Source organism: Salvelinus sp. IW2-2015, linkage group LG20, assembly GCF_002910315.2.
Source record: "Salvelinus sp. IW2-2015 linkage group LG20, ASM291031v2, whole genome shotgun sequence".
Classification (NCBI taxonomy): domain Eukaryota; kingdom Metazoa; phylum Chordata; class Actinopteri; order Salmoniformes; family Salmonidae; genus Salvelinus; species Salvelinus sp. IW2-2015.
Window position 1 is genome coordinate 23033399 of NC_036860.1, and position 144179 is coordinate 23177577.

The window sequence follows — 144179 nt, forward strand, 5'->3', positions numbered from 1 at the left end:
TTGACAGTGCATGTCAGAGCAAATTCCAAGCCATGGGGTTGAAGCAATTCAAATCAAATTTTATTTGGCACATACGCCGAATACAACAAGTGTAGACCTTAACGTGAAATGCTTACTTACAAGCCCTTAACCAACAGTGCAGTTCAAGAAGAGTTAAGGAAATATTTACCAAATAACTAGAAGCTGTTATGGAGCTTTTCGGTCCTAGACTTGTCCGTAGAGCTCCGAGACAGGATTGTGTCGAGGCACAGATCCGGGGAAGGGTGCCAAAGCAATTCTGCAGAATTAATGGTCCCAATGAAAACAGTACCTGAATTATTCTTAAATGGAAACATTTTGGAACCACCAAGACTGCTTAGAGTTGGCCGCCTGGCCAAACTGAGCAATTGGGGGACAAGGTCCTTGGTCAGGGAGGTGACCAAGAACCCGATGGTCACTCTGACAGAGATCCGCTGTGGCGATGGGAGAACCTTCCAGAAGGACAACCATCTCTGCAACACCACCAATCAGGCCTTTTTGGTAGAATGGCCAGACGGAAGCCACTCCACAGTAAAAAGCACATGACTGCCCGCTTGGAGTTTTCCAAAAGGCACCTAAAGGACTCAGACCATGCGAAACAAGATTGAACTCTTTGGCCTGAATGCAAAGCATCACGTCTGGAGGAAACCTGGCACCATCCTTATGGTGAAGCACGGTGGTGGCAGCATCATGCTGTGAGAATATTTTTCAGCGGCAGGGACTGGGAGACTAGTCAGGATCAAGGGAAAGATGAATGGAGCAATGTACAGAGAAATCCTTGATGAAAACCTGCTCAGGACCTCAGACTGGGGTGAAGGTTGACCTTACAACAGGACAACGACCCTAAGCACACAGCCAAGACAACTTAGGAGTGGCTTTGGGGAAAGTCCCTGAATGTCCTTGAGTGGCCCAGCCAGAGCTTGGACTTGAACCAGATAGAACATCTCTGGAGAGATGCTCCCCATCCAACCTGACAGAGCTTGAGAGGATCTGTAGAAAACAGGGAGAAACTCCCAAATACAGGTGTGCCAAGCTTGTAGCATCGTACTCAAGAAGACTCGAGGCTGTAATCGCTGTCAAAGGGAATTCAACAAAGTACTGAGTAAAGGGTCTGAATACCTAGATAAATGTTTTATATATATTTCTAAAAACCTGTTTATTTTATTTTTTTAAATTTTATTTGTCATAATGGGGTATTGTGTGTAGATTGATAATAAGGCTGTAACATAACAATGTGGAGAAAGTCAAGGGGTCTGAATACTTTCCGACTGCACTGTATATTGCAGCCTTAGCACAATACCTTGCAACCTTTTTCAAGGGTGTCGGACCTCAATAAAATGGCTACAGTGCTATAAGGTGTCGGTCGCAGGGACCTGGGCAAAACTACTTAATCTGTGTCCTGTGTTTGAGTCCTGATCGTGCCATCCCGGGCCCAGTTTTCCAAAGGTTATCTATCTGGATTTTGCCTATTGGAGAGGATTAAATGAATAGGAATAGAACCAGAGTCCCAAGTCAATTTATCAGCAGTGGGGGCCAAAAGGTCAGAAAAACAGGCTTCAACATAATGACGTTTATGACCTGGGTGAAATTATGAAATTCCTTGAATGCATTCAGAATAACTTCCTTTTAACATTTGTATTGCAAAATGTCTAATTACTGTATTTAAATACACAACAAAATATTACTTTCCAAGATACTGTTGGATTCATGATCGGAAACCTTAAGAATACGCCGTGATCACGTGATCAAGTTTAGGGAACCGAAGTCATCACAGCTGCTTTCTTGCGTGCATCTACTCATCTCTGCCTAGCTAGCCACCTTGCTAGCTTTGTTGTAAAAATGGATAGAGAAAATAATGACGAATAATTTTCTGCTGTCACAGGTATACTTGATAGAGAGGATGTAGTCTTTTCATGTTTGAAGTATTTTAACTATTATTGTAACATTTTTGTCGGGTCCATTTTTTTTTTTAAACTGGAAAGTGGAAAAGACAAAGAGAAAGGGCTTTCCAATAGCTAGAATGGTTTGGGCCTAAAAAGAAGAGAAGAGGTAAGTGGATTAAACAAAATGTTAACTAACATCTTTATTGTTATGTAGCTACTAGTTAGCGGTTATGGTAACAATTCCTGTGCATTGTAATTTAGCTATTTATCGTGTGTATATTAAAGATAGATGGTCAGTAATATCGAGCAAGTGGTAGTTAGACTAGTTGGCAACGGAATAACTAGTTAACATTGTACGTTAGGCAATGCTAGCTAACTAGCTAGCTATCCATGGTGACACCACATTGAAAGTTTCCGTACCGTCGACAATTTGTCATTAAATTAACGTTAGTTGACAAAATTAAGTCGTTTGCCGACCTTGGCTTAGTGGAAAAGTTAGCTGATAGGTCAGTTAGCATGGAAGCTTGGGTGGCTAACTAGCTGGCTACCTGTATCATGAGTAGTCTCAGACATCAGCCAAAATCTCTGGTCATACTGAGCACTATCACAGGTGCTTATTTGGAAGTCGTAGAACATGTGATTTTTTACAAAAAAACAAGTTTGACAGCAATGTATCCGAAATACATGGGTACTGTAGCAAGCTAGCTAGCGTCTTACATTTCTTGGGGGGACTGTTTACAACAGGGGGTTTCAAACTGGGTCCGCGGCCCCCTAAGGGTCCATGGAGGTCCCTGAATTATATATATTTTTGTGGGGGGGGGGGGGGGGGTGAAAAATGTATTTTAATAATTATTCTATACCTTCGTGGATACCATTTTTGTGTTGCAGTGTCCAGTTTGACGGAAGTTGTTGGTAGTTTCACGAGCGAATGCTAACTAGCGTTAGCACAATGACTGGAAGTCTTCGGGAACAGTTAGCATGCTAGCTGTTCCTGTTCATCCGACTGGGGAATTAGATAAAGGGTTTCATTGTCACACTAACTATCCCTTTTAATATGGAGGAAATTAGTCATTGGAGATAAAAAAAAAAAAAAAAATCTGTAATAAATTCTTAGGCGGGCCATCTGTCTTATTTTATTTTAATTAACCCTTATTTAACTAGGCAAGTCAGTTAAGAACAAATTCTTATTTACAATGACGGCCTACCAAAAGGCCTCCTGCGGGGCTGGGATTAAAAATATAGGACAAAACACACATCACAACGAGAGACCTAAGACAACAATAGCATGGCAGCATGGAAGAACAATTTGTCAACTTAAACGACCAAAACCAGATGAAAAGCAAGCAGAAAAGATATTGAACTATATATATTTTTTAATAATACCATTTTTGAAAACTAACAATCAAATAAAAGCTAGTCATTCCGGGAGAATAGAAAATTCCGAAAACTGGGCGTTCAGGACACATGCCCATTTTTATGTTTGAGCAGAGGAATACAGTATTAGCCATGGAAAGGTACATAGAATTGCAGGACATTTTGAAACCCTCAATTCTCTCAGCTCCATGCTAAACTGTGACATTTCTGGAAATTAGCTTAAATTATACCACCAAGATGCCTTTCTAGCTACTAGACTGTTAGAATCTACACTTCCTCTTCCAATGAACTGTGGGGTGGTCAAACTAATGAAACTGTCTACCAAATATATTCGTTTTAAAATGTTGATTACTTATTTGCCATTACCATTCACCTTTGTTGCTAAAATATGATGTGGGTCCCGGAGTCACCGGTTTGCCTGGGCAGGGTTCTCTGGGCAAGAAAAGTTTGAAACTCCTGGTTTGCAACATCTAGTGACGCCAATGCTTTGACTCGGTCGTTGTAACCTAGGCACAGAAAACCTAGCACTCATCATTAGCCTACTTATTTTGGCCTGTAAAATAACCGCAGCCAGAAGGAAAACTAAAATCTGAAATTGCCCAGGTTCAGAACCCTCTGCCTTAATTAACCTCTGGGTGTTGATACACACTAATTGTCTTTGAGGGTATTTTTCTCATTTTATATCAAACCAGACCAATGTATGACGGCATGCATCCCATAGTAGTCAAGTGTTTATTTATTTATACTGAACAAAAATTTACTGCAAAAATGTCAGATTTTACTGAGTTACATTTCATAGAAGGAAATCAGTCAATTTGAAATAAATAAATGAGGCCCTAATCTATGGGTTTCACATGACTGGGCAGGGGCCCATCCACTTGGGAACCAGGCCCAGACAATCAGAATGAGGTTTTTACCCACAAAAGGGCTTTATTACAGATATAAATACTCAGCAGAACATTTAATTCTCTGGCTTCAGCTCTGTTGGACAGTCCCGAAGTCAGCATGCCAGTTGCATTCTCTGTCAACTTGAGGCATCTATGGCACTGTGTTGTGTGACACAACTGCACATTTTAGAGTGGTATTTTATTGTCCCCAGCACAAGGTGCACCTGTGTAATGACCATCCTGTTTATTCAGCTTCTTGATATACCACACCTGTCAGGTGGGTAGATTATCTTGGCAAAGAAGAAATGCTCACTAACAGGGATGTAAACACATTTATGAGCAAAATAATATTTTTGTGCATATGGAAAAATTCTGGCATATTTTATTTCAGCTCATGGAACATTGGAACAACACTTTACATGTTTTTATTTTTATTCGGTATAGGTAGCCCTAGTAGTATTTTTTGATAGCGTTAAGTTGGTGCCCTTTACATGAGCACTACTGTAACAATAAGCATGTTAGAATTTCTTCAGCGTGAACACCATTGTCTTCCCTTATGTCCCATTTATAAAAAATATATATATATACAAATCAGAGCTAAATAGCTGTATTTTTCTCCATCCACAGTTGACTTGCTGGGTCTAGGACTCCATTTTAGGTTCTACAGTGAGGAAGGGGCAGCTCAAGTCTTGGTAGTTGCTACATAATTACCAATTTCTCTGAGGCATGGCCTCTGCTGGCAAGCATAATAAGTGCTACAGTACAGACATATGCTTCTGTGTGAAGTCTTCCCAACTTCCTGTTTAGGTTGCTCTATGGCTTCAGCTAGCCTAACTGTTTCCTCCAAGGCCAACTGCTCAAGGCCAACTGCTCAAGAATGTGGTTTTACAGCCGAGTTATGACAGGAATATTTAGGCTATTGTTTCATCTGGTGGTGATGCAAGGATTATGCAATCTTAGTACAGTTTTTGTTTTTACAAATGTTCAAGCAATGAATGTAGCTTAAATGTGGTTATTTGCGTCTTGCAAGACAATGCGGTGGACAATTTATTCATCCAAGATGGCAAAAACTAGTCTACCAAAAATTTACCATAAAAACTAGGCTACCAAAAAAAAAAAAAAATTGCTGTAAATGGTGGGTTTCAGATTGGAAATAAGCTATTGCAAACAAGGATTAATGAAACCCCCGTCTCTAAAGCAGTCCGACTAGACTAGTAGTTAAACACTTGTTTTTGAAAACTAGTTGTTCCTGCCAAAACCAGCCCCTGGACGCACTGCTGTGCACACGGTTTATTTTTAGTCAGACTAGATCTCTGTAAGATTTCGCTAACACAATCTAGCCTGGTCAATAGGTTTTATACTGTATCAAATGTATTTATATAGCCCTTCTTACATCAGCTGATATCTCAAAGTGCTGTACAGAAACCCAGCCTAAAACCCCAAACAGCAAGCAATGCAGGTGTAGAAGCACGGTGGCTAGGAAAAACTCCCTAGAAAGGCCAGAACCTAGGAAGAAACCTAGAGAGGAACCAGGCTCTGAGGGGTGGCCAGTCCTCTTCTGGCCGTGCCGGGTGGAGATTATAACAGAACATGGCCAAGATGTTCAAATGTTCATAGATGACCAGCAGGGTCAAATAATAATAATCACAGTAGTTGTCGAGGGTGCAGCAAGTCAGCACCTCAGGAGTAAATGTCAGTTGGCTTTTCATAGCCGATCATTAAGAGTATCTCTACCGCTCCTGCTGTCTCTAGAGAGTTGAAAACAGCAGGTCTGGGACAGGTAGCACGTCCGGTGGACATGTCAGGGTTCCATAGCCGCAGGCAGAACAGTTGAAACTGGAGCAGCAGCACGGCCAGGTGGACTGGGGACAGCAAGGAGTCATCATGCCAGGTAGTCCTGAGGCATGGTCCTAGGGCTCAGGTCCTCCGAGAGAAACAAAGCGAGAATTAGAGAGAGAATACTTAAATTCACACAGGACACCGGATAAAACAGGAGAAGTACTCCAGATATAACAAACTGACCCTAGCCCCCCGACACAAACTACTGCAGCATAAATACTGGAGGCTGAGACAGGAGGGGTCAGGAGACACTGTGGCCCCATCCGATGATACCCCCGGACAGGGCCAAACAGGAAGGATATAACCCCACCCACTTTGCCAACGCACAGCCCCCACACCACTAGAGGGATATCTTCAACCACCAACTTACTGTAGTCATAGGAGGGTAGTTTAAGGCCCTTACATCGCCTATGGTAAGCCCTTGGTGAAACTAATAAGCCATCAGCTGCTTCCTCGGCTCTTGGGTCAAAGCAAAAATATATGCTGCGCACCAGCCCATGTTGCAGCATTTGTTCCTTTTTTGACTCTGGATACAATTATCTTGTATGACAGCATATCATGCAGGCTATTTTATTGAACGCATAGCCTTCTACAACATGGGTCTCCAACCCTCTTCCTGGAGAGCTATCCTCTAGGTTTTCGCTTCAAACCCAGTTGTAACTAACCTGGTTCAGTTTTATCAACCAGTTAGTTATTAGAATCAGGTGTGCCAGATTAGGGTTGGAGTGAACCTACAGGACAGTAGCTCGCCAGGAACAAGTTTAGTAGGCCTACAACTTTGTTCTAATGTGACACTGTCCAATTGTTTTTATTTGGCAAAACAATAAATTTGATGATTATAGGCTGACAGAGGAGTGAAAGTGTCTGTTTTAATGTTGTCTAAATACCATAGACGTACAGTACTAGGCTTGGTGAGCCTTATTTAGGTTTCTATTTGTAGTTCAAGTCCAATAGATATGCAAGTGTTCCAAATATAGCCTCTTCAACTGGTTGGTGAGTAAGTAGTCTGTCTGATGGGACAGGGAAACCGCCTACTGAATAATACAGGAATTTCCATGTTGTCTCTGGCTCGATAAGGCTTGTTTGAGATGTTGGTTCTTGTCATTTCACTAAACAATAAAACACAGGTTATGTAAAGACTCCTGCCTAGTTTGTTCATCCAATAACATGTTTGGTGTTAAGCCTGTAATTTTTTCAAAACCTATTTTAAAAGAGAAAATGGGTACATTAGCCCAACTTATCCTTGCCTTAGGCCTAATACTAAAACAAATTACTATTATGATTTAATGCTAGGAAGTTACAGCTAAATTGAGACTGCATTATACATATTTGACTGAACTAGGCTAGCCTTTATCATTATGTTAGTGAGAAGGAGCTTGACCATGTGACACATAGGCAAGGGGTTATTTGAAGGGTTAAAAAGTTAGCTAGCTTTTGTTCCCCTAACTGTTATTTGATATAGACTAGGCCTAATTTTAATCATTGAATGTAAAGGCCAATTGACTCCCCAAACTCCTGATGGTCCACCTTCATTTTCATATATTTAAAGCATCTGAAATAATATTTCCCAAGCTGTCTTAATGGATTTGCTCATGTCATAAATGTCCATTTAGGGCTAGTGTTTCCATATGGAGAGTGGCACACATCCTGCTGTTCACAGCTGTTGTCATAACTAACGTCACTAACAAAATGCAGTTCCAGGAATTTTATTTTTATGGGGCCTTGACTTGACGATGAGCAATGAAGTTGGCAAGAGCACAAACAGATCTGGGATCAGTCTAAAGTGGACTAGTTGTAGGCTATAGGCCTAAACTCATTGCATTCAATTAGCTTACTGCTCTATTGACAATTCTTTGAATCTTGTATGGTAGACTACTCATTCAGTGGTGTTCAATTCAGCTATTTAGTTAGGTTATGGTTTCTGACGCTACCATTCAAGTAGTTGGGCTATACCACTTCTGGGCAATAGGCTATGTCATCATATTGCTGATGAAAAATATCTGTCTGGGAAATGCCTTTAGTGACTTGAGTAGGGCTTCCCCTGTTTCCATCTCAAGTAGAAAACAGGCGCTGTCCCTTTAAAGAAATTGCTGCTAGTTTACCCAGTGCTCTGGGGCATAGTGGGGGAGGGAGGTTGTTGATGGGGAGACAGGCTCTGGTTGGCTCTGGCGTCCTCAGAGTGGCTCATGACATCACAAGGAGGAGAGGCTCAGTGGCATAAAATAACATCTCCTTTTATGGAACTAGGTGGACTATTCCATTTTCCGGAAGAGGTTGCTATTTTCTTTATTGTAGACACTTTCCTTATTTTTCTTCTCTAAAGTGTGAGACATCAAGTTTATTGTTCCACTATTTTAGGCCCAGGCCTGTTTTTCTCCTGCCTATTCATATTCCTTCTATTCATATTCCTTTTATCTTTTCACTGTACTGATCTTGTTTAGATTCATTTGTTTAGAGAAGGCTTTGTGATGTAAAGGGAACTTGCCCTAGCACAGTGATAGAATATAATGTATCTTGTTCACTTTGAAAATGATGTCCTAATTACCACTGTTCCAAAGATCCTTAAGCTCCTGTCAGTACTATTTTGCCTTGCGGCAGTACAACGGGTTTGTTCCAATTATAATATCTCAAACACCTCCAAGAGTGTATGACACATTGTGCACTCATGTGTGCAACCCCCCATCACACACACAAAGAGCCTCCTCTCAACTTCACCTATTGTCCCCTGCCTTTAGCACACCCGCTGTTCGGCAGAGTGGTATCTCCCGTGAACGAACAGTAACCTCCCCTCCCTGAGTCAAATGTATCTCTACTCCAAGGAAATACTGTAATGTCGATGCTGTAGATCAGGAAACCCAGTTTTGACAACGCCTGTCATCATTAAAGGAGTACTACCAGAGAGCAGGCCGGCTGAGTATGACAACACTTCTGAATCCCATGGAGTTTCACTGAATCCCCTTTCCAATGTTTAAGTGCTTTGGGCCATGGCCTCTCTGTCAGGGTAAGCAACACAACTACTTGGTTTCTCTTGTTGGTGTTCTGGCTACGTTTCCTGTGAATAGCGTTAGCCTAACTGTTGTACTAGTCAGACCAAACAGTCACCAAACTTCATTGACAAATCGTGATAGGGTTATGATGGAAGTGTGGAAATGTATTTTTCTCAAAGAAGCAAGGTCCTACTTTCATGGTGTTCAGACACTTATATCTACCTCTTGAGTTTTTTTCTTAGTCTTTTCTTAGTCTATCTGTTTGTCATATAGAAGTGAGGTCAGGGAGCCTTAATTACCAGTTCAGTATGCCCCCCCCCCAGTTAACATTTCAACTCCCTAGACTCAGACTTTGCACTCTTTAATAATAGAGAGCAATAGTAATGGTGGATTTTTGTAAGCACTAACTCCGCCATGGCTCGTCGGCCAAAGCCTTTGGGGAAATTCATGTTTTTTGGGATAAACACCGAAAAGAATCTCCGTGGTAAAGACAGGCTTAGGAGATCTTATATGTTTTGTTCTGAGATGATCTTCATCAGCTCAAGTAATTTTTAAAACTTTGAAGCATTTATGTAATCAAAACAAGCACATAACCTTTATGAACTATGAAGCCTTTATGTTAACTGACTGTTATCTTATAGCAGAAAACGTATAAGATCTCCTAAGCCTGTGTTAACCTCAGACTTTATTTTTGGTGCTTATCCCAAAACCCCATTTCCTCCATAGGAATGGCTGAATGAACTTGAGGTAACTAATTTCCGTTTTTTAGGACTACAAGCTGGCGATCTCTATTTGCACAGTTAGGTACTAAGGTTGGTATGAAAACGCATTGCTTGACTGGTAGCCTTGCCCACAACCATTCTTTTCTCCAAATCTGTTTGGGAGTACAGTTTATCTTTGTACCAGTGCTAAAATGTGAGTAAAAGTGACCCTTTCAAGATATAACACAATTGGACAGGTATGGTGTTTTATATTTCATAGTTGGGTGATTCTCACGAAACTGGCGCTAGACCAAAAAATGTATCTTGGATCACTTGCCATAATTCCTCATGGATCACTAAGATTAGGAACTGTTAAAAAACTGTACTAAGCTCTATTAGAGATTCAGTAACCAAATGCATCAAACTGTCGTTTGTTAATCCCAAAATACCCCTTATTTTAGTATAAGTACTGTAATTATGTGAATGCATTTAAGTCAAAAGTGGATTTATTGGAAAATTCCTCCCAAAAACTATCTTTTGGTATTTGTTTCACCAAATACCAAAATAGTTTTTAGGTGCAGTCTTACATCCGATTTGGACCAAACTTTTTTCTAAAAATGAGTAAGGCATGAGGAATCCAAAGAAGTGGTCAAAAGCCACCCTAACCCCACGCCAATCCCACACCAATATCGAGTATATAGTATCAGTTCTCTACGTTTGACAAGTAGTATGGAACTGCGGCTTTGAGTATTGTTTCTTTATCTTATGTAAGGTATTCTCTGTGAATTTTGTGACTTTTTTTTCTCTCCCCAGTTCAGAGAAATGAGTAATTGTAGTTGTTGGGTTTTTGTCCCATCCTGATATTTACAAGTTCTGACCACTAGATGGCGCTATTCCTGCTATTATGATACTTTAAGAACCCCCCAATTGTTAACCAATATTTAATTTGGGTGAACTATCCCTTTAGCAATGTGGGGAGGATTCTTTATAAAATAATCCCCTAATAGCAGGAAGAGCACCATCTAGTGGTCAGAACCTGGTAATATCAGAATGTAGGATGGGACATTAATCCAACAACTTCAATGACCAATTTCTCTGAAATGGTGGGGGGGGAAATTATATGAGAATACATTACATAGGATGAAGAAACAGTACTCTGAGTCGCAGCTCCATGCTAATTGTCAAACATAGAACACTAATACTATATAGGGTAAGCAAACCCTTTAAGCCCACTTCCATCTTTTGATTCAAATGAAAAACTACACTGAACAAAAATATAAATGAAACATGCAACAATTTCAAAGATACAGTTCATATAAGAAAATAAGTAAATTGTGATCTGGTGTGATCACCATTTGCCTCATGCAGTGCGTCACATCTCCTTTGATTGTGGCCTGTGGAATTGTCCCACTCCTCTTCAATAGCGGTGCGAAGTTGCTGGATATTGGTGGGAACTGGAATACGATGTCGTACACGTCGATCCAGAGCTTCCCAAACATGCTCAATGGGTGACATGTCTGGTGAGTATGCAGGCCATGGAAGAACTGGGACTTTTTCAGCTTCCAAGAATTTTGTACAGATCCTTGCGACATGGAGCCGTGCATTATCATGCTGAAACATGAGGTAATGGCGGCAGTTGAATGGCACAATGGGACTCGTCACGGTATCTCTGTGCCTTCAAATTGCCATCGGAAAATGCAATTGTTCGTTGTCCATAGCTTATGCCTGCCCATACCATAACCCCACCGCCACCATGGGGCACTCTGTTCACAAAGTTCACATCAGCAAACCGCTCGCCCACACAACACCACAGACGCTGTCTGCTATCTGCTTGGGTTTCATCTGTGAAGAGCACACTTCTCCAGCGTGCCAGTCCATCAAAGGTGAGTTTTTGCCGACTGAAGTTGGTTACGATGACAAACTGTATCAAGACCCCGGTGAGGATGACGAGCATGCAGATGAGCTTCCCTGAGATGGTTTCTAACAGTTTGTGCAGAAATGTTGGTTGTGCAAACCCAAAGTTTCGTCAGTTGTCCGGGTCGCTGGTGTGATGATCCCGCAGGTGAAGAAGCCGGATATTGGAGGTCCTGGGTTAAACGTGGTCTGCGGTTGTGAGGCCGGTTGGACGTACTGCCAAATTCTCTAAAATGACGTTGGAGGCGGCTTATGGTAGAGATGAACATTCAATTATCGGGCAACAGCTCTGGTGGACATTCCTGCAGTCAGCATGCCCATTGCATGCTCCCTCAACTTGAGACATCTGTGGCATTGTGTTGTGTGACAAAACTGCACATTTTTGTGTCCATTTATTGTTCCCAGCACAAGGTGCAACTGTGTAACAATCATGCTGTTTAATCAGCTTCTTGATATGCCACACCTGTCAGGTGGATGGATTACCTTGGCAGAGGAGGAATGCTCATTAACAGGGATGTGAACAAATGTGTGCACAAAATGTAAGAGAAATAATGTTTTTGTGCGCAAGGAAAATTGTTGATCTTTTTATTTCAGCTCATGAAACATGGGGCGTTGCATTTTATTTTTGTTCAGTATAGATATAGACTAAACTTTTTCTGTTAATCAGATTTTGTATTACGTTCTTGACAATTTTGTGTAAGTGCCCACTAATGGCCAATTTTCAAAGCTGCAAAAGAAATTGGTGTTGAGGCTACCCTACACATTTTCCAGATATTTTTTTTTTACCTTTTCAGGTAAGTGATCAAACTTAATCTAAAATGAAGAGATGAATGTGCTGATATGTGCACATGATAGCATATTTCATGAGCTTTCATTACTATTTCTTGCCAATTGAAAATATGGAGTTTTCATGCCAGCAGTTATGCCTGCATGTCAGTCTCACAGTAACAACAACTTGGTGAACTATAACCAGATAATAGATTTCAGACATTCACAGATTACATTTTTGAATAGATTCTTATTTTACTGTTAAATTAACTTTGCATTGCTATACATGCCATTTTTGTAAATGTGAATGTCTCAGGTAGGCTTAAAGGGTACAGTGTCACAAAAGCACTCCCTCTACAGAATGTAAATGACAAAAAGCAATGTTGTTCAATATGATCCGTACTATCTTGTAGTCTATAGTGTATATTCATACCCTAAACCATTGGTTTCCAAATATTTTACAAGTAGACTTTTCTATTCTCTTTTTCACTTTAAATCCCTGTTCCAATTAAGCCCAGTATGCTCCTATTAAGCCCGGTTTGTGTTGAAACACATGGGGATAGTATGTTGAGATCCCTAATATTCAATGAACATGAGCATGAATGCTATTGTTCTTCAGATTTTAAGTTGATTAAAACACACAAACTACAGTTATGCATATTGTGCATCTAGCCATGGTGGCTTTACCAACATTAGGAACAGTTAGAAACCTCTGTATTCCAAGACGTTTGGAGTGGACAGGTAGTCGTTGATGCAGAGAGAGAAAAATAAGGTCCGGGATGGAAGACCTACAAGTGGTGGATAAAAATGGAAACCAATGAGGGACAAGAAGATGACAATTGGGTGACTACTCATGCACTTTTGTGTGGGGGCATTGTCATGTTGTCTTTCAATCATCCAGGTGATTCTGTTTGTTGGTCCACCACCTGTACATTTTTAATACACAGTGCAGGGGGAGATTTGAAACTGTCTTCAGATAGGCTTAAAGGAAGACTAGTTGAATTAACAAAAATAGCAGTGCAGCAAATGTGAATAATCTTTCAGATAATTCATTGAATCTCTGTGTTATGGTCTTTGTTGCATGGCTTCTTATCCCCAGAGGGCCGTTGTGTTCTAACCAAGCAATAACACACCTGATTCAACTAATCATGTCTTGATTGAAGTCTATGATTTAGTTGAATCAGGTGTGTACTGGTCGGCAAGAACAAAAGCCTAAATCCACATTGATCTCTGGGCATATAATTGGACACCCCTTTGTTGTAATATAATTTTAAGAAATGTCAATTTTGAACATATTGGAAATTAAATTATAATTGATTATTTAAGAGGTGGGCTTATTTGGAACACCATGGGCTTAAAGGGTACCCATTATGTCCAGTCCGGACTTTTATTTTATCAAATATTTTTTTCTTATTAAAACACAGGTAAAGTCATTACTTCACATGAGATTAATCTATAATTTTATATACACTTTTCTTACAAAAATTAGGACAGTATGTGTTCGAAATGTTTAAACTTTGGTGGGCTTAATAGGTACACCCTACTCATTGTTAGGGTGGGATTGGCGTGGGAGGTTCAGTGGGTGGCTTTTAACCATTTCTTTGGATTCCTTGTGTCTAACTCATTGTTAGAAAAAAAGTCTGGTCCAAATCAGATGTTAGTTACTATACTTATTCAATATTATATGAATCCTCTAAATAAAAATGGCCAATTTGGGTGCACGCAATTATCTCAAATTATATTTAAACAAAATGAATGCTGCAGGAATGCGAATCTTAAGTGTTTTTAACAATTTCATAACAATCTGAGATGGTGGGTGTTGAATCCTCTTTCTTGTGTTTTTGAGGTGGAACGACCCAAAAGGGACGTTCTTATAAAAATATATTTTTCCCAAGGTCTTTACAGGTAGTATTGGGATGTGGATATGTGTGGTTCTAAAGTATTTAAGATATATTTATAAATTGAATGGGATCCAAATGGCATAACATGATATGCCTATAAAGTATCTAAATGTGTAGGATATGGACCAAAAACTGTCTTGGGATATCAAACAGTATAGGTAAGTGCTAAAACATGTCAAAATGGGGATTATCCTTATTTTTAAGTGGTGGAAAACACAAACTCCAGATTGTGGATTTAAGTAAATGAAATGGGGTTTGTACACCCTGTATTTCTTGACAAACCCTACTTAATCAAATTAACAGATCTTTTTTTTTTTTACATCTATGCAGTGGGTGTAAGCAGTGGTCCTAGTGAATAATTTGAGTCACCAGAGCAGCACACCCATTGACTATACGTTAGAATTATCTTATCATTACTGAAACGGACCTAACAATATTGTAATGAGACGTGTGAATAGGTAATAAGGCCCTTAGCTCAATCTGTAGACTGCCATTATGAGTTAGCAAACAATTGACCACATCTACAAAGCCCATTCATGCCTCCGTGTTGGTAAATTAATGGTTCTCTGGGTTTTTCCTAATTTGAGCTTTTTAGTCATTATAGTAATGAGAAGGTCAAGTGTGGTAAAGGGGGTATTTTGAGAGAAAAATATCCTGATTCAGGCGGCATGTAAGTGATGAAATTAAATGAACTTGTGGTCATCTAAGGATTACTCCTTTAGATGATGCATCATGCATGGCTGAATAACTCTGTTTAAAAAAATTATTGGAGATGTTACAGGAACTTGAAAGTGTTACGTGATGAGAAACATGTCCACATGGTTTTTACGTAATAAATAATATAGTTTAATGTGAACTTCAACTAGTATTAGGATTAAGCGATGTCAATCTTTGTCTTATCGTGATTATGTACCCATAAAACATTGATTGACGATGCTATCGGGCGACGCTATTGGCCAATCATTTTTTTGTAAAAAAAAATTGTGGAAAAAGTAACAAACTCTGATAAAACGGCACTTAGGCTATAGTGCGAAATCGAAATGCTAAGAGGCAACTTCCGGCGCCGATAGAGATGGCAGCCTCGCTTCGCGTTCCTTGGAAAATATGCAGTATTTTGTTTTTTTACGTGTTATTTCTTACATCGGTACCCCGGGTAATCTTAGGTTTCATTACATACAGTCGGGAGGAACTACTGAATATACGATTAACGTCAACTCACCATCGTTCCTACCAGGAATATGACTTTCCCGAAACGGATCCAGTGTATTGCCTTCCACACAATACAATGGATCAGATCCCAGCCGGCGACCCTGGGCGACGCCGAAAAAGGGGAAAACGTGGCGGTCTCGTGGTCAGGCTTCGGAGACGGGCAATGCGCTCCACTCCTAGCATACTACTGCCAATGTCCAGTCTCTTGACAATAAGGTTGATGAAATCCGAGCACGGGTAGCATTCCAGAGAGACATCAGGGATTGCAACGTGCTCTGCTTCACGGAAACATGGCTAACTCAAGGGACGCTAACGGAGTCGGTGCAGCCAGCTGGTTTCTCCATGCATCGCGCCGACGAAACAAACATCTTTCCGGTAAGAAGAGGGGCGGGGGGTATGCCTTATGATTAACGAGAAGTGGTGTGACCATCATAATAACACACAAGAACTCAAGTCGTTCTGTCACCTGATCTAGAACTCCTCACAATCAAATGTCGACCGCATTATCTACCAAGGGAATTCTCGTCAATCATAATCACAGCCGTATACTTCCCCCCAAGCAGACACATCGATGGCCCTGAACGAACTTTATCTGACTCTTTGTAAACTGGAAACCACACACCCTGAGGCTGCATTCATCGTAGCTGGGGATTTTAACAAGGCTAATCTAAAAACAAAACTCCCTAAATTCTATCAGCATATCGATTGTGCTACCAGGCTGGAAAAACACTGGACCATTGCTACACTAATTTCCGCGACGCTTACAAGGCCCTCCCCCGCCCCCTTTCGGAAAAGCTGACCACGACTCCATTTTGTTGATTCCTGCCTACAAACAGAAACTCAAACAACAAGCTCCCGCGCTCAGGTCTGTTCAACGCTGGTCCGACCAATCTGAATCACGCTTCAAGACTGCTTCGATCACGCGGATTGGAATATGTTCCGCATCGCGTCCAAAAACAATATTGACGAATATGCTGATTCGGTGAGCGAGTTCATTAGGAAGTGCATTGACGATGTCTACCCACAGCAACGATAAAAACATTCCCAAACCAGAAACCGTGGATTGACGGCAGCATTCGCGTGAAACTGAAAGCGCGAACCACTGCTTTTAACCAGGGCAAGTGACCGGAGAATGACCGAATACAAACAGTGTAGCTATTCTCTCCGCAAGGCAATCAAACAGGCTAAGTCTCGTACAGAGACAAAATCGAGTCGAAATTCAACAGCTCAGACACAAGAGGTATGTGGCAGGGTCTACAGTCAATCACGGATTACAAAAAGAAAACCAGCCCCGTCGAGGACCAGGATGTCTTGCTCCCAGACAGGCTAAACAACTTTTTTGCCCGCTTTGAGGACAACACAGTGCCACTGACACGGCCCCCTACCAAAACCTGCGGGCTCTCCTTCACTGCAGCCGAGGTGAGTAAAACATTTAAACGTGTTAACCCTCGCAAGGCTGCAGGCCCAGACGGCATTCAGCCGCGTCCTCAGAGCATGCGCAGACCAGCTGGCTGGTGTGTTTACGGACATATTCAATCAATCCTTATCCCAGTCTGCTGTTCCACATGCTTCAAGAGGGCCACCATTGTTCCTGTTCCCAAGAAAGCTAAGGTAACTGAGCTAAACGACTATCGCCCCGTAGCACTCACTTCCGTCATCATGAAGTGCTTTGAGAGACTAGTCAAGGACCATATCACCTCCACCCTACCGGACACCCTAGACCCACTCCAATTTGCTTACCGACCCAATAGGTCCACAGACGACGCAATCGCAACCACACTGCACACTGCCCTAACCCATCTGGACAAGAGGAATACCCATGTGAGAATGCTGTTCATCGATTACAGCTCAGCATTTAACACCATAGTACCCTCCAAACTCGTCATCAAGCTCGAGACCCTGGGTCTCGACCGCCCTGTGCACTGGGTCCTGGACTTCCTGACGGGCGCCCCAGGTGGTGAGGGTAGGTAACAACATCTCCACCCCGCTGATCCTCAACACTGGGGCCCACAAGGGTGCGTTCTGAGCCCTCTCCTGTACTCCCTGTTCACCGCACGACTGCGTGGCCATGCACGCCTCCAACTCGATCATCAAGTTTGCGGATGACACTACAGTGGTAGGCTTGATCACCAACAACGACGAGACGGCCTACAGGGAGGAGGTGAGGGCCTCGGAGTGTGGTGTCAGGAAAATAACCTCATACTCAACGTCAACAAAACAAAGGAGATGATTGTGGACTTCAGGAAACAGCAAGAGGAGCACCCCCTATCCACATCGACGGGTCAGTAGTGGAGAAGGTGGAAAGTTTTAAGTTCCTCGGTGTACACATCACGGACAAACTGAATTGGTCCACCCACACAGACAGCGTTGTGAAGAAGGCGCAGCAGCGCCTCTTCAACCTCAGGAGGCTGAAGAAATTCGGCTTGTCACCAAAAGCACTCACAAACTTCTACAGATGCACAATCGAGAGCATCCTGTCGGGCTGTATCACCGCCTGGTACGGCAACTGCTCCGGCCACAACCGTAAGGCTCTCCAGAGGGTAGTGAGGTCTGCAGAACGCATCACCAGGGGCAAACTACCTGCCCTCCAGGACACCTACACACCCGATGTCACAGGAAGGCCATAAAGATCATCAAGGACAACAACCACCCAAGCCACTGCCTGTTCACCCGCTATCATCCAGAAGGCGAGGTCAGTACAGGTGCATCAAAGCAGGGACCGAGAGACTGAAAAACAGCTTCTATCTCAAGCCATCAGACTGTTAAACAGCCACCACTAACATTTAGGGCGCCGTGCCAACATACTGACTCAACTCCAGCCATTTAAAAATGGGAATTGATGGAAATTATGTAAAAATGTACCACTAGCCACTTTAGCAATGCCACTTAATACAATGTTTACATACCTACATTACCCATCTCAATTGTATATACTGTACTCTATATCATCTACTGCATCTTGCCATCTTTATGCAATACATGTACCACTAGCCACTTAAACTATGCCACTTTATGTTTACATACCCTACAGTACTCATCTCATATGTTATACCGTACTCTATACCATCTACTGCATCTGCCATGCCGTTCTGTACCACCACTCATCCATATATCTTTATGTACATATTCTTTATCCCTTCACACTTGTGTAAGGTAGTAGCGTGGAATTGTTAGGTTAGATTACTGTTGGTTATTACTGCATTGTCGGAACTAGAAGCACAAGCATTTCGCTACACTCGCATTAACATCTGCTAACCATGTGTATGTGATATAAAATTTGATTTGATTTGATTTGATTTGATTTGAATGTAACTGGACGAATCATAACGAATGATAGTGTTAGTGTTGCAGGCAAATCTTTTCCAATATTCCTTTCTGGCCGAGGAGCTTCAGCATGGAGCAGGTTGGTGTCTATGTGGCTCGCTGTGATGGAGCAGTGACAGTTTTATGAGGAACGGGCTGTCTTACCGTAGTGACATGATGGGCTAGATAGAAGCAGTCTATCGCCTTCAGAACGGGATACTTTTTTTTTTTTTTTTTGCCTTATGTAATATAAAAATAAATAATATTGTTTGTTTTGTCTATCATTAAGCTGTGATTGAAAATAGCCTATACCTAGGCTTATGCTATAGACTTTAATTCTTGTTATTTTTGAAAGCCCCAACTTTAGCACAACACTTTCATAGGCTAGAATATTTGGGAAATAAGCTACTTTTCATTACTTTAACTAATCTTAAAGGTCCAATGCATCTGTTTCTCAATATCAAATCCTTTCTCGGTAACAATTAGGTACCATACTGTGATTTGTTTTCAATTAAAATGGTCGAAAAGATATTGACGCAAAGGGCAATATCTCAAGCAAGAATATTACTAGGCCTGTCGGAGTGGTCTAAGTGGGGAGGGGAAAACTAGCTGTTATTGGCAGAGAGGTTTGGAATGCTCTTTCTTATTGGTTTATTAACTAATTTACCTCACAGTGATGTCACCATGGAAGGCCAATACTCCATCCCATGAAAATGGGCCTACATTTCAGGCGGTATTTTCAAACCGCTCTTACACTTAAAGGGCGTTATCATTTTCACAATACTATTCCAACATCATAGTTTTATAGAGAAAATAATTGAAAACAAAAATGACCCTAAAAAGCTTTGGAAATCATTTAACGAACTAGGCTGTAGTAGTACTACCAAAAACAAACTAAACAGTATTGGACCGAACATCAAAGGGGAGATGGTATATGAAAAAGCAGAGGTTGCCAATGAATTAAACTATTTTTTTTACTTCTGTTGCCAGCAAGCTGGTTAGCAAGCTTCCCACCAGTTCTGGTTTGTATGGAAGCAACCAAGTCAAGAAGTATTATGTAGAGTTGGGGGTTCAGCCAAACTCTTTTTCTTTTGCAAAGGTAGCAACAGCCAAAATAGTTAGTATGCTGGCAGAGCTTAAATGCTCCAAAGCCACAGGCCTGGATAATATTCCTGCTAGTTTCTAATAGATTCTGCTGAGCAAATTGGCCCTTGTATTACGCATATTGTTAATCTCTCTCTTGAACAAGGCACCTTTCCCAGGGACATGAAACAAGCTAAAGTTATACCTCCGTATAAGAAGGGGATAAAGTCTGACCCTGAGAATTATAGGCTTGTATCTATCCTCTGTGTAACATCAAAGATCCTGGAGAGAATTGTACATGAACAAATGTATGAATATGTTAACAAACAGGGTCCAATGTATGATTTTCAGTCGGGTTTTAGAAAAACATACTCCACTGATTCATGTCTACTTTACTTGACTGACTTCATCGGGAAAGGGATTGATGAGGGAAATCTCTGTGGAATGGTTCTGCTTGACCTACAGAAGGATTTTGATACAGTTAACCACTGTCTCATAATCTCCAAACTGGAGGCACTGGGGTTAAGCAGTATCCCTCTAGGCTGGGTAAAGTCCTATTTATCAGGAAGGGAGCAAGTAGTAGAGGTTAATGGTTCACTGTCTCAGGCAAAGCCAATGAGTTGTGGCGTTCCGCAGGGGAGCGTGCTTAGGCCTCTGCTGTGTTTATTGTATATTAATGATATGAAAGATGCTTGTTCTTGCTGTCTTTTTCTTTATGCGGATGACTCTACACTTCTGGTGTCTCACAAAAGTAAAACTATGTTGGAGAGCATACTTAGCACAGAGCTTACTAACATTAGCAAATGGCTTGGAGATAATAAGCTATCTCTGCACTTAGGAAAAACTGAAGCAATTATTTTGGGATCCAGACGTAAATTGTGTTGGTTGTCTGAAATCAGAGTGGAGTTAGGGGGTGAGGTGCTGACTACTAAAACCTCTGTTAGCTACTTGGGATGTATCCTTGATGGAAGCTTGGGAGGTGTGAGCATGGCCAATAAGGTGCTAGGGAAGGTTAATGCCAGGACTAAGTTTTTGGCTAGAAAGTCCAAGCTGTTTGATAAGCACTCTATGAAAGTGCTAGCTACTGCCCTCATTCAATGCCATTTTGACTATGCTAGTACTTCCTGGTTTGGGGGCTTATCTAAATTTATGAAGGGGAAGCTCCAGATAGCCCAGAATAAGTTGATCAGGGTAGTATTGAAGGTGAGTCCATGTACTCACATAGGCAGGAGCTGCTTTCAGGAACTAAACTGGCTGCCTGTTGAGGCTAGGGTGTCCCATATTAGACTAGGTTTGGTTTACAGGAGTATTTATGGTCCTGCGCCCAGATATTTAAGTGATTACTTTCCTCGTGTTAGGGATGCACACTATCATAGCACCAGATCAGGTGTTGCTGATGTGTGCTTATACAGGTTCAGGAGTAATGCTGGGAAAGGTACTTTCTTGTATACTGGAGCCTCAGAATGGAATGAGTTGCCTCTGCCTATAAAAACAACATCCTCTCTGGACAGCTTTAAAAAATAAAGTAAAAATATGTTTGATGTCCTCTGTGCCCATATGAATAACCCCTATGATGTAACTGGAATGATGAGATAATTTTCTTCTTTTATGTTTTTGTTTTATTATTTCACTGCCATACTGTGTTCGATCTTGTATAGCCATCTTGTCTCAAGAAGACCACAATGGAAATAAGTCCCAGACTTTATTGTGTGTTATCCTCGATGATTTTATTCATGTGCATGTATGGCTTTTAAGTTCTATGTGTGCTTGTTTTTTTTAAATGGGCGAATTAATAAACTAAACTAAATAGTGTGGAAATATATGTAAAACGGGAAAATCACGTTGTTGACCGCACTGACAGCTTTTATGGTAGGTGTGAGGGGTGTTCTCCAATGGTGGAATGGGGGCCGAGTGAAAAAGTTTGTCCCCCACTGGGCTAAACCATCATCTGCCCTAGATTTGTATGCTTTATGGACAAACTACAGCAACGTATTTTGTCTTATTCAAATAAGTGAGTTTTTATTTGAAGTATAATTGTATAAAATAACCCGAGAATATAATCTGGACGCATTTCGGTAATGAGAATATGGGGATGGAAATGTTAAATTATTTAAAATAAGACACTTTGGCATAATGTAGCAACAAAATGATACTGGATTGTTGCAGATGCACCATGGCTTTCTAACTAAATTTCTACTGCCGTGGTTAACTTGTTTCATGAGAATCACCCAGTTGTTTGGTATCATTGTCTTCAGCTTTAGTAATGTAGATCAGAGCCAGCTGGTAGGGCATATGGCTACAGTGCCTTGTTCACAGCATAGTCTCAGTTTCAATTTATGCATGGTTGAGTCAAAGTAATTGCTAGGCCTCATTCTAGTTTCACATATTTTGTTAAATTGGCTCGGTAGTGGTGCGTAGTGTACTGTTCACATTTGACTACCGGTATGTATGCACAGGTGCCATTGACACTCATAATAGAGTTGTTGATGCTCTTCCGATTTTCTCTAAAGGCGTCCGCATGCTTCCTATCTGAAACAGTTCGGAATAGTTTGCACATCTTATAACGATATATTGTGACCAGTTTTTTTTTACATTTTTGTATTCAAGTTTTTGGGGGGCTGTTCGTGCGCACACATCTTTTTCTTGAGGCAAGCCAAAGTTGGGAGCAGAATAATACGGCCCTTCGTCAGTGATTGGTCAATAGTAAGGATTATTCAATAAAGTCTTTGTTGTCATTAAACGAGACAACTTGTTTTCAAGCAATATTTTTCATTGAGAAATACTGCAACAAACATCTTAGATGGAAAATTGTGCGACTAAGATCTCCTCAGCAAAAATGTCAATTAATGACAGATTTCTTGAGTGGTCTTAAATTAATTCTGACTATTTTGAGGAAGTATATACTTGTTACGGCATCTCAAAATGCTTTTTCCCCCCTCATTTTTCAAGCGTAGCTCTTTTAAGGGAGTATGCGAGCACACCCATTCGGTTCGCCTAGCCGCCAGTCGAACTGAAGTATGCTGACGCCTTAAGCCCCCACTTGCCTCATAATGCACAGCGATGATTAGAATTGATTAATGATTAATGGTGAGGGGAGCGTTTAGAGGGCCAAGACATAAACAAAGCCGAGTGATCAAAGGTATTGACTAAACAGCCCATTCACACATTTACTCAAGGCCCATCCCAAATGGAGTCATTTGCATCTACAAATTCAAATGACAGCCCTCCCTCACCATCAGTTTCTGAACTATTTTAGTTAGGTTTGCCTACTCCTTATGTGAAGGTCTTTGGTAGGATTTCTTGTTTTCCTACAATTTGCCAATCTCCTGTTTCTCACTATTCAGACCGTATGCTGAAAGGCCACGTGATGGGGTAGAATGTGTTAATAAGAGTGAGCGGTGTAAATGGAGTTGTAATGGTGGCTATATTAAAAATAAATAAAAAAACAGTTAAATGACCGTATCATACCAGTTGTGACTTTGGCATTTCCTGTTCCTGGTTAATGGAAGGTAGAAAACCATCTGCTTTCAGTGATGACTCAACTATGTAGCTTATAGTGTATTGAGCAGTCAGGGAATTGCCATATGCCCTATATAGCCTAGTCTAATCAGGAAACAGTTAAACAGCACACATGTGCTGTGCCCTGTGTTTTGAGGGAAGGTGGGGGGACAGGCCAGGTTAATCTTACTCTTTCAACACTCCTTAACTTGTTGTTATACCCTTAAAAGCGACAGAGGGGTAGGCCTGTATGTCAAAGTGCTGGCTTATTTTTGAGGAACTACCAACTAACCTTTCGCTTCATGGAGATCTCCATTAATAGAACCCACTTTTCAGGTGATGCCTGACCTCTTATGACATTGAGCACATTTCCCTCTTAGTACATATGCCTAGTTTTGTTTAAAAAATCATCTTGTTGACAGTTCACTGAACAGTAGTTAGACTTATTCTGAATCCCTGTTCACTCTACAACATGGATGCCAATCACTAGAGATGGAATACAAGGGCAATGGCTTTGTTTCTGAAGCCACAATAGTAGAACTCATGATTAGAAGGACACACGGTACCAGTCAAAAGTGTGGACACACCTAATCAATCCAGGGTTTTTCTTTTCTTTTTACTACATTGTAGAATAATAGTTAAGACATCAACTATGAAATAACACATATGGAATCATGTAGTAACCAAATAAGTTAAACATCTATATTTTATATTTAAGATTCTTCAAAGTAGCCACCCTTTGCCTTGATGACCGCTTTGCACACTCTTGGCATTCTCTCAACCAGCTTCATGAGGTAGTCACCTGGAATACATTTCAATGAACAGATGTGCCTTGTTAAGTTAATTTGTGGAATTTCTTTCCTTCTTAATGCTTTTGAGCCAATCAGTTGTGTTGTGACAAGGTAGGGGTGGTATACAGAAGACAGCCCTATTTGGTAAAATACCATGTCCATATTATGGCAAGAACAACTCAAATAAGGAAAGACAATGACAGTCCATTATTTAAGACCTGAAGGTCAGTCAATCCGGAAAATTTCAATAACCTTTAAAGTTTCTTCAAGTGCAGTTGCTAAAACCATCAAGCGCTATGATGAAAGTGGCTTTCATGAGGACCACCACAGGAAAGGAAGACCCAGAGTTATCTCTGCTGCAGAGGATAAGTTAATTAGTTAAATGCACCTCAGATTGCAGCCCAAATAAATGCTTCACAAAGTTCAAGTAACAGACACATCTCAACATCAACTGTTCAGAGGAGACTGCGTGAATCAGGCCTTCATGGTCGAATTTCTGCAAAGAAACACCTACTAAAGGACACCCCTAAAGAAGAAGAGACTTGCTTAGGCCAAGAAACACGAGCAATAGACATTAGACCGGTGGAAATCTGTCCTTTGGTCTGATGAGTCCAAATTTGAGATTTTTGGTTTCAACCTCCCCGTGTCTTTGTGAGACGCAGAGTAGGTGAATGGATGATCTCAGCATGTGTGGTTCCCAACGTGAAGCATGAAGGTGACGGTGTGGTGGTGCTTTGCTGGTGACACTGATTTATTTAGAATTGAAGGCACACTTAACCAGCATGGCTGCCACAGCATTCTGCAGCGATACGCCATCCCATCTGGTTTGTGCTTTGTGGGCCTATCATTTGTTTTTCAAACAGGAAAATGATCCAAAACACACCTCCAGGCTGGCTAATGACTATTTAACCAAGGAGACTGATGGAGTGCTGCATCAGATGACCTGGCCTCCACAATCACCTGACCTCAACCCAATTGAGATGGTTTAGGATGAGTTGGACCTTTTAGAATGAAGGAAAAGCAGCCAGCAAGTGCTCAGCATATGTGGGAACTACTTCAAGACTGTTGGAAAAGCATTCCTCATGAAGCTGGCTGAGAGGATGCCAAGAGTGTGTAAAGCTGTCAAGGCAAAGGGTGGCTACTACTAAAAATGATTTATCAAAATAGTTGAACCTGTTTTTCTGTAATCACTGTTCTGGCTTTCCATGTTTTTCTATAAAAATAGATTTTTTGTTATAAATTTAACCAGAACCATGCTTAATGCACCTTCACTTAGCAGGCATTATAGAAAATGAACACTGGTCTCAAACAATCTCTCAAGCACAATCCCATATGCTAGTGAGTAGCCATTTAATCTTTATAGGAATCTTTACATTTCAAGTTTAGCCAACTTGGATCTATTTGCTAGCTAACAAGGCAGAACAGTTGAATTGTTTTGAACAAACCCTTGTGTCTGTCTCCAACTGTTTAAACAAGGTGCTAGCCTGTCCACTTTGTTCAGATGTTGAAATCAAGCGGCCTACCTTATTTCTCAGAATGAGAACAAGAAGCCAAATCCTTATATAATTGTGTCTTATGCTTAGTGCACATTTTTAAAACAGACTAGACAGCTAGTATAAGTCTTTGGCTAAAATGCTGCTAGCGGTACCTGGTACCACAATGCCGCGCGCGACAAACTGAGCATACAGTTAACAGAATCAATGTTAGTTGATAATCCTGTTTTAGGAGTGTCTGCTTTGTAGGCAATTTGAGCAGTTGAGACATTAAAAGGCTATTGTTATAAAGATTAACTTATCTTTTACAATAAAATGTCTCATTGTGTTTCGGTGTCCATATGACCGATTCTGTTGGACCAAAACTCAAATGCTAATAGTGAGTTGGAACCGCTTGTCAGGGAAGAAGTGATCTCTCATCTTTGTGTGAGTGGCACGGGGAGGTGCGCGGGGGTGTGTAAACTGAGAGGAAGATGCGATGTGAGAGGTTTTGATTTGTTTCAATGGGCTTATTTTTGACCTAAGCTTGTCGCCTGCCTTCCCTCCTTTGGGACAATAACTCCCATCTGTTAGAGCTGAGACATGAGCATCTCATCATTATATACAGATCTCTGTTGTAAATGGGAAGGCGCACACAGCATAGGAGCATCAAAGGAGACAAGACCAAAAAGACAACACGAGAACAAGCAGACATGAACACTCATAAAAACGAAAAGAAGAAAAAAAAACATTTTGTTACGTGATTCTTGGTATACAAGCATTTGGTATCTCGTGGAAAAACGTACATTTGAATTAATATAAATCATTCTATATATCGCCCAGCCCTACTTGCAGTGATTATTTAGAAGCAGTTAGTAGAAAATATGTTGATGGTCCTGTTGGCAGATTGCCTCCGGGCCACATAGCGCCTAAAAGCTTGTCACATGCCATCAGAAATATTAGCGACTATATTACAATAAATGACACACTGTATTCATGAGATGGAGAAAAAACAAACATGAAATTACGATTTGTGGTCCTGTTATTGGCTTGATAATTTTGAGGGTGGGATATGTACTGTAGAAAAGGGGGTAGTTAGAAGGCAGTGAATAGGACTACCTATTACTAGATAGCCTAGCTGTTCATATGCTAATTTCATTTATTCCATTGATTTAACTGTGACTTCTCTGTCCCACAGTTTTTCCAACACATAGGCCTACAATCAGTAGCTTTTGATCACCCATTCATTATAACGCTTTAGACTTGCGGGGGGGGGGGGGTCTAGATGTTCTTGTCCCTCCCCTTTTAAGCCATTGAAAAATGCCCTCCCCCTAAGTTGTTTTTATATATTTTTTTGTGTACTCTGCAGTATCACTTGGTGTTTTTTAATGTAGACCGAAGTATTTGGAAGCTGCTATTTTCTCTTCTCCACGCTTAGTGACTGTGTCTCTGTTGTTAGCAACATGAACCGTGAAGACCGGAATGTGCTCCGTATGAAAGAAAGAGAAAGGCGAAATCAAGAAATCCAGCAGGGAGGAGAGGCCTTTCCAGCTCACTCCCCTCTCTTTCCTGAACCTTATAAAGTTGTAAGTTTATTTTGTTATTCATTTTGTTTTGCTTCTGTCATTTAGTTACCTCTTAGAGTTTATACTTGCTTCTCCTATAAGTATTCCCATTATGCTATGATTGATTTGCAGGATTCATTGATAACTATTTTTAAACCCAGAGAACTGCTTACGTGTTTTTATATCTGAACAGTGGCAGGGAGAGTTGGAGGTAAGTGCACTGTTTAGATGAATTGCATTAGCTGCAGTTAATGTGGGCTCAGGTCTGTTGCTGGCTGCTCAGGAGGATTTTAGGGCCCGGGCCTCGCTAGCTGAGGTTTCATGTCCACCCTGTCCTTGCTGCAGATTCAGTCTCCTCTGTCCCTTTATCTTATCTGGTCCTTCCTTAGTCCTTCTCACAATGAGCCTGAGGTAAGTGCATAACTGCTAGTACTTTTGTCCCATCGAATTGCTATATCATTGTGGGCAGTAAACAGCCCACAGCTAAAGGGGACCTGCATTCATATGCAGTCTTGACAACTTTAGGATGCTTGTATGGCACTGTCCCCTATCATAGATAGCGGTTGAGTAATAGACCTAACCCTTATTGATGTTGATGCTTACCAGGCCTCTGTAGTCAACTAAACAACAGAAAGTAGTTGGTTTAGGGGTGCACATTTTCTATGAGCACTGATGTGGGCCAGAGCCAGATCTCCCATCCCACCAACTCGATTATAAGGATTTCAGCCCTTGGCTCAGTCTAATCTTTGCCACTAACCAGATATAAGCAGATGATTTTGAACGTGTCCAGACATGTAGCGAATGGTGAGGGGTGAGTTCTATATGGAAAGCCAAGTTGTCTCTTGCCCCCACAGTGAAAGGTAATCAGGGGGCTTTGATGAAGAATAGGACCCAGGGAAGTTGCCCTCCCACCACCAGCCATGGCAGCCATGTTGTGTTCCGCAGCTCTGAGAGCCCTGAGTCCACTGTGTGTTTTTAGAGAAGCCACCGCTTGTTTACTCATGCAGTTACAAAATGGGTCATGTAATGTAGAAATGTGAAACATCAACTGGATAACTAAAACTCAATCTTCTCATGTAGGCAGTAGAATGCCTCTTTGTGATTAGTTTCCAGAGAGTTATGTAACATCAGTCCTGACCAATAGTATTCATAGTCCAGTAACATTTGTTTACTATGTCTTCCTGTAAATTCCACGGCTGTTTATTTAAAATAGCCACTAAACAAAGCTGCCACTGAACTTTTACAATTATAGCAGCGTGGTAACATTTGTACACGGGTTGCACAGATGCAGTTCATCTTTCCCCAGACAGAAAAATGCTAATCTTAAATGGCTTTTGTAGTGATATGACTCCAATATTCACTTCAGATGTATTTTTGTCAGGGCCTATGGCTTTTCCATTTTTTTAGTATTGCTCTCCACTTTACTGTGTATTATATCATTTTGAGGTTTTCCCCTGATAACATTGTAAATGTAGTTTTTAAAACTGGTGCATGAATTGTGAAAGATGGGGTTAGGTATTATCTTATTTGCTCTGTTTGCTACTGAGAGCCCTTCTATCAAAGTGTAGGCCTTGCATGGCGGCACACTTATGCATTGTCCACACACACACACACAACACAACATATTGCAAGGCAAACCCAATTAATAGAGTGAATGGGCTCTGATGGATTTTCTCTGCTTTCCATCCAGACCAGCAAAGCTTTGTGTAGCACATATTCTACATTTCCTGCTACAGATAACAGATGGTTCCCCACCCCACACGGGTATCTGTCAGAAAGAATCGGTTTGGGGGCCCCCATGTGAAATTGGATAGGCTACACACACTGTGGTTTACCTCTTGTCATCTGTAGCAGGAGCCCCTCCGAGTGATTGATTTAACTTCTTTAGTGGAGCCACGGAAGGCCCTTATCACCCCATGCAGATGGCCTCCTTGGTCAGGAGGGGAGTTTTAAATAAGCCAATCGTCTCTCTTGTGTGATTAGTTGAGGGCCGCCCTCTCCTCAATATTGTTTCAACTTTAAGCTTCATATCAGAAGGCTAATAGTATAATTTTCCTAACAAAAATACATTGTCAATGTTTCTTTAATGTTATAAGAAACATTCAAGTCTCTTCTTTTTTTATATTTCAGAAGTTTTCACCAGAATAAATGCAAAGTTTGGGTAGCATATTTAATTAATATATTAGACTAAAAGCAATTAATTCAAGTGCTTAACTGCTGTCCTGAAGGTGACCCTCTGTTTCTTTCTTTCTCACTCTCTCTTTGTCTGTGCAGTCCAGCAAAGAAGATAAACTGTCCAGTCGTATCCAGAGTATGCTTGGAAACTACGACGAGATGAAGGAACCTATCGGAGACACAATTCCAAAACTCGGTGGCAAACCCTCAGGCTCGTCGTCCTCCGAGGAGAAGTCTGGCCCGTCTCTGTTTGGGGACCAGCGTGGCGGTGGCAGTGGCCAGAACAGTAAATGGACTCCAGTAGGCCCAGCGGCCAGCACCTCGTCCTCCCAGTCCTCTAAGAGATCCAGCCTCCAGGGCAGCCACAGCGGTAGCAGGAGTAGCGGTAGCAGCGGCAGTAGCCAAAGACACGAGCGGGAACACAAGAAGTCCAGCAAGCATGGCTCAGAACACTCCAAGTCCCACACGTCTAGCCCAGCCAAGGGTTCCCTGAGCTCCAGTCACTCCCGGTCACTGGGTGCTGAGCACCACGGCAAGGAGCGCTACCGTTCCAAGTCCCCACGTGAGCGAGAGGCCAACTGGGACTCCCCGTCGCGTGTGCACACATCTTTCACCAGCGGCCCGCATTCCAGCCAGGCCTTCCCCCCTTCGCTCATGTCCAAGCCCAGCTCCATGCTACAGAAGCCTACAGCCTACGTGCGCCCCATGGATGGCCAGGAGACGGTGGAGCCCAAGACCTCGTCAGCGATGTACAGTGGCCAGTCCCACAGCAGCACCATGGGGGAGATGAAGTCCAACGGCAAGGCGTCGCTCTCCAAGCTCAAGATGCCCTCGCAGCCTGTTGAGGTAAAACCACAGAACTAGAATGAGTTCAACGGAATCTCAATTCTAGAGATTCTATAGAATAAAACTTTGTGACTTAGTCACTAACAAGATGAAATATGACACACTAACGTTTGTTGTTTATGAGCCTTTTTTAAATTCTTCTAACAATGGTACAATCGTTGATGTTTGTAGGGTCCCATGACTGGGGATGCGAATTGTGTTGATGAGATTTTAAAGGTAAGATTTGCTTTTTTTTCAGATGATATCATGTAATGTAAGCTGAGTAAGAAATGTATTTTTTCTTCCAGTCATTGAGGTCTTACTCAACTTCACTTTTTCCATTTTTCCCTCCAGGAAATGACTCAGTCCTGGCCCCCTCCGTTGACAGCCATTCACACCCCCTGCAAAACAGAGCCTTCAAAGTTTCCATTCCCCTCCAAGGTCAGACAGCAGAGCATGCCTTAGTGACGTACAGAGGCTGAGCATAGAAATGGTCATATTTTACTATCTCTTGCAAAGTAATCTATTCAGCCGGCACAATTTTTAGACGAGTCATTGGTACAATAAGATACCATTTTTTTCTTGAATGGATGTCTGAATAGCATTTGTTAGGCCTACATAAACAGTACCAGTCAAAAGTTTGGACACACCTACTCATTCCAGGGTTTTTCTTTATTCTTATTATTTTCTACGTTGTAGAATAATAGTGAAGACATAACTATGAAATAACACATATGGAATCATGTAGTAACCAAAAAAGTGTTAAACAAATCAAAACATATTTATTCTTTAGTCACCCTTTGCCTTGATGAGCCAATCAGTTGTGTTGTGACAAGGTAGGGGTGGTATACAGAAGATAGCCCTATTTGGTAAAAGACCAAGTCCATATTATGGCAAGAACACCTCAAATAAGCAAAGAGAAACAACAGTCCATCATTATTTAAGACAGGATGGTCAGTCAATCTGGCATCTCAACATCAACTGTTCAGAGGAGACTGTGTGAATCAGGCCTTCATGGTCGAATTGCTGCAAAGAAACTACTACTAAAGGACACCAATAAGAAGAAGAGACTTGCTTGGGCCAAGACACATGAGCAATGGACATTAGACCGGTGGAAATATGTCCTTTGGATTTGAGATGTTTTGGTTCCAACCACTGTGTCTTTGTGAGATGCAGAGTAGGTTGATGATCTCTGCATGTGTGGTTCCCACTGTGAAGTATGGAGGAGGAGGTGTGGGGGTACTTTGCTGGTGACCCTGTCTATGACTTATTTAGAATTTAAGGCACACTTAACCAGCATGTCTGCCACAGCATTCTGCAGTGATATGCCATCCCATCTGGTTTGTGCATAGTGGGACTATCATTTGTTTTTCAAACAGGAAAATGACCCAAAACACAACTCCAGGCTGGCTAAGGGCTATTTAACCAAGGAGAGTGATGGAGTGCTGCATCAGATGACCTGGCCTCCACAATCACCTGAATTCAACCCATTTGAGATGGTTTAGGACGATTTAGACCATAGAGTGAAGGAAAAACAGCCAACAAGTGCTCAGCATATGTGGGAACTCCTTCAAGACTGTTGACAAAGCATTCCTCATGAAGGTTGGTTGAGAGAATGCGAAGCGTGTTCAAAGCTGTCATCAAGGCAAACGGTGGCTACTTTGAAGAATTACTACTTTCTTGGTTACTACATGATTCCATATGTGTTAATTCATAGTTTTGATGTCTTCACTATTATTCTACAATGTAGAAAATAGTAAGAATAAGGAAAATCCCTGGAATGAGTAGGTGTGTCCAAACGTTTGACTGGTACTGTTTTGTAGGCCTAACAAATGCTATTCAGACATCCATTACCAAAAAAAAGTATCTTATTGTACCAATGACTAGTCAAAACATTTTGCCGGCTGAATAGATGACTTTGCAAGAGAGAGTGTGAAAAGTACAACAAAGCAATATGTATTTTCAGTGAAATATAAAGAAAATGCCATATAGTTAAACACTACCATAATCAAAGATTTGCTGTTTTGTAATAATGAGCAGTGTGGTTGAACTTATAAGGGCATGTAATGTCTCTGTTTAAACAAAAAATATTTTGACCATGTTTTTAGGACACTCAGCACGCAAGTTTTCCTGGTGCACACAGTAAGTATTTCCCAGCACTTTACATTCAAGTCTCACACATTTTGAACCTCTGGATGCAGGTTGATTTCACCATTGTCATAATGGTAATGAGTTCTCTTCTCACCCTTCCTCACCTCCAGAGAGACCAACCAAGACGTCGAGCAGTCACCAGTCCAAGGCAGCGCCATGCGATGGAGATCAGGCCAAGTGAGTGTCCCTTCACCCTGTAAATCTCTTAAGAACATTATGGCTAGCTGCTTAATGATCGTGACACAGTTGACAGAGTATCCACAAACATTGAGGGACACAGGATAGGAGCCATATTGCTTAGTTCTCACTGTAGTTGTTTGTGTGGTAATGAAGCCATATGTGTTGTTAATGTGTAACTTCCACGGCCTTGTAATGTTCCAGTAATGTTTTGCTGGAAGATGACCTGAAGCTCAGCAGTGATGAGGACAGTGATGGAGAACAGGACTCGGCCAAAAACGCCTCCAGAAACGCATCAGCAAGGTAGTGGCCTTACTGGTCTCTCAGACTGCGACTCATTGGAGCTCAAGTTCTTGATACGATTTACCCCCCTCAGAACTGAAAATAAATACTATAAGAATAGCTAGCTATTTCCGTGTGTAACTACTAACTGAGGATGCCTTCACATGAACGGCCCTGGCCTACTGTCCACTAACTTACTGCGTATCCCTGTCTCTTTCCCACAGTAACAACAGTAATAACAGCGAGGGAGCGGTGCACTCGCGGGACGACTCCAGCAGTCACAGTGGCTCAGAGAGCAGTTCGGGGTCGGACAGCGAGAGCGAGAGCAGCTCCACGGATAGCGAGGCCAATGAGCCCCCTCGCCCGGCATCACCAGAGGTAGGCCTAGTTTTCCTTTTCACCTACTATCTTCTGGACCAGTTATTACATTATTGTATTATAACCAAGGGTTGTCACTTGTCAGTACTGTTTACCTTCTGGCACCTGACCTGATAAGGCATGCAGAATATGATGTAGTAGATCCCAGTGCCAATTTCTACACTTCTCCCCACAGCCTGAACCAGCCACAGCCAATAAATGGCAGTTGGACAACTGGTTTAAGAAAGCCAAGCAGTTTTCCCCGGCCTCCCCAGTGGACAGTAATGTATCCACCAAGTACAAGAAGGAGGGGCGGGACCAGAGCTCAGGTCGTGGCTACAGTGGGCAGGGCGGGTCTAAAGACTCAGGGGCGCCCACACCTAGCAGGGACCTGAGGGCAGCACAGAAGGGCTCAGAGAGCGGCCGTGGCCGGCAGAAATCTCCCGCTCAGAGTGAGGGTGGCCCGGGCCAGCGCAGAACAGTGGGTAAAAAACAGCCGAAAAAGTCTGAGAAGCCACCGGTGGTGGAGGAGCCAAAGGGGGGGCTGAGGGTTGAGAGTGAACCCGCTCCTGAGATCCCTCCCCATCGGCCCAAGGCCGCCACCAAGGGCTCCCGCAAACCAAACATCAAGAAGGAGCCCAAGTCCTCACCCAGACCGGCTGTGGACAAGCGAAAGAGCAAGGCGCCCACCAAGACTTCCCAGAAGTCCCGGGAGTTTGTGGACACGGACTCTTCCTCCTCAGAATCGGAGGAGAACGACAGCATTCCCTCGTCGTCTCAGACCCCCAAGTACACAGAGAGCATCAGGACTCCAGTGTGTGTGTTCTCTCCTATGGAAGAGAAGGAACTGCTCTCTCCTCTCAGCGATCCGGATGACCGCTTTCCCATCAGGCAGCAGCAGGTGCTCATGGTGAAGATCGACCTGAGCTTGCTCTCCCGCATTCCTGGACGTCCCTACAAAGACCTGCTAGAGCCCAAAGTAGAGAGGGACTGCTCCCTGGACAGAGACAAGGACTTCCAGAAGCAACCCTCTGAGAAGAGCTCCGGTAAGGGCAAGAGGAAACACAAGGTATGGCCTGCCACAGCACACTGCTATTCATGCCATGTTAGGACTTTACAATTCACATTGGTGAAAAAGATTGTTATGACAGGGTCTGTTACATTTTCAATCCAGCTGTTTTTATCTCAATATCAAATAATTTCTGGGTAACCATTAGGGTGTTTTCACATAGTCCTTTTTAACGAGGACCGATATCTGTACTTTTAAAGTGAACTCTGGGGTAAAAAAAATAGCAAAAGAACTCAGTTCTTTGTATTCACACTGCCCTTGCATTTGAATGAGGACTCAATGCTTTTGCCAGTTCACTATTTCACCTATTTTGTGGTCCGAGTATGGTTTACATTCACATTGCTATGTTTAGAAAGGAACCAAGATCTTTTTCCAACATTCACGCAATGCACTCCTGGGTTTTTACAAAGTGCAGGACAAGCCCTTCCATCAGAATGTGTTATCAGACAGCTAGATATACCTACTTGCATGTTGGGCACGGTGGTGGCATTGTCATGCTGAAACAGGAAAGGGCCTTCCCCAAACTGTTGTAACAAAGTTGGAAGCACAGAATTGTCTAGAATGTCATTATATGCATAGGGGCAGGTAGCGTTCTCCTGGCATCCGCCAAACCCAGATTCGTCCATCGGACTGGCAGTTGGTGAAGCGTGATTCATCACTCCAGAGAACGCGTTTCTTCTGCTCCAAAGTCCAATTGCGGTGAGCTTTACGCCACTCCAGCCAACGCTTGGCATTGCACATGTGTTCGGCTGCTCGGCCATGGAAACCCATTTCATGAAGCTCCAGACGAACAGTTTTTGTGCTGACGTTGCCACCAGAGGCAGTTAGGAGCTCTGTACTGAGTGTTGCAACCAAGGACAGACAATTTTTACGCGCTTCAGCAGTCGGCGGTCCCGTTCTGTGAGCTTGTGTGGCCTACCACTTTGCGGCTGAGCTGCTGTTGCTCCTAGACGTTTTCACTTCGCAATAACGCACTTACAGTTGACCTGGGCAGCCCTAGCAGGGCAGAAATTTGACCAACTAACTTGTTGGAAAGGGGGCATCCTATGACGATGCCACGTTGAAAGTCACTGAGCTCTTCAGTAAGGCCAATCTACTGCCAATTTTTGTCTATGGAGATTGCACGGCTGTGTGCTTGATTTTATACACCTGTTAGCCATGGGTGTATAGCCGGATCAACTAGCTTGAAGGGGTGTCCACATCATTTTGTGTGTGCATATATAGTGTAGATTGCATTTAGTAAAAGGGACATTTCACAATTTTTCTACTTCATAGTCATCTCCAGCACCACCCTAACTAACATCAACATATGTGAAAATGGAGCGTTTCTATGTTTTGTAGTAAAAAAAGAGAGGAAGATTCCAATCAGTGTGCATCATGTGATTTTAACCAATTATGAGTAGAAATTGCCTACTAATTGTCTATTAATTGGTTGATGATGTCATTGGAAACACTTATCTTCCTGTATATTTTTTACTACAAAACATACAAATGATGCTGGAGATGATGAATATGAGGTTGAATTATTTAATTGTTATCCTTTAAAGTGACCCTACCAAATTCACATACAAATGTGAGTTATAGATTAGCCATTCTCGTTTGAAAGCAAGTCTAAATCGCAGTAGATCTTTTTCTATGTGCGGTATTTCTATGCTTCCCGTTATGTTTAGTTTTTGAGTCTTTTACTTTTGGTTTTCTACACCAACTTCGAACAGCTGAAAATCATTGGTAACAGAATAAATAGCAGACGAATAATGCAGATTTAAATAATGCTTTAATTGAATGTAGGTTTGTGGTTAGTGCTATCCGGGCTCCTTCGTACGTCCATACCTGAAATCCTAACATGAACCCTTACCTAACCTTAACTCTTACCATAACATTTACAAGGGTTAACTTCAATAGGATAAAGTCAGAGTTGGGATGTCCCAAGGATTCCGGATTGCAAGGACCTTGATTTTGTACCCTATGTTGTGATTCTCACCAAATGTTGTCGTCTCAAAGTATTCAAATCAGATAAACCGTTTATGAAGCTCTCTTAGCCTATAGATCACATATTGCAACAATAATCTGAACATTGTACCAGTACAAAACATATTTTTGCATTTCTGTGCATCCTTGAAAATCGCTAATCTTTATCCAAAAAGGCCACGTTCTTTTTCTCCATGAACCTGCACATCATCTTCTCTCTTTTGTGGCACAATGCCAGGGCTTATGGCAGGGGAAAAGGTGTTGCAGTAGTCAAGTGTGTGGTGCAGGAATAATGACAAGGGAACCTGGGGAGCTTTGTGTTCACATTTCCCTTAAAAAGGGAACCGGACTGCAGTCAAGCGAACCAAACACAGACCACCTCTCAAGATGGTCTCAGTTCGCTTCGGGGGCTCTTTTGGGGGGTCTGAGTTACTTTGGAGTGTTCACACTGCACAAAAAAATTACGCAAACTGCACAGAGTTCACAAATTAGCTGAAAGGGACCAAGTATAAATACACCCTTAGGTACCTTACTGTGATTGTTTAATTTGACTATTTTAATTGAAAACAAAAACTGTTTCTTAGCAAAGACCAATTTCTCAAGCAATAATTTTACCAGGACTGTTTGGGAGTGGTCTGAGTGGGAAGAGGAAAACTGAAAATTAGCCTTATTGGCTGAGGTTTGGAACTCGATCTTATTCATCTAACTAACTTACCGCATGGTGATGTCACCATGTAAGGCAAAAACCAGTCAAAAAATGTATGGAAGTAATATATGGAAACTGTTTAGTGACACAAATAAGTGATTTAAAACATGTAATAAAAATGAGATCAGGATTTATTATCTCTGATATTGGATAGACACTTTGGAACAAACTTGTCGTGAATCTGTTATTCAATGTGTTTGTATGGGCTAATAGCAGTAATGCCAAATATAATTTTTATACTTATATATTTTTATACGTTATACAAGGGATCTTACAATTCCAAATCAAATGGCTAAATTATCCTTGGTATGACCTTCTCAAAACAACCCCCCCCTCCCCGGCTTAGACAGGGCTTAGAGTCTTTTGGGTTAAGCTTGAATGTCAATACATTTTGGCCATCTTCCTAATGTTTATGAGCTATAGAATGTGATATTTCATGTTCAGTTGATACCCAGTCACATACCAAGGACCCCATTCCTTACCTGCCTTTCAAATGCACCCACAATAAATCATCCTTTTCCCTCCCCTGTTATTCACTTTAGAATGATGACGAGAGCGCCAAGCCTGATAGCAAGAAGTCCAGACTTGAAGACAAATCCTCATCTCATCACAAGAACAGCAGCAAAGAGTGAGTGACTTTTTATTCAAACCATACCATCACATACTTAACTTCTGCAACCCAACATGAACATTGAATGCTAACATTGAAAACCACCCACACCAGGTCTAAGAGGGCAATGGAGGCCAAGGTGAAGGAAGAGCCGGTGCCCTCTCCCTCCATATCAGGGTCAGGAGGGCTGCAGAGAACACCCAAGGCAGAGCACCAGAGCCGCAAGCGGACGGTCAGCCAGTCTTCCACCTCCCTGTCCAGCGGAGCCAGCAGCGGCAAGGAGGGAGGCCACAGCACCAAGAGCAGCTCCACCTCCAAACACAGGAAGGGCGAGGACAAGCAGGGCAGGAGCAGCCGGGAGGGCAAGGTATGTGGGTGTGTCAGTCTAGTCTGCCTGTCCGTCTATGTGGGCTGCACACTGTCATGCTCTACTTATGACACCATTTTTATCCAAACTCGTGTGTACACACACACACACACACACACACACACACACACACACACACACACACACACTACTAGGGTGCCCTTTACCAGCTGCACTGAGCATTATTCTGGCTCAAGTGTCACACAATGTCCACCGACTGCAAATACATTTGGGAAGGACACAAATATAACATTTGTAGCTCACCACTTTCACCACTGCATGATTTGTTATTCCCAACACATCGTCACATAAAATAGCCCACTAAAATAGCCCACTAAAATAGCCCACTATTCCTATAGGAATAGGATTATAAACTTTGCTGTCTCTCCGCAGGAGAAATCCTCAAAGGGCTCTGATAACAAGCTTGCTGTGCCACGGCTCTCCTCGGACGGCTCAAAGTCCCTGAGATCAAAACTGCTGTTTGAGGACAGGTAAGAAGAGCCTCCTCTCCACTGTGGATAACCCACTGCCAGTCAGCATGTAGAGCTGCAGGGATAGGGTTGCCTGGGATATGGGGAATGGATGTGCCAGTGTAAAACAGAGATGACATACATTACCAGTTTAAAAGCTCAGTGGGAAGGGTCCGTCCACTTGCTATGGCGAAGAAACCTTGCGCATAGTTGTTTGGAGAGTATTGGGAACATTTGTATGTTATTTTTCTAAGATTGGGCATACAAGAAATGAATGCAATAACTGACTGGTGAACCTGTTCTTTTTCAGGGTTCACTCTGCGGATCACTACTTACAACAGGCCAAGAAACTTAAACACAATGCAGATGCACTGGTAAGAAACGGTTGTGTTAGCTCTAATGTGAAACAAGAGCATGTAGGGGTGAAAATGCTCTTTGGTTGATGAAATGTAATTTCCTTATTTTACCAAGACAAATATGACTATTCACGTTCTGAATTGTTCAGTGGGTTCTTTCTCTAACTTAGCATTATATCCAAAAAAGTCAGATTTTGTAACCTAATACATCCGATAATAAGCACCGAGCTCTAACATAGCGGTGTGGGTTTCTTGTAACAACTTTTGAAGGTTTTACAATTTGTGGTCGTCATCTTCAACGTTGTTTCTGTTGGTCGCAAAAAGCAAAATTAGCATGACACGAGCTGAATTAAATGTGAAAGGCTTTGAAAATGTAAACATAACATAATTGACCCATTGGTCAAAAGATGCGTTTTTGTTTGGACACCCTAGAGCAGGGGCATTCAACTCTTACCCTACAAGGTCCGGAGCCTGCTGGTTTTTGTTCTACCTGATTAATTGCACCCACCTGATGTCCCAGGTCCAAGTCAGTCCCTGATTTAGAGGGAAATAATGGAGGGGGAAAAAGCAGTGGAACTGGCTTTGAGATCCAGAGTTGAATATGAGGGCCTAGAGTATGACAACTGTTTTGTACGAAAAGCTATGGACTTTAGTCATTATTTTGGACACACTCTCTGGAATTGAACAGTTTAATGGTTTTACTGTTCAGTGCTTCTGCATCATCTTTTTGGGTCCTCTGGCTACTGAAAGTGGAGCAGCTAGATGAGCTATAATTGTCCACACTTGGTATCAATAATTCACCTGGGGATTATCATCAGATACACTTAGGTATCTCACTGTTCTTATTGGGAGACTGGATCCTGTCTAACCCTATTCTAAAGTATCCAGGGAAACCATCAAATATTTGTATTAAAAATCTACATAATACTCATGACATTTTAAGTCTGCCATGTTTATTACAACATTGCTTTCACAACAAGCATTGGTCATGAAGCGTTCCCCTTGCTACTAACTGTCTACTGTCTACAGTTTGCATAAGAGACGGTTTTCCTAATGTGTGTTGCTGCTGTGTGCAGATGGACCGGTTTGAGAAGGCTGTGTACTACCTGGATGCTGTGGTGTCCTTTATTGAGTGCGGAAACGCACTGGAGAAGAGTGCTCAGGAGGCTAAGTCCCCCTTCCCCATGTATGCCGAGACCGTGGAGCTCATCAAGTAAGAACAAATGGCTGTATTTCTCGACAACTTCTTTACGACATGTTTTAACATATTTTCAACATGATATCAGCTCTGCTTCTAGCTCCAAAGCAACTTTCCATTATTTTGTTTTACAAGCATTCCGCTACATCTGCAATAACATCTGCTAAATATGTGTATGTGACCAATAAAATGTGATATCAAATAGAAATTATCTTCATAGTAGCAATTACCTTTCATAAAGACACCACAGACCCAAAATTGCACAAATGGACAAATAATTAACTGAATTGACAGTATACCATAATATTATGAAACCTCTTAAGAGTGCTTGTGTGGCATTGCCAGACAGACCTACTGAGAACCAGTCATTAGTCTCTCACTCTCTTTCTCTCTCGGTCTCCGTCTGTGTGTATGTCTTAGGTACACTATGAAGTTAAAGAGCTACATGGCCCCAGACGCTACGTCAGCAGACAAACGGTTAGCCGTGTTGTGGTAGGTGTTCTGACTCATCACTCAATAGATTCCATTTAGAGCGTGTATGGACTTTAGTGTCATTGTGCCACTGCTCATTGAGTCACTCTGCTAAAGTTCATTCATCCCTCCCACTCCAGCCTGCGATGCCAGTCCCTCCTCTACCTGCGACTGTTCAAGCTGAGGAAGGAGAGTGCACTGAAATACTCTAAAACACTCACGGAGCACCTGAAGGTAATTTATTTTCCTTGGTACAAGTTCAGAGTTGTACCAGAAGAATCAGAACAATGACAGACATTCTTGTTACATTGCTTATGTTTATTTGTTTATAGCAAATTGCTCGTGTTTATTCTGCATTTCAATTTGCGTTTTTCAGAATTCTTTGAGTAACACCCAAGCGCCCTCTCCTGGAATGGGAAAGTAAGACATTTTCGTTGTTGTATGTCTTGAGACCAACAGTCTTCTTAAATGTATGTCACTTGTGAGGAAGTCAGAGTCATCAATTAATGGTCCAGACGTAATGCTGAATCATGGTGGAAAAATCTTGTTTTGAGCGGTTGTGATTCTCCTCTTACCATCCATCTGCATCTACCTTTGTCTTTCAGTAAAGCAGCTGGCATGCCCTCTCCAGTCTCTCCCAAGCTGTCCCCAGGTAGTACCGGTAGCTACTCGTCAGGCACATCCAGCGGCAGCTCCTCGGTCACCATTCCCCAACGCATCCACCAGATGGCTGCCAGCTACGTCCAGGTCACCTCCAACTTCCTCTATGCCACCGAGGTGTGGGACCAAGCAGAGCAGCTGGCCAAAGAGCAGAAAGGTACCTGACTCACTCCCTCTTATCAGCTTCATCAGCACAAGAAGAAACTAGACGGGGGGGGTCTCCTATATAGAATGCATATGTCAGTATTAGCCCAACTTCCAAGGTATCAATATCCTATCTAGTGCTTGTTTTAAGACGTTAGATTCAAAAAATGGAATACTACTATTAGATTGAAACTAACTCTGTAAGTGTAGAGCTGGCAAGCCATTCCTAGGCAAGAGGTCTCTGACTTAAGTGTTTACCTTGCTTACCCTGGCTGTGACCTGTCTATTTTGCAGAGTTCTTCACGGAGCTGGACAAGGTGATGGGCCCTCTGATCTTCAACACCAGCAGCATGACTGAACTGGTGCGCTTCACACGGCAGGGCCTACACTGGTTGCGGCTGGACGCTAAGCTCATTCCCTGAAGGATGCTATAACCCCCCCCATCCCCGCTGCCCCTCCATGCACACATGAACTATAACACTGTGTCCATTTTCTACACCAGCTTGCCAAAAACACTGAGCGATATTGAGCATCTTAGACCTACGACTATCCCACGGGGGAGGAGGATTAAGCTATCTGTACATACCACTATTAGTGGTCTTTGTCATATCTTTGGGTTGTGCAAAAGAAAGTCATTGTTCTATTTGGCACAACGCTTTTGCAGAATTATTTTAGATGAAATACACTTCTATAGGCTATAAGCACATTATTCACATTTGGCTTTTATTTATATATAGATTTTTTTTTTTACCAAAGTACTTCCTTCAAACCAAAGGTGCTTTAAAACTAAGGTTTGTCTCTTATCTTTTTTTGTGCCTTGTATCTGATCTACAGGAAACTAGAATATACCATGTGTTGAAATGCAGATCCAGCAAAGTTGTTGGGGATTTAAATGGTTTGATCAAATCAAATGTTTCAAATCAAATTTGGAGACATTTTAAGAGTTATTTCAGGCTTCCAAACGTGGCTTTTTGGAATAGTACTGGACTCTAGCTGTGATCAGTGGGTTGAAGACAGTCTTGATGGTGTGTGAAGTGACCGAGAGCTTGGTTTGCCTGACAGATATCACTGACGCATGCACACATTACTCTTAACAGTTGCCATTTGAAGGGGAGGTAGCGCACAGATGACCACATTTGGCGTTCGCCTGTGATACACCATTCAATTGATTTTGTTTAAGTTACTTTCATCGTTCTGAAGAACCATTTCCTATTTGTCAATGAGTTCTTCCTATGAAATCTAATTTGACTGTAGTTGCAAGGTTTTTTTGTTGGATGAATTGCCCAGAGAGATCATTCATTTCTAAACAAGGTGTTATTATTCTATTTGATTCCTTATAGGTTTGTACCGGAAAGGGTTGCTGTATTTTTCTAAGGCGCAGCAGGGTGTGGTTGGTATTGCAAATGTTATCCTTGAAACACAATGTAATTATTTGTATAGTTTCTTCAAAAATTGCCTGGCGAAAGCAGATACTTACTGCAAGGAAGGACATGAATGCACTTGCATTTTAAGACTACAATTCTTTTTATAGGTTATATAGCATACACATTGGTGGTGCTTATTAGCCATACATAGATCGAATTGTACGTACACGAGTGTTATATTCCAGTCACAAAGTACATGGCCAATATATATTTTATTTATGTACCAAGAAGTTGCTCTGTTCAAAGTTGTTCACTTTCAGATTGTTAGGCTTGAAATGCAAAGTATTTGTATTGAATATGAAACAGTCATACTTAATTTAATGTTTAAAAGTGGTTCCTGGGTTCTCTACATAGCGTAATAGTAATTTGTGTATTACAAAATATAGAAATGTAATCTATGGTCTATATTTATGGTACAGGTTAGATTGAGCTACTATAGTGGTAAACTGCCCTAATATTTATGTTATTTTGTATTGTCATTAGTTTTGCAACAAGGCAACAGAACAGTGAACTTGATGCATAAGTGGTATTGTATGATGAAGAGTTTTTTCCTATTAGCCCATGTATAATATACACATGCTGGAAACACTAGTACCTTTTTCTCATTGGCACCCTGGTCTTTAATTTTGGGAAACTGTTATTTCTTCTTGCACTCAGAGTAATGGAAGATGTTTTATCTATGCAGGATTTTTTAAGTAAAATCTTTGTAAATCATTTTTTTGGGGCTTTTAGTTTGAAATCAGGAATTTCCACTTTTTAATTGTTGGCCAAAACCTATTTTGTTTGACACAAATGTCCAATGCTTTTAGCTTATGCTTCATGCTTGTCCACTGATTTACTGGTATACATCTGTTTTTGTAACCAAACATGGATGGCTTAAGCCATTTTATACCTAAAGCTGGAGGCCACTTTTCGCAGATAGTTTTCTGGGTGTGTGTGTTCATGTAGCCATGTCTTCATACACTGGTAAACTTTTAAGTACAGCTGCAAGGCTTGTGTTCCATCCTATTCAGATGTACAAAAGATGACGATAATTTTAACATTTTTCACAAGGCTTTCACTCATATGTATTTGTTTTTCTGCCACTTTAGCTTGTCAACCATTTATTTTATTTTTTTTGGCTTTTACTGAATATTATTTTAAGTGTTTGGAAGATATTGTGTGGGTTGTTTGATACCATATTTCAATGTAAGTATAGTTAGTTATAACTTGAATAAATCCAGGGTAAAATGAAATGTTCTGACCTTCAATAGAAAGACTTAACACTTGCATGTCTCTATTTAAATACAAATATGTACAAATTGTATATAAAATATTTCTTTTAGGGTAAATTTCTACTACAGTTTAACATTTGTATTGAAATTAAGTTGTAAATACAATTTGAGATTATATGCACATTTTCTGAGCTTTTTTCTTCAAAAAATGTTAGATGACACTTGAGTCTCTGAACACTGTATATCAATATGTTTATTAATCATTTTTGTTACTGTATTGTATGCCTTGTCTCCTGCTTCACCAATGTCTGTCATTGTCATAAGCATTATCATCATTGATGTCTTTAGATCAAGTGCTAATATTTTCTTTTCTGTATTTGATATGGAGACATTTCAATCCATGCAATGTATATTGTTGATCAGATTGAATGGATGGATGTTGGTGTGAGATGTACAGTTGATCATAAGAAAACCGTCTCAGTTTCTACTTCACGTGAGAAAGCTCTAGCCCTTTTGAAATTGATCCGAGATGTCTTTTGAGATATGTCTGTATGTTAAGCAGTTGTAGAAGTTTATACAGTATGTTGTACTTATTTTTAACTGCCTCATCAGCATACAAAGTACAGTAGTTTTAATTGGGTTAGTTTTAAACTATTGATAACAGATGTATTATGGATGCAATATTAAGTAAAGGTACTCTTATGAGTTTGTTATTCAAACTTGGAATAACATGTAATTTAAAATCTCTTGTGAAGTATTACTTGTTACTAATGGGATTTATGAGTCTGTCCTGAATATAATTTGTATTTTGCTGTATTGAGAATAAAATATATATGGTTATGTTTAATTTACCTGTGGTTTCCAATACATTGTACCATTATGTCAATACACTTGGATGTAGATGTATTTAAGAATGTGATTTTGGTTGATTGTAGAAACCTCATTCATTGAACACAACACACAACACATTTTAAGACCGAGCCCTTAAATGGCTGCTGGCTTCTCTTAAGAAACCCCACATATCTGGAAATTCCCCCCATTTTTAAGGCTAGTCATACTGGCCCTTGTACCTGTTGTTCCAAGGCCTGAATTGCCACCCTGTGGACATGAATTGTAATGTCACTACATTGACTGTGTTTACCTTGGAACCAGTCTTGGAAACATTTTAAAATGCCAAGTGGGGTTTTCTGATCTGCTTGACAAAGTCCCCTGGTCATCTGAGGGGAAGTATCCCAAAACCGATCAACAGTAAAAAGAGCTGTATTCTGGAGTGACCATGCATCTGCATGGTTACTTTCTCTGTAAGTGGTTTAACAACATTGTTGGGTCCTCTGCAATAGAGCGTGTGCTTAACGATGCTAGGCCGTGCATTACTGAAACAAAGTAGTTTGTATAGCTCTAGTATGCAAAGGCTCTTAAAAATGATTAGCTACTTTCAACCCACATTGCACTGCTTGGGGAACATTAACCCTTTTGTGCCAAGGGAATAGACATTGATGTTCAGATTATATGCACACTTATTTCTTAAGGGCTTCCCTATTAAATAAAGATATCTTACAATTAAAGACAAGAAGACTGTAGTTGGCCTTTTGTTATGGTGTGTAAGAAACTTAGTTGCTTATTGTACAAACATTCCACAGGCATTTCTTAACCTGTCCGGTGACCTTCAGCTTGTATAACCTAGTTCTATGGGTTGGAGATTAATAACATTTAAACTCCCCTTTATGTTTGAATAAATAATTTGAAATAGGAGTTCAAATACAAGTCATCCTTAATGACTTGCAATCAATTTCTAAGGGGAATATTTCATACAAGGGCTAGAATTCGGAAAGCCCCGCCCACTCATCTGCCCATTGGTTGGGCTGGAATGCTATGCAATTCTATTACCTTTCAGACTTTTCTTCCTGTGTGGCCAAGGTAGCCATACGGGAAGCGTATTAGCTGTGTTCTTTCTCAAAGACCATTTGTTTCATATTTTCAATCAGGTGAAAGTTTTTCATTTTGAGTAAAAAATAACATTCATCTCACCTGAGCAACGCAAGGATTCGCAGATACCTTCAACGTCGAGCACCCAGGTATGTTTATTATTATGAAGTTTAGCTGGTGTATCGGTGTCGTACTCTCCACCAACCTGTTACAGTTTCGGTCCTCCTGGCCAGGAATAGTTTTGCCATTTAGGCTACTGACTATAAAACTGTAGGAGGGAGTGGGGTAAATTGAGCCAAAGGGTTAAATTCAGCCACCATTGTTTCTAGGAAACCATACGCAACATTAATCATTTGACCAAATATTTAAGAACAGGTCATCATTTCAAGGAGTCTGAAGGAAGAAACCACATGGAGAAAGTGGTAAACAAGTTAGGTTCAAAAAACAAATTTTCACCAAGTCAAGTTAATGTATTGTGTTAGAGGTTTCGTGATGCTTACATCTAAACCTAAGTAGATCATTTTAAATGTGCAATATGCAGAAATCACTCTGCCGTTTCCTGGTTGCAAAAATTTGAATAGTTCGCCTAATTTCAGTTTGTGAGAAAACAAGCATAGTGTAGAGGATCATTGTACCATCTAAACCGCTGTGAAATATATTTTCAATAACCAATGATATTGTATTTTCAGCTGTTTGAAGCTGGTGTAGAAAACCGAAAGTATAAGGACCAAAAATTTAACTTAATTATGGAAAGCATAGAAATAGTGCACATAGAACATATCTACCACTTCTTAGACTTGCTTTCATTGAAAATTACAGATCTGTAACTAACATTACTATGTGAATTTGGTATGGTTGCCCAAAAAAGTACACATTGCAGCTATTAGATTGTTCTATAAATCAGTTGGGGTCTCTAAGCTTCATTATGAGGTCCTAAACCTAGCATAAGTGTATCCTTAGCGTCAAAATGTTTGCCTTGGGTAAGTTGAGCCAATGGCCATGGGGTAAGCCCATAGCAAGTTTAGCAAATTTAAGTGTTTTCTTCCCAGGAATAATTCAAGGCATTATCATTGGAATATGAGGTAACAACAGGTCTTGGCCTATGTTTCAATTATTTATTTTTAAGTACAAAGTGTTTGTTAGGTGTTAAGCCTGTGTTGAATTGTGCTTAAAAGACAAAAAAGAAATTGTGTTGAATTGTGTTGAATTGTGTTTGGGAAGTAAAGATAGACATGGTTTTAAAAAGCTAGTGGTAATATTTTATTCAGTACAGAAATGTGTAGGTCAACTTATCCTGTCCCATTGGCTCAACTTAACCCATAAGTTGTGCCAAGAGAATACTTTTTTGGGCCAAGCTATGTTTTCAAAAGTATAATATTTACATGAATTCTGACTATTTCCAGGGATACACAACATCCTGAAATATATGTAGATACATCATCTTTGTTAGAAACAATACAATATTTCCCTTGACGGAGTGATGCTTAATGTAAAGAGACCCTATCGTTTGATAATAATTATCAAAATTGCACTTTTATTGTATCATTGTTTTCAAAATGCTTTATTTACTGAAAATATTTCCCAAACTGTATCTACATAAGTATAATGAAGCATTTTTGCTATTGTGATGTTTATTAAATAGTAAAATTACATAACTTCATAGTAATTGTAACCATCCAAGTACAACGTTTTGCTTTACACCTAGGCAGATGACTTAAAGTATTTCCAGATCTGCTAATGTGTCTGCTAATGGGACTGAGATTATAGCCTAATTGATCATGCTAAGGAAGTTGAGATCGATAATTGATTTCGCAAAGGAAGTTCTCAAGAGGCGTGTTTGTAAACCATCCGTAAGCAATATATTGATCTCCTTCACTATACCATTTAATAATTCTATGTATTATTAGTGTATAATACATGTATTGTATTTTCATGAGGCTATAACTAATATCATTTAACTATAGTGTAGACTAGTTCTGTAATGATGGGCCAGTCTATCAACATATCATGTCTCAAATTGAAGGAATGCTGTCACCTTAGATCTGGTTGAATAATGCAAGGAGAGCCTTTTAGACTAATGACTTTTGTATGTTTAATTTAAAGTGGGAACAAAAATGACACCCATTGTTCTGTGTTGTTTTGGGGGAAACCAGACACTGGGGTTTTGTCCTGTCGCTGAAACTAAATCACTCATGCGTGGTGAACACTGCCTCTCTGTGTCCTGTCCAGTCTGGCACGCTCAGCAGTGGTCAGGACACAACTCTGCACCCACAGGTCTGCCAGGGAATGCGTTTGCATACACACTTGCATGCAACACACACACTCATAGGCGAAACACATGCAGCATACTTCTCGTCCCCCACGCTATCTCTGGCACTTATTTTCTGTCGCATTCTCCCTCACCCTGACATTGTCCGTCTCACCACTACATACCTACATTATGCAGCAGCTCATCTTTCAAGTACAGTATTCTGTACTGTTGAGTAGGCCTATCATCTGAAAAGGCTGATCACCCTGAGTCAGTCAGTATTATGTCACAGTAGACTACATCTCCTGGAAGTACCTGAGAATTTCCAACTTGTTGTACTTCCCAGACTCAGTATGATGTGTTTTTGTATTAGGATTCATTAGGGATGTGCATCTTTCCTTTTCAAATTAAATAACATTTTCTTTGTTACATGTGCCAAATACAACAGATTTGTGAAGTGCTTACAAGCCCTTAACCAACAATGCAGAGTTAAAACTCTAGTAAATAAGAAAAATGTGCTAAATAAACTAACGAAAAAATAGTAACACAATAAAATAACGACGCTACACTATATACAAGGGGTACCGGTACTGAGTCAATGTGCAGGGGTACGGGTTAGTTGAGGTAATATGTACATGTGGGTAGGGGTAAAGTGGCTATGCATAGATAATTAACAGAGTAGCAGCAGCCTGTGAGGGAATGTGTGTGTGTGTGTGTCAGTGTGTGTGTCAGCTACCACTTGCAGCTGTACGCACTATCCTCTGTAGCGCCTTGTGGTCGAATGTCGAGCAATTGCCATACCAAGCGATGATGCAACCAGTCAGGGTGCTCTTGATGGAGCAGTAGAAGTTTTTGAGGACCTGATGTCCCATGCCAAATCTTTTCAGCCTCCTGAGGGGGAATAGGTGTTGTCGTGCCCTCTTCACAATTGTGTTGGTGTGTTTGGACCATAATATGCCCTTAGTGATGTGGACACCAAGGAACTTGGAAGCTCTCAACCCGCTCTCAAGACGATTCGATACGTACCTAGATTCATGGGCTCCCTCTAATGTTTGTTGCATAAACACATTCATTTTCCATTCTAAATTCATATCTGCTCCTGATGGAGCTCATGAGCTGGGCCTCTCTGAGCTGGGTCTGTCTGAGCTGACTTCTCTCTCTGTGTGATTGTGTGTGTGAGTGATGTACATGTCAGTGATGTATGTAGGCACCTGAGCTGAGCCATAAGGGAAACTGGGCATCTACCACCACACTCTCAGCTAAGCGGCCAATGTTTGCTTTTTGTCTCCCCACCTTTGATCTGAATTCACCATCATAATGTTTGAGCTATTCTTGTATCAATATATATACATTTTAAATTAGCTATGACATGGCCAATGAATATATAGCACAACTTTGGATTTCACCCCATCTCAAAATCAAATGGTTTAGACCGTTTGTCAATTTTTTTACAGATAACTTTTCTATCCTTGTTATGAAATTGTAAACTTTACCCTGTATATCTAAAAATTACCATCTACACTGATTGTTTAAAGCAAAACTACCAATACTATTGCTTATGGTGAACCTGAATATTCAAAATAAAATCGAATGTAGCCTAAGCCCCGATCAGCAGATAGGCTATAGCCAGATGTTTCGTTTCTCAGGCGGTAGCTTAAGCTACTTTATTCCGGTAAAACACCATTTTCAACAGCACATTTGATAACTATAACCTAGCGAATTACATTGGTTGTCACTCAACTAATAAAGCCTAATATTACGCAAGCCATTTTACAAACATTTGACTGATGAAGGTGACATGCGGCCTAACTCTCATTGGTCAGCACGCAAAGCAGGGCACAGTGCGCAGTTTGAGTAGGCTACTGATATTGCCTGGGTTGTTCGGCATGCAAAATGACTTGTTGATCAAAGACTCAACATAGTTACATGCTTAGTTCAACACTGAAGGAGAAGACACATCGGTTGTCACACAAGATGACGTATTTTCTGAAAGTAGAAAGAAAGTAGGCTATTATAAAACGTTTTAATCAATTTTATGGCTGATGCCTGCTACTTTTGGATCGGTTTGGGGTCCCACGGACCGATGCACTCACATCTTACAGGCTGACTACACCACTTGCGTCACGTGTGTGAGTGTTGCAAAATAAATTTAGAAATCTATGTTATTCAATTGTTGAACCCACACTGCTCACACGCGTCAACGAGCGTCTGCGTTGCCAAGGGCTAAAATAGATATCAGTTCTATTTCTGACGCAGATCTCGCTGCAAGTCCTGCTTCTCCCATCTCCTCATTGGTTATATCCACGTGGGTGACTGAAAGACGACTGAGGTCAGTGGCGGTAATGGACCTAATTTATGAAAGTTGCCAATCGCAATATAAAGTCAAGAGAAGAAAAAGCCTGGAAGGAAGAGTGATGACTAGAAACGATTCGGTTGACCGTTTTATGTGTGGATTAATTGGCGGAGTAGAGGACCTTGTGCATTTCAGGTAAAATAACAACTCAATGTTTATGTCCCAGGACAAATTAGCTAGCAACAGCAAGCTACCTAATAGGACAAATTAGCTAGCAAGTGCAAGCTAACTAGCTAAATTGCCATAAATGTTTAATGCTTTTCGACCTGTCCCCAAATTAATATAATTGGTTCAGAGTTTGTTTTGATATTTTAAACTGCGTGTCATGATCGCGTTTGCTGTGGAGGGACAAAATAAATGTTGGCGCACGATGGTGCATGCGCGCAGCCGGTTTGGGTTCCGTTTTAGAGCGTTTTCACATCTTAGAGCGTTTTTTTAGCTCTAATTCAATTCAGAGTTAGACTATTTGTTACATAGAGTTTTTTTCATATTGCCAAATGCCAAATGAACTAAAATTCATAACGAAAACCAAGTGTCCATGCAAGTCATTTGTTTATTGTCCAAAAATGCTCACATTAAATCAATTTATGATTTTCATGAAGCACCACTTGTGCAATTTTAGCATGTAAATCTTGGAGAGGCTAAAAAAATTAAGTGGGAAGCATGCCAGCAAAGACACTACACAACACTAACAATACATTAATTGCACTATAACGGTGACGAATGGTGCCCACAAACTGTTAGGGCCTACATAAAGCTGTCCCAACAGCAGCCCAAACATCTAACCACTGCTATATCTGGCTATCAGCGTAGCCTTGTCTGGCAGCGAAACAGTTCATTCAACCTCATTTACTGCCTTTAAAAAAAACATGGCTGACTTGCTTAAACAAATGGCGTTTCTAATGACAATTGAGATGTACAAACTATGGCATAAGGGGACGAGAAGCGGATAAGATTTCGATTAAGACATTAATGAGCGAGCTAGGACGGATGTAGTTAATATAACTATTTGTTTAGCACTTTTGAAATGTACAGCGACAGAATTCAGAACATTACAGTTTTCTACCTCTACACCAACTCAGAACCGTAGGATAAATAAAGGGGGCATATATCAGACAATGAAAGATCTTGCACTATTCAATGATTACATTTATCTAAAACAGGTTATAGGCGACATGTGCACCACCAAGTCAGAACAGTAGGTGAAATTAAGAGGGGTAAATAGACCAAATTATTAACGTGAGGCATATGGGCTACTAACATCTTACTACACAACATACACATATGTATATTGTAGCTAAGAAAGTAATACTATCTCCCTGGCATATTACATCATTTATGCGGCAGCATACATTACATTTTTGGACTCACCTTGTTGTGCAGGCGGTCCTTCGTGGGCAAATTTTGTCATCAAAGTCTGGCATCTGGATTGATGGTGCTTTCAAAACAACTTTCAAAACAAGCGTATTTTCCCAGTCAGAGATTGTTTATTCCTGAATTCCCAGTTAACTTGACTTCAGTGAGTTCAACACTTCTCAGTTCCGAGTTAAGTTGTTTTGAGCGTTGCACAAATCATGCTTAGTTGACAGCATGGCCAATGTTGAATTTTTATAATTTTAAACTTGGAAAATAGCCCATTAATCTGAGATTTGGGACCACACAGGCACTCCACTGAATAGCAGGCTAGTGATTGCTTTGCAATGCTTCCAGTTAGCCACTGTCACTGATTCCTTCCAAACCATTCCTTGTGGAATTTGCAATTTCCAATGATTGTGTAATGTTTATGTCCAATGGCCGATGAGCACCAATATCTTTTATCTATAATTTATCTTAATTATTTCTCTTCATATGACAAGGATTAAAAAGGATTGGCCAATAGATTTTCAACTTTTCATGATGATGACTGCTAGCTAAGATTTTGCAAAATATGTTGACATGATCAGTTCAATCAAAGCTACTGCACATATAACGTGATTAATTTTATCTGTGGCCAATGACCTTAAGCCTTCATGGATGGGCACTTCTAATGTAACTCTATGGCAGCACCGAAGGCGCTTGAATTTTCTAGCTCTACCCTTAGACTTGTCGGTGACGTAGTGTCCCCATGACTGACAGAACATTGAGCCAATCACGGCGCAACGCTCCATATTGTCTGCTGGCTTGCCCCACCACCACAGAAAGCACTGAGCTAGGCTGAAACACCTGCATTTTGGTGCTGCCTTACTCAAGAAAACAAAAAAGAGACGATGTTTGTATGCAGCTTTATTAACTCATGTATATATATATTTTTAATTGTTTGCAAACTGATATGTGACATGTATTAATGCATAAATAACATGCAAAACAGGCAAGCCCACAAATGTTTTGATTTATTATTTTGTGTGTCCCAATCTTCATATTACTTTCGCTTTGGTCTTCCAACAACATGCTGGAGGAAATAGCTGCTCTAACTGCTTCGTGAATAGGCTATGTCCCCAATCCCCTAATCTGCATTGGATGCGCTCATAAATACGCTGCTACTCACAGAATGTTTCAGACATATCAAGTTATGATGTTGTGTGCATTTCATCAAATGCGTGACTCTTGGTTCTCTCCTGTGTTTGGTCCGGACTGCCTTCTTACCTGCAGCGAACCGCACCACTGTACAAATTGAATCGGGCCGAGACCACCCTTTTTAAGCAAACCACAGTGTGTTGTTTAGTGCGGATAGTGTTCACACCAGTCCAAGCGAACCGAACTAAGGGGGTAAACGCACCAGAGTTTGGAAAAACCGCACCAAACCAATTTGGTGTGAAAACCACCCTAAACCATTCTTCTGCTGCCAAATTCACTACACGATTTACAGCCAAACCAGTAAGTCATGGCAAATGCCACAACAAAAGTCACTAAACCAACATAATTAGATGCACAAACACTGAGCGTCGCCTGGAGTACTTTTCCACTGTTGAACAGGGACCAGCCTCCATGTCAAATAGATCAGCTATTGTTCTGGAGGCCATAACAGCAGAGGCACGATTCATTTCAGTGCAGCAAGAGTTCGTATTTCATCATCCGGCATCAGTTTACCTAAAACACCCATGGCTCTACTCAAATTGTATAACCTACTCTAACCCTTCCCATTGTCCCTCTGTGAAAGAGTTAATGAAGTCACCGACACACATCTGTCACCGCTATCCTCTCCTACTAACTCATGACAGGGTGCAGTGTGCAATCAGAATGACAGGAAAACAGAAAACAAACAGATACATTAACAGTGGGTATGTATGGACACTGTAATTTGGTTATCCAGGCTGTGGTGGGTGTGAGTTACAGTTCGAGAGAGCAAAGATCACCTTTTGGCAATAGAGAGGAATGTAGATGTCTGCTTGTCTGTTAATCCTGTCCCATGTATAATGGACCGGGGTCCAGGGCTTTGATGACACGGTTGACACAATATTGATGTACTCATGGTATCACCTGACTGACATAAGGAGGAAAACAAAAGATAAGACAGTTTCAATAGTCCATTGGCAGAATTGTTTATGACAGTTGTTAAGAGTCCTCCACTAGCACTATAGAATTGGAAGTGGGATTTCTACTCATTTACATTTGAGTCATTTAGCAGACGCTGTTATCAATACCTCATGTCTCATTCGCAGTCAGTCGATTTGTGATGAACTCCTTAAATGGTTTGGTGAATAAATGTATTTGTAACTGATATCCAGAGTGGTCTTGTGTGTGGAGGCTTGATATCCAGAATCCTCTCACTTTCATGACCCATCACTGCAGGAATATGACAGACCCTAACAGTAGCTCCTGCTGATTGGCTTTGACACGGTGCAGTATGGGGGATCCCTCCAGCGTGCCGTGTTGAGTGTATCTCCCTGAGAGAGATTGGGACTGACAGAGGCCCGCTGGGGGAGACCAGAATGTCTGACATTCCATACACACTTGGCTGTGTGCACTAAGGCTTACTCCTGGGAGACGGGAGAAAGTCTACCACCACCTACAGTTCTCAGGCAGCACCGTGCTGCTCAAAAGTGTCAGTGTCTCATTGAAGAACCCCCCCCCCCTCCCATTTCTCTTCTCTCCTTTCCCCACCTTTAAGTTCCTCTTTGCAGTTGCAGTAGGGCCCAGGCCCTCATCCGGAGGAAAGCCATTGTATCTAGACCTGGCAATCAGTCAGTGGCTGTGAGTTATTTTCTGATCCCTTTTGTGAGAGAAATAAAAAGGGTTCTTAGGTATTTGTGGAATAGATCTAGATGGAGAAAACAAAGTCATCAGTGGTCAATACGAGACCTGGGGTGATGGACATGGGTCTATTTAGCATATGGTGTACCCAAAGGACCCTCCATGTGATCTGCATGGTCAAGCTTCTTGTGTCACGTGTGTCCACAGTGAAGGTCCGCATCTCATTTCACTGCAATGCAGCCCTCCTAGGACCTTGCTAATGGAGCCTGTAAAGCCTTCAACTGCCTCACTAACAGGTTCTACTCTTTGCCCACAACTAAACCAACTGAAATGGTCCGGACTTTGTTGATTACATTTTTTTAAACTTCAAAGCCCATGTCTCAGCCATTGTAATGTATTGAGAGGGCCGTGAGGTGGGAGCCAGTGTACTTCCCTACATGCTGGCAGTGGGGCCGCCAGGGGGAAGGTAAGTTTTCATAGGCTGTGATGAAAAGGCGTCCCTGAAGGCCTGTCACCAGGACTTTTGATAACTGAGGCTGAAATAATATGGTTGTCATATTAGCTCATAAAAGAGGCCTAATTCTCTCTTGCCCTATTTTTTTCTAAACTCATCACATTCTTCTCATCTGTTTTTCTCGCCTCTCTCTTGCGCTTTCTTTCCTTCATTCCAGGTTACAAAGTTCAGGCGGTGTTGCACTGTGGCAATGCTACAGGGCGAAGTTTAATCTCTGTGTGTTTTGTTTCCTAGCCTTCTCCCTCTAATTGGCTCCGCTCTGAATGAAGGAAATTGCTCTAATAGGTGGCCTTTGTGATCAGCCAAAATTAGCCACGCAAGGAGACTGCACACAACGGAGATTACAAATCACTTGACTCCTCAGAATGGTTATTACGGTTATGTATTTTTTAAAGCAGCCATTGTGTGGCTTGCAAGAGTTTAATTTAATCATGTGATGGTTTTACAATGGGAATCAATTGAGAATTTAGGACTACGGTTGGAGGTGGAAGTATAATTAAAGGAACAACGTTTACATTCTTTCAGGCCTCTGATTGCTTTATCGCTATGGAATAAGTCCTGTTGAAACAGCAGCCAACTGAGAGCATCAGAATCCCTGCTTATAGGCCTGGTCACAGCCCCGTGACGAGTCGCTGACATTAGCAGGAATTCTGCTTCTCATCAGGAAGCAGACTGACAATGTAAAAACAGCCTACCAATATGTTTAGCAGTAGGGTTCATTGAAGTCGACCCCATTTTTGTCATCCGTTAGTGATCTGTTATCAGAGGAGTTTCAGCCATAATTGGGTCGAGGGAAGTACTTTTGAACGACCCTCTTTTTTTTCTGGTTGCTGCCATGTTTTGCAATTCAAATCTGATGCAACGCTATGCAAATTATGCTGACCTGCCACTGTGAACAGGCCAGTGTGACATGTTTCCTTATTGTGCATTCATGTTCAAAAGCATTATTCATTCATACATTTAAAGGAGAGAGTCCGTATCCTCTGGCCCAGTTAAGCAACATATCGGTAATGTCCCGTTTTATCGTGACTCTTTTTTCTGTTTTGACTGGACATTACTTCAGCAGCATGTATCCATGCATGTCCCTCTGTATTCTCTTCATTGACTTTGAACATGCTACCTAAGCATTGTCCCACACCACACACAGAGTACATGAGGTAACGTGTTTAGTTGCTCAGATAAGTAGGGAACGCAGTCAGCAAATGTCGATGATAATTCCAAAATTATTCATAGCCCTCTGTCGGGAACTATGGACTGTAAGAAAACGCACTGTGTTGTACAGTATCATATTCGGAGATTTCTCTCGAATTCTGTAAGAAAAGCCATGCATTTTGGTCAGGTGTGTTTTGATCGTTTGAGCCAATTTTGCCCCATTTTGTGACAACTAAATCAGAATGGAACTGAGAGTAATTCACTTGTTTTATTTGGTGGTGCTCATAAAATTTATCAGGACTTCAGAATTAGGAGAGCCCACTCGAAATGTGATGTACTGTACTTGTATAGTATATTGTTCCAAACAATATGTCTTAAAAATGTACAAAATAAAAAAGGGTACTTTTAAGATGTTAATATGTTTTATGTTGAATAAATTAGGATTGTTTACATATTTGACATTTATATCTAAAAGCATAATTGAGAAATACTTAATCAAAGCTGGCATATTTATTACATTTTGGCCTTACCCAGGCCTCCTTTAAGACTCCATAATGTTTCATCTGTAGGTGCTCCAAAGCAACAAAAAAAATGTCATATGAAGCTTTATCAAAATTATATCAAAGTTCCAGAGTGGGGTCAATGCTATTTTTAAAGATATTGCCCAGAGAAATTGGCATATTAGGCAATGTAACCAATCACAGCTCTCCTTTTACATATGACAACACTTTTTGCTTTGTAGCACCTACAGATAACACAATATCAGGCCTGGGTAAGGCCAAAATGTCATAAATATGCCAAATGTAATTATTATAAATTATTTCTCAATTATGCTTTTAGATACAAATATATGTCAACAATCCTTCCTTCAAAGGACTATTCCATTTTGTGATAATCCCCCAAATCATGTTTTTTTTGTTGCCTGGGTTTCGTGAGGTAACACTCCATAGGGGCTATTGGGAATGGCACTATTTTGGATCCAATCTCAGATATTTTTTAAGCCTCTCGGTAATCTGATGACGTCAGTGGCAGTCATTAATTTGTCACTTCTTCCCTTGCATAGTTTTATTTGAGTGAATCTGACCTTAGCCCTCAGGTCTGTCCGAACCTGTTCTCCTGTCTAAAAAGGCAGAGAGGGGAATGTTTGGAACCCAAGCCAGTATTTGTATTCCCATCTACCAGTGGAGATAAGATGCTAGATAGAGACGTTACGTAATACAACCTGTACCAGTAGAGCCTATTTGCTTTACCTGAGTCAACCTTATCAAGCACATTCCTTTCCTTCTGTACAGTAATTGCCACTGTGCCAGTGCTCCTGAGTAAAGTGTCCGTGATAAGGCTTGGGCGAGAGTGCCATGTTGGCATAAATGCAGTAATGCACATTACATTGCCAATCTAACAAAAAACACCATGCCTGACAACCACCATACTGGAGGTTTGAGTTTCCATTGTCCACTGGGATTCAGTGACTAAGGAGGACACAGTTGAGTGGAAATCCTCTAATCTCCCTTGAGGACCCCCATACACAATGTTGTACACAATGTAACCGTTGTTATTCCATCCTTCAAAAGTACATTCGTTTTTTTTCATGTTTTACATAACTTTCCGTTACCTCCTCCTGTGAGAGAGAAGGAGAGATTGTTATCCTGAGCCTAAGAATAGACAAACGGAGATAAGTGTGTGGTAAAATGGCTGTCTGAATACAGGTTATTGGAGGGAGCTAGGCATCTGACCGTGATCCTCCAGGCGCTACACCAAGGTGTGAACAGCCTGGTAATAAGAGCACTTAGTCTCCCACCTCTGATGACAAAAGAAAATGTCAAAGCCCAAACGTGGTGTAGGCCTGCTATTGTGAAACTAATTACGGCGAAAGTGCCAGTTTTGATAAGGCTACAGAGAGTGCTCCTACTTTACTTTTTGTATTTTATTTCTACATAACAAAGGGAGGACGGTTATAACAAAAAAGAAATTGGTCTTAAATCTTGGCTCACTTATCATTGCTTGCTGTCTGTCTAGAACTGGTGTGAAACGTAATACATGTAAAGAACAGAAAGGCCCTCACACTGTATGCTCCCAATTACCACCTTCATTGACAACGTTTCGATCCACGTTTCGATCTTCGTCAGATCAAACTGTTATTTTCCAGTATACTTAATTAGCCCATGCAGGACGTACATTTTGTGCGTGCGTATGACCACAAACTTAACTTCAAGTAATCATGAGAATTAGGCCTACCGATAAGGGCTTTTGTCAATCCCATGACTGTATGTGGTGTTAATATATACTGAAAAAAATATAAACGCAACATGTAAAGTGTTGCTCCCATGTTTCATGAGCTGGATTAAAAGATCCCCGAAATGTTCCATATGCACAAAAACCTTATTTCTCTCAAATGTTGTGCACAAATTTGTTTACATCCCTGTTCGTGAGCATTTCTCCTTTGCCAATGTAAGCCATCCACCTGACAGGTGTGGCATATCAAGAAGCTGATTAAACAGCATGATCATTACACAGGTGCACCTTGTGCTGGGGATAATAAAAGGCTACTCTAAAATGTGTTTTGTCACAGAACACAATGCCACAGATGTCTCAAGTTTTGAGGGAGCGTGCTGCAATTGGCATGCTGACCCATGACTGCGCCCCTGCCCAGTCATGTGAAATCCATAGATTAGGGCGTAATGAATTTATTTCTATTGACTGATGTCCTTAATGAACTGTAACTCCGTAAAATATTTGAAATTGTTGCATGTTGCGTTTAGAATTTTGTTCGGTATACATGCTTTCCCAGTCCTGCATTGGCGTTATTCATTTGCCCTCCTACTTTTGCTTCAACTCAAGACATTGCATATTACAACTGAAAAAACATTGTTCCTAATGGGCAATAAGAATACCGTTTCATGGGGAAAATATTGTACATTGTGAGCTAGTTACAGATAGCTCACCTAATGTGTGATAATATTATGAGTGCTGACGGGGGCCTCTGTCTTGTTTTTGTGTGTTGGCGTAACATATGTTCTGTCTAGGAGTAGCCTATTCACTGACTACCCAGAAAGACCCTGTAATAAATTATCTGGGAAGTCAGGCACACTGCGGCAGGCACAATGGCAGGGTCTGAGGCCATTAAGGGGACATTTGTGTCTCCATGGCCAGGCCAGACAGACTACACTGACTTATGTAACTGCTCAGAGACCACTATAGAGAGAGGACTCTCCTAGTTTCTGAATTGGACTGATTCTGCTGCCTGGTCTCAGATCTGTAGATGCTTTAGCCAATTCATATAGGATATGGCACAACACAAATGTTTATAGGAGGGGTTTGGGGAAGGACGGGACTGCTGTGAGGTGTTTCGAAAAAGACAAGCCAGAAGAGCAACTTTCCTAGACCTACATCAGCCTCCTTTCAGGAAGTGGGTCAATTGATTGCTGTTTGTCTTCCACATCCTGCCATACTTTCTCTCCTTTCACACATTCCATTGCCCGCTTCTTTCACTGCTGTATCACCATAGTTCTTGAATAAGGCGATGCTCAATGTTGATGCTGCCATTGTTTTATCCTTAGTGGAACTGTGAATGATCTGACCTTGTAGCCCAGGGTTTTCCGCGAGACACCATTCCCCCAAGATGGCCTAATTCTGTGTTGCTGTCTGACACGAGGTCTATGGGGCTAGCTGAAAATGGCTAGATTTCCACACACTAAATGTGGCCTTCCCCGCAGCTTCACATTGTTTGCCCTGAGTACAAGCAATACCTAGGTTTACCCCCTTGGTAGTGTCTTATTGCTATTTTTCTGCCTCAGGAGGCTCTTAATACAAAAGTAATTGTATTTTTCTGTGCCCGCTTGAAGGTTATAAGATGTCATAAGTAATAACCCTGCTCGTTTTTTCATCCATACGCTCTGGGAGAGGATGCTTTGCTGGTTAATGTTTGACCAGCTTCAGCTTTGGGAAGATTCAGAATGCTTAACTGTGGTATTTTTATGGAGCAGAATGTTTGAACTTGATCTCCGCGTGCTAAAAAGGTTAAATATCAACTGGTACTGGTTACTCATACCAGTGTGTGCAGAAACCGTCCAACAATGTCAAGCTGATGTCCCCTTCATGCTCGGTGGACACATTGCAATATTAATCTGTGAATATGTGGTGCTTATTCGTCTGTTAGCCTGTCACTGTCACCCAGGGTCTGAGATGTTAAGTGGACTGCATCGTGCATTTCACACTGTATATTTAGTTTTGGAGAAAATATTTGCCTTCTGTACGTTTAAGGAACATTGCCTTGTGCCTTGTGATTCCATTACCAAAAACCACTTATCTTAAACATTTTCTCCTTCATGAGGGAGTTTAATGAAAGTTCACAGAAGTAACAAGTAAAGGTAGACCTTCCAATTAGTTAGTGTTTTTACTGATATAAATGTTTGTTTATAAATCATTAAGTGCTTAAAACTCTTAGTTCTGTTACCAAATCAATAACAGAATTACCAAAAAATCTGTAACAGAAATTACTGCAATTGAATTTGCTACAGTGGTACAAATAGGGCTGGCACAATTACCATGTAACCAAGGGTTTTGGATGAAGACCATCATGAAAGTAAAATGGAATGTAAAAAAACTACGTTTTTTTGGTGTGTGGAACGAACAGCTGACTGAAGACGGGACAGGGATTTTGTGAGTTTGAGTCCGTTTTGGCAGTAACATGGACTCTCAATGACGTGATGAAACTTTGTTACTCCCACAGAATTTGTTCTATTTCTATGGGTGCTCCTTGCTGAAAGGTCATGGCTAGAAGGGATAAGCAGATTTAGTTGTTGTTGCATTTTAGCTAACCCTAACCCTTGTCTTAATCTTCATCTAATTCTCCTAACCTGCTACATTAATTCTCCTAACCTTCTGCGTAAATTCTCCTAACATGCTTCGAAAAGTCAGATCTGACAAAAACTGCTTGCCATATAGTCAAAACCTTGCTGAAACAAGCAAATTAGTCTTGGGTTGCCTAGGCAATGGCCCCCACAATGAATCAGCAGAACACAGGTTGCGCTCCAAACGCAAAGTAGTCAGCCCTCAACTCTTAAATTACGTTTTACATCTTAAATGTCACTTGTCCAAGAGAGGGAGAGTGAGGCGACGTCCTTGGTGGAAATCTTGGAAGTTGAGCCTAAAAACAACCAACCTAAAGCTAGTGATGTTCCTAGAAAGCTAATGTAGCTAGCCCTCCTGTCAAGTAACGTTAGCTAGCTACGGTTACCATTAGCTGGTTAACTAGTTTAGTAGTTTTGTAATTTATCCAATACATTTCAGAATAACCCCAATTAATATGTTTAGCTAGCTACGTTTTATAGGGTCATCACTATGAGTCTGAGCCACTTTGAGCATTATATTCCTATTAGCCACCGCTAAAATCAATGTCATCAATATACAGTACCAGTCAAAAGTTTGGACACACCTACTCATTCAAGAGTTTTTTTTACTATTTTCTACATTGTATAATAATGGCGAAGACATCAAACAATGAAATAACACACATGGAATCATGTAGTAACCAAAAAAGTGTTCAACAAATCAAAATATATTTTATATTTAAGATTCTTCAAAGTAGCTATCGTTTGCCTTGATGACAGCTTTGCACACTCTTGGCATTCTCTTAACCAGCTTCATGAGGTAGTCACCTGGAATGCATTTCAATTAACGGGTGTGACTTGTTAATTTGTGGAATTTCTTTCCTTTTTAATGTGTTTCAACCAATCAGTTGTTTTGTGACAAGGTAGGGGTGGTATACAGAAGATAGCCTTATTTGGTAAAAGACCAAGTCCATATTATGGCAAGAACAACTCAAATAAGCAAAGCGAAACGACAGTCCATGACTTTAAGACATGAAGGTCAGTCAATCCGGAAAATTTCAAGAACTTTGAACTAGAGGTCGACCGATTAATCGGCATGGCCGATTAATTAGGGCTGATTTCAAGTTTTCATAACAATCGGTAATCTGTATTTTTGGATGCCGACCTCAGAAAAAAGATTGTAGACCTCCACAAGTCTGGTTCATCCTTGGGAGCAATTTCCAAACACATGAAGGTACCACGTTTATCTGTACAAACAATAGTACACAAGTATAAACACCATGGGACCACGCAGCCGTCATACCGCTCAGGAAGGAGACGTGTTCTGTCTCCTAGAGATGAACGTACTTTGGTGCGAAAAGTGCAAATCAATCCCAGAACAACAGCAATGGACATTGTGAAGATGCTGGAGGAAACAGGTACAAAAGTATCTATATCCACAGTAACATTTATCCTATATCGACATAACCTGAAAGTCCACTCAGCAAGGAAGAAGCCAATGCTCCAAAACCGCCATAAAAAAGCCAGACTACGGTTTGCAACTGTACATGGGGACAAAGATTGTACTTTTTGGAGAAATGTCCTCTGGTCTGATGAAACAAAAATAGAACTGTTTGGCCATAATGACCATCGTTATGTTTGGAGGAAAAAGGGGGAGGCTTGCAAGCCGAAGAACACCATCCCAACCGTGAAGCACGGGGGTYYCAGCATCATGTTGWGGGGGTGCTTTGCTYCAGGAGGGACTGGTGCACTTCACAAAATAGATGGCATCATGAGGGAGAAAAATAATGTGGATATATTGAAGCAACATCTCAAGACATCAGTCAGGAAGTTAAAGCTTGGTCGCAAATGGGTCTTCCAAATGAACAATGACCCCAAGCATACTTCCAAAGTTGTGGCAAAATGGCTTTAAGGACAACAAAGTCAAGGTATTGGAGTGGCCATCACAAAGCCACTCCAAAAATGTGTGGGCAGAACTGAAAAAGTGTGTGCGAGCACGCCGCCTTAGCCAGCACAGTATGTTCAGATTTAATGATAGCTGCCATTACCATGTCTAGGTCGGGGGGGGATCAGAGTCCGTGTCAGATGACCCCGAGGCTTCAGCAGAAGCCTGCTCCTTTGTGGCCCGCGGCCGTTGTTGTCTTGACATTTTACGATTTAAAAGGCCAACATTTTCCGAAATAAAAGCCAGATTAGTAAATTGGGTTCGACTCCAAATTAAATGTTACAAAATGAACACGGTGGGGTAGGTGTTGGTCAAGTATTAATAGTAAATTGCTCGCCCTGGATCGGAGCACAGAGAAAACGCGTCTTCACATGTTGCTGCTCACCCGTAAGTCCCCTTTTACCGTAATTCTGTCACCAAAATTTGCATCTGCACAGTTCTTCCAGTAAATGTGTTTTTGTTCAATTTTATGTGTAAATTGTTCAACATAGTGCTTGTGCATAGTGTTGTATGATTTTGTTTGCTATACATTTTAAAACATAAAATCTGAGTCTCCGCGTAATTCCGTTACCATGGAATTGCCTCTATGCAATAACTCAACCTCTCCACCTTTTCAAAAAGGTCTTCCTCTTAATGTTTGTTTGATCAGTATCAACAGTGAAATTCTCTCTTACCCTGGGACCTTGAGAAAAGTCCTAGAACTGGGTTTTAACAGGATGGAAAAGTCTGCGTTCCACTATCTATTTTTCTATCTTTCTGTGTGTCTTGCCGTGTCATTAATTTTCTGTTTCCACCCAATTCTGAGGCCACAGTTGTTGGGCCCATCCTCGACCTAGACCTATAAGCTTTCAAAACAAGTTACAGTAGCTTCAACTGACAGACACCTCAGGCTGTAGTCAGATGTTTTGTTTGTGTCAGTGGTTCAAAACTCTCTTTACTTGCTTACATGACTTGTGTAATCTGGTGCTCCAAGTGCCCCTCGGCAGGAGAGGGTATGTGCAAATTTAGAGCCCAGAAGCCTTCCAACCTCTGTTCTTTGGCTTGCAGCAGTAACCTGAGCTGAGTTGAAGCAGCCTACATGTCATATAGATGCTTGGATCCTCAATTCACACGATCTGGTCCCGTTAGGACGTCTTATCGGTCAGCAGCAGTTCATCCAGTCATCCTCAGGCTCCGGCGTCACTGGAGTCAATACTAGTGCACTTAGCCCTCTTCGATGACATCTGCCTGGTAGAGAGTGCATGCCGAGCCCCTGGTGGTCTGGTCTCGTGGCATTAAAATTGAGGTCACGCTGTAAAAATAAGTACCTATGAAAGCCTGAAATGCACTGGTGGAATTCCGCCCTGCTCGGCCTAGCAATCAAATCTTCTTACTGAGATCTTGAACCCTGACACCTCCCAACTAAGTATTTTAAAACAATGACTTTAAACTCTTGCTTTCTCTTTCTCGCTTTTCCATAATTTAATGCCTGTATATGATTGGGGGAAACAGGGATTAGTTGCCGGGTAGAAAATTGTTTGTTCCCATGTTAAGTAGGCTAAATCTGTTCTGAATGATGCGACATATGGTATAGCTGACATATCAGGCACATCAAGTCAATGTAGGGTCTTAAACGACTGCATCACTTAAACGTGCCCTTCACTTGTCCATTTTGTGTGGGTGTCAATAGTCAATACAATTAGTCATGTGCACAAATATACAAAAACAACATGTAGATGTTGGATTCAGCACTGTGGCTCAGTGGGGAGTGTCCAAGTGGTGTTAAGAATAGCCCTTCTCTCCTGTGTTGCTTGCCCATCTCTAAGCCTTTGTGACTCATTCAGTGGGCTGGCAGGTGGGAATGGCAGCAGGTCAAAGATTTGACAATAACAACAGAGCACATAACACCTCAGACCAGACGCTTCCAGCATGAACCAGACCATAACATAAAGCACAATGGCCAAGTGATCATCAGGGAAATACAGGTCTATACTGTATCTTACAGGAAAACACCACTACAGGTGAAACAGGCCTAGTAGTCAGGGGCAATTCCAGTCAGGGGCAATTCCATGGTAACAGAATTATTCTTTGACAAAAACAAAAAAAAATGTTTACTTTCAAATGTATGCCAAACAAAAAGATTTTACACAAACTAATTTAGTGAAAGAACCGTGCAGATGCAAACTTTGGTAACGGAATTCCGGTAAAATCTCGCTCGGGTTTTTATGACGTTTTCCAAAAACTCTGTTAAATATCTGCGCCGAATTAAGATTCAAAGATTTCTAATGAAAGAATGGGGTGTCAACAATGACATGACTCCTTGAGTTTGAAAAATCTATTTGGTTATTGAACCACAGTAAGTGGATCTGAATGTCATTCTCATGTTTCACAAGTTTGGACCTCACAGCGCACCACATCAGAGCACAGTAGAGTTCAATGCAGTAGAGTAAAGTACAGTCAAGTACAATACAGTACAATACAGTACAATATACTGTACTGTGTTATACTTTACCTTTCTTTATTGTACTGTATTGTAATGTATGAACTGTACTCACTGTACTGTATTTTACTGTACTCTACTGTGCCACTTGCTGTTCTGTACTATACAAACTTGTGGAACATATGTCTATGATATGTTCAGATTTGGTCCGGTCCGTCTGTGGACGTTAACATCAACATCAAGGCCAGCTGAACATAACAGTATGCCAGTGGAAGGAAGGACAGTAACAGATGACCCAACTGTGGTTTGTGACTACTATGATTTCCCATTGTAGCCAACAGTCATTCTGTTACGGATGCTTTGGTAATTCCATTACCAAATTGGTAATTCCATTACCAAATTGGTAATGGATTTACACATTTTAATCACTTAATAATTCATAAAATGTGATATCAGTAAAATCACTATAACTAACTTTCATTATCCTCCCTCACGAGGGAGAGAAATTAGAAAATATCTTAAAGATATGTGTGTTTTTGGTAACAGAATTTGATGGCACAAGGCAATATTTCTTAAACTTACAGAAGGTAAACATTTTCTCCCTCCCAAAATATGTGTTGATATTAGTTGGCAGGGGTCTTTACGTCCAACATTATTGTGTTTTGATGTATTTCTGATATATTTCAAAACTTTTTCTGGTAGAGGTTTTCCAAGACCCCTTTACCATCCATTTATTCAGAAATCAAAGCCTTACATTTTTTTTTAGATGGAAAATGGTTGAAAAATGTATCAATGCTTTCATTTCCCAAACATCTAGACTCTTAGCTTTCATTTGACACCCAATTTGACATGCTCCTATGAACTTCACTTTGGTGCTCATGGGTTCTTTTACATGGAAATGCCCTCAGGCACTATGCCTTAAGCCAATCAAACATAATGCCTTTGTTGTGAAATGTCATAACATCTCCATGACCTTAGTCTGTTTTTTTAAAGAAGTCAACATAATGAGATTGGAGTAAAATGGAATGTCCTGCACTGAAACAAGTGAGACACAACTACCTTCTTGGCCCAAGGTTTTGGAAATGAAGACCAATGTTTGGGTAGTTGGGGCCTGCAGTAGAGGGGCGAGGAGGGAAAAGGTGGGGTCCCTGGCTTGTCCGTCTTTGTGAGTGTTTAGGGTTGAGAGCGGCACCCACCCCTGCTGCTTGGCTGCTCTCCATGTGCCGAGGACCCTGGGAATGAATGGTGCCCGGGCACTGTCTTTCTTTGAAGCCAGCCAGGAATGCGAGGCCCTTTTTTTTCCTTCTCTTTTTTTTTTACGGCACTAACTATCTGCGGTGCTCATTGTTCATCAGCTAGGCGGACGGACGTCACAGGCATGCAATAGCCGCCTCTCGTCTTGGTCTTGGGGGAGAAGGACTCACTGGAACTTTACATTTCCTCCTGGTAACTTGTTTTGGTCCTTCTTTCACCAATAGATTCACCAGTAGATTACTACTAAAGCTATCTGAATTGTATCTAAAAGTCAAGTGCTAACTTAGAAATAGTTAGTTGTTTTTTTCTTCTTCATTATTTCATGTGGAATCAAAACTGTGAGCTCTCATACCAACAACTTTGTCAAAGGATTTGGTAAGTTGCTGCTTACAAGTTTCCTTGTGGTACTCTTAAAAATGTATTCTACTTAGGCCTGTTGGTATGAGTTGATTTGACTTTAATAGTAGCCTATGTGATGGTTTATCCAGCCAACTAGTTCAGTTTTCTGGTGTAGTTTGCTGTAGTAATGGTGTGAGTGTATTTGTCTGGGATTTTCTCTCTCTGTTCTCTCTGTACATGTTGCCACTAACTGGCCTCCCCATCACTTCCAAATGAGCGCTCCCCTGTAGTTCCCCTGTTAGTGTGCTCTAGCTAGCAGTTCAATGATAGAAGCCTGGCAGCCGCTGCACATGGAGAATCAGGTGTACCTCTACAACACATGAAAACAAATCACTAACTAGACACTAACTTAACATCACTAACTAGACCTGGGACGTCAGTGTGCATGGTAGCTGGGGGTTTTCATATTTTCATCAGCTGCAAACCAGGGGACAAGGGGGAGATCTATAACAGTTGGTTGTTGAATGGTCACTGTAGTTTCTGGTACAATGTGGCTTGGAACAGAGCTACCTCAGCCATCTTAAATGGTTGGTGTTTGACCAATATGTTTGTGTATGTCTGTGTTGGCCCGTGAGAGAGTGAAACCTGTTCGGCATCGAGGACTGTGGAGCTCATTGGCTTGTCTTTGTGTTGGCTACACTGATCTGTGTGTATGCGTGACAGGTATGCACCTCCTGGAGGAAAATTAATCACCAGAGGCCTGCGTTCAGCTTTCTTCTTAAAATCTACTATCACCCACCATTACAGCTTCCTGTTGGTGGACTTTGTATCAGTATTTTGATGTTGGGTAAAACTGTATTGTAAACACCAATTTTGTCAGAAAGACAAGTTTCACTGTACTCTAAACCTAGATAAATCAGACTCCCTCTTCCGTTACAAACAAGGTCAGCAGGAAATTATTAATTCAAGTCGTTATTGAAGATGACGATTCAAAGTTCTTTGGAACTCATTACTTCCGGCTACTACAAAATGGGGGGGGGGAAAGCCCTTGGTTTTATCACTGAGATATTGAACCATGACATATAAACCACAATATTTACCTTTTAAAGCTTTTCTTTAACAAACACCCAACATATGATATAACGTTGGATTAAGATGGCGCCGGAAGAAATGGCAGCCGTTTTACGGGCGCCTAACCAATTGTGGTGTTTGGTGTTTAAAACCTTAGATTAGACCTAAATGAAACATACTATTTGCCAAGTCATTCAAACACGTTCAGAGTGTGTGCTTGGTTGGTTTCCTGATGAGTTAAGCCAACACACAGTGCTACATGCAGTGTTCCAGTGGTGGATAATCCCTAAAAAAAAGTTATCACATGACTAATCCTCAAATATGTCTACAAAATGTATATGGAATTCCGGGCATTTTTGGAGAGGTGCAACGTGCACCTCAAGGTTCTAATTAAGGGGTCTGGTTCCACAGGCACCTCTAACAGGTGTTCCATGCTGTATGTAGGCTTTCCATTAAACTTCATACATGTTGTTCCAAATGTTGTATTGGATACTTTTTACACATTTTACACAATTATATTTGAAATACATTTTGTTTTCCTGTGAAGAACATTTGCTTTAGGAAAAAATATGCAGTCAATATCTTTGCATTGCAAAAAAGCAGTAGAACTGTTCTTTTGTTAGCCTCTTGTGCTTAATTGCTGATATTTAAATTCCCAGCCCTCCATTTCCGTGATTAGCCAAGAAAAGGCCTATTCTCCTCTGAGGCTGAGCCCTCCTAACTCAGGCCTTAGTGCCATTAGAGACCTTAATAGTTGAAGTCATGGACAATTCTACAGTAACAGAATTGCGTTAAGACTCCGATTTTTCACTTAAATTGTATGCCGAATTAAGAGTCAAAGACGTCTGCAGAAAGAATGGGGTGTCAGCTATAACATGACACCTTGCGTTTGAATGTATACCGAACCAAAAAATAAACGCAACATGTAAAGTGGTCCCATGTTTCATAAGCTGAAATTAAAGATCCCAGAAATGTTCCATACGCACAAAAAGCTTATTTCTCTCAAGTTTTGTGCACTATGCCAGTGGAAGGGAGAAATGTAGCATGTGACCCAACTGTGGTTTGTAACTACTATGATTTCCCATTGTAGCCAATTAAGTTGCAGAAATTCTCTGACAGATTTTTCTGAAATTCTGTCACCGATTTGGTAACATCATTTAGAGTTTGAATCACTTAATAATTCCTAAACAAAATTGATATTAGTAAAAACACTAACTAATTGGTAGGTCTACCTTTACTTGTTACTTCTGTGAACTTTCATTATCCTCCCTCCTCATGAGGGAGATATCTTTAAGACATTTTCTAATTTATGTGGGTTTTTGGTAACAGTATTTCAAGTCAATGTTTCTTAAACTTACAGAATGCAGAAAAAAAATATCCTAAACTAAATATAAGTTGATATTAGTTGTCAGGGGTCTTTCTAAATTATTATTGTGTTTTCATGTATATCTTCTGTAATACCTTTTTTAAAGACTTTTTCTGATAAATGTTTTATAAGACAGATTTTATATCTGTCTGACAATAAATCAAAGCCTTTGCTTATTACATTTTTAGGATGGAAAACGATTCAAAAATGTATATATGCCTTAATTTATCAAACACATGGACTCATAACTTTTATTTGACACCCAATTTGATAACCAATGCTCCTATGAACTTCACATTTTGGTGCTCATGGGTCCTTTTACATGGAAATGCCCTCCTCCTGACAGTGGACCAGTGGGCACGTCTTTCTCGTGAGAAATTCCAGATCAATGGAGTGAACGGTGAAATCACATTTATATTATTACAGATAACCCCCCCCCACCCCCAGTGCTACGGTGTACATTAGCACTTGGAATGGACACATTTTTGTCAGGCGTGGAACTTAGATTTCCACCTCTCACTAACAAGAGAGGTCATGCAGCATTGCAGATGTCAGAAATTCCAAAAATCGATTTAGCTGAGAAATAGTTGTTAGAATTCTCTGAGAATTTCTTAATTGTATTTAGCTGAAAGGTTCCGTGGCTGTACCTTTGATCTAGTAGGTCGGTGTTGAGTGTTGTTGTCCAAGTAGACATGCCATGATGACAATCTAACACAAACATAGTATTAATAGTCAACGCAGTCAGCTATACTCGCTGAGAAAGCAGCATGTGGTGCATGCTCTATTTCCTATAAGTTTTCATTGGCAGGAAAAAGCTACAGCTTATTTAGGTTGGATTTTTGACTCCCAGCTCTAGGAGGAGGAAATGGAGCATGATAAATGACATTTTATCTCTATTAAGATAACCAATGTGTTTATTTTTTCTTTTCTGTTTTTTTTTAGGGGTTATTGAAAAAGCAGACTACTGAAGAAGTGTAGAAAAGAAGGCAGAAAATGACCTGAATTCTCAGAAGTGAAAGATTAAGCTAAATGTGTCCGTATCACTCCCATTTCACCTGGGTCCACGCTTCAGTTTCCAATGCCAAATGGATTCCTATAATTTCCACTTTGAGAGAATGAGCAACCTGGACCTGCACCCTCTGAGCCTACCATTGAGTCGGCTCTCCCCAGCCAAGTCCACCAGCAGCATCGACCAGATCACCCACCATCACGGCAAGGGCGACTCGGCCTACAGCTCCTTCTCTGGGGGCTCCAGTGCCCCAGAATATCCGTCCCCCCTCCTTTCAGACGACCTCCAGCACCACAGCCTGCACTACACAGACCTGAAGTATGTGAAGGCCATCTACCACCCCAACGTCCTCGACTCTGACGCCAAGAGCATGGATCAGCTCTACCGCTCGGTGGAGGCCATCTCAAACCAGTACCGCCACAACGATGGCTGCCCGAGTGCTTCACAGTATTGTAATCAGAATCAGGAAACGCTACCGCCCCCACCTCTCCTGCCGCCTCCACCCCCCGCCCGCCTGGACAGCTTCATAGCCACCAGGAACTTGGAGAACTGCAGGGCACAGCACGGCCCCGAAGGCCAGCTGGCAGACAGGCCACCTCCACGGCCCCAGACAAATAATTCTGATGCTGCCTGTCTCAAGCCTGACCTAGTCTATGGCCGCCGGGCCTCACAGCCCTATCACAGGGACCCAGTCGACCCTGACCACACAGTTAATAACACTGAGCAACAAAAGTCAGCAAACATCTTAAGCGGATCACCCCCTCGCACGAGTGAGCCTGAGCACCCCAAACAGCAGTCCGGTAGCGGCGATGGCGGGCACTTGGAGGGTCAGCGCAAGAGGGCACACTTGGCCCACGGCTCCCTCATGCCGGAGCAGCAGCAGTCCATCAGTCCCTGGCATGTGGCACAGAACATGGTCAACAGCAGCATCCAGCACAAGGGCCAGTTCTACTTCGTTACAGGTGTTTGTAAGTCCAGTCTGAAGCATGGCTCTCTGTGTGTGCCAGAGGTGGGCAGTGAGAGCCCTGTGCCAGCGCCAGTGGAGACCCACAGGCTGGTGGAGATGGAGAGTTCACACAACACCATGGACAACATGTTCAGGAACACCCAACAGATGCACCACAGCACCCATGACACCGCAACAACCAACGACAGGGAGTTTTACACCATGAGTCAAGATGAGGAGAAACTGATTCAGAGTAGAATTTCATACAGCCCCTCTCACATTTCAAACCAGGGCTCGCGCAGTTTTGATGCCTTAGAGAAAAGTCACAAGGTACAGAGCAGAGTGATCGGCAGGCATCACAGCCCCAACCACCACATCTTCTACTGTGGCCCAGAGGAGAACTGTCCTCCATTATCAAACTTCCACAACCTGGTAGTCCCTCCTCCAATCAGCATGGAGCAGGCCAATCACCACAAGAGAGACAAACAGGTCAAGAGAGGGAGGAGGCAGCCATTAGGAGACGTTGCCAGCGAAAAGATCAACAAGGAAACCACCCCGCTTCTGTACCACCTCACTGGAGCCAACAGGGCGGCGCTGAGTTTGCACAAGCCCAAAAAGGACATTGAGGTCAGTGTGAAAGGTAAAGATGCAGGCCTGAACACAACCCCCATTAGCTGTAGTGATATGACACCACAGGGTGAAACATCCGAGGAAGAGAGAGTGGAGGCTACCTCCCACCCCTGCAACACCGGAACACTGGATGACTCCTTCAAGAAGTACTACAAGGAGAAACTGAAGGACGCCCAGTCTAAGGTGCTCAGGGAGACCTCCTTTAAGAGGAGGGACCTGCAGCTGTCCTGGCCCCACAGAGTGAGGCAGAGGCCTGAGCTCAGGCCCACAGTACTTCACACTGTCTCCTATTCACAGGACTCTGAGACCTCAACAGACACACTCACCCCCTCCCCAACACATTCTGAGGGGACAGATGAGGAGAACATAAAGGAAACGGTGAAGGAGGTTGAGAAAGTGAAAGAGAGCGTGGTGGTGAAGGACAGTGAAAAGGAAAACGGGAGACCAGCGAATGTTGCCCAGCCGCAGGTGGCTCGAATCAGGGGAAGGAAGCGCCTGACTCCAGAGCAGAAGAAGCTGTGCTACTCTGAGCCGGAGAATCTGAACCAGCTGGGTGACACACCCTCCCACCACGCAGCCTGCCGTTCCCTGGGCAACGAAAGTGAAGGAGGCCTGCTAGTGCTCTCAAGCGAGGAGGGGGAGCAGGGAGAACAGGGCCTGGTGGCAGCTAGGAGAAAGATGTTTGAAACCAGAGGCAGGGCCATGTCTGCCTCCAGCCTCTCCAAGACATCCCTGAAGCACCTCCAGCACAATGCCCTGGTCGCCTACATGGAGCGCAAAACGGGACACAAGGTGGCTGAGTCCCAGCAGCCCACCCCTCAAGCCTCTCAAGTCCCCAGCCAGAGGCACTCCACGGCTGGGAAGCCTTCTGACTGGGATCCCAGGCCTCAGTCTGGGAATAAGGAAGGCCCCAAGAAGAAGCTGCACAGGCCCCACTCAGCTGGCCGCATCCTGGACTCAACCTCGATAACCAGCTCGATAAGGTACTCACAGTTCAGCTCCAGCTCCACCCAGGCCCGAGGTTATTCCCAACAGGCCAGCTGGAGAGAGTCACCCAGCCCCTCTCAGGGGAAGTCTGCCTCTGTGGAAAGTCTTCTGGACCAGCCTGAACCACCTGAGTTCTTCAGAAATCGTTCCACCTCAACGCCCCACGCATTTCAGGTAAGCCTCATCATCATCATCATCAGAACACTAGCCTCACTCACCAGGCTTTAATGGTATTTGTAGAATTTCATAGAATTTCATGGAGGCCCATGTCACTTTTCTGAATGTACCACAATACATGTTCAAAGGGTGTTATTAATGTTGATTATTGGTATGTGTTTGGCTACAGGGTCACAACTACATGAATGATACCTCACCAGTTAATATTATGGACACTTCCAGGTATGTTGCCCTCACTCGTTTATTGGGAAAGTGGGAGTATCTGTGCTTGTAATATTTACTGTAAACCATGTGTGTTGTGCACGGATGCTTGCTCAAACTTGATTTACTGCGGCACTGGAAGGGAAAACACACACAGAGCCTTCAGAAAGTATTCACACCCCTTGACTTTTTCCACATTTTGTTGTTACAGCCTGAATTGAAAATTGATTCAATTGAGATATTGTGTTTCACTGGCCTACGCACAATACCCCATAATGTCGAAGTGGAATTGTTTTTAGAAATGTTTACAAATGAATTAAAAATGAAAAGCTGAAATGTCTTGAGTCAATAAGTATTCAACCCCTTTGTTATGGCAAGCCTAAATACAATGTGGACACCCCTTTAAAATGAGTGGATTCAGCTTTTTCAGCCACACCCGCAATCTCCATAGACAAACATTGGCAGTAGAATGGCCCATACTGAAGAGCTCAGTGACTTTCAACGTGGCACTGTCATAGGATACCACCTTTCCAACAAGTCAGTTTGTCAAATTTCTGCCCTGCTAGAGCTGCCCCGGTCAACTGTAAGTGCTGTTATTGTGAAGTGGAAACGTCTAGGAGCAAGAACGGCTCAGCCGCGAAGTGTTAGGCCACAGAAGTTCACAGAACGGGAGCGCCAAGTGCTGTAGCGCATAAAAATCGTCTGTCCTCGGTTGCAACACTCACTACAGAGTTCCAAACTGCATCTGGAAGCAACGTCAGCAGAAAAACTGTTTGTCTGGAGCTCCATGAAATTGGTTTCCATGGCCGAGCAGCCGCACACAAGCCTAAGATCACCATGTGCAATGCCAAGCGCCAGTTGGAGTGGAGTAAAGCTCGCCGCCATTGGACTTTGGAGCAGTGGAAACACGCTCTCTAGATTGATGAATCATGCTTCACCAATCTGGGTTTGGCGGATTCCAGGAGAACGCTACCTGCCCGAATGCATAGTGCCAACTGTAAAGATTGGTGATGAGGAATATTGGTCTGGGGCTGTTTTTCGTGGTTCGGGCTGGGCCCCTTAGTTCCAGTGAAGGGAAATCTTAACGCTGCGGTATACAATGACATTCTAGACGATCTGTGCTTCCAACTTTGTGGCAACAGTTTGGTGGAAGGCCATTTCCTGTTTCAGCATGACAATGCCCCCGTGCTCAAAGTGAGGTCCATACAGAAATGGTTTGTCGAGCTCAGTGTGGAATAACTTTACTGGCCTGCACAGAGCCTTGACCTCATCCCCATCGAACACCTTTGGAATGAATTGGAACGCCGACTGCGAGCCAGGCCTAAATACCCAACATCAGTGCCCGACCTGACTAATGCTCTTGTGGCTGAATGGAAAGCTTTCCCAGAAGAGTGGAGGATGTTATAGCCGCAAAGGGAGGACCAACTCCATATTAATGCCCATGATTTTGGAATGTCCACAAACTTTTGGCCATGTAGTGTAAGTTCAAGTCATATAATAAGTTGCATGGATGACTACCTCATATCTGTACCCCACACATACAATTATCTGTAAGGTCCATCAGTTGAGCAGTGCATTTCATACACAAATTCAACCACAAAGACCAGGGAGGTTTTCCAATGCCTCGCAAAGAAGGGCACTTATTGGTAGATGGGTAAAAAACAGACATTGAATATCCATTTGAGCATGGTGAAGTTATTAATTACACTTTGGATGGTGTACCCAGCCACTACAAAGATGCAGGCGTTCTTCCTAACTCAGTTGCCGAGGATGCATCAACAACATTGTAGTTACTCCACAATACTAACCTAAGTGATAGAGTGAAAAGAAAGCCTGTACAGATTAAAACATATTCCAAAACATGCATCCTGTTTGCAATAAGGCACTAAAGTAGAACTGCAAAGAAATTAACTTTGTCCTAAATAGAAAGTGTTATGTTTTGGGCAAATCCAACACGTCACTAAGTACCACTCATATTTACCATTCATATTTTCAAGCGTGGTGGTGGCTGCATCATGTTATGGGTATGTTTGTCATTGGCAAGGACTAGGGTGTTTTTTAGCATAAAAAGAAACTGAATAGAGCTAACCACCTGGTTCAGTCTGCCTTCCAACAGACACTGGGAGACAAATTCACCTTTCAGCAGAACAATAACCTAAAACACAAGACCAAATATACACTGGATTTGCTTACAAAGACGGCATTGAATGTTCCTGAGTGGCCTAGTTAGTTTTGAAAATCTATGGCAAGATTTGAAAATGGCTGTCTAACAATGATCAACAATCAACTTAACAGAACTTGAAGAATTAAAAAAATAATATTGTGCAAATATTGTACAATCCAGGTGTGCAAAGGTCATAGATACTTACCCTGAAAGTTACACAGCTGTAAACTGCTGCCAAAGGTGATTCTAACATGTATTAACTCAGGGGTATAAATACTTACAGTGCCTTCGGGGAAAGTATTCAGACCCCTTGACTTTTTCCACATATTATTAAGTAACAGCCTTATTCTAAAATCTATTAAATAATTTTTTCCCCCTCATCAATATACACACAATACCCCATAATGACAAAGCAAAAACAGTTTTTTTGAAATCTTTGCAAATGTATTAAAAATAAAATAATACAAATAAATATCACATTTTACATACAGTACCAATCAAAAGTTTGGACACACCTACTCATTTCAGGGTTTTTCTTTATTTTTACTATTTTCTACATTGTAGAATAATAGTGAAGACATCACAACTATGAAATAACACATATGGAATCATGTAGTAACCAAAAAAGTGTTCAACAAATCAAAATATATTTTATATTCTTCAAAGTAGCCACCCTTTGCCTTGATGAAAGCTTTGCACAATTTTCTGTTGTTGTGCCATGACACAATCCTGTCTCGGAGCTCTACGGACAATTCCTTCGACCTTATGGCTTGGTTTTTGCTCTGACATGCGCTGTCAACTGTGGGACCTTATATAGACAGATGTGTGCCTTTCCAAATCATGTCCAATCAATTGAATTTACCACAGGTGGACTCCAATCAAGTTGTAGAAACATCTCAAGGATGATCAATGGAAACAGGATGCATCTGACCTTAATTTTGTGTCTTATAGCAAAGGGTCTGAATATTTATGTAAATAAGGTATTTCTGTTTTTTATTTTTAATACATTTGCAGAAGATTCTAATAACCTGTTTTTGCTTTTTCATTATGGGGTACTGTGTGTAGATTGCTGAGGATTTTTATTTAATCCATTTTAGAATATGGTTGTAACGTATCAAAATGTGGAAAAAGTCAAGTGGTCTGAATACTTTCCGAAGGCACTGTATGTAAATTAGATCTTTCAGTATTTAATTTAAAAAATAAATAAAAAATAAAAAAAATCTAAAAACATGTTTTCACTTTGTTATTATGGGGTATTGTGTGTAGATAGGTGAGGGAAAACTATTTTGAATTCAGGCTGTAACACAACATATTGTGGAATAAGTCAAGGGGTATGAATACTTTCTGAAGGCACTGTATACCATGCCAACATTCCATTCTGAGAAGTAAAAAGACATAACATCAAGATAGAAACATTAAACCTACATTACAACTATATTCAGGGAGTCTTTTTCGAAACTAGTGTTTTTTAATAAGCTATGATTAGGGTAAGATAAGAACATACAATATCTGAGAGGAATCTGGCACGTCAGTCTCCAAAGCATCTGAACATCATCACAATCTCTGTGTTATTTTTCAGTGCTCAGACTCAGAGGCCAGTAGATGAGGAGACGGTGGTAATGAGGAGAGGCCAGGCCATGTCGGTCCCTGAGGGTCAGCGGGTCCGGGTGGTGGCCCAGCGGGGGAAGTCCATGGAGGAGCTGGGTATGTCCCAGGTCAGCCACCCCCCGGTCCTCAATAAGAGCTCTGAGCAGCTGGACCAGCTCTGCAGTAGGCAGATGGGCCCAGGACCAGGCCAGGAGAAGAGGATCGTCTCATTCTTCAGTGAGGGCCAGGAGAAAGCCCAGAGGCAGACCAAGAGGAAGCACCTCTTCAAGCAGGAATCTGCACCACAGCTGGGCAGTGAGGAAGACAAAGAGGAGATGACTAAAAGCACCAGGGAGTCTAGTGAGTCTGTCTCCCCGGCATGGAGAGCCTCGTCTCGGATCAGGACTCGCTCAGATGGCTCCCCCAGATCATATGACTTTGGCCCCCTCGTTAAAGATGAGATCGAGACCACTGTGCTCTCCTGCGACGTCCCACTCCCACCGTCCCATAGCGGTCAGGAGTCTAGTGAGAGAGCAGTCAAGTCTATCTCAACTTCTCCCTCCATACCCATCAATCCCAGGGGCACTAGCGAGAGGGGCACTGGAGCTGGCTCCAGGTAGGTGACCATATAATGATAAAGTGACCCTCACTCCGCATTCGACATTCTCATCATTTAAATCAATGTTACTGTATAAATGGCTATTTATCACTGTTGATATTATTTGAATAATTCCATTTTCGAATGTCTTTCTCATTCCAGCAGAGTGAAGACCGCCCGTCCTTTACACCACTCTGTGGTGAGAGAGCAGTCAGTGGACGAGCCCAGTGTGAGTACCAAGTCCCCTCAGGAAGTCTCCCTGAGCTGTGGAGTCACCACAGACCCCACTCTGTGGACCATACCACCTGAACCAGGGAGAAAAGACAAGGGCGAGGACCCAGCACTTTCTGATAATCTGGCCGAGGGAGAAACTCCAAATCTAGCCCCTGCTCCGGCAGCTTTCGAGCCCCTTACAATTTCCTCCACCACACCAGTCCCTGACACTGACACTTCCCAGAGTGGGGAGGGCGAGCAACCAGAGGAAGAAAAGGAAACCGATGCGGTGGAGGGGGAGACCCCAGCAGGCGAGACAGAGAGCCCAGAAAAGACACCAACCACAAAGTGGGAGGAGCTGGTGGAGGAGGTGGTCACAGCGGACCAATCGCTGGCTCGGGTGCTGCACCCGTTGACCAATCGTAAGACGGCGCTGATGCTAATGGAGCATCTACTGCCGGAGGACACTCTGCTGATGGAGGAGCACTACAAGAAGAAGCAGGAGCAGAGTGACGCTGCAGACAGGTGACTCTCATTATTAGACACATTATACTGTACCGGTTCAGGTGTCTGATGGCCAGACCCTCGATCAGCAGGCGCCATGTTACCTGCTGGTAGGTCAACGCGCCTAGATATCTGCTTCCGAATTGCAGTTAGATTGAGAGACACGTGTAAAAGACCATCTCATGGCTAAAGACCGATGATCATCTTTCCAAGGTCAATCTCATCCATATGCATCACTATCATCCGTATCATGCGTGTGTCTTTTTCCACTCTCTCCTCCTGAAGCTCTGAAACGGTGGATGACGCTGAAGCACCTCCCACATCTCCTGATGCTGATCAAATCCAACCCCAACCAGAGCCACTGAGCAAGGCGGATGTCATGGAAAAGAAGGTCATTATTGCTTTTCAGCTATGCATTATGTTTTTTTGGTTGTAATAGAAGTGGATTTACTTTATCTCTGCCAGTTGATGATGTCATCTCAATATCATCTGGATGCAGTTTAACTAAGTAGGTTTGGCATCACCTGATGAAGTCTGCCCTGATTATTGAGATGCCAGATAAACTGTCAGACTCTTATCTTATCTCCTGTTTGTTTTGAGCTGACCATAAAGAGCCCAAAAGCACAAGGTCATGTATAATGTTCTCTCTCAAACTCACCAATATCCCTCCCCTTCCTACAGAGGCTGCTGGTGGCGTGTATTGAGGAGCGCCTGCGGGCCCTGGAGGAGCCCTGTGGTGCCCTGCAGGTGGAGGTGCGTGAGAATGGGGTGCGGGGCGAGGCCGTGGAGGCCCTGGTTCGGGAGCGATGTACGCCCGTGGAGCTGGAGCGCTACGGCCTGTTCATCGGAGACCTGGAGCGCGTGGTCAGCCTGCTGCTGTGTCTGTCCTCTCGGCTGGCCCGCGTGCAGAACGCCCTGAGTACCGTGGACCAGCACACAGACGAAGAGGAGAAGGTGAGAGAGACTGAAACTGTAGTGATGCGATCATGCTTTCAACCACTCATAGGCCTGATGTTTACTTGGGATCAAACGTGCAACGTGCGAACATGCTGGTTGAAAAAAGCACCTTACCTGAGCAATTGTGAGAAATTAAGAGGGATTGTTGATGTTGTTTATTTGATTGATTGCCTTTGTTAGGTTTTGTAATGAACATGTTGACAGTGTTTCTCAGCTGGATATGTACTTTTCAGTCAATTCCTAATAAGATGTTATGATTAGACTGCAGCGTATATCACCTGATGTCATGTGATTCCCCTCTGATTATCTCCACAGTAGTTTCTTGTTAAATGTTCTAGTTTTGTGTGCTTCAAATTTGCTTAAGTGCCCATGCTAAATTCTGATGTTTTATTGTTTCCCTGGATCTTCATATTTGTATTCAATGGGCTCATAGTTTAAATATTTCTATAAATTTCACATTGACTGCTCTTTGTATTGAGCGTGTTTTAGTGGCTTGTGTTTTCAGCCTCTATCAGCAGTGCTGGTATTTACAATGAGTCACCGAAACTCCAAACCAGTTTCGATGCAAATTTCAATCTGTCCTGCCCTCTGTTGACAAAAAGAAACACTGCATCACTTTACTGTGAAACTGCAACATGAGCTTACTTGACTGGCAGTTTCTCCATAACAGCTGACCACAAAAGGCCTTTCCATAAACACTACTAGTACACATTGGATAATGATGAAACGTAATTGATGAAACGTCGTAATTAATTTAATCCAACCTTTTTTAATCCCTTGGCAGGATTCTCTGGACAACCGTCACCGTCTGCTGTGCAAGCAGTGGGAGGACGCCAAAGACCTGAAGGACAACCTGGACAGACGGGAGAGGATGGTGTCTAACTTCCTGTCTCGCTGCCTGATGGCCGAGCACCTACAGGACTACCAGCACTTCGTCCAGACCAAGGCCTCGCTCCTCATCAGGATGAAGGACCTGGACGAGAGGCAGCGTCTGGGGGAAGAGCAGCTGGAGTCCCTGCTCAACACCCTCCCTACCTGGGGACTATCATCAGGCCCCCATCCTAGTCTCTCATCTCCCCCAGCTGTCCATCAACTCTCTGGGCTTATAGAGCCCTGAATCGCCTCTGCTTCATCCATCCTGGGCTGTCACCAGCCAGCAAAATTACATGGATGTCTGTAAAGAAAAAAGGAGTCCCTCAGACTCCATCTGTCCATATGTATGTATAAGGAATATCTGTGTGCCTTTAGAGGGGTGTAGAAGTTAGGACTACAGTGTGGAATGTTCAGTATATTATCACTATACTTTTATGTCCTTTTCACCTCCGCCTGTGACTTTGAAAAACAATATAAGCTTTAAGATTGTATTCTGGCCTGGAAGTAGTCTTGCTGATCAATCATACTGTACTGTATGTGTCTGTCTGAAGCCTGGTGAGTGAGGATAGCCTGATAAGGTTGCTAAAATACTGTATATCTCAGTCAAAGTAGGTGGTAGATTTAATCTCCTTATGTTTTTTGTTTTTTATGCATTTAAAATGAAGGCACTATAGATGAAAACCAAAAAGGTGAATGAAAAAAGCACTTTGATATGTAACTGCACATTTCTGTTTTCTTTTGAAAACACTAAGTTCAAAAGCTAAGCCTTACTCCATCCAATGTTGTTTATTCAACTGATTTATATAGGAAGTTTAGGAAGTTGGTGGCACCTTAATTTGGGAGAACAGGCTCGTGGTAATGGTTGGAGTGGTTTCCATGTGTTTGATGCCATTCCATTCGCGCCATTTCAGCCATTATTATGAGCCGTCTTCCCCTCAGCAGCCTCCACTGGTGGTATGTATGACATTCAACAATGCCAATTATGTACAATATAACCCACTGCAATTTAGGCTACAGATGTTATGTCTTATGGTTTCATGCTGACAAAGTTCCACCAAAGAGGTGAACCTCTTAAAAAAATATTAAGCATTTCCATTCCAGATGAAAAAAATTGAAACATCCTTTGTATCTGACAAACTACGCTTACTTGAAATGATTAAAAAAAATGTAATGTTCAAGAACTTAACTCTTTCCTTTACCTCCTTCCACTAGACGTTTTATTATGCTCTCTCACAGTACTCTGGAAGCAGTGAATCTATTCTCGCTCTAGTAATAGTTTTAATGGAATCCTTGTGGTGGCCTTCAATGTCAACATTCCCCAGGAAAAGCCTTCATGAGGCATGCCTATTTATTTGTTTTGACTTATGTGGAAATGCACAACCACAAATCTTAATTTTCGACCTTTTGTTTTGCATAATAATGTAAAAAAATAATGAATGCATAATAATGTTTGCTTTGTGTTCTTTGGTCCTTTTGTGATGCTGATTTCTGTTTTGCTATGATCAATATTGTTTGAATATTTGACCAAGTGAAACCACAGAGTTGTTATGATCCTGTGCTAAATGATGATCCAGCAGAGCTTACTTACATCACTGCTTCCCTCTGATTGATACTGTATGTGTTCATTGTGAGGGGATTAGGGTGAGAGAAACCTTTTCCTGTTTAATTAACAGTACCGTGTGTTTGCTTTGTGTTCTTTGGTCCTTGTTTGTTTTCCCAATCCTATTAATTCACAGATGAATATTTTATTATTGCTCTCATACATGTGCTCATGTACTGTATAACGTTCACCCATGTGTGGATCTTCTGTTTGAGGACTTCCTCAGGAGTTGACGGTTGCAGAACTGAAAGGAAAAAAAATTCTATGTACTGTTCATCGGCAAAATTGATTATTTTATGAAATAATTAGAGAGAACACAAGCAATATACATTTCCACAAAATATTCTAATGTACACTGCTCAGCTCTCTCACTCTACACATTTCTCTGGAGATTTACGGCGATGTCCATTTCAGTTTGCTAAACAAATGTGTGTTTGTTTTGGCCTTTGTATAGAGGACAGCCACAAAGGTTAAGTGGGACTCTGCCTCAGAGCCTCATTGTTTATATGGCCTGAAGGAATTCCTGAGACATGCGAAAGATCTGTCCCTGGAAACCGAGGCAGCGTCCCACCAACAGAAAGGAGGACATTCTTGCTTTCAACAGACCCATGCTATTTCCTGTTATGTATATAAACATGTGTTATTGTTAGTAACTTATCACTTATTTTTACCCATTTGTCAAAAAGTGTTTTGTTAATAAATATCCCACAACAGGACTGATGTTTTGAAACAGGTATTGTTTGTTTAGTGGGGGTAGGGTGTTGCAATCCGGAAAGAGATCCAATTAGGAAGAATACTCACAATGAATGGCACGTTTATTGGTTTTCAATCAATCCCAGTCTTGGGATGACAGTATGGGCCTTTGTATTTCCTCTGGCTGTCTTCATTGTGTCTGACTCACAGTCACCTCCCTGTGTTGTGTTTTGTTTGCCTTGTGGAACGTTTTCTTAATTTGTTGCTTGAAATGTTCATGACATTTGTTATATTGTGAACAAATGAAACATTCTCCTTCCACCAAACCGTTTGCTATCTCTGAATAAAAATGGCCTGAGGTACATCTAACTAATTTTATGCTTCTTGAAACCTCTTCTGAAACAACAGATTCATAATGTTGACAGCTGTTAATGTCTTCACTAATATGGTATGTGTTATACGGAGAAGCTGATGAGCTCTAATCCAGTGGGATTGGATCGGCTTGTTGAAGGGAGGCATCTCCCCATGTCCTCTGGCCTCGTTAGCAGCTCTGATGGAATGCTGCCCAGTTTGTTTGTGAACAACAACAAACACCTATTATGAGGCATTGAATGTTTGAGAAAAAACAGGATTTTTTTTGCCACATCCCTCCAGAAACCAAGAGAGAGATGCCAGAATACAGCATTAACTAACTTCCAATAGCAAAGTACCTTTCGTCGGACTCCCAAGGTTACTAGAGAAGGTCAAGCTAAGCATATGCATACTTTAGCAAACAGGACATAAAACTAAATAGGATTTTACAATAAACTGATTGAGAGACATTTACAATATACAATGATAGCAAAACCTGTGTTATACAGATCTCATATGCAAGCTACTGTAGTGTGGGTAGTGGTCCAGTGAATATTCAGGCTACAGTAGTGTGGGACTGTGGGTAGTGATCCAAAAAGTGTTGTGTAATAAAAGACAGTAGACGAGTCATTCGTGTGACTGTGTCCTCGCCCCTGGCCCTGCTGCAGTGGGAACATTTGTTCCAGCCCTGGGGTGAGAATTGGCTTGACGCAGACATTTCACTGCGAAGGAGGTGACATCATGAGATGGGCAGAGACACAGCTTGAGTAAGCCTGTTCACTTCTCATCTCTTCAGTCTCAGGGGCCCAGGCTGACATTAGCACATGCTCAGTTAGCTGAATCACAATCTCATGCTGCCTATATGAAGCCACGAAACCAACAAACGGAGATATTTCACATGCTGATATTTGGGATGCCAGAGTTCAGTAGATGGTTTTATCTTCATGAAATATAGTTTTTTCCTAACACTGGGAAATGACATATTATTATTAGTAAAGTATGTATTGTACGAGAGCAATGACACAGATGAAAGACAAAAGGCATGTGATTTGAAAATCATGCTAGAGATTTCATAAGTATGTCTTTGCATTTTACCAACTCAACCCTTAAACAGTTTATCACTATTTACTCATCATAACACATTCATACTACAGGAATCTTGAACAGTTAGGCCACGTACTATTGTTCATTTTCACAATTATTCAGTACTACAGCCTCTTCCCACAAATGTATTTCTTAGAAAGAAAATAAATCGAAAATTACCTATAATGTACAGGGAAATACAGGGAAATTATTATATAAATGGAAATCGCCAACACTGAGAGTGAAGGCACTATAAATGTCCAGGCATGAAGCCATATTCATACCCTATTCTCCTCTTAATCACATGTTTAATACAGGAACACAATAATGTTTAAATGGATTCTTAATCTGTTGTTGAAATGGTCATGTACAGATTTAGTTTGACAAGGATCTGCTGAAATGGACGTTGAATCCCATTAGTATGTCATGCATTACTAATTCAATATGAAATAAAACATGTGACACACCATTAGATACACTAAGAATTCAATGTACACGACACAACAGAGAGTACCACATTTTACAAGTTACTTACTATACCTCCGACCCTGATAATATGTTTTCTTGAGGTTTGATTGCTAAAAAGGGAGAGGACTGGAATAATATGCTGGTTGCTCTTGTTGATTTATGAAACCTAAGTTCAACACAACTGAATAAAACCCTTATGTACATACTGTACCCCCCATATGTTCCTTCCTCTTATACCCCTATATTGTCATCTCTAAATCAGAGTAAAAACCCTCAAAAGCATACATGATTAAATAGATTTCATGCAAAATATAATAGCCTATTATTGCAGTTCATGTCAGACTCATGTCACTTAAATACATCGGAGGTGGCTCTGTGCTTGGATTAACTTTCATCTCTCTCATCCCTCGGGTCGTCACCCAGCGAATAAAAAGTGGGTCTTTGCTTGTGCTTTTTCCTTTGAAGATGCGATTTATCGTATGCAAGCCTTTGGAGAGTTCTGGGAAGATATCTAGCTCCTCCCTTTCCAGTTGGATAACTTCCGGGTAGCTTTCCACAAGCTTCCCACAATAAGTTGGGTGAATTTTGGCCCCTTCCTCCTGACAGAGCCGATGTAACTGAGTCAGGTTTGTAGGCCTCCTTGCTCACACATGCTTTTTCAGTTCTGCCCACAAATTTTCTATAGGTTTGAGGTCAGGGCTTTGTGATGGCCACTCCAATACCTTGACTTTGTTGTCCTTAAGCCATTTTGCCACAACTATTGAAGTATGCTTGGGGTCATTGTCCATTTGGAAGACCCATTTGCAACCAAGCTTTAACTTCCTGACTGATGTCTTGAGATGTTGCTTCAATATATCCACATAATTTTTCTTCCTCATGATGCCATCTATTTTGTGAAGTGCACCAGTCCCTCCTGCAGCAAAGCACCCTCACAACATGATGCTGCCACCCCCGTTCTTCACAGTTGGGATGGTGTTCTTCGGCTTGCAAGCATCCCCCTTTTTCCTCCAAACATAAAGATGGTCATTATGGCCAAACAGTTCTATTTTTGTTTCATCAGACCAAAGGGCATTTCTCCAAAAAGTACGATATTTGTCCCCATGTGCAGTTGCAAACCGTAGTCTGGCTTTCTTATGGCGGTTATGGAGTGGTGGCTTCTTCCTTGCTGAGCGGCCTTTCAGGTTATGTCGTTATAGAACTTGTTTTACTGTGGATATAGATACTTTTGTACCTGTTTCCTCCAGCATTTTCACAAGGTCTTTTGCTGTTGTTCTGGGATTGATTTGCACTTTTCGCACCAAGGTACGTTCATCTCTAGGAGACAGAACGCGTCTCCTTCCTGAGCGGTATGACAGCTGTGTGGTCCCATAGTGTTTATACTTGTGTACTATTGTTTGTACAGATGAACAGATGGGCAGATTTCTTTTGATTTTCCCATGATGTCAAGCACTGAGGCACTGATTTTGAAGGTAGGCCTTGAAATACATCCACAGGTACACCTCCAATTGACTCAAATGATGTCAATTAGCCTATCAGAAGCTTCTAAAGCCATGACATAATTTTCTGGAATTTTCCAAGGTGTTTATTAAAGGCACAGTCAACTTATTGTATGTAAACTTCTGACCCACTGGAATTGTGATACAGTGAGTTATAAGTGAAATAATCTGTCTATAAACAATTGTTCGAAAAACGTATTGTGTCATGCACAAAGTAGATGTCCTAAACGACTTGCCAAAACTATAGTTCGTTAACAAGAAATTTGTGGAGTGGTTGAAAAACGAGTTTTAATGACTCCAACCTAAGTGTATGTAAACTTCTGACTTCAACTGTACCTACCTGCAGATTCCGGGGACACAAGGAAATAATTTGAAAAATATGCTGACTTGTCTTGGGAGGTGGGCTCAGCTAGCCTGTAGTCGTCAGCACATTATATAAATGTTAGCCTACTCCAACATTATTCAACGGTTAGCCAACAAAAAGTTTGAAAAAAATAACAAAAACACTAGGGAGTATCTGACCATTCACATATCTATTTCACACATGCATAGAATGATGAGCATTGATACATTTAAGTATTACAATATTTTAGGCAAAGGTGATGCAATGTTTCAAAAACAGTAGAAATGCCAGGCAACACTGTTTCAATACCAAAGACAAGGGGTGTATTCATTACGCCGAATGGCAGCGTCTCGTAAATTCATGGGTGGGGGAGTGTGTCTCTTTGTTAATAGCTGGTGTGCAATCTCTAATATTAAGGAAGTCTCGAGGTTCTGCTTGCCTGAGTTAGAATACTTCATGATAAGCTGTAGACCATACTATTTACCAAGAGAGTTTTCATCTATATTTTCCGTAGCTGTATATTTACCACCACAAACCGATGCTGGCACTAAGACCGCACTCAACAAGCTATATAGGGCCATAAGCCAACAAGAAAATGCTCATCCGGAGGCAGCATTCCGAGTGGCCGGGGATTTTAATGCATGAAAACTGAAATCCGTTTGACCTCATTTCTACCAGCATGTCACCTGAGTGTGCAAAGCTGTCATCAAGGCAAATGGTGGCTACTTTGAAGAATCTCAAATATAAAATATATTTTGATTTATTATTATTATTTTTGGTTACTACATGATTCCATATGTGCTATTTCATAGTTTTGATGTCTTCACTATTATTCTACAATGTAAAAAATAGTAAAAATAAAGAAAAACCCTTGGATGAGTAGGTGTGTCCAAACCTTTGACTTGTACTGTATATGTACAGTACATAGCTACCTCAATTACCTTGTACACTGCACATCGTCTCGGTACTGGTACTCCTTGTAGTCGTGGCCAAATGTTTTGAGAATGACACAAATATAAATTTTCACAAAGTTTGCTGCTTCAGTGTCTTTAGATATTTTTGTCAGATGTTACTATGGAATACTGAAGTATAATTACAAGCATTTCATAAGTGTCAAAGGCTTTTATTGACAATTACATGAAGTTGATGCAAAGAGTCAATATTTGCAGTGTTGACCCTTCTTAGAATAGTGTTGACCCTTCTTTTTCAAGACCTCTGCAATCCGCCCTGGCATGCTGTAAATTAACTTCTGGGCCACATCCTGACTGATGGCAGCCAATTCTTGCATAATCAATGCTTGGAGTTTGTCAGAATTTGTGAGTTTTTGTTTGTCCACACGCCTCTTCTGGGGAGTTTCCTGGCCATGGACCCAAAATATCGATGTTTTGTTCCCTGAGCCACTTAGTTATCACTTTTGCCTTATGGCAAGGTGCTCCATCATGCTGGAAAAGGCATTGTTCATCACCAAACTGTTCCTGGATGGTTGGGAGAAGTTGCTCTCGGAGGATGTGTTGGTACCATTCTTTTTTCATGGCTGTGTTCTTAGGCAAAATTGTGAGTGAGCCCACTCCCTTGGCTGAAGAGCCTTACCTTGATGTCTCTGTACAAGCTTTTTTCCGGATGCCCCAAACAATCGGAAAGGGGATTCTTCAGAGAAAATGACTTTACCCCAGTCCTCAGCAGTCCAATCCCTGTTCCTTTTGCAGAATATCAGTCTGTCCCTGATGTTTTTTCTGGAGAGAAGTGGCTTCTTTGCTGCCCTTCTTGACACCAGGCCATCCTCCAAAAGTCTTCGCCCCACTGTGCATGCAGATGCACTCACACCTGCCTGCTGCCATTCCTGAGCAAGCTCTGTACTGGTGGTGCCCCGATCCCGCAGCTGAATCAACTTTAGGAGACGGTCCTGGCGCTTGCTGGACTTTCTTGGGCGCCCTGAAGCCTTCCTCACAACAATTGAACCGCTCTCCTTGAAGTTCTTGATGATCCGATAAATGGTTGATTTAGGTGCAATCTTACTGGCAGCAATATCCTTGCCTGTGAAGACCTTTTTGTGCAAAGCAATGATGACGGCACGTGTTTCCTTGCAGGTAACCATGGTTGACAGAGGAAGAACAATGATTCCAAGCACCACCCTCCTTTTGAAGCTTCCAGTCTGTTATTCAAACTCAATCAGCATGACAGAGTGCTCTCCAGCCTTGTCCTCGTCAACACTCACACCTGTGTTAACAAGAGAATCACTGACATGATGTCAGCTGGTCCTTTTGTGGCAGGGCTGAAATGCAGTGGAAATGTTTTTTGGGGATTCAGTTCATTTGTATGGCAAAGAGGGACTTTGCAATTAATAGCATTTTTTTTTTTACAAAACATTCACATTCAATCGACAACATACAGACGAACACAAACATCCACAACATACAGACGAACACACAAACATCCACAACACTCTGCCCAGACCCACCTGCTCACACCCCCATCTCCCGTGCGCATATTACTCTTGCCACATGGCCTCAAACTGCACAATTTTGTTCCTCTCCGTAGCCCACACACTTTCAACATTTATTTAAAGCATTTGACCTTTCCATTGTGTTAATGATGGAGGATTGGTTGATTTTCCGTTTTAAGTATAACTTTTTTCAAGATGATTGATGAGAAAGTTATTGTCCAACCCATCAGGTACAGTATCTCACTGCACCCTTATATGCCATGTCTCCAAATATGCAGACAGACATATTAAAAGGACATTTACATTTGAATACTTCTGGCAGCCAACTTTCTAACTCCGCCCATAACTTTTGAACTTCATAGCATTCCTAGAAGGCATAGATTATTGAGTCATTGTACATTTTACACTTAAGACATGACTCTGCCATTGTGCTGTAGAATTTGTGAATTTTGTCTCTTGTGTAATACATTTTATACATTAGTTTATACTGGATTAAGCATTTTCGATAACTGTAAGTTCATTAGTTATGTTCCAACATTCCCTCTATCTTGTGCCAATATCAGTTATTTTTTAAGTCTTGCTTCCAGTAGTTCATTTAAAAAAAAAAGAGATTGTCAGTTGGACAGGCTCTCTGCAAGGTTTTGTATATCTTACCGATCATATAAATATAATTTGCTGACTCAAATAGGGTTCCTACAAGATTGCTCTGTCCAAAAGATTTAAAATTGAAATTTGTTGATATGAAACGTTTAAGTTGCATGTATTTGGAAAAATCTACATTGGTCAGTCCAAAACTGCTTTTTTAATTCGTTCATAGAAATAAATGTATTTCCTATCACCAAGTAATGTATGTTTTTTATGCCTTTAGTTTTCCATGTAGACTAACTTATCTTTGAATACTGAAAAGCTCTTCAAGGATTGTTCCAAAGGGTTGTGTTTTTAGGTACTGTAGTGATATTTGTTCTTGTAGAATACATTTTATTTTCTTCTATATTGTTAGTGTTCATAACTATGAAGTTGCTGATGTTCTTAGTTTTTTCCTTAGAAAATAGACACAGAAAAAAAAATCTGGGGATGAGTATGCTCATCTTCAGTATGTACCCATTATTCCTCTTTAGTGCATTTAACTATATGTCGCAAGTAAAAGCCCTGGGTGGCAAATTGATACAATTGCAAGTCTGGAAGGTTAAAACCACCCTCTGATTTAGAAAGATGTAGAACTTTCATTTTTATTCTATGAGTTGTATTTGCCTATATAAAGTCTGTTATGACCTAGTATACTTTTCAAAAGAATGTCTTCCGTGTGGTCATGGGTGTTACCAAGAATAAATATACAAACTTTGGGAGCCATGCCATTCTGAAGAGGTTTATTCTACCTGTAAGATGTATGGGAAAAGTGTTCATTTTAATTAGATCTGTTTATGTATTGTTGAGTCATGGGATAAAGTTATCTTTATATATTTGTTGTTTGTTGTCACTTATTAAGCATCCTAAGTATTTGATATGTTATTGTGGTCCACTTAAAGGGTTGCTGTAGAGATCAAGAGATGTTATTTTCCCTATTTTATATACAGAGAATTTAGAGTATTCTGAACATATTTTTTGCAAGGGGGGCATTGAGTTTTCAATATTGGTCTGGAATATCAGGAAGTATTCTGCAAATAAGTTTAGTTTATATTCATGTTTACCAATACTGATACCTGTTAGGTTTGGGTCCTGTAGTATAACTGGTTATAAAGTGCAGTATAACTGCAGTACGTGGCAAATACTGCATCCAGAATAACAGTTTTTTACTGCAGTAATTTTGCAGTGTACCTGCATTTAGAGTGCAGTACACTGCAGGTATTCTGCAATTACTGCATCCAAAATACAACAGTTGACTGCAGTTAATGCACTTTTACGACAGTTTCAAAACGGCAATCTTTTTTGTAAGGGCAATGCAAACAGGAGGTGGGCGAGAGGTCATCTCTGTCTCGTGCCCCTTTCTAAAGCGATTCATCAGATAATGCATTGTTTGTGTGTATATCAGTACATTTGTAACAGCCTAAACATAACGAGACTTATATTCGATCAAATAAGCCTCACGTAATTCGACACTCTATCATAGACCTCCGTACAAAAAAGGGTTTATCTCATTCGGACAGATTTTGGGCGGAGTACAATCCTCTCGCTTCGCCTCTTACTCTCTTGCATCGATTGAAGAAAAACGAGGCCAAATCAGGTATTGCAGTCAAAGCTCTCCAAACTACAAATCCCGTGAGCGACCTGCAACGGCAAAAGCTTATCGATGGCTTTTCATAATCATCAGCGCTTGGAACGTCAATGATACAATGTTGAAAATGTTTCTTCCTCTGCAAAGATAATAACAACCGTTCCAAATGTTCAGCGCACTCTCCTGACGTCGCTTGCATACCTCCGACAGCATTCCTAAACCAAATGGGAGTTTCCAGGAAGTGGCCATATTGGAAGCACAACCAAGCTCGTTCCCCTGTGTCAGTTTACGGAGAGAGTGAGACGAGGGCAGTTAGTTCCCTTTTGCCTAGCTCGGCATTAAAACATATACATTCCGCACCATGGCTGCTACGGATGTAGACATATTTTCCGTAAGTACACCAATACTGTTTTCTGCCTATCAGCGTATCGCAATATGCATCTATGTAAGGGAATTTTTCATTATTCGTGGAAGTGTGGGCTATGTGGACTAACCGTAGTGAGCGGAGATGGTGGAAGTGATTTCTCTCAATAAGTGTTCACGTTGGATTGTCTTGATGGTGTTGTGCTCAGGACATGGCTCATTAATTATTTGCGAGTTTCGTAATGAGTTGACTACATACAGAGGCATATCGTTATTGCTGTATTGATAGTAGCCTATACCGGTAGTATGTGCATTGGTGTAATTCCTCATTGAGTTACACCAGCTGATTGCTGCTCATACCACGGTGTGGTACCAACAGGAAATTGTAGTGACCCCAAATCTCCCTTGACAAGCATTTAGCCTACCCCATATTAGTTACAATGTAGCAACATTGTTTACTAATGATTGGTTGGTTTTATCTAATCATTGATTTGACCTTCTTCCTTTGAGAAACAATGTGGTTACATTGGAACTTCCTGTTTAAGCAGTCTACAATTATGCTTAGGCTAGCCTACATACTAATTATTTAATGTTGTGATGGAGATTGAATTGCCTTTTTCAAGGGAAGATGGGCATCTTTTTGTTCAGTAGCCTAATTCAATTCTCAATTTAGTATTTTTATATATATATATTTTTCCCAGCACTTCATTGTTCATTGTTTCCGAGAACTATTAAACTGATGTTTTATTTTTTATTTAACCTTTATTTAACTAGGCAAATCAGTTCAGAACAAATTCATATTTTACAATGACGGCCTACCCCGGCCAAACCCTCCCCCTAACCCGGACGAAGCTGGGCCAATTGTGTGCCGCCCTATGGGACTCCCGATCACGGCCGGTTGTGATACAGCCCGGGATCGAACCAGGGTCTGTAGTGACGCCTCTAGTACTGAGAAGCAGTGCCTTAGACCGCTGCGCAACTTGGGAGCCGTGATGTCGTAGTTCTTTCTGTCTGAATGCATCCCAAAACCTATTCCGAAGATACAATGTTGAATTGCATTGGATTCAACGTTTCTTCTCACAACCTCTAAAAGCCAGGATGTTGAATAAAAACATATTTGAACTTACTTTACCAGTTGTCTGTACGGTTGGTCCTTTTGCAGGTAGGAATGTGATACAATATATCCCAAAGGAAAGTATAATTACATTAACTTTTCAAAGCGCGGGTACGGAGTTCAGATTTCTATGATCTGAAACATGCGCAGAACCACGTTGGGCGCCATGCTTCAGGTGATGGAAATCTGAAAGCACTACCAGCACTTTGAAAAGTTGAAGTAATTAAATCAAATAAAAACAATAATTGTCACATGCTTCGTGTCAACCGGTGTAGACTAACAGTGAAATGCTTACTAACGTGCCCTTCCCAACAATGGAGAGAGGAAAAATAGAAATAGAAAAATAATAGAACAAGGAATAAATACACAATGAGTAACAATAATTTGCCTATATTCACAGGGTACCAGTCCCGAGTCTATGTGCAAGGCTACAAGGTAATTGAGGTTGATATGTACATATAGGTGGGGATAAAGTGACTAGGCAACAGGATAGATAGATAAACAGTAGCAGCAGCGTATGTGATGAGTCAAAAGAGTTATTGCAAATAGGGTCAATGCACATAGTCCGGGGTAGCAATTGGTTAACTAATTATACTTTTCTATGGATACAGTCTCACACTCCCAACTTGCAAAATGACCAACCACACGGACAACCGGTAAAGTAGGTTAAAACATTTTCTTCAACATTCTGTCTTTCAGAGGTTGTGAGATGAAGCTTTTCTGATCCAAACGCTCATTTATGTCCATCGTAGAATTCAATGTAATTCAACGTCTGGTCTTCAGGGCAGTGTTCATTTTGGCCGCTATTTTTAGATTGTCTAGTTTTTGTCTTAAAATACCTTTTTAGTTTTAGCCATGTTTAAGTAATTTCATCCTTCGTTAGTTTTAGGTATCAGTCGACTAAAACTCTGGACAATTTGTCTAGTTTTAGTCACAGCCATTTTAGTCACAAGTCAGTGCATTTTTTATATTAAATTATGAGTATTTAGGTACATTCAGATAGCCATGTCCAACTAGGCCTACTATTCCTTCGTGTACCTTAGCTGGCAACATTGATATTGTGGCCGATTTTAACCAATACCAGCCATAATTAACTCTATAGGCTATAGAGCTTTGACTACAGGTTAAACAATTTACAGCTCTGATTTTCTCCACATCATAACCAAGGGGGCTAAATAACAGTGGCATTCTAAAATGTAACATTGTTTGAGTTTTTTTCCCAGGTGTCTCGTTATTGTCATAGTTTTAGTCAGGAAAAATGGGTAATTGACAAGTATTTTTCGTGATAGTTATTGTTGACGAAATTAACACTGCTTCAGGCTACCCAAAACCTAAACCTGGATTATGAGTACATGTAATCAAAAACAATGCAAAATATGAATGGTGTGTGTGAGGTATGAGGCTATAAAGACACCACACACGATGGTGTGATAAGCTTTTTTGGTACAGGTCCACAGTGTTGATTTAACTTTTAGCCAATTCTTAAGCACATTCCTTGAGTTGTTGAATTAGACAGTAAGCACTAAATTGCTGGGATAAGTAGATTAACAGAGGAGTCACTCCTTCCTCAACTTGTCACATTTGATTTAAGGAAGGGAGATTTTTCACCCTGAAGAGAGGACACTCCCCAAATTGCAGATTGCATGCAGATACACTACTCCCTATAGGTTCCATTGTATTGCCCAGTAGGGGCAGTGATTACAAAATGATTAGATTTGAGTTTAGGGAATGCAGTGAAATTAGTGTGAGGAACCACTGTGTCATTCCTATTGACTACCCTAGTTTTATGTTGTAGCCTACGTTGCAAGCAAGACGATTTGTTTGAAGGGCACTGTTAATTGTTCAATGGCACTGCCCCTGAACAGGCAGTTAACCCACTGTTCCTAGGCCGTCATTGAAAATAAGAATTTGTTCTTAACTGACTTAGCCTAGTTAAATAAAGGTGAAATAAAAAAAAATGATGCATGGTTATTGATGTGGAGGATGTATGGTTGATTGCATTGATAGGTTGAACAAAGTAGGGTGCACAAAGCTATGTGAAACAATCAGTGTCAAAACAATAAAACAAGAGTTGTAGGGGAGGATTGATCGTATTGTACTACAGCGATCTATTTTCGCCCTGATTTTATATAATGAATTGCCCGTAGCGGCTGTAGAATGTTTGATGCTTACTGACCCCTAAGAACATCGGATGTGTAATGATGCCAACATAATGCATAACATTGGGCCACGCACATTGCCTTGAGATGGAAGGCATGCTAATGAGTTTTGACACTTTAAAAAAAAAAAATTTCTTTTTTTTTGTTGATGCATATTAGTAATCCTATAGTAGATATGCATCTGCTGCTTGCAAACCAGTAGTGTTATTTTCTTGGATATCCACTTTTTCTTTGACAGTCTTTTATTCCCATCAGTGGCGGCTGCTCAAAGGAGGAAGGGGAGGAGGACCATCCTCAGTGAATTTCATAAAAATAGTGAAATTAAAAAAGTGGTTTTACCTAAATTCATTCTAAATATATTCACGTGACCAAATAATTGATTAAAACACACTGTGTTGCAATGGAAGTCTACAGTAGCCTCAACAGCACTCTGTAGGGTAGCACCATGGTGTAGCTGGAGGACAGCTAGTTTCAGTCCTCCTCTTGGTACATTGACTTCAATAAAAACCTAGGAGGCTCTTGGTTCTCACTCACTTCAATAGACTTAAACACTAATTATGACAACTTCCAGAGGACGTCCTCCAACCTATCAGAGGTCTTGCAGCATGAACTGACATGTTGTCCTCCCAATCAAAGGATCAGAGAATTAATCTATTACTGAAAGCATAAGCTACAGCTAGCTAGCACTGCAGGACATAGAATGTGAGTAGTTGACTCAGAGAGAAAGACAATAGTTTAACAGTTTTCAACAAATTAATTTCTTCAAAAATGAAGGAGAAGCGAGAGAGAGAGATTTCGTTTTTTGTCTTTTTTTCTACACTTTCAGTTTCACTTACTTAGCTAGCAAATGCAGATAGTTAGTTTAGTCAACTCAAACACCTGGATCAAACAGAGGAATGCCATGTTAGCTAGCTGTCTATAACTATCCAACACAACACTGGAACCCTTCCAAGTCAAGGTAAGCTTTTGGTTTTATTAATTTATTGCCACCGGGGCCCACCGGTGTAAATGCTGAACTGCTTAATGACTATACACTGTAACGTTACTGCATGAATGTAGCGGGTTTACTAACGCATTAGTTCTATTAGCTATGTTGATTAGGATGTTACTTTAGCTAATATGGTGACAACGATGTAGGCTGTTTGCAGCGGTTATGACATGGTTTGGAAAGTTTTTTTTGCCTGGTCACATACAGCTGTTGTGTTGTGCATTGAAGTCCACAAACGAAGGGAAAAGGTGAGAGAAGGAGTACAACGTCGCTGCTATGAAAGTGAACTGTGTTTACAGTGATCAGGGATGTATTCATTCTGTTGAAAAATGTTTCTTAAACGGAAGCCAACGAAACTGGGATAAAAGTACCTGAAATTGTCTAATAGAAAGTCTCGTTTGCAACTGTTGGGCTAATGATTACACCCTAGATGAGCTAGATGCAGGCAAGTGTGTGCAAGGCGGTATTGAATGTGTCACTGTCTGTCACCTCAAAATTCTCTCCACCTGTGTGCACCTACGTTGTAAACTTTCATTCATAGGCTAGGTTGTAGCAACCTCATGATTGGGTTAAGGGAAAATTTGAGTATCATGTAGTAGCCTAAACCTATCGATGTTACATTGATCTGGGTGCATGGAATATGAATGACCGTCATCCAATATGCTGTAAAAGAAATAAGGCCATGCTTGTGTAAAAAATGTTTTGTCTTCCCTCATCATAAACGGCACTGACTACCACTGATCCCCATGATAATGAAGTTTGTAACATTCTTTGTAGAACGATTTAGGACAGATTCTTGTAACCTGAGTGTTGCATAATCTGTTTTATATTGACCATACAACACAGGACAGCCTGGAGGCTGGGCTGTCACATCCACTGTTGTAAAACACTGATTAGCTTAGGCTGTGTGGGGAGTCAATTATCCATGTTATTTGGAGTCCTATATCTCACCATCTGATGTCATACACATGCACAAACCTATGAAACTGTGCTTTGTGACTCGCATTCTAATACTCTCGATTTGGCTGTAACTAAATGTATTTCCTGACACCCACAGATTGGTATGCTCCTGTATATCTCGTAAAATGGCCACTGCTGTCTCCCCTCTCCTCGGTCTTGTTTCTGTCTTTCCTTTTGGACAGAGGCGTGTGACGAGGGAGACGGAGGAGTTTCTGCCAGACAGGCAGCTCTGTGTATGAGTGTGTGTATTAAAGAAAATATAGACGCCTGGTGCCATGCGATGACCAAATCTCCACCATCTGCATACTGTAGACCTGTGCAGCCTTGTGTTAATGTTTCTACATTATACTCTGTGTAGTGCCAGTAGCAGCACTAGTGTGTCGCTGATGGGTTGTGTGTTTGTTCACTAAAGTAGACCAACTTCAGGTGGCGATGAAAATTCTACTGGAGGTCTCTGTCAGTTTGTCTGGGAATAAATCGTCCCAAGATCCATGTTTTGCCCTAAGGCTTAATGTTAACATTATGTTTTTTTGTTTAAGTACTTTGTAATGTATTGTCACAGATAAAACAAGGGACTGTACAAAGAGCTTTCAATTTTTGTCAAGGTTACTAGCCTACCGGCAATTACATGGAAATGTAATTACGCAGAGACTCTGATTTTTCACTATAGAATGTACAGTCGTGGCCAAAAGTTTTGAGAATGACACAAATATTAATTTCCACAGTTTGCTGCTTCAGTGTCTTTAGATATTTTTGTCAGATGTTACTATGGAACACTGAAGTATAATTACATGTATTGACAATTACATGAAGTTGATGCAAATAGTCTATTTGCAGTGTTGACACTTCTTTTCAAGACGTCTGCAAACGCCCTGGCATGCTGTCAATTATCTTCTGGGCCACATCCTGACTGATGGCAGCCCATTCTTGCATAATCAATGCTTGGAGTTTGTCAGAATGTGTTGGTTTTTGTTTGTCCACCTGCCTCTTGAGGATTGACCACAAATTCTCAATGAGATTAAGGCCTGGGGAGTTTCCTGGCCATGGACTCAAAATATTGATGTTTTGTTCCCCCGAGCCACTTGGTTATCACTTTTGCCTTATGGCAAGGTGCTCCATCATGCTGGAAAAGGCATTGTTCGTCACCAAACTGTTCCTGGATGGTTGGGAGAAGTTGCTCTCGGAGGATGTGTTGGTACCATTCTTTATTCATGGCTGTGTTCTTTGGCAAAATTGTGAATGAGCCCACTCCCTTGGCTGAGGAGCAACCCCACACATGAATGATCTCAGGATGCTTTACTGTTGGCATGATACAGGACTGATGGTAGTGCTCACCTTGTCTTCTCCGGACAAGCTTTTTTCCGGATGCCACAAACAATCGAAAAGGGGATTCATCAGAGAAAATGACTTTACCCCAGTCCTCAGCAGTCCAATCCCTGTACCTTTTGCAGAATATCAGTCTGTCCCTGATGTTTTTCCTGGAGAGAAGTGGCTTCTTTGCTGCCCTTAACTCCAAAAGTCTTCGCCTCACTGTGCGTGCAGATGCACTCACACCTTCCTGCTGCCATTCCTGAGCAAGCTCTGTACTGGTGGTGCCCCAATACTGCAGCTGATTCAACTTTAGGAGATGGTTCTGGTGCGTGCTGGACTTTCTTGGGCGCCCTGAAGCCTTCCTCACAACAATTGAACCGCTCTCCTTGAAGTTCTTGATCATCCGATAAATGGTTGATTTAGGTGCAATCTTACTGGCAGCAATATCCTTGCCTGTGAAGCCCTTTTTGTGCAAAGCAATGATGACGGCACGTGTTTCCTTGCAGGTAACCATGGTTGACAGAGGAAGAACAATGATTCCAAGCACCACCCTTTTTTTGAAGCTTCCAGTCTGTTTTTCAAACACAATCAGCATGACAGAGTGATGTTAACAAGAGAATCACTGACATGATGTCAGCCGGTCCTTTGTGGCAGGGCTGAAATGCAGTGGAAATGTTTTTTGGGGACTCAGTTCATTTGCATGGCAAAGAGGGACTTTGCAATTCATCTGATCACTCTTCAAAACATTCTGGAGTATATGCAAATTGCCATCATACAAACTGAGGCAGCAGACTTTGTGAAAATTAATATTTGTCATTCTCAAAACTTTATACCAAAAAAATCAACAACATTGCTTTCAAAGTGTAACAAACCATAGGACTCTACGCACAAGCATGACTTTTAATAATTTCCACTGAACGTTTTACAAAAACACATTTACAGGAAGAACTGCAGATAAAGTTTTGTAACAGAATAACACCGAGGGAGATTTTACTGTGATTTAGTTACTAAACTTTGCATCTGTAAATTTTTTTGTTGTTGCTTTTTTAAATTGTTCAAGGTAGTCATTGTGTACAGAGTTTTATGGTTTGTTAACATTGGTTTTCAACGTTTTTGGTTGGCATACATTTTAAAGTGGAAAAATCTCAGCGTAGTTCTGTCACTTTGGGAATAGCCCCTACATATTTCTGAGCTCAGCCGTTTCCCATGCACATCACTGGATCAAGAGGAAGCGTGGTGTTTCCTTTCCAAGGAACTTTTAACCAGAGTCTCTCTGAAAGGCACCATCTCACGATTCTCCTTATACTATTACTTTGCACTCCTATACGGACTCCATTCCCTGACTAGTGTGACGGATGGATGCCTCTCAGCTTGTGTGACGTGTGCATTCAGTCAGAGTTCATCTCTGGTGAGTTTGTGTCCACGTCCGCAGTTCTGTATGATCCTTGAGAAAACACACTGGAGCAGGTTTTGTGTTTGTTTGCATTCCCTTTGTGGCCCTCAGTCGATTCCAATTACACACAGGCCTGCCTGCACTGCTCAGCTCTTAGGCTGTGTCCGGTGACATCACCCCCCCAAATATGCAGTCTTTGTAGGAAAGGACAAGCCAGACACATGTGGATGAGCCCATTGATCTCAAGATGGTCTCTCTGCTATCCCTGCACAAGGGAGATGAGTACGATAAGGGACTACATTATTGTTAACCCCCCCCAATGACTCATCATTAGAGATTAGCTGTTGTTCACTGAGGTGGGAGTAGGCTCACTCCCTAACCGTTGCAGTTGCCAGATTTATTTTGTGTGACCTCAATTAATCCCACTTGGTTTTTGGAATCTCTAGTCTCTTCTCTGTGCAGAGAAGCCACCTCCTGTTTGAAGGATTACTCCAGCTCCCTCCTCAGCACTCTCCAGAGGGCTCATCTCATTATTTAAGCTTTAAGGCACATTATGATGAGCTGTATAATGTACAAATGGAATGTGGTGGTGGTATTTCGTATTGCTTATGTCCTCGATTCACAGTAATACATTTTCTCTCGGTGCTTTCACCCCCCCGCATATCTCTAGCCCTGCCATCGTTGTTCATTTATTTAATACTTTCTTTTTGCAGAATGAAGAAAAGCGTAACCTCAGTTTGGGCGGCCATGTTGGTTTTGACAGCCTTCCCGATCAGCTGGTCAGTAAATCGGTGACACAGGGTTTCTGCTTCAACATCCTCTGTGTAGGTGAGTATCAAACCACATGGTAGTGCTACTGTTACTGCACTATCTCAGGGCACCCTATTCCCTATATAGTGCACTACTTTTAACCAGGGCCTATAGGGCTCTGGACAAAAGTAGTGCACTATATAGGGAATCGGGTGCCATTCGGTATGCAGCCAGGGTTGTTTCTGTCTTTGACATGAACGAGAATTAAGACTGCTGCTGTGAAGAGGCTGAGAGAAGAATGTCCCCGCTGAGAGTTACTGAGACCTAACAACACTTTTCCCTCTCTTGCCTCCTAGGGGAAACGGGTATTGGCAAGTCGACATTAATGAATACACTTTTTAACACAATGTTTGAGAACGAGGAGGCCAGCCACTACCAGAATGGCGTGTGTATGCGGCCCAGAACATACGATCTCCAGGAGAGCAACGTCCACCTAAAGCTGACTATTGTGGACACTGTGGGGTTCGGGGACCAGATCAACAAAGAGGAGAGGTAAGCAGCAGATGCTTAGCATCCTACTTTCAGCTGTTCACTAATTGAAGCGTTGCCATTGAGTTTCTTTATCCTTTTCATACTCTCACAGTGTATGATAACATGCCATCTTTTAGAGTAAATTGCTTACATTGCCTGGAATGTAGACAAGACAAGCACAGTCGCTGTCATTTTTCAGGAAATCCCCTCCCCCCCTGAATGGAGCGGGGTTTAGAATGATGATGAGGAGGACATTCTTGGTTTGAACTACAGCTGTGGGACTGAGTGTTTGTGTGATCTCCGCAGCAAGCGGGCTCACACGCCCCTGAATGATACAGTGGGAGGAACAGGCCGTAACTCATGTTGTTTGGGAAAACGCTGCAGCAATAATGCGTCCCAAATAGTCTTTAAAGGTCATCAGTGACACGTTCTGGGAAAATAGCTTGGAGATGTTAAAGTCAAGGTTAAACGTTGTGTATATATGTTCTTGGCAAGCCTTTAGATCACTTATTTACTCTACATGCTACAGTATAGTGATGGACACAGGGATGTGACTAGTACTTTTAGTCCTTGATTTCACAAGCTAACCAGGGTTTAACAGTGACTTTGTGTGATATTTTTTTTGGCTCACTTCCTCAGAATGCTAGACTAAACACACTGGCATATTACATGTTCAACTCTGTGACCTCTTAAATATTTTTTTACATAAGTAGATGCTGGATGCTTGAATAAAGATAATTTCTGTACACAGACATCTGATACCCCCTCTGGCAACTTTGAAAGAAACAAAGAAAGTACATGGGATAGTGGGATCAAAAGGAATCAAAGTCCAACTTTGTTTTACACTTCGTAAAACTACATTGCTTTTCCTTTTGCAGTTATAAACCGATAGTGGACTATATCGACACACAGTTTGAAAACTACCTTCAGGAAGAGCTGAAAATCAAGCGCTCCCTCTTCAACTACCACGACGGGAGGATCCACATCTGTCTGTACTTCATCGCTCCCACTGGGCATTCACTGAAGTCCTTGGATTTAGTTACCATGAAGAAACTGGACAGCAAGGTAAAGGATCACTACCGCCAATGCCTTGTGGGCAAAAAAACAGACTACATCCTATTGTTTGACTTAAAAAAGATGTCACTTTGACTGGTATGAATTTCAGTTGTAGAATAGTCAGATATTCATGTAGGGCTGGGGACCCACAATGTTCTAGAAAAGGAAGCGACAGACATTCCACATAACATTTTATTGGATAGGATTTCCTGAGGTTTATATCATACCCCTAGTGTATTGGTCAGAATTATTAAGCAAGTATGATGCTGTAACTTTTTACTTCTATGAAGATCTTTTTTCGTTCATGGTTTCGTGTGAGTAACTGGGTATTGGGCAGCAGATCCATATTTTAGAACAATACATTGATTTCAGCTTATTGGAAACATGAATGGTCGGTGCCTCGATTAGTGAACTTGTGGAATTCATCTAATCACTATTGCAGTCGAAGCGTGGGAGAGGGAGTGTCACAACTAGCTATTATTTTTTTTTAGTTACCCAAAAGGGGCGGGTGAAATGTGTGAAACACTCAGGCTGAGACAGACCTGACAATGCATACAGTACTCAAACCCCTATTAGCGACAACCCTACAGAGCTTGTATATCAGGCCGGTTGTACGGCCTATAAAGCGGTTCTAGGAGTGGTGGAGAGGCAATTACAGGCTTGTTTGTGTCTGGTAATGCAATGACGCATATCAAACCGATAGAGTGGTTATGAGCAAAGCATTGTAACTTACTTTAGCCAATTCTCTCCTCCTACATGGCTCTATCGCTCTCTGAGCTGTCAGAAATTAACCTTTTCACAGGAGGCAAAGAGCAGACTATAAATCAGCTTGTATTTTATTTAAAGGTCTATGATGTAAAGCAGACAGGCAATGGTGTTTGACTTACACTTCCAGAAAGGCCGGAACGGTGACAGTTAAAAAGGTGGTCTGGTCTAGGGACTGTAGAGATGGGTGTTTGCTCTTTTACCTCAATAGACTTTTTGTAAAGGATGGAAGAAACCATGTAAAACAACCATCACATCTGTTTTGTAGCACAATTATTGTGAATGGTCACATCGAACAAGGCCTCCTTTTGACCTTAACAAACTATATCCTATATAGCCTGGAGGTGATGAGCGACGTCGGTGACTAAGTCTGTCGTCCCAGTAATCCGAGGAGCCAAAGAAAAACTGTCACAATGTGTTTATTTTCCCATCTGTTTTAGAGCAGAGATGGGACACCATTCAGTTTGTTTTCTTAATTGCTGTTTTATTTCTCTGTGTGGGTTTGACTGAGCTCAACCCATCGTGGTTGCATAGTGCCTCTTTTGCGACATCCAGTAATTTAAGTATTTGTTGATGACACTGTGGCAAAAATTCAGATGCTCTGACTCATTTATTTTCAGCGTCTTATCTAATCATGCTTTGATTTGTAATTGTACGACACACCCGCCATGAAACCCTTCCAAACCTTTGCAGAATATCTGAAGATATTCAATTCGAAGGAATAACCTCAAAGCAAACCAAGTGGAGTTGATCTTAAGGCCAGAAATATACTTTTTTTTAATACTTTAGGTGAATATAATCCCCATCATCGCTAAGGCTGACACAATCTCCAAGAGCGAGCTCCATAAATTCAAGATCAAGATCATGAGCGAGCTGGTGAGCAACGGAGTGCAGATCTACCAGTTCCCCACAGACGATGATGCAGTCACCGAGATCAACTCCTCCATGAATGTGAGTCTCTCTGTCTTTGTACAGTCACTCAGTGTTAACCTCACTGTATAGGAATGTATGGTTTTAATGGCTGCACATAGTTTCCTCCCTTTGAAACTGCCTCCGTTTGTACTATTTCCCAACTGTAGAGAACTGTGAGGAACTGCACGAAGCGTTCTCTGTGCCAGCTATTTCCTATTATGTAAATCAGGGATGGGCAACTGGCGGCTCGCAGATAAAAAAAAATAATAATAATTGTGTGAATGTAATATATACATACATACGGTTGAAGTCGGAAGTTTACATACACTTAGGTTGGAGTCATTAAAACTTGTTTCTCAACCACTCCACAAATTTCTTGTTAATAAACTATAGTTTTGGCAAGTCGGTTAGGACTACTACTTCAGTTAGGACTACTATCTACTTTGTGCATGACACAGGTAATTTTTCCAACAACTGTTTACAGACAGATTATTTCACTTATAATTCACTGTATCACAATTCCAGTGGGTCAGAAGTTTACATACACTAAATTGACTGTGCCTTTTAAACAGCTTGGGAAATTCCAGAAAATTATGTCATGGTTTTAGAAGCTTCTGATAGGCTAATTGACATAATTTGAGTCAATTGAAGGTGTACCTGTGGATGTAATTCAAGGCCTACCTTTAAACTCAGTGCCTCTTTGCTTGACATCATGGGAAAATCAAAAGAAATCAGCCAAGAACTCAGAAACCTCCACGAGTCTGGTTCATCCTTGGGAGCAATTTCCAAACGCCTGAAGGTACCACAGAAATACATATGCAGAGATCATCCGTTCACCCACAGTAGGAACAAAAAATCTCCAATTTGGACTCCAGACCAAAGGACAGATTTCCACTGGTCTAATGTCATTGCTCGTGTTTCTTTGCCCAAGCAGTCTCTTCTTCTTATTGGTGTCCTTTTAGTAGTAGTTCCTTTGCAGCAATTCGACCATGAAGGCCTGATACACACAGTCTCCTCTGAACTGTTGATGTTGAGATATGTCTGTTACTTGAACTCTGAAGTCTTTATTTGGGCTGCAATCTGAGGTGCCTTTAACTCCAATGAACTTATCCTCTGCAGCAGAGGTAACTCTGGGTCTTCCTTTCCTGTGGTGGTCCTCATGAGAGCATTCCTCATGAAGCTGGTTGAGAGAATGCAAAGTTGTCATAAAGGCAAAGGGTGGCTACTTTGATTTAACACTTTTTTTGATACTACATGATTTCATGTGTTATTTCATAGGTTTGATTACTTCACTAGTATTCTACAATGTAGAAAATAGTAAAACTTTTGAAAAATCCTTGAATGAGTAGGTGTGTCAAATTTTGTCTGGTACTCTATTTCACAGCGGGTTAGGGCAACTTTTGATGGGGTCCACATAAAAAAAATAACTCCTCATGAGGGCCCACAGTGGCTCGTGGGCCCCACCATTGTTGGTAATTCGACCATGCTTACTTCAAGTTTAGATTGCAGGCCGCTAGACTAACTTACTGATCAAATAGAAAATGGGCTAATTGAGTGACTGCTGATGCACAGCTACATTTTGAAATTGCACCTTGTTCATTCTATTATTCTTTCTTAACAGTAAATTAAGACCCTGACTGAGTTTTAATTTTTTTTTAGGTTTTTGTGAAATTCGGCTGAGGGCTGCCAGTTACCCATTCCTGCTCTATGCTATACTTTTTTGTTTTGTCACAAACTGAAATTAGGCAAACTATTAGAGTTTTAGCAACCAGGAAATGACGGAGCCCTTTCTGCATAGTGCATCTTTTAAGAAAAGCTTTCAATCGTGCCAGCCTTCTCTTAATTTCTATTCGGTGTCTGAACTGCGCGTTAAGTCGTTTTTAATTCTTAAGCGTCTATTGACGCACCTGTGCGTCAATCTCAGTAACGTAATACAAATATCCCCATCAAAATCTGTCAGTTTAAGCTAGAGATTATGTTTTTAGCACGGTCTGCATGCCAATCCACCGCATCCGCTCACGTCGGCCTTCCGCATCTGCGGTGGAAGGGTGCCGAGCTACAGAAGTGTTTGTCAGACCATGAGACATCCCGAAAATTGGTCTTGGAACAAAAACACTTGTAATGCCCAAACGGTTTGGTCCAAAAACACTCTATGGGAAGGGGAGACTCATGAACACTATGGTGTTCTCTGTTTTGCTCTACGACCCCCTCAAGTGTCACTCGTCTGAAAGTAACCCATACAAAGAAATGGAGGTGGTTTTGTGCCAACAAAAATAAGGGGTTAAATATGTGTCCAAAAACTCATATCCTGAGCTTGCTCCTAGATATAGGACAGACACTTTAAAACCTTATTTTTTTGCCCATCTTTTTTGCAATTCATGAATGTGTTGTTCTATGTGTTTCTATGGGCTATAGTATTAAAGGCCAAATTCAATATCTTATCCCCACAAAAAAAGATACCTAAAGGGATCCTAAATCAAATAGCTAAATGATCCATGGTATGACCATCTTAAAACAATTCCATATGTTAGCTTAGTGTGTTAGCTCTCCCCGCCCCCAACAGCTTAGACTTTGAGGTTGACTGCACAAATAGATTGATTGCACAAATCAGTTCTGCGTTTGTGGATGTGGGCATGCAGACCCACGAGCCACTGTGGCCCCCACCCCCATTAAAGTTGACCATCCCTGATGTAAATGAATTGGCCGCCTGGCATTGGTAGAGCAGACAGAACAGGAGTTGTTGTTCTGTTCTGTCCTGTCTGTTGATGTGTCCCAAATGGCACCCTATTACCTATATACTGCAGTGCACTAAATCGGGATTGGGGTGCCATTTGGGACGCAGCCCATAGCTCCGTGTTCAGGCTAGATGACCTCAGTGCCTGGGCCCTAGCCAGTTTTGGCTTGCCACTTAATTCTTGAGGTTCCTTTTGGTGAACATGTTTTCCTCATGATGGCTCACTGGCCAGGGTCATTCTGGGAGCAATAAAGAACCATGGGCCAGTTTCACCAACACTGGTTACTAGATCATTGCCAGGGGATCTCTCGTTATGCCCTTACACACACGCGTGGAAATGTACCTATATGCACAGGGCCAAATTGAAATGTTTCTAACAGAAGAACTATAAAAAGCATGGTAGAAATTGAAAGTGACCACTGGAGATTATGGAGAAATGATCACACCAAAGGTGAGGACACAACAGTTCACCTGACACAAGAATGATTCCAAACATTAGACTGTTGATTTGATGTGCTTTTGACCTTTACTGTTCTTTTCACAGCATTTGTCAATAAGGGAATCTGAAAATATGTTCAGCAACATAAGTATATTCTTTGAAATGTGGGAGTAGGTGCAAGATAATAAAAAAAATTACAATGGGTTTGAGGGAGAAGCCTCCAAGTGGCCTCACATCTCTCCAAACTGTGCCCACCATCAGACAATTACTGTTTTGCGCAATCCAAAAACGGTCCATTATAAATCGCAATCTGGGCCAGGTGGGCATCATTTGAAAACTTATTCTATTGCTGACATGGCTTGCTACAGTAAGTTATAAAATACGATTTACAGGTGTTAGGCTTTCGAAGGCACTTCAGACAAACCAACTGTAGTTTTGGTGCACATAGAATGGAGGCATGAGTGCATTCAACAAATGTCAGTCAAAACCATACAGTGAAGTGGAGAACCTGAACTCTGTATAGCGTGTTACTGTGTTCCAATTTAGGCGCTTATCAATGATGAACTCTGCCATTTTCAACTCGTATACGTGATGACACGTGCTGTGAGTGGAAAGGGCTACACCATCATTACGTGCTAAAATCAACTGCTAAAATCAATCAGATCTCAATTACAACCATCACCCGCCACCGATTTGTACCGCTCCGTAACGCGGATGTCATAATCTTTAGTCCTGATTGCGACCAACATTTTTCAAGATTTTGTCCTCTGGTGGGTATTATCATTGGAACAATTTGATCTTGCGATTTTATGTATTTGACAATCATTCTGTACAACTGAAATAATGTATTTCATTTACTCGTTTATCACAGCAAATCTACTATGGCAATGTAGCCTACCCTGCACATTTTATGAAGGGGAAAAATCATGGTGTTGGATTTAAAAAAAAAAATGGTTTACTATTTATGTAATCCATTAATGATTTTACTTGTTTGAATCGAATATGGCCATTTCTTATCAAGTGGGGAAAAATAAATATTCCTGAACTGTGAGCTACACATTTGACATTTGAAACAAAATTGTGTTTGTGATGTATTTTTAATCAAATTGTATTGTATTCTAATATTGTGCAGACAGCCGATATTATTTCTTTATTTGTAGAACGTGATAAGTCAATAATGAACCTTATCATTTCGTACAGTGCTACATTAATTAGGCAGTGGGCCTATTGTACTTTATTGAAGAAACAATGTCTGTCACACATGTTGCTGCAATCCATGTAACTTTAATGAATTAATATAAAGTTGGTCTTCAAGAATGTTATTTTCGCAAAGTTATAATCATTGTAATTAACCGGCTACATTTCCAGTCGAATCATTTTATTTCAGTTGTAATGTCACATTCTTCTCTTTAAAAAAAAATATTTTTCGCATTTATATTTCGTTGTTCCTGATAGGATGTTTTCTCCACTGGGGTGGGAGTAGTAAACGCAGACAATTGCCATTTTCACTGTCTAGTGTTAAGCCGGCTTGACAGTAACAGCGTTAGATCAGCTGGTCTTCTAGTTTTATTTCCGCAGCTTTTTTCAATGCAACCAGGGTTATTTTAGCAGGGAGCTCTGTGTAATCTCCTGGTTGAGTGTTGAGAAATCCAGCTGTAACCTGCAGGTAATCCGCAGCTTCCGCATGCATCTCTGTTGCAATCAGGCCCATATGTTTAATCAGACCAACAAGACATGCCTCTAAATACAGCTGGCTGGATGTTAAACACAGCCCCTGAAGTAACTTATATGTCAACACTGTTTAGAGTTACTCTTGTGTGGTCTACGGCAACGTTGGTACAGCCAAAGTTTATCTATCGCCTGTCTGCTTTTTTTTTCTCTCTCTTCCATGGACATCTGTCTAAGTAGTTAGACCTGTCCAGTAAAAACGTTGGCTATGCTGTGAAGGAAGGAAGGAAGTGTAACCTGTGTGAGAGTCATGGGTGTTGTGGAAGCTGCTTCTGGTCAAATCTGTAACCTGACTAACCTTTTTGACCTCTGAACTCTTTCAGGCTCACCTCCCCTTCGCTGTGGTGGGGAGCATCGAGGAGGTCAAAGTGGGGAACAAAACGGTGCGGGCCAGGCAGTATCCCTGGGGAGTAGTGCAAGGTGAGTACCTCTCCTTCTGTACCTCTGTTTCTTTCCATTTCAGGAGAGAACCACTGTTCAGGAAGTCAGTCCCTAGTGTCTTTGGAAAATGGCAGAGACCGATGAATGCACTATTGGTAGTATTACTAGATGGACACTGCTACATCTATTGGGAGTATTACTACAGGGACACTGCTACATTGTTTGCTGTTTTTGCAGACGTTTAGCTGTGGTCGACCGGGATGGCTAAACGCTGTAATTTGATCTCGTCACTGAGCACCGTTGTGAGAATATTTGAACCCAGCTGGGAGTTTGATTCAGAACGCTCTCTCTATTATCCTGTGCCTGTTGTTTCCATTCCACAATCCTTCAAGGACTGTGGTTTAGGTTTATTTATAAAGCCTGCCTCATAGGTTAGAGTGTAGGAGAGGATTTCCATCAGTCAATGGGGTGATAAATAATAGGCTAGATAGAAAATGATTAAGTCAGGGGTTCCCAAACTTAAAAAAATATTTTTAGTGCTTTTTTTAATCTCACCTCAGGATATCTCTCTTGTTATCTCTGAACCCCAGACAACTATGACAGATGGCAGACCGCTGGTATTTCTTCCCTCCCAACTATTTCTGTGCAGAGTGTGTAATGTGATTCTCCCCTGCCCTGGCAACTCAGGGTGTCCCGGTGTCAGCAAATTGCACCCCGGATCTCAGCGGGGAGAGTTTACCAGAGAGGTTGTTAGATGCCAGATGTCAGCCATTTTCTTCCACATTTCTCGTCTCCAAAGACTTCAAACCGGAGGTCGTTTGTCTGTGTATGTCATTTCTCTCATAGTATTTTCACGTTCTCTGTATACTGAAGGTGTAGTGACTTTCATGTCGAAAGCGAACATGTTCCACACTAAACGCTGTGCTAATTGGCTTTTTTTTTTATACCACATCTTTACATCCAGCACAGCGCTCACAGCTGGGGTTGATACAGTATTTATTTCCACTATATCCTGCAGTATACCCACTGTAGCCATGGAGTCCATGACCTTCCTCTGGGCAAATCCTCCCCCACTTATGTCAGTGTGAAAAGCAGGAAAGGCTTCCTGCTCCAATCCTCACACGATTGGATGCCTGAGAACTCTGAGTCTGAGAGTTAGTGGACCATAACCTCTGAACTTTGTCCTTTTTTCCCCCTAATTAATGTACACTACTCTTTTGCCAAATATCCCCAAGTTTTCCCCTCAATCGTACTGTGCTTTCCTCAGTTGATGTGATGCTAATCCTACTCTGAGTGGAGAGTTGTCTTACAGCACCTAGTTTATCATTAATCAATTGCAGGAGCCCCACAACGTGGACCCATTGAACTTGTATATCATTCATGTAGATTCACTGACCGTGGTTGAGGGGTGGTGCCTGTGACCTCAGATGTTAGTAACATAATCTCGTTGACATTGCATTGTCTCTGTGCTGTCCCGTCCCAGTGGAGAACGAGAGCCACTGTGACTTTGTGAAGCTGCGTGAGATGCTGATCAGGGTAAACATGGAGGATCTGAGGGAGCAGACTCACGCCCGCCACTATGAGCTCTACCGCCGCTGCAAACTGGAGGAGATGGGATTCAAAGATACAGACCCTGACTGTCAGCCGTTCAGGTGAGGCAGCAAGGCTGATCACAGAACACACGATCACTGAAATTAATAGTTTAGTCGTATGTTATAAGAAAGCAGACCAATGAATCCCAGAGTTCAGCATGTAAAGATGCTTTGTGAGTGATTTAAAAACTGTAATTCCTTTGTGAGTTAGTCCAAGCTGTAGTTGGTCTGATATGTAGTAAGCCACTTTGTTTGTCCTGTCCACAGCCTCCAGGAGACCTACGAAGCCAAGAGGAAAGAGTTCATGGGAGACCTGCAGAAGAAGGAGGAGGAGATGAGACAGATGTTTGTCAACAAAGTGAAGGAGACTGAGGCAGAGCTGAAAGAGAAGGAGAGAGAGGTGAGGGTGTGGCTGCTGGCTGGGAAAGAGGAGGAAGGTGGAGGGTGAAAGAAATTAGTTTGCGGTCTTATGGAGGATTCAGTTGTTGCACATACAGTACCTGTCAAGTTTGGACACCTACTCCTTCAAGTGTTTTTCTTAATTTATTGAAGACATCACAACTATGAAATAACACATGGAAATATGTAGTAACCAATAAAGTGTTATTTCATTTTAGATTCTTCAAAGTAGCTACCCTTTGCCTGGATGACAGCTTTGAAAACTCTTGGCATTCTCTCAACCAGCTTTTGGTTTTCTAACAGTCTTGAAGGAGTTCCCACATACGCTGAGCACTTGTTGGCTGCTTTTCCTTCACTCTGCAGTCCAACTCATCCCAAACCATCTCAATTGGGTTGAGGTCATCTGATGCAGCACAATCACTCTCCTTTTTGGTCAAATAGCCCTTATACAACCTGGAGGTGTGTTGGGTCATTGTCCTGTTGAAAATTAAATAATAGTCCTACTAAGCGCAAACCAGATGGGATGGTAGCGGTAGCCATGCTGATTAAGTGTGCCTTGAATTCTAAATAAACCACAGTGTCACCAGCAAAGCACCACCACACCATGACGCCACCACCTCCATGCTTCGCGGTGTGAACTACACATGCGGAGATCATCCGTTCACCTTCTCTGAGTCTCAAAGACACGGCGATTGGAACCTAAAATTTCTAATTTGGACTCATCAGACCAAAGGACAGATTTCCACCGGTCTAATGTCCATTGCTCGTGTTTCATGTCTTTTAGTAGTGGTTAGACAATGAAGGCCTGATTCACGCAGTCTCCTCTGAACAGTTGATGTTGAGATGTGTCTGTTACTTGAACTATTTGAAGCATTTATTTGAGCTGCAATTTATGAGGCTGATAACTCTAATGAACTTATCCTCTGCAGCAGAGGTAACTCTGGGTCTTCTTTTCCTGTGGCGGTCCTCATGAGAGCCAGTTTTATCATAGCGCTTGAAGGTTATAGCAACTGCACTTGAAGAAACTTGAAAGGTTATTGAAATGTTCCGCATTGACAGACCTTCATGTCTTAAAGTTATGATGGACTGTCATTTCTCTTTGCTTATTTGAGCTGTTCTTGCCATAATATGGACTTGGTCTTTTACCAAATAGGGCTATCTTCTGTATACCACCCCTACCTTGTCACAACACAACTGATTGGCTCAAACGCATTAAGAAGGAAAGAAATTCCACAAATTAACTTAACAAGGCACACATGTTAATTGAAATGCATTCCAGGTGACTACCTCATGAAGCTGGGTGAGAGAATGCCAAGAGTATGCAAATCTGTCAAGGCAAAGGGTGGCTACTTTGAAGAATCTCAAATGTAAAATATATTTTGATTTGTTTAACACTTTTTTTTGGTTAATACATGATTCCATATGTGTTATTTCATTGTTGTGGTGTCTACACTATTATTATACAATAGTAAAAATAAAGAAAAACACTTGAATGAGTAGGTGCGTCCAAACGTTTGACTGGTACTGAATGTTGACATTGTAACATTGCATATTTATACCTGTGCTGACCTTTTGATATATATTTGGATTGTAGATAATCAAATTTTATCTCTTGGCCTGACGTCTTCTCTATCTGCCACAATCAGTTGCACAACAAATTTGAGCAGCTGAAGCATATGCACCAGGAGGAGAAGAGGAAGGTGGAGGAGAAGAGGCGGGAACTGGAGGAGGAAATGAACGCCTTCAACCGCAGGAAGGTGGCAGCTGAGACGTTGTCCTTAGCCCAGCCACTCAAGAAGGACAAGAAAAAGTAAGCAAGTTCCTGTCCTCTTCCACTCGCTCTCCCTTTATTCCTCCCAAACCTTACCTTCTCTTACCCTAGGTTTAGCTTCAAAGTCCTTTTGTCCTCCCTTTTTCCTCCAAAGGATTGAATTGAGATCACAGATAGCAGTGGATTGACTTAGAGTTTATACCCTGATCATGAGGGGCCTTCCCCTCCGTCCCCCCAAATTCCATACCAGGGTGTTGTATTTATTGTACACTGAAATAGTTATATGAATATGAGCAGACAGACGTATGGAAAATACCTGACCTTAGCAGCTCCTAGTTGGAGAGAGACAGGTTCTCTGTGAGGCAGTCACAGAAACTTTTTTTTTTAGCTTCTTAAGTCTCCATCTAGTGGATGATATGTGCGTTGGCAGTTATTAGTGAAACCGTTCATCCATTTTGTGGTTAGTCTGACATATTTCATAGTTCCTGAGGTAGTGCTTGGGTTTTCACTACATTAGGGATTGTACGTTATTTATGAGGCATACCTGGGAAAAAAATTGTAACTCTCTGAAATTAAAATGGATGGTCCTTTCCTCAGTAAAATATATTTTTACTCGACCCTCCCTGAGCGCTTGAAAAAATGTGGCACTGTGCACACTTCTGGTCATTTCTGGAGTGCAAACATGTATGTTGTAAAATTTGGGGCAACTTCTATCGCGCGTTTACTATGAACACTGAGGCCGTAGCCTCTTTAATTTTAATTGCATTTTTTTGCTATTGTGCAGATGCCCGTAGGTCGGAGGCGTGACCACTTTAAGCGGGCCAAGTCCAACATAACAGGAACAGCCACAGACATCTCTACAAGGGGTTTCTAAAACGGCTGTCATCAACAGTCTTGTATGACACACTTGAACTCGCCCTACTATCCGAGTACCACCACTACTGCATATGCAGACAAACTGATCCAACCCACGAACCTTATCACACCAACAAGATCTAGGATCCACATTTTTTGTGTGTCTGCCTTGATGTTCATAAAACTCCACGGACCCCCTTGCGCAGTGGAACTTAGAATGATACGTGACCACTGCTATCCATTCAGCACCACGGTTCAAAGGGCGCTCAAAATAACCCTCATCAAGATGTTGCCTACATCTGATAGACCTACTCATCACTTATTATTTTATACAACGGGTGGGATTAATCCAGAATGCTGGTTGGTTAAAACCGCATTCCAGCCAGTGTCTATTCCACAAGCTACCACCGGCTGAATCTATGATGTTAAAATGACTATTTACTCTGTTCCATCGGACTGGCAATCCACTGTCTAGTCAGCCCAGCCAGGCAATTTATAAACGTTATCTCCATTATAAAAAGCATCTAGACATTATCTCTCATTTCTTTTAGACTAACATTTAGTTTAACAGTGGAGATTTGTATAAACCATGCTGTCTGTCTCTGACATTTGCAGCCTTGTTTCAATATTCAAATTCGATCTCCAGCTGTCGCATAGTAATGAACGTGTTGGGATGAGACATCATCAAATCATGAATCAGCATACATTTTCAAGGATATATACAAAGAAATGTCAATAGAAAACAGGTCAAACAAAACTAAGTGCAGCTAGTTTGCAGTCTTTCAAGCTTGTATGAAGTGACTGTTGTTGTTAACTCTTCTGAACAACGGTGTCCTGCGAGAGAGCACATTTTCTATGCCAGGTGAAATTGCGCATCATTAGCTCATTTGTTATGGATGTATCCAAATAAAGAGAGAGACAGGTTCTATGTGAGGCAGTCACATAACCTTTTTTTAGCTTCTGCAGTCTCCATCTAGTGGATAATATGATAACACCGGCCCTCGACGCCAGCGTTAATATATACTCCAAACACCGGCTTCTCGGGCATTATCATTTAAATATTCAATCTGTGGGTACAAACTTTGATCTGAGAAATGATTGTCATTGAATTATTTATTTTGCTCTCACCTAAAAAAGAAAATAACACTACACCACTGCTTCTCGGCTATATAAAGTTGTAGCGCTCCCTTTGAATGTCAGTCAAACCATGAATGGGAACGCCTATCCATTGCAGTGTGTAATGCAGTGTAGCCTAGTTGTTTATATATATATATATATATATATATATATATATATATATATAAAATCTCATCCCAGCAGTGCAAAAACTCGATGTACATTTTCTTAAAAATAGAACTTTGTCCTGTGCTTCTTCCAGCATGCTTGTTATATAGCCTAGGCCATGGATCATTTGATTGAGACCACACTAGGCGCACTTGATATTGCGCACCCAGCAGAGAATCAGGGATGAGGGGCAGCATCGGGCACACATGAGATACTATAATAAGCAACTAATTGTCAAACCCTGAGCATGTGACATTTCATCGATTTACAAATTACATGACCCTCCCCTAGACTAAATAAAAAAAACATATTAAACCCTCCCCCTGACTGAAATTGAAAAGCATGACCCTCCCCCATTTTCCTCCCGGTAACTGTTGTGTACATTTCAATCTCTTCATGACAGTTTTTTTTGTTAGAACTTTACATTTACACTGGCATTTATCATGAGTGGTCTTCAAAATGGAGTTGAAGGGCTCCCTCCCCTGACAGCTCTGATAATTATCACTCATTAATTAATTATTCTGTACTGACATTATAATGATTCTCTGAGGCACAATCCACACATTTTCTGACCTTATTTTTTTTCTTTTTTCTGTCTATTCTCTTTCACCTTCATTATACTTCATCTTCATGAAGTCATACATTTTTCTGAAAGAATGTGAATGTGGAATGTATATGATTTGCATTATTTCACCCCACAGTGTGTCTCCATTCACTTTATTTTGTCATTTGTGGTCATTTTCTTTGTCATTTTCTTTCAGTTAATGTATGGGCCCAGTATGCCAAGCCGACCGTGGATTTGTCTTCCATCATCATAGTGACGTCAACGTTTGTTTTTTGACATTCCTTCATGACATTGTGCACATGGACCAAAGACCCTGATGGGACAGGAGACCGAGAGAGCTAACTTGCTGACAGTGGCCATTCCCTTCTTTAGGATCATTAATGTTATAATTTGGAACATGTTTTTTATACATTTTGTTATTTTTCTAGTTTGAGACTTACTGATGTGTTTTGCTCACCATCACTGATTTATAACAGAAGGCACAACAAATCATGGACTTTCAACTTCACTGTTATTTGGTACTAACTTGTGTTGTTACCTTGTTCTCCCATATTGTCAGTTAATGTAATGTTATTGGATAAGCATTTACTGGTAGTGTAGGTGGACTCGACTCCTCACCAGCCAAACACCATTGTCTTACATCAGGTGGCGTCACTCCTACGTGACATTCAACCGACAGTGTAGACATTTCGTTACGCTATCTGACATAAGACAATGGCCGTACACCTCATAGAGTGGGGTCTGAATTCTGAGCCAAACTAGGCCATACCTTAATCATGCATAGCAATAACGTAACTAAGTACAGTACCTGTATATTTATATTTTTGCAAACCGTTATATGTAGGTACCATCAAGTATACTAGTACTAAATATTAAAAAATATGAAATCAATTCTGGTGCTGTTTTATGTTAATCCAGAAACCTGTATGTGAATATTTTCAGAGCTTACTTGGCTTTATTCAAATGCAGATATGCAAAATGTATATGATAAAGCACAGAATACTGTATGTTGTCTAATTGTGATGTACCGTAAGCCATTGACGTGAGTATGTGAGTGGTGTCCGTCTACACGGCCCATATACAATGCAGCAACTAATAGAGGCCTGGACTCACAATAGAAATGTTTACGTCGAAAGACTAGAAGTACTCGTTCTCATTGAAAATAAATGCAACCATCGCATTGGATGTCTCCCTATCCCATGATTTGATTTTATAAACTTGGGGGTTCGAGCCCTGAAAGCTGTGGCATTTCAGACCGTATACCATGGGTATGACAAAACATTTATTTTTACTGCTCTAATTACGTTTAACCAGTTTATAATGTACAGATGTCGGATCTTAATATGACCCAATTCGTTGTAGGAGGAAAATAATCTTGCAGCGTGAGGATTTGAATGTCTATTTAGAATTGACGCTAGGAGTCAGCTGGTAGCTGTGTTTGTAGTCTACACAATAATTTAGACTGCAGATTCACTGGGTGTCAGTACAAGTAGCCTATGTATGCTACGTGCAAGCTACAGTGTGTCTCGTATGAATTCTTATGTGGATTATAATAAATGGACAATATTTGTAGGGGATAATGTATTCTTCGTTAGGGAAAATCTGTTTCTTTAGATCATTTGTTTTATTCTATGTTCAAGGCAACCAATAGGCAAAATAAATTAATGGTTATTTCAGTTCCTTGCATGAACCAGTGGGTACAGCCGCTGACAATGGCACACATGTGCATGAGTTTGAATCTGGTCCACCAATGCCCTTAATACTTTTGGAGGAACTAGTACTTTTCTAGTTACTCTCTGGAGGAAGTAACTGACTTTACTAAGTTTCAATTGACCAAATCCCTTTCGTTACATACAAAAATATAGAAAACGCAACATTCAACAATTTCTTAGATGTTGCTGCCTTACAGTTCATAAGGAAATAAGTCAAATGAAATAAATTCATTAGGCTCTAATCTATGGATTTCACATGACTGGGCAGGGGTGCACAGACTGGGGAGCCAAGCCCACCAATAAAAAAATAAATCGTTTTTCCGGTGAAGAAACCGGGCGTGGAGGTCCTGAGCTGGCGTGGTTACTCGCAGTTTTGAGGCCAGTTGGACGTACTGCAAAATTCTCTCAAACAACGTTGGGGGGGGGCTTATGGTAGATTATAATTCAATTCTCTGGCAACAGCTCTGCCTGACATTCCTGCAGTCAGCATGCCAATTGCACGCTCCCTCAACTTGAGACATCTGTGGCATTGTGTTGTGTGACACAACTGGACATTTTAGTGGCCTTTTTATTGTCCCCAGCAAGGCGCACCTGTGTAATGATCATGCTGTTTAATCAGCTTTTTGATGCGCCACACCTGTCAGGTGGATGGATTATCTTGGCAAAGGATAAAACGCTCACTAACAGGGATGTAAACCAATTTTGTGCACAAAATCTGAGAGAAATAAGCACTTTGTGTGTATGGAAAATTTCTGGGATCTTATTTCAGTTCATGAAACATGGGACCAGCACTTTACATGTTGCGTTTAAAAAAATATTTGCATGAATTGATGCTATTGGTTCCCCTTTAAATCTGTATAACTATTGAAGTGAAGCAGGTGTCTTCATATTTTTGTTCTTGGGTTCTTAGCCAGACCTTTTAATATTATATTTCTGGAGTAATAACTATTTCTAAGATATTCTACTGTTAATTGTGTTTTGAGGACAAGTACAAATCAAATGGCTACTTAGCTAGCTTTGGCAAACCCAGAATCTGACAAAAAGTTGAATCTCCTGTTTTTAGCTCATATGATCTGTTAGTTAGCCAACTAGCCACCTTGCCATTGGCACAAAGCTTGAATAGATTAATCAGATGTGTGTGGCAGTAGCTATCATATTAGGTTGCCACTAAATAAACTGTCTAAGCTAGCTAGCTGTGTCAACCATGTAAGTAGCTAATGTTAGCTGGATCAACAGGTCAGTTCAGCTCAGCATCCTCCCACGCATTTCTGACTCTTGCTCTCTCAAGAAAAGAAAATACCCCTCAGTGGAAAGGAGATGTTCGGAAGATGAGGATACATTTCATAGCAGGTTAGGAAAAGGCAAAAAAAAATACTTGACCTCAATTTCATTCCATGGTGAAAATGTCTAATTTGCATAGTGGTAACAAATGGTGAAAAAAATCGGTATTGACTGTTGTAACACTTACCTATTCATTATGAGTGAAACATTTTACATCACACTTGGTGTAAATCTTTTTAGTATGCATTCACCATAACATACCTCAAATGATATTGTGAAATGTATTCATTCCAATGTCTGGAGTGCCATTATGAAATTGTGCACATTGATAGATTAAGTCAATACTGAATTATCATAATTGAAACTGTACAGCCTACAGACTTTGTTTAATGTCAGTCTTCATGGGAGAGTACCTGTGCTGGGGGACATCTGTAAGATGGTGCTGTCAGGCTTTAATGATAGTGCAATTGATTTGACATTAATCTAAGTTGTCCTTTTGGTTTGCTTTCACAGTTTACCATGAGGTGTAAAAAATAAAAATAAAAAACTCATGTAACTAGTAGTTTTTATTTATTTTACCTTTATTTAACTAGGCAAGCCAGTTAAGAACAAAGTCTTATTTTCAGTGACGGCCTAGTAACAGTGGGTTAACTGCCTTGTTCAGGGGCAGAACAACAGAGTTTTACCTTGTCAGCTCGGGGATTCGATCCTGCAACCTTTCAGTTACTAGTCCAACGCTCTAACCACTAGTCTACCTGCCGCCCCCTAGTTAAGTTGTTTTCTGACCGGATACTTTTTACTGTTATTTGAGTAGTTTAAGGAGTCAAATTTTACTTGAGAAAATTACAATTAAGTGACAGTACTTTTACTTAAGTACAGATTTTCAGTACTCTACCCACCTCTGAAAATTATACATAGTATAACTATAAAACGTGGGCGAGCAGCCGCATATTAAACACATTGGGCTTATTTTGGCGAGAATGACCCCTCTCACTTCGCCTCTTCCTCTCTGCCTTAGTCCTGCTTGCAACCAAAGTCTTTCAAGTGGAAACGTCTAGGAGCAACAACAGCTCAGTCGCAAAGTGCTAGGCCACACAAGCTCACAGGACAGGACCGCCGAGTGCTGAGGTGTGTAAAAATTGTCTCCTCGGTTTCAACACTCACTGAGTTCCAAACTGCCTCTGGAAGCAATGTCAGTACAAGAACCCATGAAATTTGTTTCCATGGCCGAGCAGCCACACTAAGATCACCATGGTACGTGCTAGGCCTCTTAGATCCAGTGAAGGGAAATCTTAACACTATACAATGACATTCTAGACGATTCTGTTCCAACAAGATCATCAAGGACCTCAGCCACGGCCTATTCACCCAGCTATCATCCAGAAGGCACGGTCAGTACAGGTGCATCAAAGCTTGGATAGAGAGACAGAAAAACAGCTATCTCAAGACCAGACAATTTTTTTCTCTTTTTTTATCCCTTTTTCTCCCCAATTTTGTGGTAGCCAATTGGTAGTTACAGTCTTGTCGCATCACTGTAACTCCCATACGGACTCAGGAGAGGCGAAGGTCAAGAGCCGTGCGTCCTCCGAAACACAACCTAACCAACCTGCACCGCTTCTTGACACAATACCCAATTTACCTGGAAGACAGCCACACCGATGTGTCGGAGGAAACACCGTGCACCTGGCAACCGTGTCAGCGTGCACTGCGCCTGGCCCGCCACAGGAGTCACTAGTGTGCGATGGGACAAGGACATCCCTGCCGGCCAAACCCTCCCCTAACCCGGACGACGCTGGGCCAATTGTGCGCCGCCCCAAGGGTCTCCCGGTCGCGGCCAGCTGCAACAGAGCCTGGACTCGAACCCAGAATCTCTAGTGGCACAGCTAACACTGCAATGCAGTGCCTTAGACCACTCGGGAGGCCGATACCATCAGACTATTAAATAGCCATCATTAGCCGGCCTCCACCCAGGCGGCAGGTAGCCTAGTGGTTAGAGCGTTAACCTTCCGGTTACTGGATTAAATCCCCGAGCTGACCAGGTAAAAATCTGTCGTTCTGCCCCTGAGCAACCCACTGTTCCCCGGGCCCGGAGACGTGGATGTCGATTATGGCAGCCCCCCACACCGCTCTTATTCAGAGGGGTTGGGTTAAATGCGGAAGACACATTTGTTGGACAACTGACTAGGTACCCCCCTTTCCTACCCTGAATTTAGTCACTGTCACTAGCAATGTTTTCGCTTTACGTTTGTTTTAACAGTGGCCATAGGCTACTGTGGCTATTTGATCATAATGTAGGCCTACCAGAGTGGCCTACCATTAAAACCAATGGAGAAAATGCATCCCATAACATTTTAACATGGAAATGGCTGTTCTATCATTCAGCCTACAGTAACAGCCAATGTGTGGTGTTCAATGTAGGCCTACATTCCATGAGACTTTGGAAAAACAATATGCAGGGCTTGACATTAACCTGTTTATCAACTTGTCCTTCATACAAAGTGACAAATGTTTGATGCAAGAAACCAATTTACAAAATAAAATGCATTATTATTCCCTTACCATTATTACAGAGAATCAGAAATTATTCTACCCTCTGCCTATTGACTACTTAGCTTATTTAAGCCTGTCTCAAAATACCGAGTCTTGCGCAATAGAATCCTACCCCGATGCGTTCTTCCTACAACAAAATCTCTTGCATAGTTCGTTTTGTTTCGGTATGTTGCATTGAGAGTGGCTAATATTGCGTTGATTCGATCACAATTGGCACAGTAAATGGAAACGTTGATAGTGTTAACTTCACTCAACTTTCTAGAATTTTCCCTGTTATCTCCATGGGCAAATCTCGAGCTTCTCGCCATGCGCAGATATTTTCTTCTGCTCTGCGCCGCAGTCCCGGGGGAGCTGGGCGGCAGTCTCCTACACGAGACTAAGCTACCTCCGGGTTACTTATCCCTGCTGCCCTGTGTAGATAGACATGGAACACTGGTCACTTGAATAATGTGTACATACTGTTTTAGTACAAAAGCTGAAGAACATACGCACATCCAGGTACGTTCCGCAGGTGCTGGAGTTGTAGGCAAACTCATGGAAAACAGAAAAGAATGCGATGTCACTGAGTACTGCCCCTATATATAGGACCTTCCATCCCCACCTGGGATATGGATGCCTGATGAAGACCTAAGGGTTGAAACGTTGTTAATAAATATCACCTGGGAGCATGAGCAGCAGTGTGCGGTAATTTCCTTTGTTTTACCCATTTCATATGTACAGTGAATTCAGACCCCTTCACTTTTTCCACATTTTGTTATGTTACAGCCTTATTCTAAAATGGATTAAATTGTTTCACCCCCCCCACTCGTCAATCTACACACAATACCCCATAATGACAAAACAAAAACAGGTTTTAGACATTTTTGCAAATGTATTAAAAATAATACTCTCACATTTACAGTTGAAGTTTACATACACCTTAGCCAAATACATTTAAATGCCGTTTTTCACAATTCCTGACATTTAATCCTAGTAAAAATTCCCTGTTTTTAGGTCAGTTAGGATCACCACTTTATTTAAAAAGTGTGAAATGTCAGAATAATAGTAGAGAGAATGATTTATTTCAGGTTTTATTTCTTTCATCACATTCCCAGTGGGTCAGAAGTTTACATACACTCAATTAGTATTTGGTAGCATTGCCTTTAAAATTGTTTAACTTGGGTCAAATGTTTCGGGTAGCCTTCAACAAGCTTCCCACAATAAGTTGGGTGAATGTTGGCGCATTCCTCCTGACAGAGCTGGTGTAACTGAGTCAGGTTTGTAGGCCTCCTTGCTCGCACACACTTTTTCAGTTCTGCCCACAAATTTTCTATAGGATTGAGGTCAGGGCTTTGTGATGGCCACTCCAATACCTTGACTTTGTTGTTCTTAAGCCATTTTGCCACAACTTTGGAAGTATGCTTGGGGTCATTGTCCATTTGCAACCAAGCTTTATCTTCCTGACTGATGTCTTGAGATGTTGCGTCAATATATCCACATAATTTCCCTCCCTCATGATGCCATCTATTTTGTGAAGTGCACCAGTCCCTCCTGCAGCGAAGCACCCCGACAATATGATGCTGCCACCCCCGTGCTTCATGGTTGGGATGGTGTTCTTCAGCTTGCAAGCTTCCCCCTTTTTCCTCCAAACATAACGATGGTCATTATGGCCAAACAGTTCTATTTTTGTTTCATCAGACCAGAGGACATTTCTCCAAAAAGTACGATCTTTGTCCCCATGTGAAGTTGCAAACCGTAGTCTGGCTTTTTTATGGCGGTTTTGGAAGTGGCTTCTTCCTTGCTGAGAGGCCTTTCAGGTTATGTCGATATAGGATATGTGGATATAGATACTTTCATACCCGTTTCCTCCAGTATCTTCACAAGGTCCTTTGCTGTTGTTCTGGGATTGATTTGCACTTTTCGCACCAAAGTACGCTCATCTCTAGGAGACAGAATGCGTCTCCTTCCTGAGCCGTATGACAGCTGCGTGGTCCCATGATGTTTATACTTGCGTACTATTGTTTGTACAGATAAACGTGGTACCTTCAGGCATTTGGAAATTGCTTCCAAGGATGAATCAGACTTGTGGAGGTCTACAAATTATTTTCTGAGGTCTTGGTTGAATTTATTTTGATTTTCCTATGATGTCAAGCAGAGTCACTGAGTTTGAAGGTAGGCCTTGAAATACATCCACAGGTACACCTCCAATAGGCTAATTGACATCGTTTGAGTCAATCAGAAGCTTCTAAAGCCATGACATAATTTTCTGGAATCTTCCAAGCTGTTTTCCAAACTTCTGACCCACTGGAATTGTGATACAGTGAGTTATAAGTGAAATAATCTGTCTGTAAACAATTGTTGCAAAAATTACTTGTGTCATGCACAAAGTAGATGTCCTAACCGACTTGCCAAAACTATAGTTTAACAAGAAAAGTGTGGAGTGGTTGAAAAACTAGTTTTAATGACAACTTAAGTGTCAACCTAAGTGTATGTAAACTTCCGACTTCAACTGTACGTATTCAGACCCTTTACTCAGAATTTTTTTGAAGCACCCTTGGCAGCGATTCTTCTTGGGAATGACTACAAGCTTGGCACACCTGTATTTGGGAAGATTTTCCCATTCTTCTCTGCAGATCCTCTCAAGCTCTGTCAGGTTGGACGGGGAGCGTCGCTGCACAGCTATTTTCATGTCTCTCCAGAGATGTTTGATCGTGTTCAAGTCTGGGCTCTGGCTGGGTCATTCAAGTACATTCACAGACTTGTCCCGAAGCCACTCCTGTGTTGTCTTGGCTGTGTGCTTAGGGTTGTTGTCCAGTTGGAAGGTGAACCTTCGCCCCAGTCTGAGTTCCTGAGCGCTCTGGAGCAGGTTTTCATCAAGGATCTCTCTGTACTTTGCTCCGTTCATCTCTCCCTTGATCCTTACGATTCTCCCAGTCCCTGCCGGTGATCCTGCCACCACCATGCTTCACCGTAGGGATGGTATTGGCCAGGTAATGAGCGGTGCCTGGTTTCCTCCAGACGTGACGCTTGGCATTCAGACCAAAGAGTTTAATCTTGGTTACATCATGATCTGAGTCTTTTAGGTGCCTTTTGGCAAACTCCAAGTGGGCCTTTTACTGAGGAGTGGCTCCCGTCTGGCCACTCTCCCATAAAGGCCTGATTTGGTGGAGTGCTGCAGAGATGGTTGTCCTTCTGACCAAGTCCGATCTCCCCCGATTTGCTCAGTTTGGCCGGGCAGTCAGCTCTAGGAAGAGTCTTGGTGGTTCCAAACTTCTTCCATTTAAGAATGATGGAGGTCACTGTGTTCTTGGGGACCTTCAATGCTGCAGACATTTTTTGGTACCCTTCCCCAGATCTGGGCCTCGACACAATCCTGCCTCTGAGCTCTATGAACAATTTTTTCGACCTCATGGCTTGGTTTATGCTCTGACATGCACTGTCAACTGTGGGACCTTACACAGACAGGTGTGTGCCTGTCCAAATAATGTCTAATCAATTGAATTGACCACAGGTGGACTAAAATCAAGTTGTAGAAACATCTCAAGGATGATCAATGGAAACCAGATGCACCTGAGCTCAATTTTGAGTCCCTCAGAAAAGTGTCTGAATACTTAAGTAAATAAGGTATTTATGTTTTTGAAGGTTTTATACATTTGCAAAAATGTCAAAAACCTGATTTCTCTTGTCATTATGGGGTATTGTGTGTAGGTTGAGGAGGAAAGAATGATAATTGAATCAATTTTAGAATAAAGCTGTAACGTAACTGTGGAAAAAATGAAGGGGTCTGAATAGTTTCTGAATGCCCTGAATATGCTGTATTCTAGTCAAGTCCATCCTATTCAACTATTGCTGTACATACACTATTCTATCCATGTTTTCTTCAGATATACTATATTGTATCCACATACTGTCCATAATGTCTATACATCCCACATACAGTGTATGTATGTACGGTTATTGCTGCATTGTCGGAACTAGAAGCACAAGCATTTCGCTACACTCGCATTAACATCTGCTAACCATGTGTATGTGACAAATAAATTTGATTTTATTTGTATATATATAGATATATATATCTATCCAGTAAAAAGATTGGACACACCTACTCATTCAAGGGTTTTTCTTTATTTTTACTATTTTCTACATTACAGAATAATAGTGAAGACATCAAAACTATGACGTAACACATATGGAATCATGTAGTAACCAAAAAAGTGTAAAATAAATCCAAATACATTTGACATTCTTCAAAGTAGCCACCCTTTGCCTTGATGACAGCTATGCACACTCTTGGCATTCTCTCAACCAGCTTCATTTCAGTTAACAGGTGTGCCTTGTTAAAAGTTAATTTGGGGAATTTCTTTCCTTAATGTGTTTGAGCAAATTAGTTGTTGTGACAAGGTAGGGGTGGGATACAGAAGATAGCCCTATTTGGTATAAGTCCATATTATGGCAAGAACAGCTCAAACAAACAAAGAGAAACGACAAGCCATCATTACTTTAAGACATGAAGTTCAGTCAATGCGGAACATTTCAAGAACTTTGAATGTTTCTTCAAGTGCAGTCACAAAAACCATCAAGCGCTATGATGAAAATGGCTTTCATCAGGACCACCACAGGAAAGGAAGACCCAGAGTTACCTCTGCTGCAGAGGATAAGTTCATTTGAGTTGACTGCTCCTCAGATTGCAGCCCAAATAAATGCTTCACAGAGTTCAAGTAACAGACATATCTCAACATCAACAGTTCAGAGAAGACTGTGTGAATCAGGCCTTCATGGTCAAATTGCTGCAAAGGAACTACTACTAAAGGACACCAATAATAAGGTCTATGCCCAAACAGTTCGAACTTCTAATTTTAAAAATTAATCTCTCCAGAAATAAGTCTCTCACTGTTGCCGCCTGCTACCGACCCCCCTCAGCTCCCAGCTGTGCCCTGGACACCATCTGTGAATTGATCGCTCCCCAGTCTAGCGCAGAGTTTGTTCTGTTAGGTGACCTAAACTGGGATATGCTTAACACCCCGGCAGTCCTACAATCCAAGCTTGATGCCCTCAATCTCACACAAATCATCAAGGAACCCACCAGGTACAACCCTAAATCCGTAAACATTGGCACCCTAATAGACATTATCCTGACCAACCTGCCCTCCAAATACACCTCTGCGTCTTCAATCAAGATCTCAGCGATCACTGGCTCATTGCCTGTATCCGCCACGGGTCCGCGGTCAAACGACCACCCCTCATCACTGTCAAACGCTCCCTAAAACACTTCTGCGAGCAGGCCTTTCTAATCGACCTGGCCCGGGTACCTGGAAGGATAGGACCTCATCCCGTCAGTTGAGGATGCCTGGTCATTCTAAGTGTACTTCCTCACCATATTAGACAAGCATGCTCCGTTCAAAAAATGCAGAACCAAGAACAGATATAGCCCTTGGTTCACTCCAGACCTGACTGCCCTCGACCAGCACAAAAACATCCTGTGGCGAACTGCAATAGCATCGAGAGACCCCCGCGATATGCAACTGTTCAGGGAAGTCAGGAACAATACACGCAGTCAGTCAGGAAAAGCAAAGGCCAGCTTTTTCAAGCAGAAATTCACATCCTGTAGCTCTAACTCCAAAAAGTTCTGGGATACTGTAAAGTCCAGGGAGAACAAGAGCACCTCCCCAGCTGCCCACTGCACTGAGGCTAGGTAACACGGTCACCACCGATAAATCCGTGATAATCGAAGAATTCAACAAGCATTTCTCAATGGCTGGCCATGCCTTCCTCCTGGCGACTCCAACCTTGGCCAACAGCCCCGCCCCCCCCGCTGCTACTCGCCCAAGCCTCCCCAGCTTCTCCTTTACCCAAATCCAGATAGCTGATGTTCTGAAAGAGCTGGAAAACCTGGACCCATACAAATCAGCTGGGCTTGACAATCTGGACCCCCTATTTCGAAACTGTCCGCCGCCATTGTCGCACCCCCTATTACCAGCCTGTTCAACCTCTCCTTCGTAATCATGAGATCCCCAAGGATTGGAAAGCTGCCGCGGTCATCCCCCTCTTCAAAGGGGAGACACCTGGACCCAAACTGTTACAGACCTATATCCATCCTGCCCTTCCTATCTAAGGTCTTCGAAAGCCAAGTCAACAAACAGATCACTGACCATCTCGAATCCCACCGTACCTTCTCGCTGTGCAATCCGGTTCCGAGCCGGTCACGGGTGCACCTCAGCCACGCTCAAGGTACTAAACGACATCATAACCGCCATCGATAAAAGACATTACTGTGCAGCCGTCTTCATCGACCTGGCCAAGGCTTTCGACTCTGTCAATCACCATATTCTTATCGGCAGACTCAGTAGCCTCGGTTTTTCTAATGACTGCCTTGCCTGGTTCACCAACTACTTTGCAGACAGAGTTCAGTGTGTCAAATCGGAGGGGCATGTGTGTCCGGTCCTCTGGCAGTCTCTATGGGGGTACCACAGGGTTCAATTCTCGGGCCGACTCTTTCTCTGTATACACATGATGTTGCTCTTGCTGCGGGCGATTCCCTGATCCACCTCTACGCAGACGACACCATTCTATATACTTCCGGCCCTTCCTTGGCACTGTGCTATCTAACCTCCAAACGAGCTTCAATGCCATACAACACTCCTTCCGTGGCCTCCAACTGCTCTTAAACGCTAGTAAAACCAAATGCATGCTTTTCCAACCGTTCGCTGCCTGCACCCGCACGCCCGACTAGCATCACCACCCTGGACGGTTCCGACCTAGAATATGTGGACATCTATAAGTACCTAGGTGTCTGGCTAGACGCAAACTCTCCTTCCAGACTCATATCAAACATCTCCAATCCAAAATCAAATCAAGAATCGGCTTTCTATTCCGCAACAAAGCCTCCTTCACTCACGCCGCCAAACTTACCCTAGTAAAACTGACTATCCTACCGATCCTCGACTTCGGCGATGTCATCTACAAAATAGCTTCCAACACTCTACTCAGCAAACTGGATGCAGTTTATCACAGTGCCATTCGTTTTGTTACTAAAGCACCTTATACGACCCACCACTGCGACCTGTATGCCCTAGTCGGCTGGCCCTCGCTACATGTTCGTCGTCAGACCCACTGGCTCCAGGTCATCTACAAGGCTATGCTAGGTAAAGTGCCGCCTTATCTCAGTTCACTGGTCACGATGGCTACACCCACCCGCAGCACGCGCTCCAGCAGGTGTATCTCACTGATCATCCCTAAAGCTAAAACCTCATTTGGACGCCTTTCCTTCCAGTTCTCTGCTGCCTGCGACTGGAACGAATTGCAAAAATCTCTGAAGTGGAGACTTTTATCTCCCTCAACAACTTTAAAAATCTGCTATCCGAGCAGCTAACCGATCGCTGCAGCTGTACATAGTCCATCTGTAAACTACCCACCCAATTTACCTACCTCACCCCCATACTGCTTTTATTTATTTACTTTTCTGCTCTTTTGCACACCAGTATCTCTTCTTGCACATGATCATCTGATGATTTATCACTCCAGTGTTAATCTGCAAATTGTAATTATTCGATTTATTGCCTACCTTCATGCCTTTTGCACACATTGTATATAGATTCTCTTTTTTCTACCATGTTATTGACTTGTTATATTGTTTACCTCCATGTGTAACTCTGTGTTGTCTGTTCACACTGCTATGCTTTATCTTGGCCAGGTCGCAGTTGCAAATGAGAACTTGTTCTCAACTAGCCTACCTGGTTAAATAAAGGTGAAATAAAAAAAATAAAAAATAAGAAGAGACTTGCTTGGGCCAAGAAACACGAGCAATGGACATTAGACCAGTGGACATTTTTCCTTTGGTTTGAAGTCCAAATTTGAGATTTTTGGTTCCAACTGCCGTGTCTTTGTGAGACGTGTGTGGGTGAACGGATGACCTCCACATGTGTATTTCCCACCGTAAAACATGGAGGAGGAGGGGTGCGGGGGTGCTTTGCTGGTGACACTGTCTGTGATTTATTTATAAGCGATACGCCATCCCATCTGGTATGGGCTTAGTGGGACTATCATTTGTTTTTCAATAGGACAATGTCCCTACACATCTCCAGGTTGTGTAAGGGCTATTTTACAAAGAAGGAGAGTGATGGAGTGCTGCATAAGTTGACCTGGCCTCCACAATCCCCCGACCTCAACCAAATTGAGATGGTTTGGGATGAGTTGGACCGCAGAGTGAAGGAAAAGCAGCCAACAAGTGCTCAGCAAAAGTGGGAACTCCTTCAAGACTGTTTGAAAAGCATTCCAGGTGAAGCTGGTTGAGAGAATGCCATGTGTGCAAAGCTGTCAGCAAGTAAAAGGGTGGCTACTTAGAAGAATCTCAAATATAAAATATATTTGTGATTTGTTTAACACTTTTTTGGTGACTACATGATTACATATGTGTTATTTCATAGTTTTGATGTCTTCACTATTATTCTACAATGTAGAAAATAGTAAAAAATAAAAACAAACCCTTGAATGAGTAGGTGTTCTAAAACTTTTGACTGGTAGTTTGTGTGAACTCCTTCAAGACTGTTGGAAAAGCATTCCTCGTGAAGCTGGTTGAGAGAATGCCAAGAGTGTGCAAAACTGTAATCAAGGTGAAGGGTGGCTACTTTGAAGAATATAAAATATATTAGTGATGAACACTTTTTTTGTTCCTGCATGATTCCATATGTGTTATTTCATAGTTTTGATGTCTTCACTATTATTCTACATTGTAGAAAATAGTCAACATAAAGGATAACTCTTGAATGAGTTGGTATGTCCAAACTTTTGACTGGTATTGTATTTCTACTACGGACTACTTGCTCCTCTTAATATTTCTATATTTCTTAATTCCATTCTTTTACTTTTTAGATTTTATATTACTGCACTGTTGGAGCAAGGAACACAAGCATTTCGTTACACCTGCAATAACATCTGCTCAACGTTTATGCAACCAATAAAATGTGATTTGATTTGAACTTTGTGGCAACAGTTTGGAGAAGGCCCTTTCCAGTTCCAGCATGACAATGCCCCCGCCGTGCACAATGCGAGGTCCAAACAGAAATGGTTTGTCGATCGGTGTGGAAGAAGTTGACTGGCCTCCACAGAGCCCTGACCTCAACCCTGTCGGACACCTTTGGGAGGAATTAGAATGCCAACTGCGAGCCAGTCCTAATTGCCCAACATCAGTGCCCGACCTCACTAATGCTCTTGTGGCTGAATGGAAGCAAGTTCCTGCAGCAATGTTCCAACATTTAGTGGAAAGCCTTCCCAGAAGAGTCAAGGCTGTTATAGCAGCAAAGGGTGGACCAATGCCATATTAATGCCTATGATTTTGGAATATGTTTGACAAGCACTTGTCCACATACTGTTGGCCATGTAGTGTATGTTAAATCACCCTAAGATAGCGAGCCATGATCTTAAGGACTTTGACTGCCTCTGAATGGAGAACTGCTCATTTTAATTTCCTGATGCATCAGGAAAATGATCTGCAACGAGAGTGATTTAAGTTAAGATCTGGCATCTGTACACTAATTATATAAGTTGTAGACCAATAGAACAAAATGGAGGGAGCCCATTTTAGCCCTACAGTAAAAAGTATAACCCTCTGCTATTCAGAAGTAAACAAGAGTGAAAGAGGAAGTCGCTGTGTGTGTTCTCCCCCACCACATGGTTTACAAAAGGCTTGTACATTGTGGTCTTGAACCAACCCGAAGTAGAACAGAGAGCTGTCATCCATTTACCAGGAACAATTGAAACAGCAGTCTTAATAGAATGTGTATAGAATACATTCTTTTTCCAAAGTGTCTACATAAAACTTTAAGGTTATGATGGGTAGTTAGGGATGGATACATGCTTATTGAAAACTCATAGATCTTGTTATTGTTTCAGTTACAAAGAAGAGATAGTGGTCATGAAATTGAATGTTTGTCATAGCTTTTATTCTGGAGATAACATAACAGTAACATAGCTGCCTTTTCTGACAACCAAAGAGATTATCACTTTTCACGACGGAACATGATTTACGTTATAACTTGACAAAAAAAAATGTATTTCACAGTTGAAAGCACTACAATACTTCAGTTCAATGTGGTAAGAAAAGAGGCACGTTATAACAGTTCCACACATTGAGATGTGACTAGCTTTAAAATGAAAGAATGACATGTCTTTGCAGCACTGTCATTTGTAATCAAAGCATTTTTGTAAAAGTAGCTATAGTGATTAACTTGTTTGAAAGGTCAACAGAACAAACATGTTTTAGTACAACAAAGTAAAAAATATAATTATAAAATGATATGTATATAAAAAGCTCCTCTAAATATCAAAGTGCTGAATAGGTCATGGAAGAGGCAATACCAAGTTCCTGATAAGGTATTCTTGGTCCTCAACAAAGTAAAAACAATCCCCAACACATGCAGACAGGTTCAGTCCAACAGGATATTAGCTCACAGCAGGGTGGAGAGGTGGGCAGGGGGACACATTCTTCTGGTGGGCCTCATGGAGGATATTAGTATCACTGTCCCCGATGACCTCCAGAGCCAACCCCTCGTTGTATAGGCACCTAAAACCATCGTAGAACTTGTCTGTATCTCCCTCCCCCTGGCTTCCCTTTCCACTCCTGGTCTGCCCGAGACCCGGTTTGCCCGCAGGCTCCCAGGACACCTCATCCTGAAGCTTGGTCATCTTGGTGCTGTCAAATATGTACACTGCATTGGCTGGTAGGGAGAACTCCAGGCTGGTGAGGTATTCGTCCACCATCTCCTTGCAGTGGATGAACTCCGTGCTCTGAATCTGGAGCAGAAAAACATACAGTGATTTCCTCAGACATGGCAAACAGGTTTAGTAAAAATAAAAACACCTTATGACAGATGTCGATTGTGTGGGTTCCATTGTTTAACTCAACTGTAATAAAAAATAAGATTGAAATATAGAAAAATGTTATGGATGGCAATGTTCTTCTAACCAGGAACGTACAAATACAAAGACCAAATACAAAAGAAAAGTGAGAAAAAAGGTGTTATTGTGAACTGAAGAAAGATTTATAGTACCTGTCAAAAGTTTGGACACCTACTCATTCCAGGGTTTCTTTATTTTTACTATTTTTCTACATTGTAGAATATAATAATAGTGGTGCTATTAAAGAAATTTCACAAATTAACTTTTTAACAAAGCACACCTGTTAATTGAACTGCATTCCAGGTGACTACCTCATGAAGCTGGTTTTGAGAATGCCAAGAGTGTGCAAAGCTGTCAAGGCAAACGGTGGCTACTTTGAAGAATCTCAAATATATTTTGATTTGTTTAACACTTTTTTTGGTTATTACATGATTCCATATGTTATTTCCTAGTTTTGATGTCTTCACTATTATTCTACAATGTAGAGAATATTACAATCAAAGAAAACCCTGGAATGAGTAGGTGTGCCAACTTTTGACTTGTAATATGGTCCAACATACTTCGCTAATGTTTGAGCACCAACTTGGTTGCATAATTACACTGCAAACACAAAAGCATGACAGCAAACAGCCAAGTGTTTTGAACAGTGTGAGGGGTGGTGATAGCTCCATTGGGAGATGTTGCGTGTCTTACCTGTGCTTTCTTCAGCAGATCGGTGAAGACTGAGAACCAGTCTGGGGTGAGCCTCTCCAACTCCAAGGTAATGATGGCCAAGGCTAGTGTGGAGCCCTTGAACTGTGATAGCTGGTGGCAGGCCATACAGTGCTGCACCTGCCTAGTCCACAATGCCGCTTGGAGGCAAGGCCTCTTCTGAGAATGAGCACCCACAGACGAAAGGTGGGGATGGCCAGAGATCAACAGGGCATGGAACTGCAATAATCACAAAATACAGAAGATGGAGACCATCATTAATACATATCCGCTGTTTCATTCATTCATTCGTCACAATTCATGTCGATCATGGACAACTTTCCACATCTTCTCTTTAACAGCCATTCCCATATTACATTATCTTCTTAGTAATCTGCCCCCTTTCCTTGCCTGAGGTGTGATGCCCTCTTTGCTGTGTGCAGTGCTAGTCTGTCTCCCAGTTGTAAGACTGTTAGTGTAAAACCAACATGGGGGGCTACATTTGTAATGCCCAAACCTTTTTTTTTCTTCTTTGTCACAAAATTGTGAATGCATTTGCATGTCTCCACTCTTTTGCAAATAGTCAGCCATGTTGTTTGAGCAAAGGAAAAAAACTTCAGAATTTCAGGTTGTCGTTTAACAGATCTAGTGGAAATGTTGAAAGAGCCCATCTTTGAATCCACAGCTCAATCATACAACTGTGTTATGGTGGAAAGTATGTGACAATATTCCTGTAGTACCCATTCTTGTTTGAAAGACAATGGAGATATGACCACTATTTCGGTTGCTGAATGCAAAGTACATTTTCAGGAGAATGTAATTGTTGGAAAGTTTATTTGAAAAGTATTAGAGAATTTATTTTTATTTAACTAGATTTTTTTTGTATCATGTTTCTTTTTTTGATTTCTACAATACTTGTATTTTTGTAATAAACCTATTGTGAGCTAGGACAATATGGAATAGTTCTTATGGATTAAACTATAATCTACACACAACTAACTGGTGAGACATTCATCAATCTCTGAAATGTTTCAGTATTCAGAACAATCTTATGTTATAATTAGAGGAAATTTTCACATTGGCTCTGGTGTGAAACAATGAAACTGCCCTAAACGTTTTACTTCACACCAATAGGATTCTGTTCAAGATTGTTGGCCAATGGTTGTGGTCTGCCATGGTAACATTGCAGGGACGTCTACTACTAGACTTGAGGATGAAATATGTCTGTTAATAGTTAGTGTTTGATGCTTATTTGACTTCCAGTTTGTGGTGTGTAGTATAAAGTATGGATCTTTCCAAGATGTCAAACTCCAGTGTGCCATAAACAATCTATACAGCATGGCATTTTTTTTATGACACTAAATATGCATACATGACAGCACGGTACTATTCCAATTAATCACATTTTATTTAACCTTTTTAACTAGGCAAATACTTATTTATGTTAAGATTGTACTTGGAAGTGGGTTAGGATTGGACAAATTATATCTTAAAAGCCTCTCCCCTTGTTAAATAACAGGGTTCTACTTTCTGCTTTACTGCTGGAGGTAAATCAGATAAGTGCCTTGGCTTGATCTATGCTCTAAATTGCACTCAATCACTAAGATTTAGATGACCGCTTGTCAATGGTGTCAGGTGTGGACAGAGACATATCACAGGTGGACACAAGTCAAATCAATGCACAATTTCTAGGACCAATACTCTATCGGGGAGAAGTTAACATTGGCCATCTTTGACAAGATGAAGTGTGTGTTCCCCTGTGCTTTTGTACTGTGTTTGAGCCTGTCAAAGCAGTGAGGACGTGTTAACTGCTACTTACGATGTGAATGAAGTCGATTGGCGTTGCGGTATACAGGTCCCAGTTCAGCTTATCTAGTATGATCCTCTCCATGCGAAGAATCTCCGCTGTTGAAAAGTTGCATCCGCTCTGCACAACAAGGCCCTTGACTGATCCAATCACCTGTTTCAACAGACATCAGCGAGGGAGCTAATAAACATATTGTATTAAACTAGCGTTGTGTTTTATTTTGACTATTAGAAAGAATAAACTTATGTTCAATTATGTTTTGCTAAACTTCCAAGAGATAAAAATCCCACCTCATCCTCCTCATTGATTTTTGCTGAGAGAATCAGAGAGGTGAAGGCGATACACTTCAGGTATTTGGGCGGGGCCTGAAACAGAAGGTGATTTAGCACCTCTAGAATTTAGCAGAATGTGAGCTGTGAATTATTTTCAAGAACAGAAGATTTCCATACCTTCACTGTTGCTAGAAGTCTATTCAGAACACAGCCTCCAAGAGCAAATGTTTCTTGACAGAAGTTGAACAGTCTGCACATTTCACCCAGCCACAGGATCACATCTTGCAGTTGGAAAGGGGTAATGTCAGTACCCTGTGTGCAATGGAAAGAATCAAGAGGTCAGAACTTTGCAGGGGTGTGTGGTGAATGTGTCAGACTGTGTCAAACATTAGGCTCAGTCAAGATGGTAGCCCATATACTTGAATGCAGCTGTTCTTGAAGACTGGCACTTTCCAGAGGCGCATCTCCCTGCCCAGTGCATCCTCCAATAACGCCACCAACCGTTGGTTCTCTGCAACTCCTGGGTTCTTCATTGTGACCTTGGTGCCGGCCAGGGTTCTCCACCACCTAAGAAGGACACACCGTGTAGTGTTACAGGCCATGCCATTTACAGTGGGAGAATGAAATGCATCACATAACAGCTAAACACAACTTCGTAGGTTACATTCAAAGTCAGAGTCATAGATACTCTGCAACAAAACATTTTCTGAAATGTCCAACGTTCTCCTTTCTTCTTCACAAAAGGTTAATCTAATGTCACTTTCCCCAGGCTAGAAATGTCTCATTTGGATAGTCTAATTCTAAACAGCTGATTTCTGAGCAGAATGTGTCAACCAGTGGAGTAAAGTACTTAAGTAAAAATACTTTAAAGTACTACTTAATACGTTTTTTGAGGTATCTGTACTTCACTACATTCCTAAAGAAAACATGGTACTTTTTACTCCAAACATTTTCCCTGACAACCCAAAGTACTAGTTCTATATTGAATTCTTAGCAGGACAGGAAAATTGTGAAATTCACACACTTATCAAGAGAACACGTGGTCATCCTTACTGCCTATGTTCTGGCAGACTCACTAAACACAAATGCATCTTTTGTAAATAATGTGAGTGTTGGAGTGTGCCCCTGGCTATCTGGAAATTTGCTTTGCTTAATATAAGGAATATGAAATGATTTATACTTTTACTTTTGATACTTAAGTATATTTTCAAAATTAAGTATCACAAGTAAATGTAAGTATATTTAAAACCAAATACTTTTAGACTTTTACTCAAGTATTTTACTGGGTGACTTTCACTTTTACTTGAGTAACTTTCTATTAAGGTATATATACTTTTACTCAAGTATGACAATTGGGTACCTTTTCCACCACTGGTGTCAACATAATCAGCCTGGTAGTCTCATAGACTAGACTTAACATAGACACTCATTAGTATATGTTAGGTTTGGAATGGTTACATAAAACAGAAGGTTACTTAAAGCTGGGACCCTACAAAATTAACATAGAAATGTGACAAATGTGTCATTCTAGTCGAACGTAAGTCTAGGCGGTAGATCGGTTCTATGTGTACTATTTCTATGCTTCCCATTATTAAGTTTCATTTTTGCGTCTTTTACTTTCGGTGTTGTACACCAGTTTCAATGAGATGAAAATACAATAATTTTGGTTATGGATGGGTAGGTGTGTAACTCGAATGTCTGGTAACTCAAAGGTTGCGTATTCGAATCTTATCACGGACAACTTTAGCAACTACTTACAAATTTTTTTTGCAACTACTTAACATGTTAGGTAACCCTTCCTAAGAACCACCTAGCTAATGTTAGCCACAACAAATTGGAATTCCTAAAATATCAAACATATTGCAAATTCTTAATATATTGTACCAATTGCAATTCGTAAAATATACGAATTGTAATTCGTGACATATAATACGAAATGGATGACGGACGACATCCACAAATGAATACATACGAAACCTATCATATCATTCTAAATGGAGGGCAATATATTTACATGTAATATGTTAAGTCTACCCCTGAGTCAGGTTGCAGCAATGGATTGTACATAAGCACCGAAAGGATTTTTCAACAGTGTACACAAGCATACAGCGCTCCATTTATAGATTGACTAGGCAGGAAATCATGAAATAAGCGTTACATTTTTGTTAAGGCACGCCATTTTTTGATTTTCGTATGCTGTGTGCAACAATTTTTCACATTCATAAGTTATTCACTTTTGCTTGTGCATAAAAACAGAAGACATATGGGCGGGATAGTGAACAGCTGCAGCTGAAGTCAATTGCTTTTGTTTTGCATCTCAGATGCTGCCGTGATATCTTTCGATACTTTATTTCTTCAATTAGTCTTCTTACCTTTCGAAATGCAGATATGTTCTTCGACAACAGGCGCATTTGTACATAGGTTTTAATCGTCCATGTTTACCAAAGCAAGATTATTCAATCAAACAATATGGAATTTGTCAGTAACAATAGTACAGGATCTCCTCGCAATCTAGTACACAACCAAATAAAAGACACATACTTAATTTCATACAGCCTTATACGGATGTATAAACACTACATAAAAACGATAAAAATGAAGACGGCACATTAGAGAGAAACAACATCTAGCCCAGCAGTGACTGTTTTGAACGCCCCTGACTCCGCCTATCTTTTCATCATGTCCATAATAAAACATTGTGTTAGTGGGGCAAACATACGGGATCCGTTATACAAAATGGTCGAGCCTCCACCGAAAATGTCCCTACAACATGTATTGTAAAATACTATTAAGTAATATTATTTGGGCTAGGCTACTTTTATCATGTGCATGAAACGAATCGTCAGATTTTGGGCATTGTGTTTCAAACAATGAAACCTTATCAGGTTGTGTTCCTTCTGCAGCACTCTCTGAGCCACAGACAAAGCAGACAACATTATGAGGGCCCCCAGCCCCTATAACAGTGGCCCGACGTTGTGGATAGGCTAAGCTTGCCGGTTGTTCTCCCTCAAGCACTAGGCCTTCATTTCATAGATTACCACAATTCTAGATGTTTTTTAATGAACAAGAATACAACACAAAAACAACTGTAAGCATAGATTTTGTTAGTCTACTGCTAGAGGATGGAAAGAATATGACCATCTACAGACATTACATAAATCAGTTACCACAAAACAAGTAGGCCTAATACCGCTGTTGCAGAAATGCATAACAGTATAGCTTCTGTCCCTCTCCTCACCCCTACCTGGGCTCGAACCAGGGACCCTCTGCACACATCAACAACAGTCACCCACGAAGCACCGCTACCCATCGCTCCACAAAAGCCACAGCCCTTGTAGAGTAAGGGGAACAACTACTTCAAGGTCTCAGAGCGAGTGACGTCACCGATTGAAACGCTATTAGCGCGCACCACCGCTAACAAGCTAGCCATTTCACATTGGTTACACATATTTGCCATAGATAACATTTCTGGTGAAGGGTGCACTTGCAGCCTGCAATTCGGGGTGTTCCTGCATCTATACTTCTATTGGTAAATGTTTAAGCTAGGACAGGTGGGAGGCGAGGGCACTTCAATACAGTTAGCTAGTTAGCTAACATACAGTGTCGCCCCAGCCTCTCGCCCGCTGTGCTAGCGGGAGGCGAGGGAGACCTGTAGACAGTGTCCTTTGCTCCTGTCTGTCAGGCAAGGTTTTCTCCGGTACACAGCACGTGGGAGGCAGGGGACACACCATGTGCTAGCTAACTAGCAAACCAGTACATGGTTAGCTAGCACACGGTGTCTCCCCATCCTCCCACCTGCTGTGCTAGKGGTAGGTGTTCATGCAAGAACCAATGGGATGCTCGGGGGGGGGGGTTGTTCATGAAGAAACCAATGGGATACTTTTTTATTTTTAAAATTTTATTTCACCTTTATTTAACCAGGTAGGCTAGTTGAGAAACGAGTTCTCATTTACAACTGCGACCTGGCCAAGATAAAGTACAGCAGTTCGACACATACAACAACAGAGTTACACATGGAATAAACAAACATAAAGTCAATAACACAGTAGAAAAAAGAAAAGTCTATATACAGTGAGTACAATGAGGTAAGATAAGGAAGGTAAGGCAATAAATAGGCCATGGTTGCGAAGAATTACAATATAGCAATTACACACTGGAATGGTAGATGCAGAATGTGCAAGTAGAGATACTAGGGTACAAAGGAGCAAGATAAAGAAATAAATACAGTATGGGGATGAGGTAGTTGGGTGGGCTGTTTACAGATGGGCTATGTACAGGTGCAGTGATCTGTGAGCTGCTCTCACAGCAGGTGCTTAAGCTAGTGAGGGAGATATGAGTCTCCAGCTTCAGTTGATTTTTGCAGTCATTCAGTCATTTGCAGCAGAGAACTGGAAGGAAGGCGGAAAGAGAGGAATTGGCTTTGGGGGTGACAGAGACTTGCAGAGACTTGTAGATGACCTGGAGCCAGTGGGTTTGGCGACGAGCATGAAGCGATGGCCAGCCAACGAGAGCGTACAGGTCGCAGTGGTGGTAATATATGGGGCTTTGGTGACAAACGGATGGCAGTGGATAGACTGCATCCAATTTGTTGAGTAGAATGTTGGAGGCTATTTTATAAATGACATCACCGAAGCGAGGATCAGTAGGATGGTCAGTTTTACAAAGGATGTTTGGCAGCATGAGTGAAGGTGCTTTGTTGCGAAATAGGAAGCCGATTCTTGATTTAATTTTGGATTGGAGATGCTTAATGTGAGTCTGGAAGGAGAGTTATACAGTCTAGCCAGACACCTAGGTATTTGTAGTTGTCCACATATTCTAAGTTAGAACCATCCAGAGTAGTGATGCTGGACGGGCGGGAAGGTGGCAGTGATCGGTTGAAGAGCAGCATTTAGTTTACTTGCATTTAAGAGCAGTTGGAGGCCACGGAAGGAGAGTTGTATGGCAATGAAGCTCGTCTGGAGGTTAGTTAACACAGTGTCCAAAGAAGGGCCAGAAGTATACAGAATTGACTGTCATGACTTCGGCCGAAGTTGGTCCCTCTCTGTTCGGTGGCCGTTCGGCGGTCGATCATCCCGGCTTTCTAGTCACCACCGATGCCATGTTTCATTTTGTTTGTCTTGAATCATATCACACTGGTTTCCATTCCATTAATTATGTTCCTTATTTAACCCTCTGACTTCCCTCTCTGTTTTGTGCGTAATTGTTTGTCATGTGGGTTCGTGTTGATATGGCTCTGGATGATTGTGTTTGTTCCTTGTTTGGAACTTTACGTATATTTTCAGTAAATTTGGACTATTACTCATATCTGTGTCCTGCGCCTGACTCTGCAATTTTCCATTCACCAACAACCTCACAGAATAACGCACCACAAATGGAGTCAGCAGGTAAAGCCAGCCCTCCTCTCCCAATGGAGGAGCGTGTTCAGCAGCACGCGACCATGTTACAGAGTCTCGGTACAGCCATGGATCGCATGCTGCAAACCATGGACCGATGGGAGAGAGGGGGTTTTCCGGTTCACCCATCAGCACCTCCCCAGCTCCCACAACCACCGACCTAGATGTCCACACCTCCTTCATCAGGATCCAGTGGGATTCGGCTCTCGCTCCCGGGAGCGTACGATGGAACGGCTGCCGGGTGCCAGGGGTTCCTACTCCAGCTGGAGCTCTACCTGGCAGCTGTTCAGCCGGCCCCCTCGGGACGCGAGAGAGTAAGCGCCCTCATCTCTTGTCTGACTGGAAAAGCACTGGTCTGGGCCAATGCCATCTGGGGAGAAGAAGGCCCGACGTTGGACAACTACGAAGATTTCACCCGCCGCTTCCGGGCAGTTTTCGATCATCCACCTGAGGGGAGAGCGGCGGGGGAACGCTTGTTCCATTTAAGACAGGGGATGAGGAGCGCTCAAGAGTTCGCTCTGGATTTTAGAACTCTGGCCGCCGGCGCGGGATGGAATGAGCGGGCCCTGATCGACCACTACAGGTGTAATTTACGCGAGGACGTTCGTAGGGAGTTAGCRTGCAGGGACACCACCCTTAACCTGGACCAGCTGGTGGACCTATCCATCCGGCTGGATAACCTGTTGGCCTCCCGCGGACGTCCAGATCGGGGTCTGTCAGTTCCATCCCCCCAGCACCTCTGATCCTACCCCGATGGAGCTGGGAGGTGCTGCTATGAGGGGGACCGGAGGGGGGACCGTTCCCTGCACCACCTGTGGCCGCAGAGGACACACTGCTGGTCGGTGCTGGGGAGGTTCCCCAGGTAAGCGGGGTGGCAGGCGGAGCAACGTGGTGGCTCATCTAGGTGACGCAGTGCAACACACCGCCACCCACGAAGCTCCCTGTTGCACACATGTGGTTTGTTTATAGCATTTCCTGAGTTTTTCCCAGCATTCCCAGCATAAGGCGCTAGTTGAGCTTCAGGGCGCAGACACATGGAGACACCGTGTGTGCTAGCTAACCAGTACATGGTTAGCTAGCACACGGTGTCCCCATCCTCCCACCTGCTGTGCTAGAGGTAGGTGTTCATGCAAGAACAATGGGATGCTCGGGGGGTTGTTCATTGAAGAAACCACATGGGATACTTTTTTATTTTTAAAATTTTATTTCACCTTTTATTTAACCGGTAGGCTAGTTGAGAACGAGTTCATCATTTACAACTGCGACCTGGCCAAGATAAAGCACAGCAGTTTCGACACATACACAACAGAGTTACACATGGAATAACAAACATAAAGTCAAATAACACAGTAAAAAAATAAAAGTCTATATAACAGTGAGTGCAAATGAGGTAAAATAAAGAAAGGTAAGGCAATAAGTAGGCCATGGTTGCGAAGAAATTACAAATATAGCAATTACACACATGGAATGGTAGGTGTGCAGAAGATGAATTGTGCAAGTATAGATACTGGGGTACAAAGGAGCAAGATAAAGAAATAATACAGTATGGGGATGAGGTAGTTGGGGGCTGTTTACGAGATGGGCTATGTACAGTGCAGTGATCTGTGAGCTGCTCTGACAGCAGGCTTAAAGCTAGTGAAGGGAGATATGAGTCTCCAGCTTCAAGTGATTTTTTGCAGTTTACTTCCAGTCATTGGCACAGACAGAGAACTCGGAAGAAAGGCGGAAAGGAGGAATTGCGCTTTGGGGGTGACAGAGACTTGCAGAGATTGTAGATGACCTGGAGCCAGTGGGTTTGCGACGAGTATGAAGCGATGGCCAGCCAACGAGATTGAACGGAGGAACGTTCGTGGGAGTTAGCCTGCAGGGACCACCACCCTTAACCTGGACCGGCTGGTGGACCTATCCATCCGGCTGGATAACCTGTTGGCCTCCGCGCACGGACGTCCAGATCGGGTCTGTCAGTCCATCCCCCAGCACCTCTGATCCTACCCCGAATGGAGCTGGGAGGTGCTGCTATGTAGGGGACCTCGGAGGGGAACCGTTCCCGTGCACCACCTGTGGCCCAGAGGACACACTGCTGGTCGGTGCTGGGAGAGTTCCCAGGTTAAGCCGGGGTGTGGCAGGCGGAGCACTGGTGTGATCATCTCAGGTGAGTAGGCACAAGATAAACACTCACCCAAGCTCCCTGTTGCACACATGTGGTTGTTTATAGCATTTCCTGAGTTTTCCCAGCATTCCCAGCATAAGGCGCTAGTAGATTCAGGCGCAGCTGGGAACTTTATTAACCGTACCTTTTCACTTAGTTTAGGGATCCCTATTGTTCCTGTTGATGTCCCCTTCCCTGTACATGCCTTAGATAGTAGTCCTTTGTGGGGTCAGGGCTAATCAGGGAGGTCACAGCTCCACTCCGTWTGATAACGCAGGAGAGTCATGAGGAGAGAATTAGTCTCTTTCTGATCGACTCTCCTGCGTATCCTGTTGTGTTGGGCCTTCCCTGGTTGGCCTCTCATGATCCCACTATTTCGTGGCAACAGAGGGCTCTCAAGGGATGGTCRCGTCAGTGCTCAGGGAAGTGTGTAGGTGTTTCCTTAGGTGCCACTACGGTGGAGAGTCCAAACCAGGTATCCACCATGCACATTCCTCCCGAATATGCCAATTTGGCACTCGCCTTCTGTAAAAAGAAGGAGACTCAATTACCACCCCATCGACAGGGGGATTGTGCGATAAATCTCCTGGTAGACGCTGCACTTCCCAYGAGTCACGTGTATCCTCTGTCACAGGAGGAGACGGCGGTTATGGAAACATATGTCACCGAATCTCTGGGACAAGGATACATTCGGCCTTCCATTTCACCTGTCTCCTCGAGTTAATTTTTTGTGAAGAAGAAGGATGGGGGTTTGCGCCCGTGTATTGACTATCGAGGTTTGAATCAGATCACGGTAAAATACAGTTACCAACTACCTCTCATAGCCAGTATGACAGAGTCATTGCACGGGACGCGCTTCTTCACAAAATTGGACCTCAGGAGCGCTTACAACCTGGTGCGTATCAAGGCGGGGGATGAGTGGAAGACTGGGCGGAGATGGCCCAAAACTCCCTTCGCCACTCTTCCACTAACCTATCCCCTTTCCAGTGTGTGCTAGGTTATCAGCCGGTCCTGGCACCTTGGCATCAGAGCTAGATCGAGGCTCCTGCGGTGGATGAATGGTTTCAGCACTCGGAGGCGACATGGGACGCTGCTCATGTGCGTCTACAACGGGCCATCAGGCGGCAGAAGGCGAGTGCCGACCTCCACCGCAGTGAGGCCCCGGGACCGGGTCTGGCTCTCAACCCGAAACCTGCCCCTTCACTTGCCCTGCCGGAAGCTGGGTCCGCGGTTTGTGGGGCCATTTAAAGTCCTGAGGAGATTGAAAGAGGTTTGTTATAGGTTACAACTTCCCCCTGATTACCGTATTAACCCCTCGTTCCATGTGTCTCTCCTCAGGCCGGTGGTGGCTGGTCTGCTCCAGCAGTCTGAGGTGCGGGAGGTTCCTCCGCCCCCTCTGGACATCGAGGGGGCCCCGGCGTATACTGTGCGAGCCATCATGGACTCAAGACGTCGCGCGAGAGGCCTTCAGTACCTCGTGGAGTGGGAGTGGTACGGTCCGGAGGAGAGATGCTGGGTGCCGGTGGAGGACATCCTGGATCCATCATTACTGCAGGAATTTCCCCGCCTCCATCTGGATCGCCCTGCGCCTCATCCTCTGGGTCGTCCCCGAGGCCGGTGTCGGTCACGACTTCGGCCGAAGTTTGTCCCTCTCCTTGTTCGGGCAGCGTTCGGTGGTCGACGTCACCGGCTTTCTAGTCACCACCGATCCATGTTTCATTTTTGTTTTGTTTTGTCTTGATCATACACACCTGGTTTCCATTCCATTAATTATGTTCCTTATTTAACCCTCTGACTTCCCTCTCTGTTTTGTGCGTAATTGTTTGTCATGTGGGTTTGTGTTGTTAGTGCTCTGGATGATTGTGTTTGTTCCTTGTTTGGAACTTTACATATATTTTCAGTAAATTCGGACTATAACCTCACAATGACCTTGTCTGCATAGAGGTGGATCAGAGAATCACCAGCCGTGAGAGCGACATCATTGATGTATACAGAGAAGAGAGTCGGCCCGAGAATTGAACCCTGTGGCACCCCCATAGACACTGCCAGAGGTCCGGACAACAGGCCCTCCGATTTGACACACTGAACTCTATCAGAGAAGTAGTTCGTGAACCAGGCGAGGCAATCATTTGAGAAACCAAGGCTGTTGAGTCTGCCGATAAGAATGTGGTGATTGACAGAGTCGAAAGCCTTGGCCGGGTCGATGAATATGGCTGCACAGTAATGTCTCTTATGGATGGCGGTTATGATATCGTTTAGGACCTTGAGCATGGCTGAGGTGCACCCATGACCAGCTCGGAAGCCAGAAGGTACGGTGGGATTCGAAATGGTCGGTAATCTGTTTATTAACTTGGCTTTCGAAGACCTTAGAAAGGCAGGGTAGGATAGATATAGGTCTGTAGCAATTTGGTTCTAGAGTGTCTCCCCCTTTTAAGAGGGGGATGACCGCGGCAGCTTTTCAATAT

The 144179-nt window shown here is 41.9% G+C and overlaps 3 protein-coding genes across 10 annotated transcripts; all 3 read left to right on the plus strand.

The window, feature by feature from the left end:
- Positions 1–1784: 1784 nt before the first annotated feature.
- Positions 1785–44664, plus strand: LOC111980376 (AF4/FMR2 family member 4). 4 transcript variants are annotated; one of them, XM_024011100.1, is made up of 20 exons: positions 1785–2067; positions 27088–27214; positions 29468–30214; positions 30386–30430; positions 30548–30634; positions 32302–32335; positions 32455–32521; positions 32726–32824; positions 33028–33181; positions 33357–34229; positions 37446–37531; positions 37628–37880; positions 38274–38371; positions 38661–38724; positions 39783–39919; positions 40325–40396; positions 40516–40609; positions 40752–40795; positions 40981–41192; positions 41474–44664. In XM_024011100.1, the coding sequence occupies exons 2-20, from the start codon at positions 27092–27094 to the stop codon at positions 41599–41601; spliced, it is 3417 nt and encodes a 1138-aa protein (XP_023866868.1). In that variant the 5' UTR covers positions 1785–2067; positions 27088–27091; the 3' UTR covers positions 41602–44664. The 4 variants fall into 4 exon arrangements, with proteins under 4 accessions (XP_023866868.1, XP_070305376.1, XP_023866867.1 ...); XM_024011099.3 differs by lacking the exon at positions 1785–2067 and adding an exon at positions 8773–9002; XM_070449275.1 differs by lacking the exon at positions 27088–27214.
- Positions 44665–45720: 1056 nt separating this feature from the next.
- LOC111980855 (protein Shroom1) lies at positions 45721–82911 on the plus strand. Of its 3 annotated transcripts, none has more exons than XM_024011879.1 (8): positions 45721–45892; positions 70346–73149; positions 73322–73374; positions 77097–77720; positions 77865–78440; positions 78705–78810; positions 79101–79373; positions 80161–82911. In XM_024011879.1, the coding sequence occupies exons 2-8, from the start codon at positions 70489–70491 to the stop codon at positions 80491–80493; spliced, it is 4626 nt and encodes a 1541-aa protein (XP_023867647.1). In that variant the 5' UTR covers positions 45721–45892; positions 70346–70488; the 3' UTR covers positions 80494–82911. The 3 variants fall into 3 exon arrangements, with proteins under 3 accessions (XP_023867647.1, XP_023867649.1, XP_023867648.1); XM_024011881.1 differs by having other exon boundaries at positions 77868–78440; XM_024011880.2 differs by lacking the exon at positions 45721–45892 and adding an exon at positions 66764–67002.
- An 8298-nt stretch (positions 82912–91209) lies between these two features.
- On the plus strand, positions 91210–132392 carry LOC111980295 (septin-8-A). Of its 3 annotated transcripts, none has more exons than XM_024011015.2 (10): positions 91210–91329; positions 99940–100054; positions 100333–100528; positions 101386–101572; positions 103118–103279; positions 108465–108561; positions 110006–110174; positions 110382–110514; positions 112160–112323; positions 132115–132392. In XM_024011015.2, the coding sequence occupies exons 1-10, from the start codon at positions 91300–91302 to the stop codon at positions 132275–132277; spliced, it is 1416 nt and encodes a 471-aa protein (XP_023866783.1). In that variant the 5' UTR covers positions 91210–91299; the 3' UTR covers positions 132278–132392. The 3 variants fall into 3 exon arrangements, with proteins under 3 accessions (XP_023866783.1, XP_023866782.1, XP_023866784.1); XM_024011014.2 differs by having other exon boundaries at positions 132112–132387; XM_024011016.2 differs by lacking the exon at positions 132115–132392 and adding an exon at positions 115185–115527.
- Positions 132393–144179: the final 11787 nt, after the last annotated feature.

Excerpts from the sequence above, each read along its gene's own strand:
- LOC111980376 (XM_024011099.3), top strand. Across the intron at positions 32,336-32,454 it reads AAGTTTTCCTGGTGCACACA|AGAGACCAACCAAGACGTCG; the intron begins GTAAGTATTTCC and ends CCTCACCTCCAG. Across the intron at positions 41,193-41,473 it reads GCTGGCCAAAGAGCAGAAAG|AGTTCTTCACGGAGCTGGAC; the intron begins GTACCTGACTCA and ends TCTATTTTGCAG.
- LOC111980295 (XM_024011014.2), top strand. The coding sequence starts at position 91,300 with ATGGCTGCTACGGATGTAGACATATTTTCC. Across the intron at positions 91,330-99,939 it reads CGGATGTAGACATATTTTCC|AATGAAGAAAAGCGTAACCT; the intron begins GTAAGTACACCA and ends TTCTTTTTGCAG. Across the intron at positions 110,175-110,381 it reads CCTGACTGTCAGCCGTTCAG|CCTCCAGGAGACCTACGAAG; the intron begins GTGAGGCAGCAA and ends TCCTGTCCACAG.
- LOC111980855 (XM_024011879.1), top strand. The coding sequence starts at position 70,489 with ATGGATTCCTATAATTTCCACTTTGAGAGAATGAGCAACCTGGACCTG. Across the intron at positions 73,375-77,096 it reads AATATTATGGACACTTCCAG|TGCTCAGACTCAGAGGCCAG; the intron begins GTATGTTGCCCT and ends GTTATTTTTCAG. Across the intron at positions 78,811-79,100 it reads CGGATGTCATGGAAAAGAAG|AGGCTGCTGGTGGCGTGTAT; the intron begins GTCATTATTGCT and ends CCCTTCCTACAG.